Raw genomic sequence first — 144,179 nt, forward strand, 5'->3', positions numbered from 1 at the left:
CTCGGAAGAAACTTTATTGCTAAGTTTTGTAATAGTGCCACTCAGCCTAAGAAAAGCCAGGCAAGAAACGAGCTGCACGCGGGCAACTTAGCAGCTTCCCAACCCGTCTTGTATGCTAAGTTTACAAAATCCATTTCTTGATTTCCGTGCGCCAAGGCAATCGAATGAGGCGAGCACGTCCGATCTAAAATCCTCAATATTTTTCTTCAACACATCCAAAAACAAGCAACGCCAAACACCAATACTAATGCAAGCCGCGCACCCCTACATTTGCAACGGAATGGTTCAATTTGCTTTGGCGCGGCCATATTCCCGCCAGTACCAACCAGCATTAGTCTACTGAGAGCACTCGGCTGCCTTCCGCTTGAGCGCACAACTACCATTGCATTAGCAGTGAAATGTGCATTTGTGTTGGTGTGGCAATTGCTCGCGCACATACAAATTTTGGAGCAGCATGAAAATCTGTCGATTGCCGCGTGTTTAGTACCACTTCGAACGCTTGTCGGTCTCCATGTGGGGAGAGTGCTCGACGACCGATCATCGAGACAGATTTTCATTAGCTCGCAACGACTGAATGTAACGCCGCTCAACGGCAACAACGCCGTGCGCCTCCATTCATTCCGTTGTCGTAGTCATAGTCGTAGCCTGCGTGTTAGTTTCGAACAAAAGAAAGAAAGCAAAAAAACATAAGTTTTACGGTTTTAAATTCAATTAATTCAAAGAAGAATTACTCAAATTCAATTAAAATTCGATTAGATTGGAGTTGTGCAACCAGGTGCAATCTGAGAGAGTGAAATTTTTACAAAACATTTTATTTGATTAGTGCAACTGCAGACTGACAAAATACTCGCGGGCATTTGGATGCATCGCTTAGGCCGGAGGACATTAGAAATTAGCAATTATTTAATCGAACATTTTTAAATTGCTCTAAATTGTACACTAACTGTTCAACATAAGGAATAAATTGCAAGAAATATTGTTTGAAAATTGCAACGGTGTTGGCTGTATTGCCGCACGTCCAGTGTTGGAAGTGTGGAGTCGTGATTTGTTGACGCCTAATCAAAGCATTTGAACGATGAAGTTGCCCAGAGGCCGTCAAGGTCTCTTGGGTGGTGGCGCCCAAAGGCGAATAACGAACACTTATCTGTGGTCGCTGATATTCGCAATTTATCTGATTACCTTCGTGAGAAATGACTACAGCTTCGCCGATGCCAAGGTAAGTGAGCCAGCGATTAAGGTGAAAATAGCACTTTAAGAAATAGAAAGAAGTGAAATATGCGAGAAAATAAATGGTTTTCTATTATTTTCTGATAATTTCCATTTTAAATTTTAATAATAAATTTTGAATTTCTATATATTTTATTTATGTAATTAGTAAAAATTAAATTTTTTTGAATGTGTAAATTTTAAATTAATGTCGAAAAAACTAGTGCCTAATATTTTTTGGTCATTGACAAGCGGTGATCGGCAATGCACTTACAGAAAATAAGAAAGTGTTACCAGATACGAATTTCCACAATATTTATAAGTCACCTACAATAAGAGTATAACTGCATTTCGCTCGTTTTTTGAAAGAAAGTCACAACTTGAAAAATCGAAAAAATAAAAATTCAAGAAAAATACAGCTCAAAGCTTTTAAATTATTAACCCTCACTAAGTAAACGTAAAGACACGTTTTCCCATAGTGATTAATCGTTTCGCATGATTTTTTACACAAAAGAGCTGACACTCTTGTAGCAAGTGAGCGATATGTAAAACAGCTCGTTTGAATTTAATATTTTTATTTAACTTTTAGTAAGATGTATTTGTATTCTTATGCTCAGTCAATATAAAGGGTGGTTAAGTTTCAAGGGGCGGTGTTGATTTTGCATAAAATACAATTTTTTTAGGAAATTATTGTCATTTCTCTTTGTTATGATAATATTGGTATGGCTCAATTACGTATAGAACAAAAAATTGGCCAAATGACCGCTGCGGCCTTGGCGGCACACCTCCATCCGATGGTCCAAATTTTCGATGACGCTGAGGCATAATTGAGATTCTATGCCGTTAATGTGCCGAATTATCTCATCCTTTAGCTCTTGAATTGTTGCTGGCTTATTGACGTACACCTTTTCTTTCAAATAACCCCAAAGAAAGAAGTCCAACGGTGTCAAATCACATGATCTTGACGGCCAATTGACATCGCTGCGACGTGAGATTATTCGGCCATCAAATTTTTCGCGCAAAAGAGCCATTGTTTCATTAGCTGTGTGACGGGTCATAATAAGTTCGTTATCATCTCACGATAGCGAACACTATTCACAGTAACTGCCTGACCGTCCTCATTTTGGAAAAAATACGACCCAATGATGCCGCTGGCCCATAAACTGCACCAAACAGTTACTCTTTGTGGGTGCGTTGGTTTTTCGGCAATCACTCTTGGCTTATCATTCGCCCAAATGCGGCTATTCTACTTATTGACGAATCCACTGAGGTGAAAATGTGCCTCCTCACTGAAGATGATTTTCTTCGAAAATTGGTCATTCACTGTTGCCATTTCCTGCCACCATTCTGAGCATTGACGACGCTTGAAATGGTCAAGAGGCTTTAGTTCTTGAGTCAATTGCGCCTTGTAAGCGTGTAAATGCAAGTCTTTATGCATAATGTTCATCAACGAGGAGCGTGAGAGGTGCAATTGTTGTGCACCACGACGAGTAGAGGTGGACGGCTCTTCAACCACGCTATCGTGAACAGCAGCAATATTTTCTGCAGTACGAGCTAAACGAGCATGCACTGGTGTTTTCACATCTCCTATAAACCCGGTTTGCTCAAACTTTTGCACAATTTTTCCAATTGTACGCACATTTGGACCGAAAAAATCACGAAGTGCGCGATATGCATTTTGGTTTGAACGCCCGTTTTCATAATAAACCTGAATAACTTTAACGCGTTGCTCGATTGTGTATCTTTCCATGATTTAAATTGAATTAATCTGAAATTGAAAAATGTCAAATTAAATGCAAAAAAAAGCTTGAAGTTTAGGAGTGGTTTACATTCAATATCGGCCCTTAAAATTTAACCACCTTTTATAACCGATAGCAGCTCAAATATTGCTCAAGAACGCAAAGCCATTGGTACAAAATACTTAATCAACTTAAGTTGTTTTGTTCAAATTTCATCAATTTGGTGGAAACACAAAACGTACAAAAGAATTCTGAGCTGCGGACATACAATTATGGGAATGTGGAAAATGTGAGCCCCAACCTGATAGATCTATACAAAAAAAATATTTATATACGAATAAAATTAAAGTTTATACTCACGCATTTTTTATAATTACCTTTTTAGACTTACGTTTTTATAGTTACTCTTAATGGAAATACTCACCTTAGGTGCAACATTGTAAAATACTCCAAGCTGCCTGGTAGGCTTGCATGTCGTTGCTCGCTATCAACCTTTGCGCTCGAATGTGGAAAATTTTAAAGTAAACCTTCCCGATTTTTTTTTTTTAATTTTAATTTCATTGACCGTAGTGCAGCGAGCCGTGTCCAATATCAAAATGAAGTTTCGTGATCATACAAATCCAAATATGGCTTAGAATGCCCGCCGCGGCTACGAGTTATATGATCCATTTGAATAGTCCAATTTTTGACTAATTTTCCCAATAAATGTGGCCGTGTGGCGTCACTGATGGCTTGAATATTGCAATAAATCGATTGCTAACGCGTTATACGGCCGTCTTATTGGAACCATATCTCGTTTATGTTTAGCTGATTAAGTTTTGCAAAAAAATTTTGTCAGCATGACTCGACAGCGAAAGAAATAAGGCTGAAAATTTTCATGATTTAGATGCAATGTTCTGACGTTAAACGGTTCATGATGGTTTGCCAAACCTTATAGAGCAAAACCGTGAACACAGTTTGCCATCTGCAGCTGTCAAACCTTAGTTATCTATAGCGATAAGTAAACACCCGATATATGTAACAATTATTAGTTTGCTTCTGTCAACAATCAAACCTGACTCACCTCGAAAGGCTCCGCAATGTTTCACCCTAACAACTACTGTGACAGCAGCACCACAGTGAAGTAAATAGTTATAGTTCGTTCAATTTAACACTGGTTCAAAACTATACGTCGATGTTACAAGTAATTCTGAACTATTAAAAAGGGATACTGGCACTTCGCTATGTAAAATCCTCTAGAGAGCCTTCTCGTAAAACTGGTTCATGGTTCTAAATTTACTAGTACTACTACTGTGTATTTCTATATTCCAGAACCCTTTTGTGGCCAAATCCCACATAAAAAAATGATCAAAGAGTGGGAAGATAGAGAATTTACACAACACTGGAGGCCAAGTAGTTTATCGTTCCCTACAGAAGAACATCAAATAGGTTCCTAACCCAGATGAAGAGGGCTTACGAACTGCCACTGGATACTATGTGGGGCACTGTAGCCTTTGTTATCATTTCAGGAAGCTGAAAGTAGTGGGAAAAAGTATCTAACGTTTGTGCGGTTGTGCGAATATGCAGTTCTCACAAGGCAAAGAATCATATACCTCGGTGGTGCGACTTTAAATCCATTGGTGATATGTAACAAAAAGCCTGAGGAGACAAATTCATCATGAGCCTCCAGTTTTAGGCTTGCAATCAGGCACAATAGACCAAATCAGAGGTTGCGATACATTATGACCCAATAATAATAATAATAATGGATTTCTATGAAGGACTATTTCGGACACCATATATTTAGAAATTCGTTGATAAAACACCTTCACCAAGGGTAAAATTCTCGCCTCTACATTTGATGATGTAAATTTTGATATTTAATTTCAATCAATTTAATGATAGAAATGAAAGCTTGAAAGCATGCGCGAAAAAAACTGAAACTCATACTGATGTTAGTCATAGAAGCAATCCTTCGGAGCATCTCATATAAAAACAAGGATTGAGATCTGTTCATCTTCTATAACTTTGCGGAATATTAAGATATTTCTTATGTAATTGACTTATGAATAGAAAAGCAATGCCGGTCTTGCGAAGTTTGTATGCGTTATGGTACTATTTGAAAACTGGAACCATAACTGTCCAATGATTATTCAAGAGGGGATAGCTAGAAATTAGATCACTCTTCAATAATAGTACGATACGGCTGGCCTCACCGAGGCTGGTCAACACAGCTTTCACCGACAACCGCCTGGCATTATATGATAATACACGCCGCTCTTGGCAGTGATAACTTTGAAGTTGCAAAGGACTTTGTCTACCTATGTGGTATCACAACGCATCGGCAACGATCTAAGTGAGTTGGTTTAAAGGCCGAATGCCACTTTTACTTACGTAGCACCCACCTTGACTACCTAAGCACCAGCATAAATGTTTCCAACAAAGCCAGCATAAAGATATTTATGGTGAAGAAAAACTTTTGCTAATCGCAGCTATTTTGGGCTTGATTGGCGATGAAACAACAAAGCTTTTCTCGACTTGCAACAAGCTCTTCCTACCAACCCTGTCTGCCCTATTATAAGCGCAGAGGCGTGGAAATTGCCAAACAATGCTGAGAAGATGCTGCCAACATTTGAATTAGCTTTCTACACCAGATCAGCAGAACTGGGAGCAACTCGTAACGAAGAAGATGAATTGAAGAACTTTACGAGCTTTGTAATAGCTTTGTCACCTCATATTCGTTCTTAAGAATGATGGTGCGCCGGTGAAAGTATTCGCCGATTTGACACAATCAAAGTGAGGCTGTCCGCGAACTTAATGGAACAACTCAGTTTAGAAAGTCTTAGCTGGTATAGTTGGAGTGAACATCTCAGTGTTATAAAAATTGGAGGCAGTTTCAAACGATGTATGCACATTCCTCTTTTTACGCAGTAAGAGTAAGAGATATATGAGGATTCAGTCAACCTTTCTGATGTAGCTGCTCATTTTTGGTTATTCTAGAATGGCTTGGAATACTTGTCACTCTTTTTGTTTTTGTTTATTGCGGTTAACAAGTATTTTACTGCTTTCTTGCTTTTATAATCTGCCTCTTACAGGGTGTCTATCCGAGCCCATTTCTTTTGTCTAAGTGGTAAAAAGTGTTGCTTCGAAAATCTCAGTCATTTCTGCCGTGAATAGAGAACAAAAAAGTTATAGGTGACAAATGGATTGTGAAATATTTTTACTTCTTTATTTATTAAATTTTGCATAACCACATTTTGGTGCTTGGAATCAATGCAAATAAATGAATGCAAATGAACTACTTGGCTCTTTATCACTTCCACTTAACCAAATCTGTACGAAAGAACTAACTGGCAGAGAGTGGGATATACATGCACATACATACATACGTCCATATATACGTAAATATATGCCACATGTATACGTATACACCAAATACACAGTATGGAATTGTAATCTTATATGGATGTAGAATGAAGAATAGCGGAAAGGAGTTAAAATGGAAATGAACAAAAAATCTAGTAGTACTCAAGAGAGTAGATGAAGAAAGTCGTGAGGAGCTGCAGCAAAATTAGGTCACTTCATAGCAATATTGCACTACATTTTCTGTTATTTTTTTTCTTATTTCAAGACGATGGAGACTAAAAAAAAACTGCGTAATCACAATGCAGCAAAAGTAGAGTGACAAACTCACAACTCACTCCTCCTTAGTGTTTAAGTTTTTTCCTGTTATTCAGCACAAATGCAGGCGTGTTTGCAGACATAAGTACATATATACTTTTACATATATTATATTTCCGGAATACTTAAGCTGCATACAATTAATCATATAATATTTACCCTATACTCGTTTGTTCGGGTGTGTGTGTGTGTGTTTATGTGGTTAGTTGTGATTGAATTTAGTAGCAGACTGCAATTCTATCATTCTTGGCTTGGTGATATGAGCAAAGAGTGCTTGGTGCTTGGGTGGGAGGTGATGTAGGTTCAAAGTGACTGCGAATGCTTGCTGTTGTTTTTGTATTGATTATGTTGCTACTCGCACTGCTGCTGCGCTGCTTGCATTACACTCTTCCTTTCAGATAAAACCAAACAAAAGATTATGGAAGTGTAACATTTCATTGAAATAAATGTGTTTACTTGCTGCAACTGTTACTTTACACGTAGCTTAGTAAGTCAAAGTTTTTACAACTATTTAATGTATACTCTGGGCGAGCTTAACTGGTTGCAGGATGATTTTTTTTTAATGCTTGCAATGTTTTTCGAGCTAAAATTTGATTGCTATTTTTTAATGCTCTCAGCAAAATATATAAATATATAAATCAAACTATTGAACTTTATTCAAAATTTGAAACAATGCAACAAATTTTCAAATTTTAATCTGAATTTTTAGAAAATTTTTGAGTATGCGATAACATGACTCATACAATTTTATTCAATTTGAATACATTTTTTATTAAAGAAAAATTAATAAAAAAATTCATAAAATTAATTCATAAATTAAATTAATTCACTTAAATTTTAATTTAAAAAAAGTATTCGATAACATGACTCATACAATTCCATTAAAATTAAATACATTAAAAAAATCATTAAATTATTTTACTCAAATGTTGATCAAAAAAACTGATTAAATTAATTTATTTAAATTTGAATTAAAAAAAAATTATTTTAAGTACCTGAAAAAGCGCGTTGAGCTTTATTATTATTAATTTTTTTTTGTTGACGACTTTATGGGTTTTTTAATACAAGGTGGCGCAAAATTAATCATCCAAATATTTTTTAGAACAATTTTGTTAATATACTAAATAAAAAAACAATGTTTTTGAGTGATGGAAGTCTTTACTTTGATTTTTACGCGCTCCATTGTTTGTCTGTTTTGCTGTTTGTCATTGACGTACCGTGACGAAAATTATAAATCTGCCGATAGGTGATTAATTTTGTGCCACCTTGTAAAAATTATAAATCTGCCGACCATCATCATCGTTGTTAGCTGGACAACCCTGGTCGGGACTTCGCCTGCTGCAGCAAATGCCTCCAATTGTCTCGCTTTAGTGCCTCCATGCCCGAATTCCGAAAAAAACCTGCGTACTCATCTATACCGTCAATCCATCTGAGCGGCGGGCGACCCCTTCTTCTATGTCTGTAGCACTTTCCAAAGAGTATTTGTAGGGTAGGATAGTTGGTATTAGCACGTAACATGTGACATGCCCATTTCAGTCTGTTGATCATTACTATGGTTATTACAGACGGGTACACGTAAAGCTTTGCGAGTTCATGATTGTAGCGCTTTCGCCATTGGCCATTCACCCTTATCACATATCGCGCCAAGATTTTTGCAGAACTCTTCTTTCAAATATCAGCAGCTTCTGTTTATCCCCATCTCTGAGTGACCAGGTTTCACTAACGTCCACCAAGGTTGGAATAATAATTGAGCGGTACAGAGAAAACTTTGTTTTCCTCTCTAGAAGGCGGCTCGTTAGATGATTGCACAAAGAGAAATAGCAGCAGTTCGCCATAAGGATGCTCTAAGCAATCTCTGCAGAAATATTGTGGTCATGATCAATGGTAGGTACTCCTAGGTACTAAAATTCTGTGAATGCTCAGCAGGACATAGTACTCCAATATCACCTACGTGCCATCTCGACGGATTACTGGATAAAGCCTTCACCTACTTCCAGCTTAACCTGAGTTGAGCCGTCTCGCGATCCACAGTTCTTTTCCAGGCTTCCCTTGTCCTGCCAGACCGTCTTGCTCTCGCTGTGAGTTGGTTCCCTCCCATTGCCTTCTTCGCTATGCTACCGTTCTATAACAAGTGAGTTTATAATGGCTGCCGCTAATTTTTCTAACTTTTTTTTTGCAAACAGTCTTGCGCATTTTCCTCCGCAAGAAATAGATTTTTATATGGAAAGAAAAGTCAATACTCTTTTTCCATCAGATTTATAAAGTTTTTAAAAACTTCCGCCAAAATATTTCAAAAGAATTTGAGGACTTACGTGGGCTGTACCAATTTTAAAGAAGCTCCGAAAATCTCATTATTTTAATTGCGTTGATAAAATCTTTAAACATTTTTATGCAAACCTTTTAAGCTTAAACCCTTCTATCATCCGAGGTGATTTTTTAGTAAAAACTATTTTTAAAAACTAATTTTGTTTATAAAAAACTTGATATTTAATGTTTTTTTTTTCAAATCAGGAAATCTACAAATTTGTCCGAAATATTTTGGCGGTAGTTTTAAAATAAAATAAATTTTATAATTTGAGGCCGTATGTTTCTCCTAGGAACCACGGGAAAATATGTATGCATGGGTAGAAAAACCGCAACTTTTTTGGTTCTTATGGACCTACATTAAATTTACAGCAAACTAAATATTAAAAAATATTCCAATATACTTTTTGGCACTTGATTGGTGCCAATGAAATAAATCTCATATTTGGCTCGGCTTATCAAAATTCTCCGCCCGAATTTGGTTGACGATAACCTGCATGTCAATGTCGAATAATTAACACAAACAAGAAATATGTTAAAATTAAGCATTTTTTTTATGAATTTAGTGAAAAAAACATAAATATTTAATTTAGTGTGCTTCCGGTTGGTTTGTAGAGGATGACAATAGACAATATAGAAAAGTCTTTATCGGGATGCCTCACACTTTTTTGGTAGATTATTTGCTTAATATAATATTATATTTGAAAGCTCTTGATTTATTGACAATTTTTAAAAGGTCAACCGGATTGGGTTGACGAGTAGCGATAAGCTGTTTGGGCCGAAATGAAACCATTTGCAACTGTTGGCAAATGCGGTAGAAAGTTTATTTATTAAAAAAACAACAATTCGAGTATCGCCATTTTAAAATTTAGGCAAAAATGAATTTAAAAAGTTAAATTAAGATTACACCAGCTGGTGTTTCAAGCAAAACGTAGATATTTTTTTCATTTATTGGAAAAAATTAGGTCTAGATAAGGCGAATTAAACAGACTGGAATTGGATAAAGAAATACATATATATTCAAAACACCAGCTCTTTTTTGTGTGAAATTAGTTTTTATTGATTTAAAGAAAAATTGTTTCAAAAATAATTACAATTTTAACATATATTCACTTGAGCTCGATATGACCACCTTTTGCCTTGACTATAGCCTTCAAATGGTCAAAAAATGAGTTGCATGCTGCACGAATGCGTTCTTGAGGTATTTTGGCCCATTCTCGCTTTTTTCAGCGCATCCATACTGGCATATTTTTTAGTCCTCACCTTGCTCTCCAAAATGGACCAGATGGAATAGTCCATCGGATTCGCGTCTGGCGAATTCGAAAACCATTAAGTGGACGAAATGAAGTGTGGAACATGATTTTTTAACCATTCTTGGTTCACACGAGCTTTATGAGGCGGTGTCGAAGCCTGTTGGAACGTCCATGGTCTACGACCGAAATGTTTGTTTGTCCACAGCTCTAAAGCAGCTTCTAAAACATTTTCCCGATAATAAGTCGCATTCACTTTGACACCAGGCTCTATAAAAACGATTGGAGAGCGTCCATCAGCGGTCGATGCGGCCCAAACCATTACTTGCGATGGGAAATTGCTTCGAGGGGCCATACGTACGCGCAAATTCTCGTATGAGCGTTCGGTCAAGTAAACACGATTGTTTTGAGTGTTTATGAACTGCTCAATTGGAAAATTTGTTTCATCAGAAAACACAATGTTAGGAAATTCGCCACGTTCGTGCAAGCGCAACAACTCCTTTGCTCTTTCGCACCGAACTTTTTTTTGCTGGGGTGAAAGATCGTGTGCTTTTTGGAACTTGTAAGTCTTGACCTGTTTTGCGATATTTTCAATTCTTTGGCCATTTTTCTTCCACTTCGACGTGGATTTCGTGCAAGTCGAGCCTTCACTTTCCGAACCATTTCTGGCGTTGTTACGGTTTTTTTTGGTCCACCTCCATAGCGTTTTGCAATGCTAACAGTATCATTGTAACGTTTTATAGTGCGATACACAAACATTTTATTCACTCAGAGGTGACTGAGCTCACGAACAATGGCTGGTTGTGATTTTCCAACCAAATATAACACAATCACACTATTACGTTTGAATTCCATCATAGAAAAAAAAATTCAACAAAACTGAGATGCAAATGCTTTTGATGGCTTATAAACAATATATTGAACTGTCATTAGAACAATTTTGACGTTGATGTCATGAGCTGTTTTAAAGATACAAGCAGTGTGAAGTTGGTAACACTTCATATCGTTCACCCAGTAGTATCTAAGTGCGCGAGCTGTATTACTCGTAAATTTAGTCTAAAGTTTCCCTATAAAAGGGGTAAAAATTTTGAAGACTTATTTGTCGAACATTAAAGCTTATCCGCTCAAGTGATCTGGACAGGCGACGATGTCATTAACAATATTGAAAATAAACGAAAGTGAAAGGACTGTGCTTCCTTTTCTAGAGATTCTAGATAAATTAGCTTTATAGAATGGAGCAGGGCCCTCAAATCGTAGCGAACAGGCATTGTTTAAGAAATATATGCTCAATTCCATTTGTCCAAACTTGGTCTTAAGGTCTCCAAATGATAACAGCGTATTCTGAGTGAGAACGATCAAATAATGTAAACAGCAGTTTATAGGTTTAGGGGTCGGAAAATTCGGATATATTGCGACGAAGGAAGTCTAGAACGGAATGCGATTTTGAAAGAATAAAACTATTATGATCACTGAAAGAAAATGTCGTATCGAACAAAATTGGAAGATCTTTAAACTCTGTTACACTTTGTTATACATTATTAGAAATGATGTTAAAAACGTACTGACACCTCGAAAATGTTAAATGGAAACAAACAGCGTATTCTGAGTGAGAACGATCAAATAATGTAAACAGCAGTTTATAGGTTTAGGGGTCGGAAAATTCGGATATATTGCGACGAAGGAAGTCTAGAACGGAATGCGATTTTGAAAGAATAAAACTATTATGATCACTGAAAGAAAATGTCGTATCGAACAAAATTGGAAGATTTTTAAACTCTGTTACACTTTGTAATACATTATTAGAAATGATGTGTTAAAAACGTACTGACACCTCGAAAATGTTAAATGGAAACAAATTTTAATACTTAAAAACAGACACAACCGAAGAAGATTCGAAAAGGAAAAGCATTTGCTTACATCATTGATAAAAAGGACAAAACAAAAATGGCTCTAATATGCTCTTTTGGGGGCTCCTGAAATAGCAACAAAGTGGTTCAATAAAACTCTATCCATCTGACCGTCATTAAAGACATTGCAGAAAAGTGGAGTGAAAGCTCGAGTAAGTAAACTTGTTTACTAGAATCTTGTGCGACACTTTGTCAAATGCCTTAGAGAGCTCAGTGCAAATGCAATCAACTTGGAGTCCTTTGGAAAATGATGATATACCAAATTCTCTAAAAACAGCAAAATTAGAAGCTGTAGAGCGACTAGTAACTGGTCCATGGTAATATAAATGGTATCCATATTTGTTTGGGTTAATTAAAGATTTAACCGCCAAATAAATTTTGTCGTCTACAATCCATTAAAACACTTAAGAGATGTTTGATAGCTTGGAAATCGGCCTATAATTGCGAACATAATTTTTTCTTCCGCTTTTAAAAACAGGTAAATTTCCATTCATTTAAGAAAGTACCCATAGAATACAACAAAGAGATTTGCACGTCGATCTTAAGACCTTCCGAGCTCTATTCTCATCACAAGCCCAGTCACACAAGCTCATCAGAGTACTTCATTTAAGCCCAGTTCGCTCAATAAAACTCTGATGGAGCTGGGTTGAGAAATTTACCGTACAAGTGCTCCTTTAATAAATTGCGCGATTAGTGATTAATTGCGTATAAATTGAATCAGATTGCATATGCAACCCTGTGAAAAGAGAGAAAACAAAATTGCGTGAAAGGGATAAAAAAAACATAATAAGAAATAACAGGACACATGGTGTTTACAACTCCTATGTGGAGCATAGGGCGTCCGCCATCTTGGGACGCATCCAATGGGAGACAATCAACTCTGCACGGAAAATGGTATTTCTAAAGCCAGTTTATAACCAAAACTCAATTGTAATGATTGTAAGAACTCGATATTTCTGCTATAAATTAACGAAATTTCCTTTCCAATTCACAAAACCGAATTTTCTCAAATAAAAACAAAATATTTTCTAACAAATGCTAATTGAGTGAGCTAAATTGAGTGTGTGCGAACATCAAAGTCGAATTAATGCTCAATTATCTCGATTAACTTACCTGGCTAAACCTAAACTTGTGCGTACATAACTAACAATGCGTGAGCAGTCATATGGCGTCTAAGCATTTAGCGTTTCCTTAATCAATTCACAAAATTCCCTTAGTTAAAAAAATAAATCTTTAAATTGACGTACAATTTTGAGCATTTCAAATTAAAAAAAAATATAGAAACAATTAAAATTTAAAATTGCAATTTTACAGTCAATATACGAATATGCGCACAAATTGCAAGTGAAATAACGCAGCCAGGCGCCCCTAGCAGTATGCTACCATTTTTGTGTTTGTCTAATTCTACACGCGCCAATTTAAGCGCTGATGTAATGTAATACTTTATATTGCACAACTATAAATATTTCTATTAATTTGTGGGTATTAGTTTATACATTTCTATTCATAAATTTTTTCTATCAATGAATTTGCATATCTGGAAAAAATATTCTACATGTGTACTAAGCTTTAAAAATAAGCAAATTAATTGCATACTTATAAAAAAAAACTTTGACGACTTCCTTTCAAATGCTGATAATTTTTTATGCGCATTTGACTCCTTTAGTTTGCTCTGATTTTATTTTCCATCTGCGTTTTTTGTGTTGATTGTCGACAGTGTTTTTATTTTATTTATTTATTTTTATTTTTTTATTGTACTAAACTAGATAACATTGGCAGTAATGAACTCAGGAGGGCATAATAGGCTTTTGGTTAATTACAAACTGTTGCGAATAAATAATTGAATACTTTTTAATAAATCAACATTTATTTGGCTTTGAACAAAAACAGAACTTATCAACATTTTTTTTTTAATATTAAGTAGTTATTGTGTATGTTGTTGTTTTGTTTGTTTTAATATCAAGTAGCTATTATGCTAAATTTTTTAAAATCATCATATACCTAAAACCGTAAGGGTGGCCAAAAAAAATTTTGTTTTCTTTATGCTATCGACTAAATTTGTTTTATAAAAAAATGAATCACTTATATTTTTATGTTTTATTTAATATTTACCCGTGCTGCCAACAATTTGAAAATTATCATTGAACTCTGATGGGGGAAATGTACTTTTCTGCAAATTTGATAGCATCAAGAAAAAAATTTTGTTTGCCATCCTAATGTACCTATCTACTCGTATACTTTTATGTTACGTGCTTAGGTTTGGTTAGCAAGTGTTTAGTTGTTATAATTTTTAAATATAGCCGAATACCCACTATCATGTCTAAGAATAGGGAACATCAAATAACAGAAAAATAGCAATCGCCCCTCTCTAGAGCTCTCTAGTTTTATGCTGCCCATGAAAGGCAGCTGGTTCTTATGGAAAACTTTTTCATACCAGAAATGCTCTCAGAAGTTCAATACCAGCTATCTACTGGGGACCATTTAGAAAAGTAGACTGTTTCCTGGTTTGACAGGCCAGGCTGCTGCGGATTACGAAACAATAAATTGCGCCTACATCTGTTACGACATCTGGTCTTTAGTAGGTTGTTGTTGTTGTTGTTGTTGTAGTAGCATAAACACTCCCTCTACATATACGAGGAATGCTGCTGAAGTGACAGTCCTTGGCCAGATATAGTAGGTCATACATGTCGCTATGACAGAAAGATATGGAACATAATACTTATATACACTAGGTAGAAAAAGTCAGCGTGCAGTTTTTTCTCAACATTATTCACAATGTTTGTCCTGTTAAATCTTTTTCCCTAATTTTTTATCAAAATATAGTTATTGCTTAAAAAAAAATCATCTGAAAATTTTCAAACTTTTTTCATGATTCTCAAAAACTCAAAAAAAAAAATGCAAAAACTTTTATAAAGATTTCAAAATATGTTCTAAGAATTTTTGCAAACGTTTTTTAATTACAAGGTGGCTCAAAATATTCACCCTACCGGAAGATTTATAATTTTTACAACTGGTGTAGTCCATCAATCATATTTGACACTTGCGAACTAGACAGCTGCAGGATACAAACAGTAACAGTAAAGGTTTCCATCACTGAAAATAATTTTTTTATTTAGTAAACCCAAAATTTAGTAAAAACCCAATTGGATGATTAATTTTGCGCCACCCTGTATACATTTTTATAGGTCATGCAATTTCATTAAAATAAAGTGTACGTTTCAAGCCACGATGTTGACTATTTTCTTCCATACAAATGATTTCTGAACATACGCTTTATATGAAAGAAAGAAAAGGTTCTGACAACGGCTTAAGATAATGAGGACCCAGGAGTAATATCTGCAAAAAAACAAAAAAAAAATATATTGTTTAGTTTAATTAATTTACCTTTTTTGACGAATTCAAAAAAATGGCGACGAAATCACAATATCCTTAATCTGCGATCCATTTTTTGCTAACAAAATTTGGAATTATCTTTTGCTGACAAAATATGGACCGCAGACAACAAATATGGGTATTTGCTGCCTTGATACTAAGACATAATTATTTATTTAATAAAAAACTAAAATTGCGATTTCTCAAACTGCTCCGAAATATCAAAACAGTTAAAATAATTTCGAACGTGTTAGTGCAGACTAGCATTGAGTCCAGCATTTCTTGTTCTTCTCTTTAAAATTCTCATTATTTTTCATTTACGATAGATAATACCAGTTTTTTTCGGCAATGTTGCCATCGGAAATTTCTCTAATCCGCTTAAATTATGACAATTAAGTCTATTTTGCGGACCGCATTAGTTGCACTTAATTCCTGAGATAATTTCGTGTTAAACTACAAGAAAAAGAAGTGTCCTGGCACTTTGGCATCAGTTGTTGTAGCAGTGCGCTAGGCTCTGCTATTACGGTGTAGTCACCGTTCGTCATCGTCCAACTCATCTAATGGTAGGCCCAATAAACGTGCTGTTTCGGCAGTTAGGTTCAGGGGGTTAGGGGGGTGGGTTTGAAAGGGCACTACATAGCTATAGCGATATTACCTTGAGTGCATGCGCCTTGGCCTTTACTATTTCACGCATTTCCTGAGAATTTTCTGGAGAGCTCCGTACTAGTCTTAAAATATTAAACACAATTTTTGATATTTTTAACTAGTTATATTTCTCATTTATACTCTAACGCCACCCTTTAAACGATTGCCTTACCATAACATTCATATTTTCTTGCATGGCAATTATCAATCAAACCAAAAAGTTGCTTATTTCCTTTTTGACTTCACTGAACTTTGGCTGCACACGCAGCATTTTTCAATCAAATCAGCAAATATTTCTTTGATCTCAAGCGCCCAATAAAATATACACATAAGCACATATGCATAGGAATCTACTAGCATACATACATACATGCATGTATGCCTAGTCTACCCAATAAAACATAAAAAAAGAAATTATGAAACGCGCATCAATGCGACTTGTCGCCAACTTTCCGCCATTTGTCGCACCAATACCAAATCAGCATTGACATTTGCACTAGTGTTAGTTATTTCTGATAGTTCCATTTTTTAACCTCTCACATCACTGTGCTATTTTATTCAATGATTTATTTTAGTTGCCATGTTTTTTTGCCATTTTTTTCCATTTTAGTAAATTTTTTATTTTCATTTTTTTTTTTCATTCGTTTGCTTCCATTTTATGTCTGGCCGCTAGCTTTCCATTGGCTAGTTGGCGACATCGACATTATGCATAGCTCGTTGCCGTGGAACATATTCACTTCACTCATTTGATATGCGGGTATGTGGCACCGCTGTCTTTAGTACAGAACCGAGTCTACTAGTCAAATGTTTGCACTTACGAATATGTACTGTGATTAAAATCTATTCATAATATGCACATGTTTGTCTCTGAATATATATACGTATATACATACATACATATATATATTTATTCTGTTCTATTCTATCTGCCGTTTTTTATATGTAGCACATATATGTATGTATGTTTAGATTAAAAGACCGTCCGTTTGATATTTTTAGACATGATCACTATATTCTCCTTGAAGTATGTTTGTTAATCTCATGAAACTACGTGCACACATACACGTGCATAAGTACAAGATCAGAATCTGCTTTTTAGCTACAAAGTATTATATTAAATGGCATTTAAAATCTGGTATAATTTGCAGCATAACGCGCAATGTTTTGTGGAACTTTTTAAAAGGCATAAAATCGAGGCATAAATTCTTAGCATGAGAAAGGCGCATCAAAAAATTAAAGCGAACCCAAAGTAAAGTTTGTTTACAAAAATATGAAAAGTGAAAAAAAATGCATTTTAATATATATTTATTTATTTATTTAATCAGTCCACGAGCATTAGGGCGGGTCGATTTAAAAATCGCTCATTTCTCTGTGAAAATCATATTCTAGGGATAAGAAGTAGCGAATTTATATCTTTAGAATTCGTTTTAGAGGTGCTTCCTTCGGCAAAGTTTCTTATTTTGATTCCTAGAATATGATTTTCACAGAGCAATAGGCGATTTTTTTGCCTCCCCACAAAAGACACTAAAAGTTCGACCCAAATTGGGGGACATCAGAATTCGTTTTAGAGGTATGGTCCCTTCGGCAAAGTTTCTTATTTTGATCCCTAGAATATGATTTTCACAGAGCAATGGGCGATTTTTTTGCCTCCCCACAAATCGGCCCGGCCTAACGAGTATACACCATTAATATTATTATTCGTAGCTGTTGCGCCGGCTTTGCGCTCAGAATGCCAAACTGTGTTGACATTTGTGTTCAGTGAAGTTTGAAAATTTATCATGAACAGCTTAGCGTCAGCAAAACGCATCCAAATTTTGGAAATTTACTTTAAAAGAAATAAATAACTCTGTTCGCGAAGTTCATCCATTTTACGTGCGGCTTACACGCTGATCGCATCATCGGCGGTGATTGGCGAGCGCTTGTGAGCCATACTGACTAAATTTTCGTTTGGAAAAACTAATAAGCTAAACATCGACGACATTTAGTTCCAACAAGACGGCGCAACTTGCTTTACAGCGCGCTTAACGATCGTTTCATTGCAATATTCAAGCCACCATTGACGCCATACGGCCAGATTTATTGGAAAAAGTAGTCAAAAATTGGACTGATCGAATGGACCATGTAACTCGTAGCTACAGCGGATATATGCCGGATGTCATATTCAAAAAATAAATGCCATGAAGTTATCTAATAATAAAAATAATATATTATAAAAAAATATATATTAAAAAATATATACAAAAAATATATTAAACAAAAAATATATTAAACAAAAAATATTAAAAAAAAAAATTTTTAAAAATGTATTAGAAAAAATTATATTTTTGCAGTTTTCTAATAACAAAACTAATATAAGATAATATATATCAAAAATAATACTATTTACAAAAATATATTAAAAAAATGTATTAAAAAATAATATTTAAAAAACTATATTAAAAAATAATATTAAAAAAATATATTAAAAAATTATAATACAAAAATGCGTTCCCTTATTATTTCTGTTTTGTATTATCCTTTTAAGTTCTCAAGCAGTTAAAAGAATATCCGATGCAATGATAGATCTTCTTACTCAACTGCCTAAGCGCACCCCTTGGTGGCAAACATCGAACTAAACCTAGTGTTGTAAGGATGCTGGTCGGGCACAAAAGACATAAGGTCGACAACGTGCAAACCTCCAATAAATCTAAAGTTTGCTGGTCCACGTGTATGAAAAAAAATTGTTTAGTATAGCATCCAGATTTATTTTCCACTTCTACTTTTCGGTTTTGCAACTTTTACACGTAGCCTCCATTTTGCTTCCATTAAGAAACGACTACTACAAGTTCAGTATGGACTAGTCCTTTTGAGCTGGCTCTTCGCGAATTCCTAGTACAGTAATATTAATCATCTATGTATGTATGTGTGTATATGTATTTATGTGCACACATCCTCCTCCATCTAATAAACTTTCTGCAACGTTTGCTTCGCTTATTGTACATACATACATACATACAAACGTCACCTTACCGGTACAAATGCCGGTTAGTGTGTAATTCGATCGTGTGGCTTTTCGCACTCTCTGCTAACTTGGTCAATTACTTAGTCTTGCGCTTGGTACACACACACGTCTATAAATATGTACGCTAACATGTGCTCGGTTAAGAAATGTTTACGTTTTCATATACTCATACGCACTCTTTCATTTCTTCACAAATTTGTGGTCTGTAAGCGTTAAATAAATAAACTGTAGAAGAAAAAATTGAGTCAATATATACACACATACATACATATATGCATACATAGGTATGTATAAAGAAACCGCAAGCCTCTTCGTGGTTAAAGTCTTTCACTGTCAATGCGAACTCTCTCAGATGTCTGCGTAATTCAGGTTTTTGCAAAATACGCATTTTGGCATTGGAATATTTTGCTTACATTACTAAGATGTCTCGAACTCTCATTGCATCCTAAGACTGCTAGCAAAATACTTAGGAAAAAATTGTTAAGTCAGTTTATTAGCATTCAGCACTCATCGGTCCTTTCTCTTAAAAGTAACTCACGTGCTTAAGAGAGCATGCGGTGCATGCTCTTTTATCGCTCTCACAGCACACATGCACAAAAATCGCTTAGGTTCATCTCAGTCTCACCTCATACACTCAAGCAACAACAAGTTGCATGCTACTCCAAACAAAATGCAACCAGCTTCATGTTCATACTCCTCCCACAAGCCGGCTGCATGCAGCACCGTGCAACATCTGTTACTGACCCTGCTGATGCTGCTGTGGTGGCTCCTCTACCACTCCCCACCATACCATCTGTTTTTCTTGCATAGGCCATGCGAGCATTAAAAAGTGAATGAATTGAATTGTGGCTATGCCCTTTGCATATCGGAACTCGTTGTATATTTTTATCAGCAACGTTTGTTTTGTTGCACTTTGGCTGGCCATATGTACAAGTACAAGTAGCATGTGTGGCATACAAAGTGCAGTTGCAGAACTGATTTTGCTTCCCTTCCCCCAAACAAATATACACCAGCCATAAGAATTTTCTCTGTTTTTATAATCTCTTTTATTTTCCTCTTGGATCATCATCCTTGGATGATGGGCGACTGGGCGGCTGAGTGGCTGGGTCGTTTGGATGTGCAATGAACGCACTTTCAATAGACATTCGGAAATTTGTTGTTGATTCTCGCCGTAATACTGTTATTGTTTTAGTAGCCGCCACAGCGGTGGGCATTGTTTTGCGGGCAGTGTTGTTGTTGTTATCGCACATTTTGTGCTTATGTTGTTTTTGCTGTTGATTTTGATTGTAATATGCATGAGGGTATGTGTGTGTGTGTGTTATTGCTCTTGGCGGCACAATCACTTTGACGTTCTGCGTTATTTCACATGGGAAATGAATTCACATCTTAGTTCACTTCTGACAACAATTTGTGTTGTTGTTTTATTTTCTTTTTTCTCTTCTTTATTATTTTCCTCTTATTTGTTTTTATTTTTTTAGTTTCTTTTCTTGGACTTTTGCTTTTGCCGTTTATTTCGATACAATTCTGCTTCTCTCAGCTCTGGTCGTTTTTTGTTTATCTTACGGATCGGTTTGTAATTCCTTGGCATATTAATTTCTGTTTATCTTCACTTCTGCCTCTGCTGGTAGCTCTAATCACTTTTGCCGTTATGCAAACACGGAAATGAACTAAATTCGTAATAGCCAGACTAATTAAATGCTGTTGTATGAATATTTAATATAGTGCAGCCCCCCTTGGGCATACACTCGCCGTCAGGCAACTTTTGTTCGCCCATGAGAGGTGGCCGCTCAAGAGAGGGTAATTTGCTTCGATATCCAAGATTTGTTATAGGGAAAAATGTTCGTCTACATATTAGAGGCGTCCGTTTGGGATAAAATAAAAGTTGTCAATTCAAAAGCCGGCCGCCGTTGCCGAATGTTTTTTAGGTGATCACTTGATGCAGTTGCCTCGAGTAAGAAATCCATTCTGGGCATGAAACACCAAAGTACATAATTTTTTTTTGTTAATAGCGGTCGCACCTCGGTAGGCAATGGCAAGCCTCTGAGGGTATGTAAGCGCCAGTTATTCATGTTTTCATTATTTATTTATTCTTTTTTTAACCTTAATTATTCTTTTATAAAAGTAAAGCCCATTCTATAACAAATATTACATTAATCCAAGTTTCAAATTTGGTTACGCAGTTTTATAGCCCTTTAAATTCTAGTATAATAAAGAGTTCATACTTCTCGTTGATTTTTTATAATTTTTTCCCTTAACGGTGTTGCGCCATTTCTCCATATAACGAACGCGCGATTTTTTTTATACGAAGAAAACTCACAACAACGTAAAGGACAGAAATACTGCATACCCCCTTTTTTTAATACTGATTACAAAATTTGAAATTTTGATGAAAATCGGATGAATGTTTTTGGCATCAAATTTGAAACTTAAATTTACGAAGTGTTTGTTATAGAATGGGAATGGGAAATGGAATTTATGAAAAAAAATATATTTAAATATGGCGATTGTTTAAAAATTTTGCAATTTGGAACTTAGATGTATGAAGTTTTTGTTATAAAATTTTTTTCATAAAAAATTTTATTTTAATAAAAAAATGCTTTAATTAATTATTAAAAATTTTGCACCAAGTTTGAAACTTGGATTTATGTGGCTTTTATTATAGAACTTTCTATTTAAATTTTTTTTGTTTTTATAAAAAAACTTTTGTAAAAAAATATTTAAATTAAAAACTATTTTTAATTTTTTAAAAGTTTCAAATTTGGATTTATGTGGTTTTTGTTATAGAATGAGGTACATTTTTATAAAGACATATTGCCACCGACGAATCCTTAAACAATTTTGCTCAATGTTTGAAACCCGGATTTATGTGATTTCATGAAATGAAACATATTTTTATAAAGAAATGCATTTTTATATTTTTATAAAAAAAATTATAAAAAAATGTAAATAATTACATTTTTGAGTACAAAATATTTATTTATATTTTTATAAAAGAAAATTTTAATAATAAATATTTAGTATTCAAAAATATAATTATTTACATTTTTTTATAATTTTTTCTTTAATATAAATATATATATATTTTTATTATTATACACAGAATAAAATATATTTTTATAAAACAAAAACTAAATTTGTATAAAAATTATTTTAATTTGAAATATACAAAAAAATTTCGAAGAAGGTTTCAAACTTGGATTTATGTATGTGGTTTTTGGTATAGAATTGTTTTATAATTTTTTTTTTCTTGCACGAAACTTCAAAGTTGGATGTGCTTTCATTATGAAATTAAATATATTTACACAAAAAACCCAAGTGCTTGTATTTTATAAAAAAATATATTTTTATAGATAAATAGATAGAATAGATAAAATATTTATATTTCTAAATACTCAATATTTAATATTTATATTTCTATAAAAGGAAAATATATTTTTAAAAATCAGAAACTATTTTTTTTTTAATATTTAAATTTGACGTATATTTAAAAATTTCAAACAAAGTTTCACACTTGGTTTTATATGGCTTTAGTTATAGAATTAAATATTTTTATATACAACTTATTCAAATTTGACTATATGTATATAAAAATGTCTCATAACAAATTTAAAATGTGATTTTTGATATGGAATTTTTTAATTCTATTTTTTTTTCATTGTTTTTTTTCTCCTGCGCTAAGCTTCAAACTTGGATTTATGTATTTTTGTAATAAAATGTTTCATAATTTTTTATTTATTTTTATTTTCATTTTTTTTCTCTTGCGCAAAGCTTCCAACTTGGATTTTATATAGTTTTTTTTATAAAATTTTTCAAATTTTTTTTTAATTATTTTTATAAAAAATTTAAATTTACTTTAAAAAATATAATATATTTATAGTCATAATTTTTTTTATTTATCTTTATAAAAAAAATTTAAATTTGATTTAAAAAATATATTTATAGTCAAAACTTATCAACATTTGCTGATCTTATCATTATGTCACTCATTTTATATTCTGCTATTACGTCAACCTAAACTGAACTAATCATTGAACGAAATTAAATATTTGAAAAATCAGTCTTTCCGTTTCCTCATTTGCTGAATGGCTCATTTAAAAACCTAATATCAAATACCCGTGGATATCCTTTCAAATGCCTACATTTTCAATCCCACAAATGCGCAACTTGCCAAACCATTATCCACTCATTAATCGCAGCAGTAAAATATCTATTGCATTCAACAGCAGGGCCAGCTCATGCACCATTAATTAGTAATCAACAAATGAACGCATCGCATCACATCGAATTAACAAGTCATATAATACCGCACACGACTAAAATCAGCAAAGCCATGACGCGTTGCCAACTGGCGCTCTTAATTTACACGCACAAATTTTTTTGAGAGTATCAGCTTTTGCAATACAATCATATGTGTTTGTGTATGAGCATATGCATGTATGCATGTATGTGCATACTTAGCAACGAATTTGATCATTGTGTTTCGGCTTGCGACGATCCTCTGGAATGACATCATGCCATCGTGCCAAGTGCATTGTGGACCATTTCGGCTAATAACACATATATGTGTATGTATGTATACGCCGCCGCTGCCTCGAAATATAAACTAACTGATGATGATTGTTTGAAGGAAGACGAAAAGTGGCGGCGCAAAGAGAGATCAAATAGTTCAACGTTTCAGTTGCAGTGTTCGGGATGCAGAAATAACAATTTGACACTGATTTTGCGCGCCCACGCTGAAACCAAATACATACGCATATGTTCTTATACTCACACACATACATACATAAATACATGCACGACACACACGCCTATGCAGGTACAGACAAATGTACGAGTACGTACACTAACCAATAATTGCGCGAGCCTGCATGCATTCGCACAAGCAGATGAATATGGCTTTGCTTGCATGTATGGGTGTGCATAATTACAAATATGAGCACAGATATAATTTTACTGTACAAACAATCGTCTGGTGAAATGTGCCGCGTTTGCAATTTTTGCGTCTCTTAGTTGGACTTTTTGACTTCAAATAGTTTACTGCTGTGACCGGTTCCCGCTGGCCGCCTATCCGCCTTCGTCGTTTTTACTGCCGCTGCTCAATGCGTCAATGCACAACAGTATTGCATTTTTTACGGCCGAATCATAATTGTTTGGACATCTTTACGACAGATTGTTATTAATTGTCGGTGGCATAGTGTCAGGCCAGTGGCTGAATTACATATTGTAAGTGCAGCGCAACAACAATAGCAGCTGTGGAAATGCTTGTACAAAAGTACATAGTGCGAGTAGCCCGAAACGCCTCATAAGAAAACGTATCGCCTCAGCGCCTTTAAGTTTCTGATAAGCGCATCAGTTGTGAGGCATTTTATTGACTGTAATTTTTGTTTTCAATTTTTTTATTTTTTTATTTTAATTTTTTTTTTTTTTTATTTTTTGTTTTTAGTTCCTCGCACAAGTACATTGTTACCGCAGATAATGCGCACTGTGGCTCAAGATGCTCCATTTTTGTGTTTAATCAAAGGCACACACATTTTATTTATGAATGTTCAAATGCTTGTATGTATGCGTGAAAATGTTTCCCATGCATAAATTTCTATTCATTTATTTATGTTTTTTTTTCGTTCTGATTTTATTAACTTGTTTCATGCACAACATTTAATTTAACACAACGCTTTGCGTCAACATACACACTTACAAATTATACTGGCATACACACACACTCACACATTTCTACATACACAATTTGTTATATGCAATTACAAATGCATCTTATGTGATCATCAACACATTGCGCCAGAAATTTCATTGGCACGATTTATTCACTTGCATACTGCCGTATATGTGCATGTGTGTGTGGGTGCGATTGCCTGCGATGTTGAACTAGTTTTCTTATCGCTCATTCGAAATACGAAAGATGACAGCGTTCAGCAATTATGAATTCCTTATTCTTATGCAGTAACTGCATAGTAATAAAAATCGCATTCTAGCATAGAGCGGCCCTGACACAGGCGAGTATGAAGAAATGCATTAAATTATATTTGTTTACTATTTTCCTTCTGCCACACACTTTTTTATTTAATTGAAGTTCATCTGCTGTTTTGCTAATTGCGGAGGCATTTTTTGTTAAATGTATTTGGTACTAAATCATTTAGTGCAATTGAATATGTTGCGGGTTTATTTATAATTTTTGCATACTTGCCCACTTTTTTATGGTTATTGAAATAATAAACGTATGCACAGTAGTTGGAATTTATTTTCGCACTTTGTAGTGAGTGTAAAAATATTTATACATTTTTTTAAAGGAAAATAAGAAATTATGTCAATTAAAGCTGTACTGCAGATGAGCGCATGGATATTTTCCAAAAATAAAATGAAAGATGTGTCATCAACGGTTGATTCTTTCATTTCAATCTCATCTCAGTCTCATAACTCCGCAGAAATCAAGCCTGCGAAATACTGAAAACTAAGTAAATTCTAGAGGAGGCCGATAGCTCTGAGCATTTTCTTTGTGAGGGTCCTGCATTCACTGGAGCAAGGCTGTGAGTTTTGGGTTCCGATGAGAACGAGTAAAATTCGTTCCCTCAATCTGGAGGATATTTTTAGATTTACCAAAGAATCAGGAAGATTCTCACAGGTCTAGCACCCCTATGCCTATATTCTATCTTATCTTTTTCCTTTTTTCATTTCTCTCCTTTCCTCCTTGACGGTCTATCCTTCTACTTTCCAGAACTTTAAATAGCCTGAGTGTCTTAGGAGTTACCAAATCTCTACGACTTTTGAAATTTTCAAAAGTCGAGTAAATTCTAAGCTGTGTTGCCGAAATAGTGAGAAATTGGATCGAGATAATGCTGAAACCGTGAAATTTTATGCAGAGGGTAACTTTAATAGGCGTTGTTCCTAAGCAACGACAGGTGGGCATTCCCACTACTTAGGACTGGTAGCGGCAGGCTCACCACCTACCCTGTCAGAAATCAAAATAGATCAACGAAACCAACGCAAGACTGAGTCTTGGCGAGGTGCTATGCTCCCGAGAGGGCTGAACAAAAAAAAATGTAATATTCTTTTTTTTATTATTTGGTCTTAAATTTGAATTATTCTTAAATAAAATTTGAAAAATAAATCATTTTTTCATTAGATAGGCACTTAACATTTTTATTTAATTCAATATATTGACAATAGTTAAAAATATGTAATTTCCATAAACTAAATAGGACCAGAAAACATAATAATCAACAATTGATACCACACTAATATTCGGTTTTTCCATACGGTAACAAAATAATTATACAAAAAATTAAGATTAATTTTAATTTAAAAATTAAAAAATTAAAATTAAGAAAATTAATTTTTAGTACTAAATCCATTTTTTCTAATAACATGGGGTAAAAGTTTTGGCATGTTTTGGATTATTTTTTGCGTATAATTTTGCATGATTTTCGCCCATTCCGCCTATAACCTTTCTGTACCATATCGGCTTTATGCATAGACTCAATATCTTGGTACAGTTTAAAAGTAGGCGTAATGGCCATTTTTTCTGCTAACTGTTCCAAATTCTGCCTTAATATAATATATTCAATTATAATATACTATTTCCTTATTCATAATTGTTTCTATAAACCACTATACGTAAATCCGCATTTTTGTTAACTACATCCAATCCCTTCAAACGAGATTATTATAACATAAAACACCAATTGATAAAACACTTTTTTCTAAGGGTAGACAGTGGTAAAAAGCCGATTGTATTTGCGCCATGAAAAACTACCTCATAAAAAACCCATTTGCCGTTCGGAGGCTGCGTAAGACTTTAGGTCACTAAATTTGTGAAAAAACTTCAAGGCACACACCACAAAGAGGTGGTCAATTACCTTCTTTATTTACATTAACCTAACCTAACTTTTCATTAACTTCGTTTATAAAAACTGGTTATTTTAGCATTCTATTCTTAGTACTTTCACACGCCTCAACCGAATGTACGACACGACAAAGTAATCTATCACCTCAATCTATTTATTCTTGTATTCTATCATCCTTTTATTGCTGCTATTGATCGAACAAACTCATGCAGTTTTCAAGAACTCAACTTAGCCACAATAGCATGAAAATAGTTCTACATAAAGGTCTCGATGTATTCATTTGGGGCTTGGGTTTTAAAATAACTGGAGTAAGCAAAAAAAAACCTAACCTAACCTATGCAAAAAATAAGTAAAATACCGAATTTGAGACTCTAAAAACGCGCGCTTGGTCATAGAGAAATCTATACATCCTGAGTGATCACCGAAGAGCGCTTCAGAAGCTTACTAACCCATATTAGCACGTATCAGTTTGGATGTGAATGAGCGCTGATTTCAGCAAGACGCCGCTAAGTGCCACATGAGTCGTTCCGCAATCAATCATTTGCTCACTAAGTTCTATAGTATAAAAGCATAATCAGCCAGTTGGCTTTCACGGAGCTGGTGTTTGATACCGTTATGCCTTTTTTGAGGTACTGTCGAAGGCTGCTGAATTTTCTTCCTATGAAATAAAGTATACGCAATGGATACTACAAAAATCTATAATATTTGTCCTGGCGAAGAGTAGAACAAACTTTTTTTATAGCAGAATATATACTCTTTCATTTGATATATGTACATAGTAATTTCATATAGTGAGTATAAGTATTTTAAATAATTTTTTGAAAATTTTATTCTTTGAAACCCTAAAATCCTCTAAAACATCATTGGGAAGTATACCTATAGTCGATACAAAATATCCCATCTACCAACTCAGTCATTTATTCGCTAGCCGTGCAGCTGTGATTAAGGATTTCCTCTATGAGGACATTGTTGCTTCAAAAGAAACTGTTAATATTAATCCTTATTAGCATTGAATGCTCACGCCGTTTACGAGTTGAGGGTACTACAATTTTCAGGAAAATTTCTACGTCCTAATTCTTCTAAAGTGAAAATATTTTACCTAATCTGGTATTTAAATTCTGGCTATACGATTTCTTGCATGTAAAATAAGTGTCTATTATTTCTTATTCAAATTGTAGTCTATCGTTTTCGAGATCATCTAATTTGTTTTTACGCTATATATGCAATAAAAAATTTTTAATATCGACATCCATTAATAAATCAATATGATTGACAATTAATTAATTGAGACATTCGAAATTTATGTACTCATTTACTGATATTCTAAGCTGCTATAGAATCGACAACACTTACATTGTTTTGTAAAAAATGTTTGCTCTTATTTAACATTCAGATGCCTATAAAATAAATGAAAAATGTTTTTATGAATTAGCTGTCGTGTTGACTTTCATCCAGCAACATTCAGGCGCCGGCAGTGCACCAATTACCACAGATCGCTGATAACCCAAATTTGAGCTTGAGATTAGACTTAATTTCTAGAGAGGGCATAATGAGAGTTCACATAAGTGAATATATGTATATGTGAATATATTTATTTGTGCATGCATATTTACAGTATTGTGTATAACCTAAGCAACTTTTGACCTACAACTAAAAATTAGCTTCTATCCTGGTTTTTATCCAAAACTGCGCAATATTTGTCACAAGCTCGAAAAGAAAATTGTCGAACTTTCTTCAAAAACTTGGAAGAAAAGACGTTCGGTTGATGGTCAGTATTATTACAGGACACAACCCGTGGGGTCAGTATATGATCCCCATTGGAGTCATTGAGCACCTGATTCGCCTGTCTTAGAGGAAGCGGGCAGCAGTGAGCATTTTATCTGTGAATATCCTGCTTTTGCTAGAGAAAGGCTACGAGTTTTGGGTTCTGATGTTATGAGAATGAGTAAAATTCGTTCTCTCAAACTGGAGGACATTTTCGGATTGGCCAAGGATTCAGGAATACACTCACAGAACTAGATAGCACTGTCCTATATATTTTTTTTTTTTGTACCGATTTAATTGTAATATTCAATATCCGTTTCCCATTTAATAATCTAATATTCTTCTATTATACCCCAGGTATCATCTGGACGAAAGAAAGAAAACTCTTTATAATATCTTGTGCAAATTTCTGGGCCTAGTATTCGTATATCCCTATGTGATATGAAGAATAAAATACCTATTAGGATACACTATGACTGACTCGTGTAAATTTGTTAGAAAGTCAGAATACTTCATCTAATTAGGTTAGAGAGGAATAGGGCTTTCATTTATAAGAAGAGCAACAAAGACAGTAGTTACCTGGAATGCACTGAAACCAACTAGCCATTCTTCTATTATATTATTATACATATGTACGTCACTCGAAATTTTTATAAACGCAGCAATTTTGACTATTTACTTATTATTATTATATAAAAATATAATTAATTCTATAAAAAAGTTAAAATAATCAAACTTTCTAACTTTGCATAAGATTTTTAAAATTCAAAAAATTTTCATAAAATTTTTTTATTTCAATTATTTTGTTTTTTTGTAAAAATATAGTTCACTCTATAAACAAATTTAGAATAATCATTGCATAAGATTAAAAAAAATTTTTAATTTCAATTATTTTTTTTTTGTAAAAATAAAGTTCCTTCTATGAAAGTTTGAGTAATCAAAATTTTAGATTTCAAGTATTTTTTTTATAAAAATATAGTTCATTCTATAAAAAAGTTAAAATAATCAAAATTTCTAACTTAGCATAAAATTTTTAAAATTCGTAAAATTTTCATCAAAATTTTTTATTTTAATTATTTTCTTTTTATAAAAATATAGTTCATTCTATAAAAAATAGTTAAAATAATCAAAATTTCTAACTTTGCATAAGATTTATAAAAATTCGAAAAAATTTTAATTTCAACTGCTTCTTTATAAAAAATAGAGTTCATTCTATACGAAAAGTTAGAATAATCAAAATTTTAAAGTTTGCATAAGATTTATAAAATATTGAACAATTTTCATCAAAATTTTTAATTCCAATTATTTTTGTTTTATAAAAATATAGTTCATTCTATAAAAAAGTGAGAATAATCAAAATATCTAACTTTGCATAAGATTTATAATAATTCGAAAAATTGGCATTAAAATTTTTAGTTTCAATTATTTTTTTATTAAAAATTTAGTTCATTCTTTACAAAAGTTCGAATAATCAATTTTTTCATTTTTTTTATAAAAATATAGTTAATTCTATAAGAAAACTTTGAATAATCTAAATTTAAAAATTTGAATAAGATTTATAAAAATCCGACAAAATTTTATAAAAATGTTTAATTAGAATTTAAAAAAAGTAGGTATGCACTTTTATAGTGCACTAAATTTTAGTATAACCAAGTGCAATTTAGAAGTTGCTCAACATTTTTGTTAAATTTAGATCACCCTTTCCCTAACAATGTCTCGTAACCTTCAGGGAGACCTACAGTTTTATGTCTACTCTGAACAGCAGATGGTTTTTATGAAGTGCTTTTTCATGGCAGAAATACACTCGAAGGTTTGCCATTGTCTGCCGAGAAGCTCCCGCTATTAGAAAAAACTTTATCATTTGGTACTTATGCACGGGGATTCGTACGTGCGCACCTTTGAACCAACCCATTCATCTTACTTTGCTTTAGTATATTTTCATAGGGAAAAAATCAAATTGAATGTAAATAAATTTAATGTGGTATGCATTCATAGCCCACTTCAAGATATTATTGCTGCTATTTTTATTTAAATTGTTTTAAATTTTTTTTTACTAAGTTTGTTGTTATTATACTAAAATAAATACTCAGTAAATCTTTATAGTACTTTTGTTTATTCGAAAACATTCTTACTAAGCTTTTTTTACATAATTTCCTAAAAAGGGCCAGGAAAACAACATAACTGGGAAAAAATGTCACGACCGACATGTCCCGTGCGACAGTGATTAAAATTTACTTAAAGGCATATATGACTAATTTTTATTTTAATAGACCATTTTTAAAAGAAATCAATGCGCAACAAATTTTAACATTCGTCATTTTGAAATATTGCCTCATGTTCTCTGTTCTCTGAATTGTTGGCGACGAAAACCTCTTCTGTTTTTGTCTCGTGCGAATGCCTTGATTTTTTTGTTATTATCTTGAAAACAAAAAATTGCCACAAAATCCACTTTAGCACCAGTTTTAGGACTAATTAAGAGTTTCCAAAATAAAAAAAGGTTAAGAATTTGAATGTGTGATGGTTCCGAATGCCAATCACATTTGACTTCATGGAAATGCCACCTTCAGAAGAAAAAAAATATATCTAAAATCAAAGAAAAATATGAGCGGCTTAAAACTTTCACTTTATGGTACTAAAATTGTACAAAATCTCGTAAAAATTTACACATATGTTTCAGTAGTAAGTAGCAAGTAAAAAGTAAAAAATTTAATTATTTAAGCTTTGCACAACACTGTACATGCACGTACATCTCTCTATAAAAAGTATTAGAAACGGCGACTTGTTGATTTAAAAAACGTGCACACACACACACGAACTGTCTACAAGAAATCAATGAAGTGCGGTGACAGTGATTTATTAAAATATTCAATTTATGAAAATAAGTTAATGGAATATTTAGTGCTCACAAAGCTAACACACTTACACACACACTACGAGAGTAGGTTGGCTCAAAACATCGTGCAATGACTGAACTCGTGATCTCACATCCTTGTTCAAGCCGACCTGAAAGTCTGATGGCTTTAGAGTTACAGAAATTTCAATGCGATTGAGAGAGTTAGAAATTTATTTTTGTTTGTATTATTTTTATTTTATACTTACTCGACGCCTCCATTTATATTGCAGATTACGGCTACAGCGAGAGATTTACACACATGCAGCGTTCATGAAGGCATTTTGTGCATCTGAATATTCGCTTCGTTTATTTAATTGCATGAAATACTGCAGAAACACTACAATTTGACTTCCGCATTCAATGCGTTCATAAATTCCAAGCATGGAAAAATAAATAAGCGTACTTCTAGCACTCCGGTTTGTCCGTCAGATGTAAAGATGATTTTGGGAAATAAAGTTACTTTTAAGAATTTCTTTTTTGTTATTTTTTAGTACGCAAATATTTGCATCATAAACTGATCATTTGCAAAAATTGAAATGATTGAAGGCATTCTAGGGTATTGAAGGAGTGTTGGCGTTTAATTGTTTATGTAAAAATTATTTCATAGTTATCCTATCGAGCAAGAAAAATACAACCTACAATTATGGGCAAAGAAATTAGACACATTTCCTTGGTTGTTTTTTTTTTGCTTTTTGTTTATACAGTCTGTGCCAGAAAAAACAAACCGCAATTATTCAAGAAGTATAAAAGATATATATCTAAAATTTTTTTACATGAAAGTATGTACAAAACTACGAGTCTCAATCACTCAACAAACCGTGTTGTCTTCATCGTTGTTGAGTATAGCCTGGCATCTTCTTCATGCTTTGAACCAGCTTTTCTGCGTAGCTCGTCGACAAACAGGACCAGATTTTGCGAACTTGACGCACGAGTTGCTTTAAACCATGGACTGGCCTTCCGGCATGATGCGTTTTCATGGTTACCGACACATTTTCAATGGGGTTTGCGTCTGGGGACTGGGAAGGCCAGTCCAATACTGTGACGCTATTTTCTTGTTTTGTTTTTTCTCAATGTGTTTTTCTGAGAGCAGTGGTTTTCATGATGTAGGACGGTAGAATATGTTCGCCTCCTTCAGTCGACGTTCAATGGTGTTGATACTCCCATCTATTCTCTATTTAGCAAGAACTGATCGTGCTTGGAGTAGTCACAAAGAAGGGTCCCGTTTTAAGGGTCACTTTTTGTCGTCACTCGCTTCAAGCCGCGCTCGGAAAAGTCATCAACTTTTTGATTTTTTAATTACTTTTGCAGCAGCGGCGTAAAGTAATTTCGGCCTTTTCGAATGCGTGCATAAAAATACCGCCTCAAAACGCTTCGCGTACTTCTCACTCATTTTCGTTTGGCTGCGTTTACGGGAAAGTTTCGAACGACGCTAACCTGAATTAGCACTGCGTCGTAGCCCTTAAGTGGGACTATTACGCAGCAAAAAGCAGAACGAAATATATCTTGAAGTTACATGAAAAAAACTTGTTTTTTCTTCTAGCACAGACTGAATATTTACCCGTACCGTTAACGCTTTTGAATTCCCATACCAAAAAGGCAGTTTTACGTGAATTTATTATAAAATCTTTACAGATCGATATTATTTAATCGCGTCTCCCAATTGGCCTTTTCTTAGGCTCTTTTGAAAAAATATTTTTAAAAATTAATTTTATTAAAAAAAAACATTTTCATTTCTGCAAACATTTCCTTTATATGCAAGACAATTTCTCACCATCGGAGGCTGCACAGCCGAATGGGTTGGTGCGTGACTACCATTCCGAAGTGCGTAGGTTCGAATCTCTGTCCATGAAACACCAAAATTATAAATAAAAAATTTTTCTAATAGCAGTCGCTTCTAGGCAGATAATGGCCAACCTCTGAGTAAATCTGCCTTGAAAAAGCTTCTCATAAAATTCAGAGGCGGCATTAAGCTATAGTCACTTCAGTTTGTGAAAAAAAACATCAAGACAGAGGAGCTGATCGGCCAAGTAAAGAATGAAGCTGTGTAGATATATTCTCAACGTGGTATTAAAAAAAATTGTCAAACATTAAAATTGAATGGACTATAAAGTACATACTCAGAAATTTTCTAAATATTCCAATAAATAAGTTGGAAATTGTTAGAAATTTGTTAAATTTATGGGAATTTTGTATAAAATTTAGAACTTCGATTTATAAGGATTTTCTTATACAATGAACTCTATTTTTATAAAAAATCAACGAAATAAATGTAGCATGAAAAATTTAGGGAATATTGTTAAAAATAAAGTGACTTGATTATGTGAGCACAAGTGTATATGCATGTAGTTGTATACTCAAGCTAAAGTAGGTCAATGATTTCAATAATAAAATATGAACTGTGTTACACAAAAATGTCTGAAAAAATATGGTGATAACAAAATTCTGGGAACTCAATATGCGAACGTTTCTACTTGCAGAACAATGGCAATTACTAAGTTACTCATACGCACTGGCGCACGATATGTTATATAATGAAAATTGTATTATAAAAAGAACTCGTTTTTTAATTTTTAGGAAGTATTTATTTTACGTAAATTGTATGTTAAAAGAATTTTGATATCTGAGAGTAAAAATGTGAAATTGCGCATAAATATTCAAAATGCCACGGCGTTTGTCGTACCCAGAAACGCAGAACATTTGTTTATTTGGTTTTCGACCGTCAAATTGTAATTATTATTGTTATTGAGTTAAGCTCAATGCCAGAGTTCAAATAAAATACGTAATTTTATACTGCTTTGTTTATTTTGTCAGTCGATATTGTTGATAATACAAACGTAGCACCATAAGTAATAATTATAAATAAATCTATAAGTACACCGGCCTGCTCAGCACAGCCTCAACTTGTTTGTCTAACTAAATTATAAATAAAAATTCAATTAATTTTATCATCAATACAAAACTATTATTTATTCAGGTAAGCACTAAAACAAAGCTCTACGTAGAGTTAGTTAAAAAAACAAATAATTTTCATTAAGTTATCAAAAACTTATTTTTTTTTCGCCATCCCCCGGTACTTCAGGTACCGTTAGCATTTGCTAATATTCTTTGTGCTCCTTGAAATATTTGTACATAGGTTGCCAGCCAATATTCACTTCAATCAATTCTAAAGGTCTACCTCGGAAAAATAATACAATATAAGTTTTAGTTAAAGGAAAAAAGTTGCATGAGTCCAGATTTGGTGAAGAGTTACTGATCTGACTGACTGATCGCTGATACTCATGACGCCTTTTTTTACTTTTAATTGCAAATATAATTTTCTGAGTTTTTTTAATTTAAGTTTTAAATATGAAAAAAAAAATTATTTATATTTAAATACAATAACTTACATTTTTTTTATTAATTAAATATGATATATAAAACAAATTTATTTAAATTTAAATAATTTACATTTTTTTATTTTGTTTTAATTTTAAATTAAAATTTAGTATATTTTTTATTTCATAATTTCTCTTTTATTTAAATTGGAAATATAAAAAGAAATTTTTTTATTTAAATATATTATAAATATTTTGGATTTGTGTATTTTGTTTTAAAATTAAATTAAAATTTTGTTTATTTTAATTAATTTTCTTAAATTTAAATAAACTGTTGCTTTTTCTTTTTAAATAATTTACATTTTTTACTAAAATTTTGTTTATTTTAATAATTATTTTTTTATATAAATTTGAAATATAAAACAAATTTATTTAAATTTAAATAATTTAAATTTTTTTATTTTGTTTTAATTTTAAATAAAAAATCAGTTAATTTTTTTTCATTTAAAGTTAAATAAGGTATAGTTTTTTTTATTAAAATTTTGTTTATTTCTTAATTTCCTTTTTATTTAAATTGGAAATATAAAAAGGATTTTTTTATTTAAATATAAATAATTTAAATTTGTGTATTTTGTTTTAATTTTAAACTAAAATTATCTTTATTTCAATTAATTTTCTTAAATTTAAATTTAAACCAATTCATGGTTTTCTTTTTTAATTTTTAATTTTAAGTATGAATTTTTGTGTTTTATTAATTTAAATTTTAAATACAAAACATATTTTATTTGTTTTTAGTTTAAGTTTAAATATATATATATGTATATATATAATTGGCGCGTACACCCTTTTTGGGTGTTTGACCGAGCTCCTCCTCCTATTTGTGGTGTACGTCTTGTTGTTTATCCACAAATGGAGGGACCTACAGTTTCAAACCGACTCCGAACGGCAGATATTTTTATGAGGAGCTTTTTCATGGCAGAAATACACTCGGAGTTGTGCCATTGCCTGCCGAGGGGCGACCGCTATTAAAAAAAATTTTTTTTTGTTTTTTCTTAATTTTGGTGTTTCACCGAGATTCGAACCGACGTTCTCTCTGTGAATTGCGAATGGTAGTCACGCACCAACTCATTCGACTACGGCCGCCAGTTTAAATAAGCTTAACTTTTTATTTTATTTTATTTATGAACTAAAATTTTGTTTATTTTAATAAATTTTTTTTTTAATTTTTATTCAAATTTGTATTTGTATCTTTTTATTTAAATTTTAAATTAAATAAATAATCGCCGGATATGAATAAATTGTTTTCTGCGAGTGCTTTTAGTACAGACTAGTTTTTATGTCGTCGTACGTCAAATATGCACTCGTGAACTAGACAGCAGCAGTATGCAAACAAACAATCAATAGAGCGCGCAGAGGTCAAAATAAAGATTTCCATCACTGAAAATCATTTTTTTCTTTAGTTAAAAAATTATTCTTGACCAAATTGGATGATTAATTTTGCGCCATCTGTTGCAATAGTTAAAGGAAAGTTAATAATATGTAGAAATGTATATTTTTTGGGCAAAACACATAACATTAGCATCATAATAATTAATTAAAAATAATTAATTTTCGAATTTTCATTTTAAAATTATTTTAGATTTCCTATATTTTTCCCGCACATACAAGTTTATGTATATTAGCTTGATTTACTACCATTGATGAGCTCTGTGGCATTATGCTTTTTTACAAAGGGTTTATCTGTAGACAGGCTAAAGAAATGATGTCGCTGGTAGCAAAGCAGGAAATACTGCGTGCTGACATAGTACAACCAAACATAAGTATATATTATGTACATTCGTATAATTCACAAACACAAATGCTGCCTTTGTCAGTTGGTTAATGGTATAGAACGCCGCTCGATCAACGCCAAATGCACCAGCGACTGCGTGGTGGTAAACTAACTACTGGATTTTTCATGAAATATATATTAATATTTTTTATATATTTGTATGTGCAAGCCTCCACATGGCTTATAAGCAATTTGGCATACGTTTCACTACCATGTTAGTTTGTATATATGCATGCATATGTATGTCTGCGGCTTTGTGCAGCGCACCCCAAAGGATTAATGTAGTAGGTACATGCTCTTGTGTTGCTTGAGTGCTGCTAATGATAGCGAAGAGATGAAATAAAATAAAAACAAAACTCACCAAACCACACAACAGCTCAACTACAGCCCAATATGAAGATAAATTGGCTGCTGCTTTCTGCTGTAAGTCAAGCAAAACCTTTTGCAATAAATGATAAAAGTAAAGGCAGCGGCGGTCTGGCAAATGACCCATTTAAAAAAAATGTTCGCGGGAAAATTCGCGCTCATTTCTTTTTATTGCTGTTCTCGCTATGTGCATGTATTAACACTCATATTTCTTTTGCTTCTTTACACATTTTTTCATTTTAATATTACATTTGCTTTGTGTTCCTGATATATCGGAGCATTTTTGTTTTTTCGCTTTTTATTGGACTTCAGCACTTTTTGGCTTGGATTTTTTGCTATAAACTAGCCTATACAAGCGTTTGTAAGTACGAAAACAAAAAATATTACATACATATGCATTTAAGAATTTATTGTATAACCGTCAATACACCAAAATTTGTAATTTTTCGACTTCATCGCTGAGAATATTTCAGAAGTGCAGTGGCGTTATGCAAAACTTGCTTTTATTGCAAATATTTCATTTATTATTTTTGTTGTGAAAGCATTTTAATTGCATATAAATTTTATAATACGAAGAACAATAAACAATAAATGAAAATATATAATTCAAAAATTCAAACTAATTCGAATTTCACGTCTTGTATTTCGTTTATGTATGCTTTATAGGATGTGGGGCATTCCTCGTCAAAATAAACGAGACTCACATTTCCATTGAGGTTTAGGGGCTGGTGGGAGAGTAATTGTGGTTAATAATATGGCAGGTGTTGTTGGCTTGCGCTTTTCTTATCAATTATGTTTTTTTATTACAGTTGTTTTGTGGCGAATATTAGGCAGACTTGGTGTTTTATAAAACCTCGAAATGACAGCAGCCGAGACATAATATATATATATAGGTATATATATATAATTGGCGCGTACATCCTTTTTGGGTGTCTGGCCAAGCTTCTCCTCGCCTTGATGTTGTTCCCCAAATGGAGGGACCTACAGTTTCAAGCCGACTCCGAACGGCAGATATTTTTTATGAGGAGCTTTTTCATGGCAGAAATACACTCGGAGGTTTGCCATTGCCTGCCGAGGGGCGACCGCTATTAGAAAAATGTTTTTCTTAATTTTGGTGTTTTCATCGAGATTCGAACCGACATTCTCTCTGTGAATTCCGAATGGTAGTCGCGCACCAACCCATTCGGCTACCGGCAGCAGAGACATAATATCGCATAGAAATTATCGATAATATCGATAATATTTAACCCAAAAAAACTTTTTCTAGTATTACCGTCTCATTTGGACGCAGAGGCGTACGTGGAGGACGTAGCGACAAAACTGCTGTTACTGCTCTCGAAACTTTGTAAAAATTACAGTTGTAGTTATCTTACTTTTTTTGATGCGAATTCATTGATAATATAATTGATATCAGTTTTTTCAGTTTCATTCCTTTCTATACTTAATAACGCCAAATCGCACAACCTTTCTTCACCCTTTGTAGATCTTAAGTAAGGCAGTATAAGTTTTAACTTGCTGAAGGATCTCTCGCAGCTAACAATGGAAACTGCTAACGTCAGTAGAATTTCAGTTGCGATCCTAAGATTCGTGAACACGCTTTCATCTCCGAACTGCACAATGAATTCGAGGAGTGTTTTTTGGGCTTGAAATGGTGTTTTTTGGCTCGTGAGCAACATCCTGCAGTCAAGAATTTATTCGTAAAGTTCATTTCCATCAATATCACTCACGTAGAATTGACCTAACTCGATGAACTTTTTTTTGAGATCATATTCTTTTTCCTGATAAATAAAAAAAGAGGATGAAAAACATGGTTATAAAAATTATGTTTACACCAGAAATGCCGTGACGTAGCAAGTTAGTAGCATGCAAAGACGTAAAATGTCCACAAGGGGGGCGGTCCTTCGTTTACCCCCTCGGTGGTAAGCGCTCGCGCCCCTCCACGCTGTTCGAAGTTTTTCGACTTTAAACAGCATATAGGGGCGCGGAATACAATAAAACTAGTGCTGTCTCTGAGCGAGGTTGGGACTTTTAGCCCATACAGTAGCAAGAACTGTACAAAAAGGCGGGAGAAAAAACTTATACTGAGTAGCAGTCGAGATATTAGAGTTCATGATTTTGATTCTTTTGCAACTGTTTTTTCTTTGAATTTTAACTCAAATAATTACCCTTTTAAGAAAATAAAAACTAATGTTAGCTGTAGAATTTTTTGGTACTTTCCGCTACAACATTTTTTTTTATATTCGAAGAATTTAAAAAAATAAATAATGCTTATGACCTGATGTGCAGGCTATCCATACTAGCACTAGAATCTGTGATAATTTGTGATCAACCAAATCTAAGCTGGCCTAAGCTTTTTCGACACAGCAAGGCTTAGCGAGCTCTACGCCTTGCATACCAAATGGCAACAGCTAATAAATAAAGAAAAACGTCCCTATCGTCTTTCATTAGATCGAACCCACGATGCTCGTTGGTATAGCCAACGATTTGATTTATTAAAAAAAAATCTCTTTTTTGGGCACTATTCCGCCTTGGCTTAAATTCGTATTTTAATACGAAGCAGCAAAGCTGCAAACCTATGCATTTGAGCGAGGTAGAATTCCTTCCTTAAAGGCGTTAGACTACTTAAATTACAAACACCAAGGTTAATGGCCAGTCTTTGCACAAGGCTACATACATTTCCTAGGTAGCAGGTATAGCCGTCGTTCACGTGCATACGAGGGTCGTTTGAATGTCCGTGCAAAAACGAAGAGTACTTCATTTTTAGGTAAACCTTTTTTTATTTTTCGCTATGGTCGACTTTTAGGCTTATACACTTCGTCCAACGCTGTTCTAGTTTGTTGTTTCATTCCAAATAATAGGATTTATTCAATGCTGAAAGATAGCCATTCTTTTCTGCAAATAGCTCCACGTTTCAATAAAATCTTTTTCTCACCAGCCGTTACTTCAAATTGGGGAGCAAATAATAGTCCACGGGATCCGCGGCAGCCAAGTCTGGAAAATAGAAGGGATGTGATACGAGTGAAACCATATTTCCATTAACTTTGCGACCACAACAGCTGAGGCGTAAGCTGGTGTGATGTCGTGATGGAAAAGGAAAATCACTCGACTTCAATCGCGACTTCCTCCGATCTGGTTGAAACTTGGTGTATGTTTTTCCAAGAGATGCTACTAACTAAAAATAACCGAACTTTTCAAACGACCCTCGTATGAATGCTTAACAGGAGTGCAATTACATCAGCTGAAATTTGTTTCAAAAAAGGTAATGAAATGTTAGTAGTTGTTTGAGTAAAAGCTTAGGTGTTAAGCGAAAAGTGGAGTACTGGAGTCAAATTTGTTAAACGTGCAATAACTGCATAAGATCTGTATATGCTCGTAAGTATGTATGTACCTATATATAAATAATACGAGATTTGCCTTTTATATTTTGCGCCCAATAATGAAAGCACAATAAAATAATAACGAAAATGGCTTAATTTTTTTCAAAATATTCTCCTTGGAAGTCAATACATTTCTGCATTCGCTTGAGTAATTACAGAAGTGAGAAACCAATCCATTGCTTCCTTAACTGCGGCTATCTCCGCTGGGAAAGTACTACAGTAGTACAGAAGCCTAAATTTGAGCTTGATGCGAAGCTTCTCGCTGAATACTCCCCTACCAACGTTTCCCTCCAAATTCGAACACTCCGTAAACATGTTTGCCATAAAAGTTTTAGCAAACCTTTATGAATATAAAGAAGTGTAGAAACCTGGAGTGCCCTGGAGGAATGGACGTTCAAATACTCATAATTTCGGCTAGAAACTTTGATAAAATATTTATTTAAAAATAGAAGAAAATGCAAAACAAAAAAGTTGAATTACCTTACCCCGCCTTTCATTGCATTTTAAAGTACATATTCTCAATATCAAACAACATGATAACTGCATACTCATACATACACATAGTCACTCATAACAACTGTCGCAAATACCACTCTCCTCTCGCTCTACTCACTATGAGCTACTCATTTCCTTCTCCATTCATATTGTTATTTTTTTTTTTGTTATCTATTTCTCGCCTGGTATTAGCAGTGAGTGAGCTAATACGAGTTGTTGTCACACCGTGCCTACATACGTCGTGTGATCTCGTAAATATGGTGTGGGTGTGTATCGCCAATTGCAAGAGTAAAGTGTAAAACGCAAAATGCTCGTTCGTTAGCGATTTCGATCAAAAAGCAGCTGCTCGCAATCAGCCGCTGTGATGCATCAAAGTGATATGTTTTCCCGGCATTTCGCTATGTGCAAGTATGCATCAAGTGTGGTCGTGGATTTGAGTTTATGCATGCACTTACATATTTATGTATGAATGAGTGTGCCAGAGTATGCTTTGCTGCTTTTAGCACTTATCATCGTGATAAAAATTGCATTTAAGTAGACACAAACATTTTGACCTTAAACTACTGAAACAAATGACATCAAATGCTGAGAATGTATTTGCATTTATGCGCGAAAACTTGTATATGTGTGTACATATACATATAAACGGAGGCTCGTTGGCTGGTGCTATCCAGCCAGTGAATCCATGCAGCATCAATTACATATGTAATATATATACGTACAAAAAAGTTATTGTAGATATCGTTGCATATCTGAAATTGCTCTCAAATGTGCCACTGACACAGTTCGAGGTAATGGCGATCGCGTCGTGTCAAGCTGAAGCGTATTTGACTTTTTTATGAAAAACATTTTGCAGATTGTAATATGAATATGTTGCACAGTTGTCATATCATTTTTATTTTATTTTTCTGTAACTTTTTCCTGTCTGTCCAAATGAAAACGAATTGCATATGTCAAGTGCACTATAATCCCACAAATGAGAAATGCAAAATTTTTGCATACAAGTAGAAAATATGCAAAGTGCAATACGGATTACAGGCATACCCAGTGAAAAAAATGTGAGTATTTCAAAGGACTATTTATATAAAATGTTGCACACTTCCCATAGCACTCATAGCATTGCTACAGTTGCCCGCAGCGTTGAAGTTTCGTATGATACGAATTAATCGTAATGGTCTAGTTGCGACTAGTAGCAAATTGGTTACAAATTGTCTGCTTTAAACAGACTGTGAATATCATTTGTTAAGGCTTAATTATTTCCTTTTTTATTTTGAAATTGACGATGCAGTTGCAGGAACTAGTTGCAAAATGGTCACATAGCGTCGTGCTACAGTAAAAAGTTGAAATGCTTTGCTAGTGTACTTAGTTGCGTAATATAATTATTAATAAATACATAAAATTATTTATTTTTTAGTTTTTGTTTTTGGCATTAAAGTTCTATCTGGGACTACATAGTTACAACGAATTACGATGGACGTCGAATAAATTCATGCGTGTGCTTGCATAGGCGCGATTAATCAGGCTTCGAAGTTCGCTCTGAACACGAAACATCAGTTATACAAACGAAAAGTTTTTTTTGTGTAGTGTGCCAGCTCTCGGTACGCAAACCTCTACGAGTGCATTTTAGCCATGTTAAATCTTCTCATAAAACATCATCCGCTATTCGAAGATAACATAAAACTGGAAGACTCTCCATTTTCAGCACATAATCAAGTCGCTTAGCACAAATTAGAGTAGAAACTCGCGCAAACATCTAAATAAAAGGATTTACGTGCCAATTATATATGTATATACGCGTATGTATGTATTTTTATGTAAAATAACAAATCATTTCTTTTCAACGCTATCTCTTGTTAAAAATTGCAAGAGTAACATGCCTGAAACTATGTTAACAGAAATTGTACTTAAAATAAAATGAGCAGTGTTCATAATGTTAATAACGTTAATTACAAGAATGAAAGTAGTAGTAATGAGAGTGATGATGTGCTGTTATTGTATTGCAATAGAATAGTTCAATTTAGAGAAATTCATTAATAGAGTAATAAAATAGTAAAAGAGCAAAGCAGAAAATAAGGAGGTGAGATGTGAGATGTGAGAGTGTAAGTAGTAGAAGTAAACGGATATATGGGGGAAGCGTGGGTGTTGTTGGTAGTGGGAGTGGAGTATGTCACTACACATTTATATATATGTATGCACGACAGCGCTTACTCCTATATAGCGAAATTAATTTCTTTGAGTTTTTTCCTGTTCTGTTTGAGTTATTTTGTTTTTAATTGATGATATATCTCGAAATAGTTGCAACTGGTCACATATCGTCACGCTGAAGTAGATAATTAATGAATTATGAGGTCACTCTTGACTTAAGTCTATTTTCTCAAATAACTGCCTAGAATAGGGATTGTCAATTATGAAGTTAATACAATAAAAATTTTTACGCGCATTTTTTTCAACTGGGCAACTAAGCTGGCACAGTGGATGATCACCATATAATAAAATAAGTTCACTTTACTGTATGGTAAATGCACATAGTGCATCCATATATACATACATACTTACATATATTTATGATTGAGACAGCAAAATTCGTGCGACACACGCCGGCAGTGATTTATTTCTGTCCTCGATTTGTGTGTTACGATGCACACACATACATACCTGCGAGTATGTTTGTATACCTGAATGTACATATATGTGTTGAATGTTGCAGCACATGGGCCAGTTTGTTGGATTCTATTACGTCCATGACCATAAAATTTCCTCATACTTTTATTTAATTTTTTTTTGTCCATTTTGCGCGCAATTTAGGTGTCAAGTTCAATGGTATTGTAATGTCAGCAAAAAAGGTTGCTGCCAGACGGCTGGAGTGCGAAATAGCTATAGCTATGTTCACACCTGTCCATTGTACTAAAAGTGCATATGCAATATTTATATGTGCAATATGTACATACATGCATATTGCTGGAAATATTAATATGTAGTGATTGTTATGGGAGCGAATATCTGTATGCGCCCATATGTAAGTAGTAACATAAGAATGCATAAGAAACTCAAATCGCAAAGCAGTTGGTGTGAATATTTTTGGGGCAATAAATAGGCTCGGTTTATGAGCTGATGTTTTAATAGATTTATTATCATAATACATGCACATATAATAAATAATCTTACAAATTTGTTTGGAAAAATTTATCTTTTTTGCATTTAATGTAGAAATAAATAAAATGTAAACTAAATTTAAAAAATTGTAAGTAAAAAATAAGAAAATGGGAAGAAATTTTGAAAATTTGCAACGTTTAACATTATTTTTAATAAAGTTTTTAAATAACCTCGCAAATTGGGCTATTTTAAAATAAAGGATTGGCTAACCAATGACCATATATAAAAATTTTGGCATGCAATTCTTACTTAAATAAAATAAAAATACAAATCTGCACAGATTCAGTATTCTGCGTGAGATAAAATTCAGAAAATTGATTACACCGCGTAAGAAAAATAAATTTTTTTGTGAATGAGGAAAAATCTCATATACACGTGAGACTGTAGATTTTATATACCGCAAAATTAATCATCCTATCGGAAGATTTATAATTTCTGCAAATGGCGTCGTAGGTCAATCATATTTGTCACGTGCGACTAGACAGCTGGAGTGTGCAAATAGGCAAGCAATGGAGTGTGTAAAGGTCAATATAAATATTTGCATCACTCAAAAAAAAATTTTATTTAGCAGAAACGAAACTGGATGATTAATTTTGCGCCACTTTGTAGTAATACTGCATATTAGGTTTTTCATTTTCTCATCAATTTAATTTTTAAAGGACTTTAAATACTTATTCTCTTTATATGATGTTGCTATGGATATGAAGCGAAAAACGATATATGCAGCTATTAAATATATATTTTTTTTCAATTTCGCCAGTACTATTAGTACAGATTTTTATAGAATCCATTGGGTATATTTTATTACATAGAAATATATATATATATGCTCCTGTAACTCCTATTTGGAGCATAAGGCGTCAACCACTCCTCTTCGCCAACGGACACGGTTTTGTGCTAGGGATCTTAGTTCGTTCCACGCTCCTGTTGAGTGCGGTCAGCTGGCACATGGCCTGCCAATTTCTGTACCAGTTTGTTGAAATGGAGCACTTGTTTAGCGATATTGTCATCATTTTTTAGCTTATGGCCAATCCATTGCTATTTCCTTTTTTTTATTTTTGGTGCAACAACGACCGGTTATTGTCCGGGGCCAGAAAATTCGCAAAATCCGCGATTTATGAACTTTTGCAAACGCTTCGTGATGTTCGCAGTTAATTTCCAACATAATAATAGGACAGATTTGAAGTTCGAGTTGAAGATGCGCAGTTTGATGTGAAGGCTGATGCTGCTGGTTTAGCTTTGCTAATTCTATATTCGACATCCACCTCAGAACCTCCACCGGTGGTGATCACGCACCCAACGCAGAATTTTTCAGCGGTTTCGAACTGTTGCGCCCCCACTATCAGGGGCTCCGATATGGTGTCATTGAGATCCAGTGCATTCGTTTTTCCGACGTTGACTTTGAGGCCGGTTGCTTTTCAACTTCTCCTGCAAGGCTGTGTCAGCAATTTGACATGTATAGAAAGAAAGTTCAATTATTTTTTCTTAAGTTTTTAGAAGAAAAAGAAGAACGAAGTTAATGTCTACTATTGTATATATATATATATATTTGATACGTTTAAACTCAGTTATCTTAAAATGGGCTTAAGATCTTAAGAGTAGTCCAAAATAAAAAAAAAAATTAATTGCATAAACATACGGACGTTTAATCATATACATATTCATGTTGATATATATATATGAAAATAATCCAAGTAAAAGACTAAGCATTTAGCACACAGCACTCGCACCTATAATGACCAAGTGCTGCCACGTCGTATGAGTAACATTTCTGCTTACGCTTATGAGCCAATCAAACTGTAGTAAATTATCTAGTGAAAAAAAGAAAAAATATGTGAAATAGATGCTGCAAAGATTTTAAGCATGCAATTGTATTATTTTCATTGTAAACCAAAATTATAAATTTCAGAATGTAAAAAATTTAATTCCATGCACGCAACATCTACTTCACAGCAATGCATATTAATGATTCTCCGCTGATGATGCAAACCAGCTAAATATAGTCGTGGTAGGTGTAGCAATTGTTCGTACATCTACACTGGCCGCTAGTTAGTCGGCACATATGAATGTATTATGCATGTGCCTGGCTAAAGTGTAATAATTTTTTATTGAACAATCAACGCAATCGTAAGTGCACTGGGCAATGTAATGTGCGGCCAATGTACAAATCTAACGGCATATGTATGTATATATGTATGTAGGTGAAGAAATGCAGTTGAGCACATAAGCATATGCATGCATTCATACATAGGAACACGCTACATAAGTAAGTGAGGTGCAAGTGCATATAAAGGCATATGTGTTTATTCGTATTTGTATGTATGTATGTATGTGAGCATACACCAAGTGCTTATGCTTGTAATTCTATATGGGTGTGTGTGTGAGTGTGCTCACGCAATGATATATTTGCAATTTGTGCTAAAATAATCAAAGGAATGCATGCTCTTTCATTCTATGGCGTATGAAAACAATCAACTTAGCAGGCAGATCACCAATTTTTCGCAGTAATAGAGTGCGATCGTGCCACAAACTACAGGGTGGCTGATGAAAGCCGCTACCAAAAAAAAATTGAATAACTTTTTTTCTTTTTAAGTTATCTATTCCATTTTTGTTTTAATTTGCAGATTGATCTCTAAAATTTATTAAAATGGATAACTGGGACACGCAAACAAGAATTTGGATAGTCCGCCGCTATCACGCACTGGAGTCCGTAGTTTTGGTACAGAGAGAGTACAGGCGGATGTTTGGCGGCGATCCCCCGAGCAGATGGACCATAATGAGACTGGTGAATAATTTTGCTGAGCAAGGAACAGTCGCAAGAAGGCCTTATCATCGAAACCCACCAGTTCGGACGGAGGAAACGATCGCTGCTGTAGCTGCAGCTATACAAAGCAATCCAAGGGTTTCAACAAGAAGCTTATCTGCTCAACTTGGTGTCAGCCGACAGTCTTTGCAAACAATAATGCACAAAGATTTAGACTTATTTCCCTACAAAATTCAAATGGTTAACAAACTGAATGCAGCAGACTTGCCGATTCGCTTGGAATTTTGCCAGAAGATCCTGCAAATGGTGGAAAAAGACCAAAACATGTTAAACTGCCTTTTCATGTCTGATGAGGCCCATTTCGATTTAAACGGCAATGTGAACAAACAAAATTGTCGTCTACGCGACGGAATTGCATCCTCTTCGCGTGACAGAGTGGTGTGCGGTTTCTTCACGCTGTATTGTCAGGCCTTATTTTTTTGAAGAAAATGGTCACACCGTTACGGTTACTGGAGACCGTTATTTGAAAATGCTGAAAGAATTTTTCTATCCAGAACTACGCCGAAAGAGAATTCCTTTCAACTCTGTGTGGTTTCAACAAGATGGGGCAACGTCTCACATAGCCCAGACTGTTATGACAGAGTTGCGACGAAAATTTCCCAATAAACTGATTTCAAGAAACTCCGAATTTCGTTGGCCCCCCAGGTCGCCTGACCTTACTGCACCTGACTTTTTCTTGTAGGGTTTATGTAAACAAGAAGTTTATAAAACAAAGCCAACAAATTTGGATGAACTAAAACAATCCATTCGGGCAACAATTGCGGCTATTCCTGTCGCAACTCTCAAAGCAGCAATGAACAACTTTTTACTAAGATGCCGCACTTGTGTCAACGAGCATGGGGGGCATTTAAATTCAATTATTTTTAAAACTAGTTAAGCTACATTTAATAAAATTTAATGACCTTCAACTTGAAAAAAAAATAAATGAATTCCATACACTAAAAAAAAAGTTATTTGAGTTTCTTAATGTAGCAAAATTCATCAGCCACTCTGTATTTTTCTATGACTGTTATTATTAGTTTTGCTTTCATCATCTCGTGTCCTTATATACGAGTATAGAGCAAATAAAAAATATTAAGTGTGTATACATTTATACGTAGTAGAATAAGTGCACCACAACAGAATTGACTAAAAATTTCTCATATGCAACAGTCATTTTGGCGCACACACACAACTACACACAATCAGGTAATTCACACTAAATCTTATTTTTGTTTGTAAATTTCGCCTCAAAAGCTGTTATTTTGCTTTAGTTTATTTTCTGTGCATTTTTTGTGTAAAAAAAAATTGTAAAATAAAAATTCTCCTCAATGATGTTGCTTTTGATTTTTATTAATTTTTCACAACTACTTGGTATTAGATTTATATGTACTTACCCCCAGACACATGCAAATATTATTATTTCATAAATATATATGTACATATATACGTGTGTGAGTCTTATACTCGTGTAAGAAGCCACCCACCAGGTCGAGAGTCGAGTGTACGCAAAAAAAACTTTTGACTTACCTCAAAATTCTTTGTTCGTGGTTGCCAATATATGAGTAAATGTGTAGCGTGCGTATGTTTACAAATCCGAAAGTAGGTGTGTTTGTATAAATATGTTTTGTTTATGTTAACCTCCTTTTAACACCGAGTCTTATTCACTCGTTTCTTTCATTTTTTGCTCTCATTTGGAAGGCATTTTGCAGGTTTTTTTGTTGTGCTCATTTTTGTGTTTTTTTTTTTGTTTTTTGTTTTTGGAATACGCCATATGTGTTCTTTTAGGAGAAATAGTCTTTTCTGCATTATGCCTTCGAGCACATTTCAAAACTTATGACTACATACGAGTATATGATTTGGATCGCCCCATAGCAGAAGGTGTAAATTTAAAAAATAAACTTAGTTCATCAGCTAATAAATAATTGAATGAATCACTTGATGAACAATGATGAATTGTTTTGCGCTAAGCAAAAAATGCCTTTGAAATCTTTCAGTCAAAAGTAAAACTAAATAATGAGCGCATATATACAGAGCTGCTCACATTTCCAGCATTCGTTATATGGAAAAAATACCGGCATCATCAACTAAACAAAACCATCAAAAATTAATGCAATTTTTACCCATATTAAACTTGAAGAATATTATACGCAAATTGAATGGGCTGTAAAACTCTAACTTAAAAGTTTGAAATTTTGAAGAATTTTTGCAAGTCTTTTTTTAATTTTCTACAAAGTATGAAACTCTTAGTTACCTTCAAAGGTTTCTTAATCACACAGACTGGAAATAGTCGTGAAGGACTAACACGTATAACTTGTTGGTAGCGAGGATGTGGCAACGAAATGGTGCAGAAGCGCCAACTGGCTATTTGTAGAATCAGCACTTAAGCCCACCAACCAAGAACCGCTGAAAGACAGGCACTTTTAGGATTTTCGACGTTTGCACTCTCACACTCTTACATCCAATATTTGTTTTGAGTTTTTTTAATTAAATAAATAAGAATTCAAAAATATTTTTATAAAAATTCAATTCTTTCATGCCGTAAAAGTATGTAAAATTCAAATAAAAATATGGTAAAATTTAGTTTCATGTAAATAATGAAAAGTTGAGTACCGTCGAGTTCATTTACCAAATCTTTACTCATGAACAAATGAATGCTCCATTGTGCAGCCCTATCAGGAACCTAGAGCGAACGAATAAAGCCAGTGAATTTTTTGGTGGCGCAAAATTAATCATCCAATTTTGTTTTTGAATTTCATTTATATGGGCGCATTTATACAGGAGAGCGCAAAATTAAACATCCAACTTTGTTTTTGAAAAGCTTTTTTATTTATACACGGTGGCGCTAAATTAATCATCCAATTTAGTTTTGAATAACTTTTTTTATTTATGAAAGGTGGCACAAAATTAATGATACAATTTTGTTTTGAATGACTTTTTTATTTATTCATTCATTGGAGAGCTACTGTCGGCACAAACGTCAGTATAAGTTTTTTATTTGAAGCGTAAACAACAATATTTTTACCACACTTGAAAATGTCGAATTTCGTGCCAAATAATGTGTTTTTGCGGGGAATTCTTTAATATGAAGAAAAAAGCAGCCGAAAGTCATCGTATCTTGGTGGAAGTTTATGGTGAGCATGCTCTAGCTGAGCGAACGTGCCAGAAGTGGTTTGCACGCTTTAAAAGTGGTGATTTTGGCCGCGCCGCCAAAGTTCATGGATACCGAATTGGAGGAATTGCTCGATCAAGATCCGGCTCAAACGCAAGAAGAGGTTGCAAAAACTTTGGGAGTTGATCAATCAACCATTTCCAAACGTTTAAAACCCATGGGAATGATCCGAAATTCAAATTTCGAAAAAAAACCGCACGAACTTATTCATAGTCCATTATACAGGGTGGCGCAAATTTAATCATCCAATTTTGTTTTGAATAACTTTTTTTATTTATGGTATACGGGGGGGCGCAAAATCAATCATCCAATTCTGTTTTTGAATCTCTTTTTTTTATACAGGAGGGCGCAAAATTAAACATCCAACTTTATTTTTGAAAAACTTATCATCCAATTATGTTTTGAACAACTTTTTTTATTTATACACGTTGGCGCAAAATTAATCATCCAATTTTGTTTTCAATAACTTATTTATTTATGAAAGGTGGCACAAAATTAATCATCCAATTTTGTTTTGAAAAACTTTTTTATTTATGGTATACAGCGGGGCGCAAAATCAATCATCCAATTTTGTTTTGAACAACTTTTCTACTAAATAAAAAATAGAATTCGGGTAATGGAAATCTTTAAAAACCTTAATTTTTTTAATAACTTTGTTTAAAAAATTATTGTAAGTAATGGAAATCTTTATTTTTTCCTTTAGGCGCTTCATTGCTTATCTATAAATACATGTACTGCAGCTGTTTAATTCACAAGAGACAAATATAATTGCTGTATGACACCATTTGCAAAAATTGCAAATCTTGCGCCACCTTGTATAATTGATTATAATTGAAAAAAACAACGCTTAGTATTGCTTCACAGCCAAAGCAACTGAATTGATTGGTCGATTTCACACCGATTCTGCTGCTTCTTTAAAAATTAACCGCTAATTGAGAGAGAGCGCAAGTAAATGAGGTGCAGTTTTGTACTTACGGCTTTCACTTTCCCCTCTTTAAGCTGAATAAGATTTTTTATATACTATCACCATGACTTTTTTCCACCTACCTCCTTATAATTGAAACACTTCCCCATATATGCTGAATTGATTGACATTAGATATAAAATTTTTGAAATGTAAAATGGAAATGTAAAATAGAAATGTAGGATGGATAGCATATTAAAAACACATTTACATGCCCACACATACATATTTAAATACAAATTTATGTGTACATATTTCCGGTGTAAATTAAATTTTATTTCCCCCACATATTACCGAGACGACACATTTTTACTAGCATAAACCATACTCGCCTTAACATCTGGTTCGCAAAAAGTCCTTATTTAAGAAATTTGAGTTTATAAATGAAAACTGAAATGTTCATGTCACTTCGCGCACAGTAAAAACGACAAAAAAACAACGCCTCCAGCCAATTTCCAGCTAATAAAATCTGCATGACCATATAACTAAACAAAAATGTGTATGTACAAATGTGCATATGCACATATCCGCGGGCCTATATGTAGACACTTGTTTTCCGTTTAGTTTGTTTGGGTTGGCACATTTATGACATTATTTTTTTTTATTTTCTCTTTTCTGGTTTTGCATAAGTATAAATAAATAAAAACAAACCGGCAACATGCCCAGCACAGATGTGCCAATTGGTTTCATTTAAAGTTGGCATGCGTTGATTCCTCCACTATTTTCGTTTTGGTTTTTTTTTTTTTTGGTTTTTGTCAGAATCTTAATTTTTTCTGCCTTTTATTTATATAAATTTGTATTGTTTCATTTGATTTTTTTTTTTAATTTTATTTGCTGTTGGCTTTCAAGCGTTTGCTGCACGCTTCTTTGCTTCGCCACACTTCAATAAACTGTACGCGTAAGTAATAAAGCAAATTAATGTGTGCACTTTTTCTATTATTTCGCGCTCAGCAGTTTATTTGAATACTAATAAAAATTGCGTTATTTATTGAATTTATTGAGAAATCATAAATGAGTTTAAAAATTAATTTATTTCAATTAATAATTTTTTCAAATGTACTTGTGAACTTACATACCTACATACATACATACATATACAAGGTGGCACAAAATTAATCATCCAATTGTGTTTCTGAATAACTTTTTTACTAAAAAAGAAGAAGTATTAAAAGGCGCAATTTAAGACTAATCTTAACATTCTAAAATAAATTGCTTATTAGCTAAAACAAAGCTGAATTTTATGAACAGTTAAACAAAAAGCATTACGCCACCTAAAAGCTCAATTGCAATTGTATTTTTCCATCCACATTCCTTTTTACTATTTGTTTATTTGTTGTTACTAGAACTGTTTAATTTAGTTTCCCCAACATTGTTTTTCCATTAGCAGTTCTTAACATTTAACTTCTTAACATTTAACATAGTTTATATTGTTTAACATCTGTTTAAAATCACTATTGTGTTGTGGTCATGTTAATAACATTAGCTCTGTTATTAACAGAGACTTATACATAATTCGCGCTCCATTGCTTTGCTCCGTTTTAATACTGCAGCTGTTCAGTTTACAAGTGTCAAATATGATTGACGTACGACACCATTTGCAAAAATTATAATTTATTAATTTTGTGCCACCTTGTGCATACGTACGCGTATACAGGGTTTGAAGTTTAATTTTGCTATAAATAAAAGGCGCATGCATATTTCCCAATGAATTGCTTTGCGGGGAAAATGGGGATAAATTTTGCCAGTACACATGAAACACAATTCCATTAAAAAAAAATACTTTCACGGCTAACCCAATTTTTCAACACATTTTCACAAGCTTCGAAGCTTATTTCACCAGTGGCTATTTCGATTTCATATTTCAATGATTGGTTTAGTATTTATGTATCTTTCACGCCACTTTACAAACAAGATGTTAATACAGTCGAAACGCTGCTTTTAGGCGCAGCATCAATTTGGGCGCACCACCGTTCGACTGATTATTCGATTTTCAAAAACAGTGCACAAACGATCGAAAATATATGGCTAGTTAAAGGGGCATGTAGCGCAGTTATTGTCAAGTATGTACCATACTCTTTGTTTAGGAGGAGCAAAATATTGGTTATCATGGCGCAGTACTGTTGGCCTTTATTGTTTTTGGCTTTGAAACAGCTTTAAGGGCAATGCATACAAGGTATGTTAGAACAGCATATGAGTAAGACAGCTGTTTTATTTTTTCCTGCAACGTGGTGGGTAAATGTCAAAAAGATTGTTTTCTCCCTTTTTTTGCCTTTTTTTTTTTGTTTACATTCTAATAGGAATTTTGACATTCACGTCACCAAATTGTAAATTTTATTTTTGTACTACTTTAATCACCTCGCATGGACTCGCCTTCGACAGCTTCTTATCCATTTTCGAAAAAAAAAAACCAGTGCTCCTATACGACCGTTCGGCCAAAATTCACACCAAACAATCACTGGTTGTGGATGCATTGGCTTCTCAGTGACGCTGTGTGGATTTTTCGACCCCAAAATGCGACTAGCATTTCCTTCGTTTCGCTCTCCGATGATGATAATGATTTATTCTTTCTGGAACTGGTTAGAACGGTTTATGCCTGCTTATATGTATAATATACAAATACATACATATAAATGAATTGAATAAAATTTGAAATTTTGTGGCTTTTAATTTTTCATCTTCTAAACAAACTCTCAAATGAGTGAATTTTCACTGAGTGACTTATATGTGGTAAATAAGTCTGATTTATCTAAATTTGTTATAGTCTGTAAGAAATCATGTATTTCTAGATTTACTAATAATAAATAAATAAATAAATAAGTAAATAAATTTTATTTTATGGCATGAGACTCACTCACATGTCATACAAAACTAGCAGCGGCATATAAAACTTTGTCGGTGTATTTTGAAAAAACAAAAAAAAAGACAAAGTCACAAAAATACAAAACCGTTTTGTTCGGCATAAAATGTTAAACACAAAAAAAAAATACAATTTTTGGACGCACCCGATGATTTCATATGGCATAAATTCCAAAACAAAGTTGTTTAATTACTTTTAATCCTTTTTGGTTTTTGTTTTTTGGCCACTCATAGCCTGTTGCATGATGCGATCACATCATTCTATGGAAATTTACGAGTTATATTTCACATTCGACAGACATTGTACAGATGTGTGGACACAATGCGGCTGGCTGTTGCAACCTCATTTGTTGCATGTATGTATGTATGTACATACATACGTACGTGAAGTTGGTATTTTTTGGGCTGCTTCTATGCTTGTCTGGTTGAGATTTCGTTTAAGTGTCGAGATTTTGCATTGAGTGCGGCGAATAAAAGTAGTTGTTATTTCTGCAAACATGCCGTTACATCAAATTTAGTTTTGGCAATTGTTTACGTTTACTTTTAATGATTTGCACATATGCAGGGGCGTGTGAAACAAAGTAGCCTTAGCTGTGTTTACTAAAAACCACTCCAAACATAAATTGCTACGGGAACGTGATTTTTTGACATGAATCAAAAATCAATATTTCAAACACACATTAAAGATGTAGTTTACTGAATTGTTTTATAATATTTCAAAATCGCTTTTTATGTTGAAATAAAAAAAATGTATTTAAAAAAAATTTTGCTCTTTATTGTCTAATATGCATCTTAATGAGTTGGAACTCATAGAAGCTGCAAGCGAAAATAAATGCAGTAATTTTAGGATTTCTTATAATCTTTGTGCACATATACATACATACGTACCGTGTACTCTCTCCTAACGGACACCTCCCATAACCGGACACTTTTTAGTACCGCAAAAATCCTTGGGGACTTTTTAAAGTTTTCTCTTTTGAGCGAACAGCCCTCCCCTAACAAGACGCGGACACGTTTTCCCCTCACCAAAGATATGCTAGTTCTCTCATAAACGGACAATTCAAAAACTCTGTCTTGGAGTTATCAAAATCAATAAATTTGTTATATGCTGTTTATTTCATTCGAAAAGCGTGGGAGCAAGTGAGTCCATAGAGAGTGAAAAATTGTTTAGGAGTAGCTGACTTTGAGAAAACAAACTTCCCTAATGGCGGATAGGACGGTTATACCGCAGAGGATGAACTTCCACTATCGGTAGTTGCTTAGTTCACCAACGTAATTAATATAAATAGCTCAGAAACAAATTCAAGTTTATGTTGAAACTATATTAATTTAGGTAATCAAGTACTCACAAGTGATGAAAAAACAAAAAATATCAATGCTGAAGTAGTAGCTCTCGCTGGAGATGAACTAGAAAATGAGATTGATGTCTAATTCACTGCTTATAAAAATATTTATTTAGCAACGAGAAAACTAAACGCTCTTTCTTTATATCACAGCGACCTCAAAGGCGTTAAATTGCTTACTGATCTTTATAAATACCAACAAAGTATTGAAATTAAAGGAAAAACTCGCAAAACTAAAATTTCTGACTTTTTAAATGAATTTGAATACCTGGCAGAACAAAAATTTTTTTTACATTTGTCGTTTGTTTACAAATTCTGCTTATTCTGTCAAATATTTGTGTGTATATCTATCCAGGTTTTGGAAATAAGCCTGATTAAATATTAAAGACCAGTCACAAATTATTTTAACTTTTTTTATACTTTTCTCATAAGCGAACGCCTCCCATAATAGGTAGGACACATTTTTTAGTCCCTTAGGTGTCCGCTGAAGAGAGAGTCCACTCTATATAGTTTTTGTTAGATATTCAACAAAAAAAAAACAATAAAATTAATAATCAAAACTGGTTAAAATGTTAATGTGATATCGCTTATCGCAGGCTATATGCGACAAGTGGCACAAAATTAATCACCCTTCTACAATGGTCATTCTGCGAAATCTGCGCCAATTTGCCCGATTTCCTTGACTGCAATTTAGCTAGATCTGTTTCCCTACCTTCTAGCAGAAGCAAGCCTCCGTGTGTAATTTTCAGTTATAAATGAATCTACATACATGCAAATCAATATTTAGGCAATAAGAATAAAATTCGGTCGTAAAAAATAACCATTTAATGAAAAGCAATCCTCAAAGGTGCATGCACGCATGAACAACCGTAGGTATTTGCATTTATACTTATGTATGTATGAATGCACATGTCTACATAAATTTCCACATTTGTTCATTTTCCAGTCTGTCAGAATGCTATAAATGTTGCATTCGTCATATTTGTTTCTTCATATTGGCAAATATGCAAAACTATACAAAATACACACTTATGCATTATGTATGTATATACACGTGTGTGCATGCTCCTCATATGTACTTCCCTTGCTCGTGCAAAAATCAGTCAATGAAAATGATGCCTGTCACATTTTGTGTCGAACAGCAGCGACATTATCGAATGTTTACGAGTACACACAAACAAAGCACAGGAATGCTTTAAACTAGATATATGTATATGTAGGTGCAAAACATGCTTGTGTGCGTGTACTTGTACCCCCTTAGTGAAAAGTAGTTTATTTACTCATGCCTTTTGGATTCAAAATTCAGCCAACCAGACTCCAGCAACACCTAGAAGGAGGGCTCTCTCCGAATATGGAGTGAAAAGGGAGACCGCATTGGAGCGCTTAGCGATCACTTTGTGTCTCTCTGTTATCTTGTTGGTGTTTATTATTTTTTGAGTGCGCTTATTAATTATAATATTCAAATATAATAGCCCAAAAATACTCCAACTTTATTATCTTCGGATAATTTAAGGATTAATTTAAAAAAAAATCGCAAGTGAATAGAAAAGTTTGCTCGCAGTCTTTTGCGGGTTATCTGAAAGACTTTTCTGGGAAGCCGAAATCACTCATTTCAGGCACACAGGCGCACTTTTCTCATATGCATACTCACAAGAATGTTAAGAAAACTCTCTTCTCCCAGAGATACGCTCCTTTGGTACCCTTTTCAAAGCCTTTCTACGAGCGCTAATTATGCACCTTGCAGACTCCGCTTATTGACTGTGTACTGAATTTTAGACGGCAACACCCTGAGATGGGCCATTGATTGGCTTTTGTGACAGCTTCATCCTAATTTAGCACTAGTTGTGAACTAGAAATTTGTCTCACTACTTCAGGTGTTTCCTGCAGGGTACGCTACAAACAATCTTGCATAAGTATGTGCCTTTAAACGAAGCAACCGATCGCCACAACAATTGCTGAAGGCAGTACTCCACCGAAAAGGCATTCATGCAAGCATAGGAACAAGATATCATACATACACATGTACGTATTTACGATTGCATGCGCTTTCACATAGCAAAGCTCTCACTAGCCGTAGCGGCGAAATTATCTCATTGGAACGGAAATTGTGCAATTAAAACGCGACTTTTAAATGCCTTCATTTTAACGCGCCTTTGGCAAAACTTCGATAGATGCATGTAATGCAACTACAATAAAATTTGGATGCTGCATAGTTATTAAAAATGATGCATTTTACAATAAAAATAAAAAAATTTCAATACACCAAACCTTATACAAAAATTGGCCAAACTATTATATAATAAAATCAATTTTAAAAAAATTTAGTAATATATTATATAACAAAGTCAAGTTTGAAGTCGCTCAAAAATTTCATTGATTTTTTATCATTGTTTTCCCTGAAGGTGTTACGCATTTTCTGCATATGCGTCATTCACAATCATCACACATTTAAACTGGAAAAAATCCTCATCTAAAAATCTTCTTTCTTCGATTTGACAAAGGGCTTAACTTATAGCTCTTAATTAGTCTTATAATTTGAGCGAAAGTATATTTCAGGGTAATTTTTCGTTTTCAAGATAATTATTATACAAAAATCCAAGGCATTCGCAAGGGTAAAAAACAGAAGTGATTTTCGCAGCCAGCAATTGAAATGCCAATATCAGCGAACTTGAAGCACTATTTCAATATGACTAATTTTACTAGAATTTGTGGTGCTTTGATGGCTCTTAAAATGGTTTTGATTTTACCCAACAATTTTCAAATTATTTTCAAATTTAAATTGGATTTTAATTACTGTCGCACGGGACATGCCACTCGTGACATGTCAATTTAAATTACTAATTAATTAATTAAGGTAAATCTTATATTAAATTTCATTTTTTCCCTTGAAAACATACTAAAACAATGTAATTATTAATTTTGAGTATAACAAATCCACGAAATTTTATTTTTAAATGGAGAAAATAGGCAACACTGTCAGAAAAAAAAAATATCACAAATCAATTGTAAGCCACTTGAAACTTGTATTTTATTGTACTAAAATTGCACTTTATCATATTAAATGATGATGATATTAAATAAAAACATAGAAATGTTCATTCTCAGTTCTGACTAGAAATTTTTAAATTGTGATAAAAATTTTTCGAATTTTTACAAATCTTGCCCAAAATTTAAAAGTTGGACTAAAATGGCCTTCAATATGGAATTAACTACATTTTTATAAACAAAATTTGTAAAATTAAAAAATATATAAATAAATAGTCAACAATTTTCAACAAAACAATGAAATAAATGTTCTTCTAATAGCCTTCACCCCTGCATGGACAGAAGCAAACTTCCGTGTGTATTTTTGCTATGAAATGTCTTCTTAAAAATGTATTTTAATATACGCCACCTATATTTTACCCCATATCTTCCCAACACTTTCAATTTTAATAGCTTCGAAATCAGTTTACGTTGTGAATTTGCCTCTTTCCTCCATTTTTTTCAGTCCGAACTGCCGGCAATTGCAGAGGCTATAAATTCTTGCACCACGACACCGTCTCATACAAATTATTCTGGACCATCAAGTTGCCATTATTAACACTACTTATAAAAATATCTCCTCGAAGAAAAATAACTTTAATTCACGGATTTTAGCCATTGTCAAAATGCTCTTGTGACACGATGCATTGTCCTGACGAAAAATAGTTTTTTCTCTTTTGAACTAATTGAACAACTTAGTACTTTATGAAGAACGGCTCTAAACGAGCTTTGCGCGAAATACCTCTTGAATGTACTATTTGTTTCTTGTCATCGAGATATTGCAGGAAATGGTGCCGCATATGAGCGGAGTGAGTCCTGCTTAAAATGGGAGCACCTCAATGCCATCTTGCAAGTATTGACATTGGCCAAAGGTCGTGAAAAATCTATCTTAATCCGCACTGCATAGCTTCAGTGATCGCATAGCATAACTTTTACAGGCAGCTCAATCTAATCTAGCCTACAATTATAATATTATGTTTGTATACGTATACATAATAATAGGTGGCGCAAAATTAATCACCCATCGGACGATTTATAATTCATGCAAATGGTGTCGTACGTCAATCGTATTTGACACTTATGAACTAGACAGCTGCAGTATGCAAACAAGGGGTCAAACGCGTAGGAGTGAAAAATATTCATCATTCAAAATGAGTTTTTCTTTTTACTAAAAAAGTTATTTAAAATCGAAATTGGATGATTAATTTTGTGCCACCTTGTACACACATATGTTACTTCTCAAAGTCTGTCAAGCGATCGATACATACATACATGCAAATTAATTATGGTAACAAAGCATTGAAGAAGCAGATGTCGAGTGCAACATAAATTTGCTATTAGAGTGTCCCGAATTCAATCGATTTCAATTGGCACTCGTTAAAATTACTCAATTGCAAAACAAAATATAAAAAAGCATACTGCACACATGCTTTCATTCATACATATGTGTGTACATATATTTTTAGTAAGAAAAATGTTTCCAATTGAATTTTTAAATTGCAAAAAATTAATAATTTAATTTTTTTTTCTTAATGGAAATTCAATATTGTTATTGATTTCTTTCATTGAGGATATGAAGAATAATTATGAAGGTTTTCTGTAGAGTTTTGCAAAAATCTATATGTGTACATGTGCACATATATAAGCCTGGTAAAAGAAGGTGTCACTTAGGTGATCGTAAGCAATAGTAAAATTTTATTTCATTTCCAACTTACTGAAATCAGTTTCAGTCTACGGTTTCTTATGGATTCAGCAATGGATTCTGAATTGTATAATTTTTTCATATAACATTATTTTTTTCATCATAAATCAATACTATGGAGCAAAACACGTCAAGTGTACCCGCCTAAAAAGATTATCGCTTCGATTTGAATGGAATTTGGTGAAAATGCCCTGCTATGTTTTTTTTGCACTTCCCGATGAAAAATGGGGGAAAAATTTTAGTACTAAAAACAAACAAAGATTTTTGAAAGTCAAATAATTGTCGGCCTAAGAGAAAATAAGGTAATTATTTTTTATAGGATTTTCTTTGTAGTTCCCGAAAAAAATTTTAATTTTGTAAGTCAAATATTTATCGGCCTAAAAGAAAACAAGGTAACAGTTTTTTTCGCTTAGTTAAAGTTTGTTTTTGTACTTCTAGATGAAAAATGAGGGAAAAATTAAGTAAGAAAAAGCAAATAATTTTGAAAGTCAAATAATTGCTAGCCTAAGAGAAATCAATGTAATTATTTCTCATAAGATTTTCTTTGTACTTCCCAATAAAAAATGTGGGAGCAAACTTTTTATTGGAAAATTTGAATTTTTAGTAAATTTTTGTAAAATTAAAAGAAAATGTTTAATTTTTTTAGTAAAAATAATTGGCGGTCTAAGAACAAAAAAATTAACTATTTTAATAGGTTTTTCTTTGTAGTGCCCGACGAAAACTATAAAAACTTTTTTTGTAGATTTAAAAAAAAATCTAGTATTTTTTATAGGATTTTCTTTGTAGTTACCGATGAAAAATAGAACAAATGTTTAACAAATTAAAAATTTTTTTTTTTTTGAATTTTGTGAGTCAAATAATTGTCGGTCTAAGAGAAAACAAGGCAACTGTTTTTTACAGGTTTTTTCCTTTGTACTTCGCGATGAAAAATTAATAAAAGAATGTAGTAATTTTTTATTTTTGTTTAAATAAAATTTGTTTAATTATTGAATAAATGGAAAAAAAATTCTTTCAAATATCGACATTTTTGATTTTTTTTTTAATTATAGTGCATTAGTTTTAATTTTGTAAGGGAAATAATTGTCGCGTTTTTATAGGATTTTCTCGGTACTTCACTATGAAAAATGACAAAACAAAAATTTTAGCATTTTTTAATTTTTGGAAAAATGGGAAATTTTTTAAATAAATAGTAATTTTTTTGATATATGTATAATTTTTTTTTTAAATATTTCAATTTTTCTTTTAATATTTCAATTATTTTAAAATTTTAATTTTTTTCTTTCAAATTTCGACATTTTTGAATTGTTAATTAAAATGATAGCTTTGAAATTTTCCTTTCATATGATACCTAACTTTGGCTTAACGTTGACCTGTTGACCTTGAACGCACTACACCGCCATGGCATAAAGAAAAACCAAATTGTGTGTTGTAGGTAGAATTACATTGATCGGTACGTTGATTTCTTTATGGAGATGTGTACCGAAATGTTATGCCAAATAATTGGTACTCCACTTTAAGCGGTTATAGGCGCGTTTCATGTGCCATTTTCTATTTTTCATTCTTTCTAAAAACGTTCAGCAAATTTCTTACTCGAAAATCAGTTGTACGGATCTTTTGAATTCGTGGTCCGCTTCGTCCTAAAATCATTAACCTTCTAAGAAAATCCAAACCTAAACTTTAAAATATTAAAGTATTAAAGCAGCCGTCTGTGCACATTGATTGCAGTGTCAGTGTATGTTCACATGCACGAGTGCATGCGTGGTTATGTGTGAGAAAATCTCTTGTCAATTGGCTTATTCCGTTTGACTTACTCAGAGCTTAATTATTTTAATGGAAATGCGTGGCGAGCGCGCGCCACAAACGCACACCAATTTATGTTTTTGTATTTTACTTGCTAAGTATGCATACGAGTGTATATATTTAGAGTTTATGGTATTTATTTCGACTCAGAACGAAGATTTGTCTCAACTATTATCCAAATGAATTTATTTAATTAATTCCTTCCTCTTTCACAGGAATCGAACAAAAATTGCAACAACACAGTTTGTGATTGCAAAGGACTGAAGGGGCGCCCTGGTGCTATTGGTCCAAAAGGTTATCCGGGCATTGAGGGTCCACCCGGTGATGTGGGTCCGTTGGGGCCATTTGGTCGTCGTGGTGAATTCGGCGATCCTGGAGAGTATGGTGAACAAGGCGAAAAAGGACATCGAGTGAGTAGAACTTAAATAAAAAAATATAATTTCTGATTAATTAATGTGCGCACAATTACGTTTTAGGGTGACATAGGAGAGCTGGGGCTATCTGGTCGGCCTGGTCTAACGGTGAGTACCTGTGCACATATATATAATTAGTTTGCATACATACATACATACATACATACATACATACGCATATAAATTTGTTCTTAGAAAAAAGTTGCTAAGCAAGAAAATTTAGATAATTATAAAATCGAAATTTAACGTAGAAATGTCATAAGATTAAAACCAACCCTTTCGTATATAGGGATTCCCTGGTGAGGATGGACCCAAGGGCATTAGTGGCATTGATGGTTGCGATGGCAAACCCGGTCTGCAGGGTTCACCTGGTTTTCCTGGTGAAAACGGTCGCCGTGGGCCAATGGGCAAGCCTGGCCCAGCAGGTCCCACCGGTGATGCCGGCGAAGGAGGTATCAATTCCAAGGGTACCAAAGGTAATCGTGGTGAACGCGGCCCTGATGGTGTAGACGGCCAACCTGGCTATATTGGCATGAAGGGCTACAAAGGTGATATCGGTTATCCTGGTATTGAAGGCTCAAAAGGTGAAATAGGTATAAAGGGTTATAAGGGAGATATGGCGGAACCGGCGAATCTCCAGCTTTTTGCACAAGGTGAACAGGGCGAGAAGGGTGAACCTGGCGATGGCGAGGAGAGTGAATGGAATTTTGGCAAAGTCATAAAAGGTTATAAGGGTGACAGTGGTCCAAATGGCTGGCCAGGTACTGTTGGTGCTCCTGGTGAACCTGGCGATGTGGGTCCAACAGGAATGCCTGGTGTTCGTGGTGACGGTGGAGAACCGGGTGAGCGCGGAAAGCCTGGCAAACCTGGTGAGCCTGGTTTCCCTGGTGAAAAAGGTTTTAAAGGTGCACCGGGTTATAATGGTCTCGATGGCCAAGACGGTTTCAAAGGTGAACATGGTGATGATGGATTCGATGGGATTCCAGGTGTTCAAGGTCCAGCAGGCCCGCCTGGTATTTACGATCCTAATTTGGATAAATCTTTCCCCGGTCCTCAAGGTCCACAAGGTGACATTGGTCCACCGGGTAATCCGGGTTTATCTGGCATACCTGGCGGGCCAGGCCGCCGTGGGCCAATGGGTCCTCCCGGCCCCCCCGGTGACATAGGCTTGGATGGTGCAGCCGGTCGGCGTGGAGATACTATTAAAGGTGATGACGGTGATTATGGCTATTTAGGACCGCCTGGCCCTATGGGTGCTCCAGGCAATCCTGGCCTTGTGGGACGCCCTGGTCAAAGAGGACAACCTGGCTTAAATTTGAGAGGACCTAAAGGATTCGCTGGGCAGGTGGGTCTAGCTGCAAGTGATGGTTATCGCGGAGATCGTGGTGAAGTTGGACTAACTGGAGACAAAGGTGAACCTGGTGATGGTTTAAATATCATTGGGCCACCTGGATCTGACGGCCCACCAGGCATAAGAGGCCAACCTGGTCTGAATGGTACCCCCGGCTGGCCAGGCTTGGTTGGTGACAAGGGTGTGCGTGGTGATGATTGTGGAATATGCCCAGCTGGCCCACGTGGTATGAAAGGCCTTCAGGGTGATGCCGGATATGCTGGCCTTCACGGCTCGCGTGGCTACATCGGCTTGACAGGTGAACGTGGTCCCAAAGGTTGGCCTGGTAATCCCGGCCCGAGGGGCCGAAAAGGAATTCCAGGTCCTCCTGGCGCCAATGGTGATATAGGACCCCCTGGTCCTCCTGGCCGTCCAGGTTACTCTTATAAAATCGGCAACATCCAAAAACCTGAGAGAGGTGACCAAGGCGATGCTGGCGAACGGGGCGAACAAGGCGCTACTGGTGAGCGCGGAGTCAATGGTATACCCGGCCTGAACGGTGCAAAGGGTGAAACTGGCCTGAGAGGAGATTTTGGAGATATTGGTCGTCCAGGTAGAGATGGTTCACCAGGTAGGCCTGGTTACGAAGGAAAACCTGGCGCAGATGCTTCAACGCCCAAGCTTTATTTAGTTGGTAATTCTGGAAGAGATGGTCGCATGTAAGTTGTGTCAGAATGAATACTTGGAAAATCGAGAATGATTAATTTTTTTTTTATTTCAGTGGTGAACGCGGTGAGGCAGGCAGTGAAGGGCTAAAAGGTGACAAAGGTGAACCGAATCCTGGCCAAATTTATGATAACAAAGGCGAAGTTGGTGATAAAGGATATATTGGCCCCGCTGGGGAAAAAGGTTTTAAGGGCGAAGTTGGCGAAGAAGGCATAATAGGATTACCAGGTGATATTGGCTTACCTGGTCCAACGATTGAAGGTCCTGTAGGTGCTAAAGGATGGCCTGGCTTGACCGGTGATTATGGGCAACACGGTGCTCCTGGAAATGTCGGTCTTGATGGATTACCTGGTCTCGATGGTTTACCTGGTCTAAAAGGACTGCGCGGTGAACCTGGGCGATATGTTTTGCCAGGTGAAATGGGTCCAGGCGGAAATCCAGGCGTTAGGGGTGAAGAAGGTGATATTGGATTCCCTGGTTCCCCTGGACCAGCTGGAAGACCTGGTGTCAAAGGCATTAAAGGTTCGAAAGGTGATGATGGAGCATTTGGGTTGCAAGGTTTGCCTGGTAATAAGGGACAACGTGGTGATTATGTGGTCGGATATCCTGGCCTTGAGGGAGCTCCTGGCAGAGATGGCAGAACCGCACCGCATGGACGCAAGGGTCAAAAAGGTGAGATTGGCATGCCAGGACCGGTAGGAGTGCAGGGTGCCAAGGGTAGCATTGGATTCCCAGGACGACGTGGTCGTATTGGTGACCAAGGTAGGTCTGGTGAACCTGGTCAAACCGGAAGCCCTGGCTGGGTTGGAATTCCTGGCGAACAAGGTGACCGCGGTGATATCGGTTTTGACGGAAGAATTGGAGACATGGGGCCACGTGGCTCTTTTGGAAACATGGGACCAAAAGGTGAAGTTAATTAATACAACAAATGGGATAACATTTAAGATAACAATCTTTATTTTTTAGGCCAGTCTGGCGATTTTGGACCGATTGGTCGTGCTGGAGTATCCGGTATTCCCGGACGTAAAGGTTCGTTGGGTGATCGAGGTTTTCCCGGGCGTCCTGGTGCTAAAGGCAATGCAGCATATAGTGGCATTAAAGGTGAAGGCGGTGAACCAGGTCTGATGGGACCACGAGGCTATGATGGATTACCCGGAATGAAGGGTGAACGGGGTCCTGAGGGCGATACACCAGTAGCTTTAGATGGAGTACCTGGCATAAAAGGAGAAACGGGTATTCCTGGACGTTTTGGCTTGGAAGGCTTAGCAGGTCTCAAAGGCGAACAAGGTGAATACGGTTTAATCGGGCTTGTTGGGGATAAAGGCGAAAGAGGAGACGAAGGATTGGTTGGTTACCGTGGACGTAATGGCTTACCTGGCAGGAAAGGTGCTATTGGACTTATAGGATTAACTGGTGCTGTTGGGGCTAAGGGAGATATTGGTGAAACCGGCTATCCCGGTATTCCCGGTATGATAGGTGATCAAGGTGATGTTGGTCTGGTCGGAGATGCAGGTGCTCAAGGCGAACAGGGTGATATAGGTTATCCAGGTCGACCCGGTATATTGCTACGAGGTTTCGCTCAGAGAGGTGATAAAGGCGAACAAGGTTTCCAAGGCGAACAAGGTCCGATTGGTGAGCAAGGCCCTGATGGGGCACCCGGTTATGTAGGTCTTAAAGGTGAACGCGGCGATATTGGATTCGCTGGTGCACCAGGTACAGATGGATATGCTGGTCTCAAAGGACAAACAGGAGATAAAGGTTATAAGGGTGCCACTGGACCTATTGCTTCATTTATTGAGAATGGTGACGAAGGTGAGCCGGGATATGATGGCTTCCCTGGACGCCCTGGACGTTTGGGTCCTAAGGGAGCCCCTGGTGAGCAAGGCGAATATGGAGAAAATGGCTTAATCGGATTGCCAGGTATTTCTATTGGTGGGCCAAAAGGACAGAGTGGTGATGCAGGCTATCCTGGACCCCCAGGACGCAACGGTTTGTACGGCACAACTGGCCTTAAAGGTGAACGAGGCAATTACGGTTTCCAAGGCGAACGCGGTGAACCTGGTTTCGCTATTCGCGGCAGAATTGGTGACGTTGGTGATATCGGTCTGATGGGAGAGGCAGGTTTTGATGGACTAAAGGGTGAACAAGGTATACAAGGATTTGAAGGACGTCCCGGTCCAGCTGGCTTCCGCGGTCTACGTGGACCACAGGGTGATGCCGGTTGGAGTGGCATTGATGGTCTAGAAGGTCTTGAGGGCGCCAAGGGTGAACGCGGTTTTACCTACGATTTTAGTATGGCCCCACCTGGTGATCGTGGTGAGCCAGGCCTTGATGGCTTTAAAGGTGAAATAGGCGACATCGGTGAGATTGGCGAAATTGGAAGTACAGGTTGGCGTGGTCTTAAAGGTTACCAGGGCGAAGAGGGATTCATGGGTGCTGTAGGAGCTGATGGTCCTCAAGGTGAACGAGGTATGCCTGGTCTAGAAGGACTACCTGGTTTGCAAGGAGTACCAGGACCACAGGGTCCAGCTGGTCCACCTGCACCACCACCACCACTGCCAAAGAGTCGCGGATTTGTATTTGTGCGTCATTCACAATCGGTACGCATACCCGAGTGTCCGGCGAATACGAACAAGCTGTGGGAAGGCTTCTCGCTTGCAGGCAACATTGGTAGCAGCATGGCAGTTGGACAAGACCTAGGACAATCCGGTTCCTGCATGATGCGTTTCACGACAATGCCATACATGTTCTGCGACGTGAACAATGTGTGCAATTACGCGCAAAATAATGACGACAGCTTGTGGCTCTCCACGGCTGAACCTATGCCGATGAACATGGCGCCCATACAGTCTTTCGATCTGATGAAGTTCATTTCACGGTAGGTGCAATGAAATAATAGATACCATTTTGTATTACTTCTGGATATCTAATAAACTTTTTTGTTGTTTTTTTGTTTTGTAGTTGTGTAGTCTGCGAAACGACCACGCGTATCATTGCGCTACACAGCCAAAGCATGAGTATACCGGACTGTCCGAATGGTTGGGAAGAAATGTGGACCGGTTACAGTTATTTGATGGTAGGCAAATGCAAAACATCTGAATCTGTTAATGGGCTTCTCAAAACTTCTGTGTTTTATTCTCCTATGTAGACTACAACTGATAACACAGGTGGTATTGGTCAGAATTTAGTTTCGCCCGGTTCTTGCTTGGAAGACTTCCGCACCAATCCGGTCATTGAGTGTCATGGTCATGGTCGCTGCAATTATTATGATCCACTCGCCTCCTTCTGGTTGGCTGTGATTGAAGAATACGAACAATGGGTGCAGCCGAAACAGCAAACACTAAAGGCCGACCAAACCAGCAAAGTCAGCCGGTGAGTATAGCTGAACTGAATTGATTTGTAATAGCCCGTGAAACAATGTGTGATTATTTGTTTGTTTCATTTAAAGCTGCACCGTTTGCCGGCGCAAGAACGATTCATATATCCGACGCCTCTCGTCGGTGCAAGTGCAGGCTACTGAGTTCCGTCGCGGTCCTGAGCGTGTTGTGCCCGAACCACGAGTCGTGCCATCGCCAATACGGCGACCCCAACAAACGCCAGCGAGGAACACCTACTATCGCCCGAACTACCGACGTCCCGACCCGCACGGTCGCCCCTACAACTATGCCGGGCAGCAGTATGGCGGCAGTCGCATACGGCGTCCACGTGAAGACACATACGCGCCATAAATTTTGATTCAGCTCCATTTCTGATTCCAAACTCACAAAACAAAATAGGTAGAAGCTTAATATTTTCCTTAAAATAAACAATTAAATTCCTTAAAATAAATTAATTAAAAAACAAAAACAAAAACAAAAACAATCAAATCACTGAGTATATATGTATGTAAATGATAAAATATGTATGTAACACTTACGAATAAATTTTAGGTTATGTGAAAAAATGCCATTTTTGTGCCATTACAAAAATCGAGAAACTTTGTTAATGCCAAGTAAATGTTTTTCTCAATATTTTTTGTTAAACCCCTTTTTTATATCTTAAAATGATGTGACCATGTTGAGAACAAATTTCTACTGCGCCTACACATTTGTATGCAGATGTAGGATCAAAATAAAGCGGCTTACTGTAGCCAGATATAATATTTGTTAAAAGAAGTATGAGAAAAATAAGAATATAAAATTTGTAAAAAATACGAAAAATATAATTTTCAATTTTATACACCAGATACTGCCCAGCACGCATTAATTGCAAAGTTAATGTAAATGTACTAAAAATACGAGTTTTTTCTAATCTTAGTTGAATTGCGAATAAAACCAAATGCAAACCAATCTAATGTAACTTAACTACTTTATTACAGATATACGTTAATGTAAATAATAGTAATGATGAAATAATCTAAAGAATAAAACAAAATATTTTGTGAATCGACGAGTTTTCATAATTCTATTGTTACTGTGAATTAAAGCCCTCGTACATATGTCTGTATGTATGCATTTCAGATACCGCAAATTTCGTCAATCGAGAATAAACTGAAGCCTAAAGCAGCCTCTAATTATATTTTTTTTTTTGTAAAGGGTCTTTCAAAAGTAACAATTGTTACAAATTACCGAGTGTTGGTGTTCATGTATCCAAAAAACTTGCAAAGTAGGGGGAAGAGAGAGAGCAAAGTGACATTTCATTTTGAGGGGAAGTTGCAAGTTTTTACAGGATAAATTTTTACTTGTAAGAATTTGTGAGCTGACGCCAACAATTTCATCAGCTGTTCGTAAAACTTACAAATTGTTACCGTTGTTGTTTTGTATTCATGTCCTTTTTTGATATTTTTCTCTTTGAAATCAAGCTGAATACTTGCATGATTGCAGAAATTTCATGAATTGGTTGTTTGAATATAATGCTGGCCTTTCACCTAAAACCATCTTTAGTGATGAAACTCATTTCACACTGAATGGATTTGCCAACAAACAAAATTGCCGCATCTGAGGAAAAGGGCATCCTCGATTAATTTCAGAAAAAAATTGTATGTATGTGTATATAATTGGCGCTTTCAACCTTTGTTGGGTGTTCGGCCGATATTCCTCCCCCTTTTGTGTCGTGCGTTTTGATGTTTACCCCCAAATGGAAGGGCCTACAGATGGTTTTTTATGAGGAGTTTTTCATGGCAGAAATACACTCGAAGGTTTTGCATTGCCTGCCGGAGGCAACCGCTATTAGAACAAACTTTTTCTGTCAGGTGATGTTGGATACTCGAAGTTTCGAACCTATGCACTACCGAGTAGTCACGCATCAACCTTTTGGCAACGGCGGGTACCGAACATTATCTACTAAAATGTACTGTTGGTGTGGTTTTTGGGCTGGTGAAATAATTGGCTCGTATATCTTAGAAGACGAAAATGAGAGAGTTTTAACTGTCGATGGACTTCGCCATAGACAACTGATTGAAGATTTTTAATGGCCTGAGCTTGAAGACAGAAACGATCATTATTTTAAACAGGAAGGAGCCACGAGGCACTCAGCCCGGGACGCGATCTAAGTTTATATACATATATATATTTGGCGCGTACACCCTTTTTGGGTGTTTGGCCGAGCTCCTCCTCCTATTTGTGGTGTGCGTGTTGGTGTTGTTCCACAAATGGAGGAACCTACAGTTTCAAGCCGACTCTGAACGGCAGATATTTTTATGAGGAGCTTTTTCATGGCAGAAATACACTCGGAGGTTTGCCATTGCCTGCCGAGGGGCGACCGCTATTAGAAAAATGTTTTTCTTAATTTTTTTGATCTTTCACCGAGATTCGAACCGACGTTCTCTCTCTGAATTCCGAATGGTAATCACGCACCAACCCATTCGGCTACGGCGGCCGCGATCTAAGTTTACCACCGGTCGATTAATTTCACGTAATGGCGACATAAACTGGCCACCACGCGATCTAAGTTTCCCAGTCGATTAATTTCACGTAATGGCGACATAAACTGACCATTTAAAGGGTGTTTTTTTAGAGGTTAGGTTTTCAAGTTGGCACTACTTTTTTCGTAGATGGTCTTTTTGACAGCTGTCACTTGATTTATGCTCAGTTTGGTTTGCCATTTCATAATGAATAGACGTACACCTGAACAACGTTTGCAAATCGTGCAAATTTATTACGAAAATAATGGTTCGGTTCGCGCGACGCATCGAAGAAAATTTTGTTCAGCGATGAAGCTCACTTTTGGTTGAATGGGTATGTCAATAAGCAAAATTGTCGCATTTGGAGTGAACATAATCCACAAGCCATTGCTGAGACGCCGTTACATCCTCAAAAAGTCACTGTTTAGTGTGCTCTATGGGCAGAGGGAATCATTGGTCCATATTTCTTTAAAAATGAAGCCGGCCATAATGTTACAGTCAATGGAGAGCGCTATAGAGCCATGATTAATGACTTTTTCGTGCCTGAATTGGACGATGTTGATGTGGACGACCTTTGGTTCCAACAAGACGGATTGAAGGAAACTTTTGGTGAGCGCATTATCTCGCGCCGTGGACCTGTGGCGTGGCCTCCAAGATCGTGCGATATAACACCGCTGGACTATTTCTTGTGGGGCTATGTGAAGTCGCTTGTCTACGCAGATAAGCCCGAGACGATTGACGTCTTGGAAGAGAATATTCGGCGCGTTATTGCTGACATACGGCCCCAATTGCTGCAAAAAGTGGTCGAAAATTGGGCCTCTCGGCTGGAATTTATTCGAGCCAGTCGCGGCGGCCACTTGCTCGAAATCATTTTTAAAACATAATGGCAAACCCTTATCTTTATAATAAAACTAAATTCTTGGCCATAACATTAAATTATATACGTTTTATTTCATCTTGAAAACCTAACCTCTAAAAAAACACCCTTTAGATCATGCGATCTAACTCTAAGTAAAGTCCAAGTGAATAAGCTAACAACGATTACAGAGCAAAAAACACCACATTCGGATCGAGATTGCTGGAGTAACATTCCTTGGCCGGACATAAATCAGGGTCGTTCTGGTAACGTAGAACCGACTATCGTGGGAACGATGGTGGAGGTCGGCTTAAGGCGCTAGCAGATATTGAACTCAACAACAGGAGCCAAAACATTCCTTTGTCCAATCTCAGGTGGTGCGCATGGCACCAGCCGAGGCGAGTATTAGATTTGACAAATGTGAGATTTCGAGAATTTTATGGTCTGTCACAGGTAGTCGACTGTCGTTATTTCGCGTATACGTTCTCTGCGTATACCAAACTTGGCGTCTGAAGCGCTATAAAAATGCGCCATTATAAAATTGGCAAAGGCCGCCACCCTAACTCAATGTGTTTGTACGTGTCTACTACGCAGTAGTTCCCGGGCTCGAAGCTCAGTAAGAGCATGAAACACCAAATGAAAAAAAAAGTTGTTTCTAGTAGCGGTCGCACCTCAGCAGGCAATGGCAAACCTCAGAGTACATTTCTGCCAAGAAAAAGCTCCTAATAAAAAACCATCTGTCGTTCGAAGACGGCATAAAACAGGAGATTCCTCCATTTGTAGCACAATATCAAGATGAATATTATAAAAAGATAAATTCACTTAATTATGTGAGCGCAAGTGTACAAGATTATCACCATTTTGCAGCTTATCTTTATAAACTGCTTTTTAATAAATAGATTAGTCATGCGATATTGGTTCTTCGGAAATTTTGGATTATAAAATTCCAAGATGCCACTCTGTCTTAAGGGGTAACACCACTGTAGAAATTTCAAAAAATTGATTTTTTTTTATAAGCTTAAAAAATTCTTTGAACCTTTTAAAATACAGAACAAAAAGTTTTATACGTTACCGAAGTCTATTTCATAAATATTTTAAGCTTTTAACCAAGCGTTAGTGACTGCTACCTAACGACTTCTCCAAATTTACAAACTTTAAACGCGTTTTTCTCAAAACACGTAAGGGATAAACGCTAAAAAAAACACTTTTTTCATGAATTTATTGTAGCGAAACGGTTCAAGTCAGTTTATTAAAAGTTGTTGCATATTATAAAGTAACATTTCAAGAATATTTGATAAAATTTTCATGTAAAAATATTGCAAAATGAGCGAATGAGAGCACATTTACGTAGACGTCTTTTCAAAAATACATTTTGCAGTAGTCAGCATATCTCAGCGTAGAATCATCTGAAATCAAAAAAATCGAATAATTTAGTTAAAGTATGAGTAAAACTTCCCCCCAACGTTTATTTTGACGATTTATTTTCATTTTCAGCCATTTGGTAGTCGTTTGAAGTAAAAAGTGATTTTTGACGAAAAAATGCCGCCATTTTGTAGGTGTAAAACCACCTTAATATAAAAAAAAATGGCGAAAAAAAACGTTGGGGGGAGGTTTTTTATATGTAAAATATGTGTGCAAAAGGATCGATTGAGTAGTTTTCAAATGCCAATGACTACGCACTTTAAAAAAAAAGGTTCGAGAAAACCGCGTTTAAAGTTTGTAACAGACTACGCGCGCAACTGCTGCGGCTCGGCAGATGTTTGAGGCGGCTCGGCTTTATGCTCTATAACTTAAAAAGTTTTGCTCAGATTGACTTAAAATTTTAACACGGTATTTTTGAAATGTTTTACTACAATAACATGAAAAAAATCGATTTTTATTTTTTTTTAAATACAAAAATATATGCATATCACAAGTTAACAAAATTTTAAAATACAAAAATATATGCATATCACAAAGTTGACACTTTGATTGAAGCGTTTCGGTAGTCTTACCAAGTGTAAACAAAAGATGATTTCATAAACGCAGTAATGCAGCGATGCATCAGTCTCTTTTATTTCTAAACCTGAACAGATAAAAATTTACAATTCGAGCAAGTTAATTAGGAATTAGCATTTTGCGTTTATGAAGTCAAAATAGACTAATTCTAAGCGGACGGAAATAACACAATTTATTCTTTACAACAAAAACGACACCTATAACCCATCTCATCTCATATTACACTGTGCACACACGTTTAAGGCAATTCAAATGTGGTAATGCAGACGACATTGAAGGTGTATGAATTTAAGTTTTAATTACTTATGCATGTTTACAAAACGAATGTCCTAAATATACATCACTACCAAACATAATAGACTACTAACCTCAGTTCTTTTTTATACCAAGTACGTATGAACTCATTATTTTATTATATTTTATTTAAGTTTATAAATTTTGGTGACACTTCAGTTTTTTTCTTTAACACAAATAAATCAAAGAAAGACAAGTAGTTGAACTTAAAAACAAATAACCATGAAAACAAAAGAACTTAAATTTAAGCGCAGTGTTCTGCATGTGACTTCAAACATTTGCTTATGGTACTTATATATCCCCCCCCAATAAAATATGCTACCCCAACAGCAGCGCAAGTCTGTATTGGTTATTACACATACACACAAGACTATTAAAAAAATACACGAAATAATCTTTCTTGGACTATGTAGCAATTCCCATAGTTGAGCTAAATCTGTATGTAATAAACGGATGCTTGGCTTAATTATTATTTAACAAAGTCTGGATTCTCCCGAATGGGTTCTGTGAACTGAAGTTGATTGTCGATGATCTGAAAGAGTTCTTGAGGTGCAGGTATGCGCCCAGTTTGTAATTTCGACCACACGGGAACATCATTCAGTGTTATTTCAAAAGCTCCGGAGGCAACAAGCTGTAAAAAAATTTTTTTGTTTTTTTAATATTATTATTAATTATATAAAATGTCATTATTCGAGATGAAACGATTATTCGAGTTCAAACAATCTGTTTTCATTTACCACTTGCTATTTTAATTTCTTTCACACGCTCTTACCTGGCCCTCGAGCATGTTTCCCACGAAAAATACCATCATACAGGCGTACAATTTATTGTCCAACAAATGCCGCCACCAAGCAGGCGTTTGTTGACCAATGGTGCCGAATATATCAAACGAAGAGACAATTACTACGATGAACAGAATTTTTGCTGCGAAAACAATACGTGAAATGTACATGTTGAAACCGGGCGGATCATAGTTGGCACCGTGCACTGTCATTTGTGGATACCTCTCCGTAAGTATGTTCACGTAATCCTCAAACGCCTTGCGATAACCACAAGAGTAGCTATGGAAAAAATACATATTTTCATAAGACATAAAAACTTGAAAAAATTAAAGGTTTCGTGGGGTAAAGCAATTAGCTTTCATTACCAATATAAAAATGTCATTGTAGGTCCACCAACATTTTGGCCGAACTTTGTTGCGGGTATCTCTTTTTCAGCTGCGTCCACACCAAAATTAATATTCCCCACCAATATGAAACCGATGAACAAGCAAAATGCAAACGTTAAATTTCTACCCCCAGGTATAGCCATTATATTACGAAATTTGTATTTTCTCCTTAAATTAATCTTACACTTTCGTCACTTTAGATTTCAATGAAATTGCAAATAGCAGTGGATTTATTCAGGGTTGCATGCGTTGCAATTTAAGCTTGCCGGGGACGCAGAGACGTATTTAATATTTCGCAATGATATGAAATATTAACAATAATGTTTAATGTTATGTAATAATTTGCATAACATTTTTACCGCTTTTTTTAATAATCTATCTGTATAAAAGAAAGTCATGTTAGTTACACTATTTATAACGCGAGAACAGCTGAACCGATGTGGCTGAAAACTGGTGGAGAGGTAACTTAGAACCAGGAGACGGACATAGGATACTTTTTATCCCATTCGAGAGCGTTTCCGTGAAGACACTATAAAATGTGGTATAAAAAAAACGCATCTGATATGGAATAACAAAACGCAAATCACAGCTAAACGTAATTTTGTCTATGGGTAAGTAGAAAATTTGATAATAATAATAATAATTTGATGATAACAAAAACACTGTCAGTAATTCCAGGATCAACGCCTGCTGACGAAATAAACGCTTGCTTCAAATCATCGAATATATTGCGCTATGTGAAGAAACTTCAGCTGACAACAAACATGAGAGTTGCATTACTTAATGATACATCTACTGAAGATTTCTCTGAGCAATTACTGACGAGTACCTGTCGACGAATCGAGCGGATTGATTTCATTTCCACAGAATTTCTGTAACTTTGTCTCATCGAAAGACAAACTTATCAATAAATTATTCCCAAACATCATTAATAACTACAAACATAATGAATGGTTGAGTGAGCGAGCAATTTTAGCGGCTAAGAATAAAGATGTAGATGACCTAAGCTACATAATTCAAAATGATATCATTGGAACAATGCATTCATTCAAATCCATTGACTGTGTAACAAATGAAGACGCAGCCTCCAACTATCCAATTGAATTTTTAAACTCCTTGTATGTGCCTGGCTTACCACCGCACAATTTACGCCTAACAGTTGGCTCCGTAGTAATCATGCTTCGAAACATAAGTCCACCAAAACTTTGCAACGGTACGCGTTTGGCGGCAAATAAATTGATGAACAATGTGATTTACGCGACGATACTCAAAGGAGAATTCGAAGGTGAAGAAGTTCTCTTTCCGAGGATCCCGATGATTCCAACCGATCTTCCGTTTGAGTTTCAAAGACTTAAATTTCCGATCCGTCTTGCATTCGCCATGACCATTAACAAATCACAAGGCCAATCCTTGAGAGTTTGTGATCTGAATCTAGAAAATCAATGTTTCTCACATGGTCAATTATATGTGGCATGTTCACGAGTCGGAAAACCATCTGCGTTGTTTGTTCTTGCACCTGATAATAAAACAAAAAATGTCGTGTATCGCAAGGTGCTTAACTGAAGAGTACAATCTATTAAAGCTTCATTGAAATACTTGATTAATAAAAAAAAAACTTAATAAAATTAAAAATCTGCTTTTTTATTGCCTCTAGGGCGGAACAAAGTTCGCCGGGTCAGCTATTATAATAAAAATAATTTATGCGTATATGTAGAAACTAATTATATTTTTGGCAAAAGTGGCTTCTCACACAGAAAACAAGGAATAGGGGGCGTTATTCGCTTTTTGAAACTGATTTGAAAAGTATATAACAAACACTTCATGAGCAAATAAATAATATGGGTGATACATGAGAAAAAGTGGATATTTCTAAATCTTATCATATCTTATCTACATTTCCAACGATTTTAACAAAAGTGCATGTAATTAAAATGCCTTTAGTTTGTTGTGCAATTGTATATATGTATTGAAAATGGATAATTAAAAACTATATACAAAAAAACAAAAAAAAAAGAGGATGTCTGTAAAGTCGGTTTACTGACGATAGTTTAACGTGATAACGTCATAAGAAAATACTGATTGAATGGTTGCATTTTTCAAAAGAAAATTTTAATTTTATTTGTTTGATAGATATTTTGTATGGATATAGAGAATGAGTTAACATTAACATAACAAAATATACTTTAACATAACATAACATAACATAACATAACATAACATAACATAACATAACAAACATAACATAACATAACATAACATAACATAACATAACATAACATAACATAACATAACATGCTGTTCAAGCAAGGTAACGACGCATGAGCAAGATAACGACGCATTTTTTGGTGCGTGCAGCCGGCTACATATAATTATAAGACATTATCACGTCAAAAATAATAACATTAAAACAACAGGTATTATTAACAAACTTGGTTTTATTTTAAATTCTTCAAGTAAATCAAATTAATAATAATCAATAAGAAGGCATATGCAAATACAAATACGTGAATTTATATATGTACATATGCGCATATACATACACATATACGCTCACTTAAGTAGGAGAGAGCAAGATGTCGAACGTTGCCGTTCGTTTGCTTTGTTTGCTTTGTCGTTCGTTCCGTTCATTCAAGGTAACGGCAATGAGCAAGGTAACACTAATGAGCAAGGTAACGACACATTTTTTCGTGCGTGCAGCCTGTTAAATCGAATTATAAGACGTTATCATGTCAAAAATATATAAATATATATAGATTATGTATATTTTTTAATTAATTAACACTTGAACGCATTTTAGAGTACATCTTAGAGAAAGGATGCGAATGGATATCAAAATCAAAATACTTCTATCTAAACGGCAGATCTACAGAAACGGCCGGCACTGCAAGAGCCAGAGAGTATCTACTATTGACAAATCAATTGAACACAAGCAGTACACTGTGGCTGCCTTAACCAAGTTAGGCTCAGAAGTTGTTCTGAATAAATGGATTATTAAATATAATTTGCGAAATTATGGATGAAATATTAATTCACTTAATAATTAGACTACAAACTGTGGTCTGAGTGTAAGTCCCAGCAAAATTTAATTCTTCGCTACTAAAGCCAAGGTATCAAGCTTCGAATTCATCAAACTGAATCGTACAGACTGACATATCAGCACAAGCTAAATATCTTAGAGTAATTGTTGACACCAAACTTAGTTGGATATCCGATAATAGTAACAGATCTACACATCTGCAACTTGCGCGGTTAGCCTCAAACAAATAGAGAGCTAGAACCTATAATCTTAGCATGATCCTGCTGCAAGGACACTCATTTGGTAACATCACCACCGACCATCGACGATTACCGAGCTTTCACTTCACAAAAGATTTGTCTGTGGTGTTCCCATCTAGAGTAGATTGGAGAAGCAGGCGAATAATCAACGTTTCAATGCAGAATCTACAACAAAGGGTCCAAGATGAACTGCAGAGAAGGAAGATTATACTCTGAATCCTTGTCCAAGTCAATACGCTTTCCAAAAAAAAAAAGCCTGTAATGCTATCTCCGACATCATGCAAGCAGGGCTCAAGAGACATATCTTACTCATCTAACACCCCTCTCCCTCTGGACCTAACCTGTCGGAGCAGCGTGTTTCCTGGGCTTACCTTTATATGAGCTAGACGAAGACGATCGCTGATATACCCTACACTGACGGACTTGTATTACTGCTGCAACAACAACAACAGGCATATCTTCACGAATAGTTAGGCTAATATAACAACGATGTGTAGTGGAAATTAGCTCGCTTATTCAATGAATCGATATCACTCTAGTGTGAGTTCCAGGCCATAGGAACAGGAATTTATATAAAATTCATAATATAGTAATGTTGAACCTACATCTCCCCTTTGCTTTCTAAATTGAGTGGAGTCTTGGCTAACCAGAATCGCGCAAGGATGATACGTTACTATTTTTGGCCAATCTGATATGGACTAAACAAAAATTGTGCGAGCAAGTTCGGCTAGCACCTCTCCGGGTACTCGGATGCAGAATTCTGCCCGCTCATTTCACACGTACTCCCACACTCGACAAATCAGTCGTAGGTCAGACGGAAACGAAGCAATGTCTGTGTTGATTTTTTTCGTGCATCATCAACACAATCTCAGATCTTTCATAAATCAAAATCGTTGTCTTGACCCCTATAACATCAGCCAATCAGCTGTTTCTTTCAAATTCGCTGAGAGTCAGTTAACAGTCTGATTAAGAGCAGACCGTTATTCGGCTCTGAGCGAACTTGATAGATATGCCGACGTCATTAGTTTTGTATTTCACTAAGCTAAAACTAAATTTTGTGAAATATAAAACGAATGACGTAGAATCCAAAGTTCCTCTCAAAATTTATTTTTTCACCATACCTAATGAGCAAACCTGGTATTTATCATCCTTGTTGGGCACATCTTCTGAATTTTTTCACCATGGAAACACGTGTTGTTGGTGTGGTACGTTGTCCCATGGTAAAAAGATGTGGCCAAGGCGAGTAGAATATAGAAGATGGCGCCTTTCTAAATGCGTTACTTTATTTTTCGCGATTTTGACCACCGTCGAGGTCATGCCATCTAATAATATAAAACAAAACAAACAAAAAATAGAGAAATGACCTGAAGTCCGACTTGTCGAAATAGCGAAAAATTAAGTAACTCGAAGTATTCAATTCACCTTGGCACAATAAGACTTCTGGCTAATCCGTTAGTTCAGGGAACACCGATTCGATACGAAAGAGATTAAAATCGAATAGCTGCGCGCTTTGAATGTCAATTCGGAAATTGACTTCAAGAATTGTCTCCGAGGACTGAAAAAATCGTTAACATAAATTTTTTGTAACTGGGGAAAGTATTTTGAATGTAATGAAACAGATTTAGAAAAATAAAAATTTTAAAAGTTACGTCAATTTGATCAAGATTACTATTAGGCAAGATATTCCAGAGCTTAAAAGCGAAAATTATGCAACACTTAGTGAAGCATCGTTCTACGCAATGTTCTTTTAAAACGACTGTCACAATAGCCCAAAATAATGCATACTTAAATTGAAATCAACGACGTAGGTTTGTGAAGATAATATTATTCCCATATATATCGTACCACATTGAAACAGTTAAGGAAAACCAAAATTAAAGTTATTGAAAATATCGTTAATTCACAGATTTCTTTATTTTTAGTTTCAAATGTTTGCCCCCATAAAAGCGCAAATTGTTTTGTTTTTATTTGAATTAGAGAAATTCAATTTTTTCTCTCAAGTACTTAATGTAAACTAGACATCTATTTCGTAAAGTAGGAAAACTCATGGCAAGCCATACACGCCATGTAAAAAGTAAATCTACGACTTTTGAATTATGTAAAAGAATTTGTAAATGAAAGCATAAGCGATCCAGCCAATTGCTGCTTCTATTTTTATATAATTATGTATACAATATGCCTTTTATATTTTAGTGTGAGGAGGACGTGGAAATGCGTAGTTTCTTAATTGGTGCAATATTTTGAACGCTTGGAATTCAACACTCGTTAACTTCTGGCTTTTTAATTTTTGTTTTTTATTTTATTTTATATTTGTATACGTGAAGCGGTTGTTCAGTGAATTTGAACGATACCCGCCTCGATAAGCTTCATTATTTTATCAGCTATAGCTGGGTTTTGCAGATGCCTGGAAAATAAATTAAATTTTATAAGTAAAAAAAAGAGATTCAAAAAATAAGCGAACTTACTCTTTAGCTGCTTTAGGATCCGTCTGCATTTGATCCAGTATGACACGCATAGCTGGATCCTTAAGAATCTGTTGCACTTCTGGATCACCCAATGCATTCTTCATCACGTCTTCTGGACTGCGCTGATAAGATATCGAGCATTGACGGTATCCTTCAATCGCTTCGGCATTTTGCGGATCGATTTCCAACGCTTTAAGGTATGCAGCCGAAGCTTTTGACGATTTTTGCATACCCTACATACACCCATACAAAATATAAACGATTAGCTTGTTACAAAAAAGTTCATTTAAATTATTATTGATTGAACAAACCTGCAAAATTTTTCCCTTTCGAATATAACCCTTAATGAACTTATCATCCAACTTAATGCAAGTTTCACAATCTTTCAGGCCCAGATCGAAAGCGGCCAACTTGGTGTAACATGCGGCACGATTGCTGTACAACTTGGGATCGTCAGGATTGCGTTTGATTGCCTCAGAGTAATGTTTTACGGCACCACTATAATCTCCCTTCTTGAAGAGTTCATTGCCTTTTTCCTTTTCATCCTCGGCCAATTCGGGATTTATATAAGCGCGTCTTTCTTCTTCTTTTATCTTAGCTTCAACCTCGCTGAGGGAAGTTTTAATCTCAGGCGTACGGTGTTCAGACATTGCTTTCTCAAAGTACACTTTCGCCTGCTTATAGTTTTCCAGTTTACGATACGAATTACCTATACGGGCAAATGCTTTTGCAATTAATTTGAAATCCGCACGATTTGCCCGACCGACTTCAATGCCCTTCTCACATTCTTTTATACATTCGTCGTATTGCTTACGCTCGAAATAAACGGCAGCGATATTGTTGTGAAACGTTATATCAGTTGGATCCTCTTCCAATGCCGCATGATAATGCTTTAGTGCCGTATCGAAATCTTTCTTCTTGTAGGCGGCGTTGCCGGCCTCCTTCTCCTTCTTAGCCAAGTACTTTTTACGTTCTTCCTCGTTCATCTCATCTACATTGGGCTCCGCTGGCTTCGGGGGTTCAGACTTTTTGGGTTCTGCTGTATGGGGTTGAGGATCCACGTCCATTGGTGTGTTAAAATTTGATGTTACATTTTGTATCAATAAGCTGGTAATTTCTTCAGCTCCTTGAATCAATGCAGCATTTGACGGGTCGTATTTTAAGCCTAATAGTTAATATAAAATTATAATCAATTATTTTAAAAGGAATATTCCATAATAAGCAGCAAGTAAAGACGTTGGATAGATTTTTTTATGCTGATTTCAACGGTACTAAAATCACGGAAAATAAATATGGGAAATCGCGGAAACTAATGAAGGGTAAGGAGATAATGAAGGATAAAGCATTTTAATAACCATAACATCTGAGAAACTACTTGACGTTTCCACGACAGTCGGTTCTACTACCGAAAGGACCCGGATTTATATCCGGCCAAGGACTGTCACTTCAGCAGCATTCCCCGTATGTAAGTATGGGGAATGTTTATGCTGCTACAACAACAACAACAACAAGAAACTACTTGACCGTTTGCGAAACTAATTACATAATTAAAAAGGCGGTTAAAATAAGCTTATTTTTGTAAACAACTTCTATTTGTGCGAGTTTTTGACAAAAAATACAATGCTACTCCAGCAACTTTTGCCTGATACTTAGGGGGAATGTTTATGCGTTTACAACAACTCCAAAAGCAACAACTCTATTTACTATATAACTGCCTTCGGACACACCTAAAAAATATAAACCTTATTAGTCCCACTCCGATTACGTTATTATTGCTCATAATGAAATATATACAGTCGTTATCGAGTATTGTTCGAAAAATAAGCAACAGCCACACTGTCTAAACCCTGTATACTCATTAAAAACAAAATTTTACCGAAAAGAATTTTTTCCGGTTTTGTTTGGTTATGTGCCGAATATCTTACACTAACAACAAAAACAAAATTCTAATTCAGGGTAAGACTCCGTCAGAAAATATGAGATTTGCAAGTGGTCTTTCGATTTCTTTGAAACTTTGGGAAATATTATATTAGTTCTAGGTAAGATACATTCGAGCCTAAAAGGATTTTGAAAAATTTTCAAAATTGAGTCATCTACGCCATGTTGAAAATCGGGACCGTGTTTTTTTCAAAAATCAATATTTCTTGAACCGTTGGATGGATTTCAATGCAATTTACAGACAATATAGAAACAAATAAGTAGTTTAAATTAGTATTATGTTAAAAAAAAATTTCGAAATTTTGACCAAAAAAAAGTCAAAAAAATTTTTTGAATCAATTTTTCGTTGATTTGGCCAGTTTTTTAGATTTTCTGTTATACACGTAACGATTCCTTATGATTTTATTTTGAAAAAAAAAATCTATGGTGTCTTTAATAGTTCTCGAGATATTGCGATTTTAGTGGAAGCGCGCACGCACGGTTAGCGTACGCACGCACGGTTAGCGTACGCACGCACGGTTCGCGCTGCGTTATGTGTTCCTGTATGAAGTGACTGGAGCAGACTGCTGCAGGTCTGTGCGCATTTTTCTACTCCCGCGCTGCGTAACCGCGAACTTCACGATGCGCGCTTCCACTAAAATCGCAATATCTCGAGAACTATTATAGACACCATAAAATTTTTTTTTTCAAAATAAAGGTAAAATCATAAGGAATCGTTACGTGTATAACAGAAAATCTAAAAAAGTGGCCAAATCAACAAAAAATTGATTCAAAAAATTTTTTTGACTTTTTTTTGGTCAAAATTTCGAAATTTTTTTTTTTAACATAATACTAATTTAAACTACTTATTTGTTTCTATATTGTCTGTAAATTGCATTGAAATCCATCCAACGGTTCAAGAAATATTGATTTTTGAAAAAAACACGGTCCCGATTTTCAACATGGCGTAGATGACTCAATTTTGAAAATTTTTCAAAATCCTTTTAGGCTCGAATGTATCTTACCTAGAACTAATATTTCCCAAAGTTTCAAAGAAATCGAAAGACCACTTGCAAATCTCATATTTTCTGACGGAGTCTTACCCTTCATTAAAAGTAATATTACGAGAATCATAATCCACTTCACCTTAAATTGTTCGAAGCATAAGCAACTATTCTATTACTACATTTTTACAGTACTCAAACAAACAACAAATATTTAGGAATCGGTTAATTCAATCATTTCATTTTATTCGTTTTAGGATATTTACTGTTATTAATCCATACACAATACGGACCAGCTTTCAAACTAAACATAAACAAAAAATTAATTTCCTTAGCCACAATATAACACGATTTTGTTGTTGTTGTAGCGACACACGTAGTAGCTGGAGTTTGTTCAATGAAAGCTTTTTTTAAGCACAGTCGAAAGCAAAGTGAACACCAAGGCTTGTGTTATTTTAAATGAAAGGTTATTGAATACACTTCATAACGAAATTATACTTAAATTATGTATAATATAATATGTTGATTCGACAAATTCTCGAGAAAATTATTTTATGCAGCATTTTCGTTTTTTAATTTGAGCATTTTGTCGCTTATTTCGTCGGAACGGGTGGGATGAAATCAAGGATTTTTACATACAGGCACTGCTAAAAGATCACACTTTTGTTTAAAAGTACTCTTATATTAAATATTAACTGATTCTTTCAAAAAAGTTATTTTTAAATACCAAAATTGCGAATATGAATCTGATTTGTTTAGCTGAAAAAAGGCTGAAAGCAGTATAATCACTCATAATCCCCATTACATCACTATTTTGATTCTCCTATTAACATTTTTTAATAAATTATTCTATACTACTGTCTTATCTGCTATTGATTTACACGTTTTACTACATTTCCATGGCTATTCCCTTGCAATAACGACCAACTATTGCAATCATTGAACTGTCAAACGTGATTGCGGGGAGAATCGTAGAAGTATAAGTAAAATACACAACAAACCAAACAGATAATATTTTTCTATGAAACGCCGGAATTGACTAATGGGGGGATATATTTTTGAAGTGAAAAAAAGTTCTACAAAAAAATACTGGCGACAGTAGAGCCGGAGTGAGATTGATGATTATTTTGAAACGCGGAAAGGAATGCGGCGCAAAAATAATGTCGCCTACACCGAGGAGATTTCTGCGCGAAAGTACCGAAGATGACAAATCTGGAATAAATTGTATGAATTTGAAATATTGTTAAATTAAATTAAATTATACCTTCTACATAAATTTCATGTATGTATATATATATACAGGGTTTGATTGAAAAGTAAAGAGCCTTCCCGCGCGGAGCGTCTGCTAAGCGATCAACCGAATCTTCTGGTGTGGGAAAATGATCGTTGGACCTTCCCCTTCCACTAGAAACCGGTCCCAGTTCGCTGGCAACAGCGGTGCAATCAACATCGCTCCGCGCGTGAAAGCTGTTTTAAAAGTGTGTTCGGATTTTTCAGTGGCTAAAATGCAGCGATCGTTGGAGCAACGTGCTGATCATTTTTTTTCGACTCTCGAGGCATCGTCCACAAGGAGTTTGTACCTCCAGGAAGCACTGTAAACGCGTCATTTTACGAAGAAGTGCTCCTTCGGCTGAAAAACCGCGTCGCCCGGGTTCGGCCCGACCTCGTCAACAATTGGACCCTTCATCACGACAATGCGCCGTCGCACACCGCCTTCCTCTGCACCTCTGCAGTGGCCAAGATGGGGGTTCCGGTGCTTCCCCACCCTCCCTACAGCCCAGACCTGTCTCCTCCGGACTTCTTCATGTCCCCGCGCCTGAAAAGAAAGCTGAAGGGGAGGCCTTTCGACTCCATCGAGGCGATCCAAAAAACTGTGACAGCCGAATTGAACGCGATTCCGGCGGATGAGTTTAAAAAAACAAGTCCTGCAGTGGAAGGACCGCTACCAGCGGTGTATTGACGCTCAAGTGTCCTATTTTAAAGAATATTAGTTGTATAAGCCAAGAGGTTTAATAAAACTGCTTAAAAAAATAAAGCTCATTACTTTTCAATCAAACCCTGTATGTCTTCATTAAATTCAGTGGCTTTATTTACTTAAAACACGCAAAACTTAGTAAAAATGAGCAAATTTTGCCCTTTTTTCCCGAGAGACCTAATGTGCCTAGGTGGTTGAGGGTTGCATTTTTAGAAATTGCAGTCCACACCCTATATAAAAATCGTGGTCGAACGCACCACGCCTCTTTCCATCTGCCCCATTAACTACCAGTCATACAAGAAATATTTTCCGCGATCATTCCTATAAATGTTTGTGGAATGCTGCTGGAGTGACAGTCCTTGGCCGGGTATAAGTTCAGATAGTACTGGTAACAAGAAACGATATCGTGAGAACGAATACCATTGTAATCCGCATAAATAGTTTTATGGAATTTTTTTTTTCTATCGGAACGGTACGTATTCTTTACCTATACCGTCTTTGTTTCTGCGACCTTATACCCCGATTGTCAGTTGATTTTTTCGACAATGAATCACCCTCACACACACTTACCATCTTGGTATGATTGCATAGCGGCACGGAATCTTAGCAAACCCGCTTCCGCAGCTCCTTTACGCGAATAACCTTTCCACCATGTTGGGTTCAAGGCTATTGTTTGTTCCGCATCCTCTAGAGCTTTTTCAAATTGATTAGCCTTCGCGTATGCGGCTGATCTATTGCTGTATAACACATGATTCTTATTATCTAAAGATATAGCTTCAGTGTAAGCTGCGATAGCTTCATCAAAGTTATTAGCGTTAAGTGCTCGATTTCCTTTTTCCTTGAGTTCATTCACCTGTAATAAAGTACCATATCACAGTCAGCACATTCCTTACTCGCAATCTGCGAAAACTTTAAATTTTTACAACCTGCAAGTCAAGTAATATTTTCGCCTTATCCATCACTAATCTTACTAAGTTTTTGAAAGCTTTTTATATTCTGTAATTACACTAATGTGTTATTGAAACACTTTCTTTTTATGCAATGCGTATTCCAAAATGTACTTCAAAAACGTGCTACTTTCAATTCCAAAGTTTTTTGTGTTCTGTGAGTATAAACTTGGGAGCCTTCTAGAAACTGAAAGAAACACACAGAAATCTCAAATGACAGCTCGAAAATTTGCGACAGAGTTGCATCTTTACTGAACAACGTCAAATTGGTGGTGACCAAGGCGAATTCATACAAGGTGATATTGATTTTAAAAACACGACAATATCGTGGTCTATTGTCAAGTTTTACCTATTCTTTCCTGAAGGAATAAAACCGAAAGCAGTTTTTTCTTTTTGACAATAAGTAACCAAACAAATAACGTCACCTTTAAATAATTCGCCTTGTTAACTTGTAAAATTCTATAAATTATTCGTGATGGTAATAGGTAATTCCAAGGCGCAAATGAAAGCCAAAAATAATAGAGTAAATCGCGAAGAGAATGCAATATAAGATTCCGCATTTCGAATTCGAGACAAAGAAAACGAAGATAAACAAAAAAAAAAAAAAAATCACTACGTTATCAAGCCATTCAAGTAATTTCTATTCCTTATGCTTTTTTATTCGCTGCAAAATAAGGCAGCGGTATGAAGGTAACGATACTGAAGTAATCTTCTTACAAAATAGTTACTTTATTTTTCGCGACAAGTCAGACGTTAGGCGCCTTTTCAATACAAAAAAAACGAGCAAAACAAACAAATGGAAAATAACTAGTATATTTGTGAAAATTCAGTGAATAGCTTGATAATATTGTAATATTTACCATAATCAAGTAGAAGTATCATGAAGTACATAAGGCCTCCAAATACAGTTTTTGTCTTTTTATGCGGATAACGCCGAGACAAAAAAGTGTGTGTGCGTGTGCAAGAGTTTTTGTGTTTGATAATTTTTATTATTTTCGTCTACTCTTCCTCTTCACAAACAAGTAATTCCCCTTCCCTTTGTTTGTTTATTCATAGAGCATGACGACACAGCGAAATCTGAAGGCGCAGCATTGTATCTATCATCCTTACCCTGCATTCATCGGATATATCATACACGCAACCCTGTTTGCAATCATTACTGCCAACATTTGCGATAAAACGAGACTGCCACCAGTAATATTGACAGTTGTCAAAAGCCAAAAAGCGGCATTAGAAAAATTGTATTTTTATCATAATTTCAAGTTGGTTTTTTTATTACATTTCCTCCGGAAATTTTTAAAGTTTCTGCTAAGCTGTTGGCAAATTTGAATATACGATAAGTTATTGCCGAAAATTGTGGGAATTTGACAAGTGTAACTGATTTAAAGCCGTTTTTGCGTAGGGCGACAAAAGCATGGCTGAGTATTTGGCGTCCATTTTCGGCACCGAGAAAGATAAGTAAGTGTGATTGTACAAATGCTTTGCTAAGGGCATTTTTAATTTATTAATTACTATATTCTGGTTCTACATTATATTACAGAGTAAACTGTTCGTTTTACTTTAAAATTGGAGCATGCCGTCATGGGGACCGCTGCTCCCGTATTCACAATAAACCAACATTTTCTCAGACAGTGCTGCTACAGAATTTATATGTGAATCCGCAAAATTCAGCCAAATCAGCAGATGGCTCCCACTTGGTTGCTAATGTATCGGATGAAGAAATGCAAGAGCACTACGATAACTTTTTTGAAGATGTCTTTGTTGAATGTGAGGATAAGTATGGGGAGATTGAAGAGATGAACGTGTGCGATAATTTGGGTGACCACCTAGTTGGAAATGTGTACATCAAATTTCGTCACGAACAAGATGCAGAAAAGGCGGCGAATGATTTGAATAATCGCTGGTTTGGTGGTCGTCCGGTATACTCGGAATTGTCGCCGGTTACTGACTTTCGTGAAGCCTGCTGCCGTCAATACGAAATGGGTGAATGCACCAGGTCTGGATTTTGCAATTTCATGCACTTGAAACCAATTTCCAGAGAGTTACGGAGGTGCGCAAATTAAATTTTAGTATTTATCATAGTTTAAATATATATATATTTATAATTAATTATTACAGATACTTGTACTCCAGACGTCGACGATCACGTTCTCGTTCCCGCTCACCACGTCGTCGCCGCTCTCGATCCCGTGAACGTCGCCGTTCCCGTAGTCGTGAGGGTCGCGGCGCTGGTGATGGCCGTAAAGGACGCTACTGATTTGATAATATTAATACTTATTTGATATATATTGATGTTCCAACAATTTTAAAGGCAATTGAAATAAGAATTTTTCAATTTATTTCCAATTCGTAAAAAAGAATTCTCTTGACAATATATATAATTTGCTGGTTATAGATCGTGATTCAATTATAGAATTGAATTATGGTTATACATAAACAACCCCAACTGGCAACTTAGAACTCTTGTAAGAAATTTAAACCCTTCTAATAAAAAAATAATTAACTAGAACTAGATTTGAGTTTTATTATTACTGTTTTTAATAATATAATTTTAGAATAAAAAAAGTAGAATTAGTTATTGAACGTTGGAATTCTGATTTAATTCGGAATTTTTATCTGACGCTTCCATGTCCTTAAGCTGTTTAGTGAGGTCGATTTGTTTTTGGAGTAAGTATGTATTTTCAGTTTTGCGACGCTGCTGGCGTTCAATATCGCGTACCACACCCTCGTGCAGGCGCGCGCTGTAATAACAAAATGTGTTGAAATATATAAATTAAATGCCCGGGCGCAATTATACTGTATGAAATTACCGGTCAGTGCTTTGTTTGTAATGTACATAACCAATTACGCTCACTGAAAACCCAACGGACAGGGCCAAAGCAATTTTAGCACCAGCAGACATTTCTTTATGTTAAAGTTATTAATATTAATATTTTTTATTCTTTAACAACGGATAATTTTGAGGATGAAAAAATATAATTGTACAAAATTGTTTGACGGAAAAAATCGAATGAAAACTTCAAAACAAAAGTCAGCTGTTAGTGTTGCTCGTTTAGCTGTCAAGAAATCTGAAAGGGTAGAAAAAGTGATATTATGGCGAATGGGGAGAAAGCTTTAACAACTTTAATCGTTCTGTACTCAACCTCTCTACACTCAATTATTCATTTTATAATAACAGACAAATTTGATTGCATGCGATGGCAATATTTTCAGTGTGGGCACATTGTCGTCATTTTGAAAATATCGTAAAGTAAGCTGGTACATTGTGATCGCGCTCTTGGTTGTTTTAAAGCATTGATTGATTTATATGATAAAGAGGAAAGTAGGGCGCCGTGTTCTGCACGAATTCGGCAAACTTATTTACTATTATTTATTTATTATTTTTTTAAGTTTAGGCCAAGGCAAATTGCGTCATCATTGATACCGACGCGAACTCCCACCACATATGTTGGGGAAGTAAGGAAAGTGTTGAGTCACTGTTTTGAGTTTGTTCTAAGTGAAGCTTTGGTTATTTTATTACTGCGGTTTGTGATGCGTTGCTTGACCTAACTCTTGCCTCTTCTTCATTGATGTTCCGAGTCTCTGATTGCAGGGTGCTTAGCGTTCATAACTTTTCTAATCAGAGGGACATGCAATTTTCTCTATATGAAATCAAACCGAATATATCCTTCTGCAGGAACTTCAAAAGTAAAGATTCTTCGATCTTTTGGGGGAATCGATAGACGAATTGGTGGAGACATTCACCTCTGCGTATGAAAGGGCCCTCGAGAAGCACCCCATCAAGCTCAAATGGCTACCGGACCACTGTAATGTTTTTCAAGTTAACGTAGCCGCAATCAAATAATCAATAACTACTGTAAATGAAGGGGTTAGGTGGGTTACAGAGGTTCAAAAAAAGGGTATTTTTACTACTTTTTTTTTAAAATATACAATCATATATTTTATTTAAACAATTCAGCATATCAAAGATACATATTTAAACAGTATTTTGTGAAATTTTTATTTAAAAATTCCGAAAACTCAGCCGTTGGTACCTCATCTCCCTTAACGTCTCACAAAAAAATGATCTTGCCGTGGACAGCATAACTCATTATTGGTTCATCTAAAATCAAAAAACCAAAAATATTTCGTTAGTACATGGATAAATCTCGTTAGTGGACGAAGGTAAAAAAAAATTTAATTTGAATTTTTGACAGATTTTGAACAAAAAAACACATTTTTTGGTCAAATTTTCGTCATGTGTTGGCTCGAAAAAATTAGTTGTAATAAAAAAAAAAAAAAAATCCTTCGTTCAATAACTTGATAATGTTATTCCAAAGATGTGTGCAAAATTTGAACAAAATCGCTTCATAACTTTTCGAGAAATCGTGTCCACCGACTTAAAAAATCGAGTTTTGAGATAAACGCGTATACCTGCGAAACGCTGCACTGACATGGGCTGATGGGCGGAACTTCTGAAGGGTCTATCTCGTAGAATTTTACTCGGATCAATTTGAAATTTTAAGAGAATATTTTAAACATATTATACTATTTAATAAGACGAAAAAAAATCGATTTTTTGAAATTTTCAAACCCACCTAACCCCTGAAGTAAACGTTTACTGCGACAACCAACCGGCAATTAGGGAGCTGCTTTTGGTTCCTTTGAAATTAATTGGACAATCGAATAGTTCGATATAAGGCTCATTTGGGTTCCCGGTCACAGTGACATAGTGGGAAATTGCTCGACTAATGAGCTAATTAGACAATGGACACTCGAAACGGTTTCACCGCGAAATGAGAGGATTGGGGTTCCTTTGAGAACCTGCTCTGCTCATGGAAAGATGGGCGTCACGTAAATTCAGCGAGCGCAAACGCGAAGGTCGCGAGATTCTTCTGGTCACTGGTAGATCGGTGGTGCTTGAGAGATCTTCTAAAGCTAACAAAGTTATTATTTTCCTCAGTGATTGTACAAATTATCAAGTTACCTTCGCTAAATCTTTGAGAGATCACAGCACGGCCAAACCGATCTTTCATCCTTATTACTTTTTAACTGGGTATGTTGCCTCAGATGATGCAAAATCACCCGGAATCTTTAAATGGATTTTAAATATTTTCTTTGCCGGCGATTGGCCGATAGTTTCATGCACAGCTGAGCGATAAGCTAATAGGAACATTTGTATGTGTTTGTGCCAATTTTGTAGGTACTTTCCAACTAACTTCCGCAAGTGCTCCTCAAGAATGCGGCATAATCTTTCGACCATTCCATACGAATGCGAGTGCAAGGGTGTTGCTCGTGTTTGCTTAATTCCCATCAAGCAACACATCTCGTTAAGTACTGCGGACTAGAAGTTTCTTCCTTGGTCTAAATGTAACTCGAAAGGAACTCCAAATCGAGTCACCCATTTCTGCACAAAAATCTAAGCAATGGTTTTGGCCTCTTGGTTTGGTGAGCGCACACTTTTAATTTTGAGTCCATTTGACAATAGATTCTTTGCAATTTACCCAGTAAAACCGCTGCTTCATCTTCTACCGAGGCTACCTCAGAGTGGCCCATTCTGAAATACATCTAAAACAGATGAAATTCTGCATCAGATTACGGGAATGGTTTGCCCGTTCGCTTTCCCATACACGATGCAGAGCTCTATCAATAATTTTCAGATTAATCCATTGCACCAAAAATGTCTTAGCAGTACGACTTTCTATCGCAATTTCAGTTTTAGATGATTTCTTTATAACGCCTTTCCCTTCAGTGATCTTTTTAGGTGAGCATCATTCAATTGAAATACCTCAGTAATTTCATGTTGCTCTGCTTTATAATGCTCAAACTCTAATTCGTAATTTTGACGCCTTTCGATACTCTGTGCAATTTGTCTTTCCGGAAGCTTCAACTGGAGTAACCATCTCAATGCTGTGTGGTCTGCTCTCAACTAGGATCGTTGTACATACAGGTATTTGTGGAAATATTTTACGCACTCAACCACAGCAAACAGCTTCCGTTTGGACATAGAGTAAGTAATTAATTTCCGGCTTTCCGAGGACTCTGCTATATTAGTATGCGTTCATTATTTTTTGTCCATTGATGATCTGTGACAGTACTCCTTCTATTCCGTATGCATTAGTGGCTGTACCCATAAAAAACTTTTCTCTCGCGCAGTACAAAGAAGCTCTTTCTGAAGAAAAGGTCTTATCTGCTGGAACAGTTTCTCTTGTTTTTTGTACCACACAAAATTGTTGTTGTCAATTTTTGAATGGCTTTTTTTCTCGTTGTTGTTGTTGTTGTTGTTGTAGCAACATAAACATTTTCCATACATATACCGTGAATGCTGCTGAAGTGACAGTTCTTAGCCGGATATATATAAATAAATCCAGGCCGTTCCGTTTACGTATAACTGACTGTCGTGGAATCAATGTTTTTTTCCTCGTCTGTCTTGACGCCTTCGGTTGCCATCTAGTGTCCATGGTACATGACTTAAGGGGTTACATACATACGTCCAGAATTTAGAGAAAATTGACTTTTTTTAATATTTCACTTTTTACAGCTCCATCAACATTTCAAGCAGAAATGATGCAAACCGTGGAGCAACTTTTTTGACGTGATAACGTCTTATAATTCGATTTAACAGGCTGCACACACGAAAAAATGTGTCGTTACCTTGCTCATTAGTGTTACCTTGCTCATTGCCGTTACCTTGCTCATTTGCCGTTACCTTGCTCATTGCCGTTACCTTGAATGAACTGCAAGCGAAAGCGCGGAGCGAACGACAAAGCAAACAAAGCAAACGAACGGCAACGTTCGACATCTTGTTCTCTCCTACTTAAGTGAGCGTATATGTGTATGTATATGCGCATATGTACATATATAAATTCACGTATTTGTATTTGCATATGCCTTCTTATTGATTATTATTAATTTGATTTACTTGAAGAATTTAAAATAAAACCAAGTTTGTTAATAATACCTGTTGTTTTAATGTTATTATTATTTTTTGACGTGATAACGTCTTATAATTCTATGTAGCCGGCTGCACGCACCAAAAAATGCGTCGTTATCTTGCTTGAACAGCATGTTATGTTATGTTATGTTATGTTATGTTATGTTATGTTATGTTATGTTATGTTATGTTATGTTATGTTATGTTATGTTATGTTATGTTATGTTATGTTATGTTATGTTATGTTATGTTATGTTATGTTATGTTATGTTATGTTATGTTATGTTATGTTATGTTATGTTATGTTATGTTATGTTATGTTATGTTATGTTATGTTATGTTATGTTATGTTATGTTATGTTATGTTATGTTATGTTATGTTATGTTATATTATGTTATGTTATGTTATGTTATGTTATGTTATGTTATGTTATGTTATGTTATGTTATGTTATGTTATGTTATGTTATGTTATGTTGTGTTATGTTATGTTAAAGTATATTATGTTATGTTAATGTTAACTCATTCTCTATATCCATACAAAATATCTATCAAACAAATAAAATTAAAATTTTCTTTTGAAAAATGCAACCATTCAATCAGTATTTTCTTATGACGTTATCACGTTAAACTATCGTCAGTAAACCGACTTTACAGACTACCTCTTTTTTATTGTACTTTGGGCCATGTGATTTTTTATATACTAATTTTTGTAAAAAAAATATGTAAATACATTTTTTTGTAAAGTTTAAGTACTAATAAACAATCTATGACATTTTTTTATGTTTATTTTTATTGTTATTTCTTCTAAAAACAGTTCTTCTTTTAGCGCATTTTTGGCGCTGCTGGACGTATGTAACCCCTTAAACAATGAACACTTCTTCGGATTCAGTCGTAATCTCGCGGAGACAAAGGCTGATTTTTCATATGGTCGCTAAAACTTTTACCCATAATGATGATACCTTCCAAATAGACAAAACAAGTTTTCGAGTAGAGTCTCCTCAGCACATGCTCCTTCAGGTACTCAAGTCTTGCTGGAGCGTCTGTCTTCTCACGATCGCGAGCGATAGATGAAACCTTATACTTAGTGACAGATCATTGGAACGAATTCCACTTGTTTGTTGTTGAAACATAGTGGAGGAATAGCGTAGCCTTACAGTCAAAAGTTTCTCACTTTGGCATGCAAAGTTTCGAGTCGAAGCATTTTTTCTACACCACCCTGTATTACTTTACGTATATGTATGTATATACAAACATAAAAGAGCGAGGAAAAAAAAAAACAGAATGCAACAATTGTCTTACTGAAAAATATAAATAACACTTATCAACTCTCAAATAGTAACGTCAGAGGTTGATAAGCGAGGCTGATGATGGTGAAGAGTGCAGAAATAAGAGCATTTCAAAATAAAACTAAAAACTTGAGTAACAAAACAAATATGACGGCAATACTGTATACTTTATTAATCTGATTAACAGTTTTTGGTTAATTTTAAAATAATATACATACATATACTCATACATATGTACATCTGCACATATTTAAGTATGAACGAGTGTGTTTTTAGGTTGTGCACTCGCAAACGCATACGCAAGCCAATTATAATAAGTTATGTGGTGGTATTATTAAAATGATTATTAAAATTTTGTATTTTTACTTACGATATTGAAAATTAATGCAAATTTCATGTCCACGAAAAATCGACAAACGACTTATTAGGTATTTTTAACTTAAAAATGTGTATTTTCAGAGTTTGAGAATTGAAAATATGAAAAATGAAATAATAAAAAAAAAAAATATTGTTTGAATGATTTTTTTTCTAGTAGATTTGGTAGACAATTCCATGGCATTTATTTTTTAAAAGTAATATGTCCGCCGCGGCTATGAGTTATATGGTCCATTCGATCGGTCAAATTTTTCACTACTTTTTTCAATAAATCAGGCTATATAGCGTCGATGTGGCTTGAATGTTTGTCAGGCGCGCTGTATGGCAAGTTGCGCCGTCTTGTTGGAACCAAATGTCGTCGATGCTTAGCTGATTCGTTTTTGGAAACAATTATTCAATCAGCATGGCTCACCAGCGCTCGCCATTCGCCGTAACAGCAGCTCCTTCCACATTTCGAAAGAAATAAAACCTATGATGCGGCTAGTGCTCATTGAAATTGATTTATTTTGCGATCTTTAAGACCAACATATTGCAAAATTCGTGTCTTTTTGGTGGAAATAATCGTCCGAATGTGTCGTCAATTAATAGGTTGGTCAAAAAATTTCAAAAAACTGGTTCTGTTGAGGATAGAAAAAGGACTAGCAGACCAGACTAGGGTTTTTCGAAAACTAAAGTCTATGTGAATATGCCAACAGCGATTTCAGAGTTGAAACACAACATTTGGATCGAGATTGAATTGAACTGCCTGGCGTGGAACCAATCCTGCGTTTCATAAGAGCCACAAAATGGTTCCACAAAGACAAATAAATCAGATTCTCGTGTCGCACAGAGGTATCTCAATGGACCTGTGAGGTCGAAGTGAGTTGGTCGTACAGACCGACTACCACCATAACCTAACCTTGCTGAACTCAAAGCGATAATTTGTGAGGGAGCCCTTGACATTTTTAATTCTCTTATGACAGCCTGTGGACTTGTTCATGGTAGACATTTAAATGATGTAATTTTTCAATTATAATTGTTAAGAGCCGTATTGTGAATGAAAATAGTGAAACCTGAAAGAATGTAAATTTTTACATGTTTTGTTGTAAAACAACATCTACGTGCGTCTTTTGAAATACCCTTTATAAAGGCTCACAATCAGATTAATGACGATCTTCGCGTTTGATGGGGTCTAATGGGTACTGAGTTTGGATAAGTGCTATTAAGGTTGTGGAAAGAAGCAAAAAATTCATTTAATCTTAAAAAGTGGAATTGCAATTTCGTCCCTTTCTCTTCTTTCATGTCAAATACAGTCAAAGAATTCACGATGTGGTCGTTTTCATTGAAAAAAAATAAGTTTTATTAAAAATATCTTTACTAACTTGTTTTTTTCTTGCCGGTGTGCATTTTGGTGTCCCTTTTCCTTTAGGCTTTTGCCTCTACTTCAAACTAAAACAATCGAGAAATAAAGAAAAATAATCGAAATTGAAAATAATCTCGGCGAGAAAATTATAAAAGTCGCAGTTAATATGCTAATATGCAATATGTTATCGAAGATGTTGCACACAAATTGAAAAAAGAAAAGAAAAAAACGAATAATTAGCATATCTCACCCTCAAATTTTATTTTTATATTAAGATTTCCCGGTTTCGCAAAACGAGACTTAGTCGATGGAAACATTCCAACAACTTGCTCAGCCTCTTTTCAGCCTCTTCACTTTTTGCCTCTTTACTTATATTGTTTGCATTCCTTTGTTTTTCTGATTTTCTTGTTGTTTAATTTAACAAACGAATTTAAATAATTCATGGCGAGTAAATATACAAAGTCGGCATTTTCATGATTATTATTTCTTTTTATTCTATTCGTATTAACACACAAAGTGTTTGTATGTATAAAAAAGAGCAGCAGTCTGTGCTCATAAGAAAGGAAGTCAAAGTAGAGCAAATCATGATGAAAACATCAAATACAGTGTTATAAAAAATCAAGCTGTTGTGGCTATTATGCGATATGTTTATATTACATGTATAGCATATCCACTTGTCCAAACTATATTCGCATTCGCATCAAGAATATGGCCCTATTTTCGATAGCATTGAGGTAGCAGCAGCAACGGGCATGCGCACTTCACCCATTACGCACTACTACGAGTATTGCCGACTGCCGTGCAAGCGTATGGGACCCCTACTCTGGCCTTGCACCTACTTACTACCCGAATAGGTGAGTAGCAGATGACCAGATAGATGAGTAGTAGCAAACTAACCACCCACCCGAATTGCCTACATTTCCCTACTACAATGAGACTCCGTTACAGTTACAAAACTCGTCTGCATGCAAGTGTGAGTCCCTCTCTTGAAGCCGCTTCTACTATCAGGTAGTGAGAAATTCCGCCAAAGTGCAGAGATACTTTGGGGAGCGCCTTGAATGATGAGACACTACAGTGTGTTAAGTAAGATAGAATTAACAAATCGTGTTTAATTAAGAACAGATGACTTATAAATTTAATGATTACTTATTAACTCATCTTACGCATAATTAATAATGCCAACATAATTAATAACGCCCAAAAAAGTTTAAATATGGATAAACCTGTTGAATTCAGCATTGATTTTCGACGAATATTTATAATCGAAATAAAAAATAGTTTAAAAAAACTAAAAAACACGCTTTTATTGCTAATCGAACTAAAAAGTAAAACATAAATTTTAATGACAAAAAAACCTATAATGAAGTAATAGCAAATCGAACGATCAGTCATAGTCAACTACCTCAGAGCAGAATTATAACAAAAATTAAGATACAAATAGAATAATTCAAATTAGAGTTAAAAGCGTGCGATGCTTGATATATTCTATTGGCAACTACCTATGTACAGAAGGTTATGAAAGTGAAGCAAAATGCATCCCACGCTTTTAATTCTAATTTGAATTATTCTATTTGTATCTTAATTTTTGTTATAATTCTGTTCTGAGGTAGTTGACTATGATTGATCCTTCGATTTGCTATTACTTCCCTATAGGTCTCTTTGTCATTAAAATTTATTTTCTACTTTTTAGTTCGATTAGCAGTAAAAGCGTGTTTTTTAGTTTTTTTAAACTATTTTTTATTTTCTACTTTTTAGTTCGATTAGCAAAAAAGCGCGTTTTTAACTTTTTTTTTTAAACTATTTTTTATTATGAATGAAAATTATTGTTATCATTGCAGTCAGTGAATTAATGATTCGATATATTCGTGTTATATTTAATTCCTTTCTTATCGACTGTGAGTCTAAAGCTATGCAGTGATAAAGAAGTAATCGGGATGAAGAACTTATTTCGTGGAGGGAGCCTAAGAAACGGCTACCCCACTCCTGAAACGTAGAGGTAACAACAAAATATACTGACATAATCAATACAACAAGGCTCGACCTTCAATCAATGATCTATATTGGAAAAAGTATGTTCCCATATAGATCATTGATTGAAGGTCGAGCCTTGTTTTTCTGAATGAAAATTATTGTTTTCATTTAGTCAGTGATTTATAGTCCGATTTAATTGTGTTATATTTAATTCCTTCTTTACCGACTACATGTCCAAAGAAAGGCCAGCATTGGCCTTGACACAGAATAGATACTCTCAGCACAGAAAAAGGAGACCATGGATTATATTGACACAATCAAAACGAGATGTAAAGTTCCAGTTTGGTGTTTTTAGTTAATTTTTGTTGTGAATTGTACTTTAATCGATAAAATTTTATAAATGAAATTATGGTAATGATAAATTCCTTCTTTACTTGCCAAAATTTTGTTCAGTAAAATAATTTCAAAATTTATGTTTTGATTATTTTATTGTAATTAACAAAATTACATCTTATATGAAAATTATTTCATCTTATATGAACATTGAATAGAGTAAATTTGCGTGTATGAGACTTGTAGTATCTACGCATGTGTAAAGACTATACAAAGTGAGAATGCAACTTCCCTGAAAACGCTTTAGCCTTCTATTCGTATTGCAGTGCCGCGTGCCCGAGCAAGTTCGAATTCGAAAGAGTAAGTCGTAGACTCCCGAAATCAGTAAGAGTAACTCGGAGAGTGCAGGCATGCGCAGACCGCGCGTAAGCTCTGTCTTTCTTACTCTTTACAGAAGATCTAAAATAAAAGTGGTGTTAAAAAGAAAATATTATTCCGGCAATCTTAATAAGGATAATGGAAAACTTTTATCAAATTATTGCATTGTCATCGGTCCTTGATAGGTGTGCAAAATTCCAAGTCGACCAGATTTTTAGAAGCCAGTGAAAATTAAGCTCAAAGATTCCGTTACATATAATAAATACATACATACATACAACCCGAGCTAATATATTAAAAGTGTGTTAAAAACAAGCAACGATCTATGTAGTATTTATCAAGTTTGTCGATTACTTTGGACATGCGAAATTTTTAATTTTCACTTACAACTTTCGAGCAATCCGCCATACAGGTCTGTTCTGAGCTCCGATTCGTCCTCAAAAGTGAAGCGATACAGTATAAGAATAAGATCAAGTTGAGCCTTTTTATAGCGATGACTCAGACTCAACACTTTTGAAATCAATGAATTTCATCGATAGTGAAATAATGAGCATTTTTCATTTCGATTGCGTGCCATTTATTTTTATCTATTTTAGAAATAATTATCTCTTATTGTTTTGCTAGAAAAAAAAAAAATTAAGTAAATATATGACATTTGCGCACGTCAAACACATGTCCAGCAGTTGTTTTGAATAACATTATCATTCCCTAAGATAACTATGTTGTGTACTTTGGTATACATTTGGGATACGCCTTACCTGGAAAAAGCTATATTCGTATAAAAATTCGATTGCTTTTTACCCACTGTGCCTCAATTCAGTCAACAAAAATTCCCTCGCTGCCAATGCCGATGAAGGCTTTGACTTCGGCTGGTCTTGGTTAGTACTGGCTCTGGCAATCCGGCGTGTGCCTATACAAAGCCATATCCGTGCGTCTGCACGTACCCAGAATAATTTGAGCTTCGGTATGCGCCATCGCTTTAGTTGCCAGTTGATTGTCAGTAGCAGAGCCGTATAGATGTGCCATTTGAGTGCGCTCCAACCGAACATATAGAGCGGCATTAAAAAAGTAAAATTATTGCCAAAACAAGGAACGGTGAGCGAGCGGTTAATACTCAAATATTGTTGCGTGTCATAGAGCAAAAATATCTAACGAGTGAAGCGTTACAAGTTAGAGCTGAGACTTTTGTTTGGGTTCCTATGCTTACATACTTACACACACACATACATACATCTGTATGTAGGAAATACGCTATTAGTAACGCGTTAAAAGTGAGCCGAATCGGTTGATGCACAGTTAGTGTCACCCTTACACGAGTGAGAGTGCAGTGCGGTGTGGAGTGGATTAGCGTGACTCTTGACGCAGTATCACCGGCGAAGGTGTGTTGTGTCGCGTAGTGTCGCATTCGTTTCATGGGTGTGTGTGTTTATAAGTTTTGTACGTGGATCTGTATGTGTTTATTTTTGTTTGTTTAATCTCCTGCAACCGTGCTACTTAATGTAGTTACTTGTACACACATACAAATGTATGTATGTAGTTGTTTGTTTTTTCGGACTTCGCCTGTGGCACATATAAGTTACGATGGATAATACATTTTAGAGGGAAAGGGCTATGAAAGACATTTTGTTTTTTTGTTGTGCTTTCCATTTTTTGGTCTAGTTTAATTTTCTTCGAGGACAAATATTGATTTTGTATGACACGGGACTATAATAAAGTTGACTCTTTTGTGTGACAGAGATTTAATTGTTTGTTTTTATTATTTTGTGTGTAGAAGTAGTGAAAACTTTGTTGCTAAAGTTTCGGTTGTGTGTATTTAATGAAATTGCACATATGCACATACATACATACATATGTGTGTATATATGTATGTTCGTAAAATTTTATTACTAACCCAATTTTCTTGCACATGTTTAGTAGTTAAAAAAAAATATTAAAAAAAAATAATAATAAAAAAATAACAATAAAAAAAAATAATAGTTTACTTACCTTTGAATAGCTTAGATCATAATAAACATCTGTAAGCGGTCCAGCATATCGATCGCACACTGCGATTTGAATCTACTAATAAATACTCTGCCTTAATAGCCGTCTGAGTGAGCCATTGGAACAGCTGATTACATGACACTTGAACTCTACTGAATTCTTAAATAATGGAGTTAGCGACTGCTATTGCCATGAAGATGAAATCAAAACTTACTCAATTAATGATATTCCGTTTTATAAATAAATAAATACTTAAACATACATATGTAGATATGTATTTATGCATGCTCAAATGAATGTGCATACCCTGCGGGAAAAACCACCGCTTGCAAGGTGTTGCATATATCGGAATACATATATGAATTTCACTTCAACTTTGTTCGATAGTTCGGAAAGTAGTATGGCAAATAGATTCAGCATTCATACAGGCTGGCCCATACAGTGGTTTCTTTTGAAAAAAATCAAAAAGAAAATAAACAAAAGTAAATTTGTTTCGGTATACTTGTATGTATTATTTATTTATTCGAAAGAGCAAACATTGCCATTATTTATGGAATATGACTTCATTCATATGGCTGCCTCGATTGGCTTCGCACTAGCACATCCTGTTAACTCTGTTTTCCCAGCCTTTGGCGACCTGTTCTCGCTCTATCTCACGAATGGTTTGCTCGATATTCGCCTTAAGGGCCTGGGTCCGGTCTTTCGCGGCACTCCACAAAAAAATATAACGCGTCAAATCGCAGATCCGAGGTGGTCAATTAGCATTGCCGTGACGGCTGATAACACTTTTACCGAGCTTGGCGCAAAAAAGATCGATTGTGGCATGCGCTGTGTGATCATTTAATTATATATGTATCTAAAATTTTAGGCCATAAAGGATTGTTTCTCATGCCTCTATAGCGGTCGCCCCTGACCGAAATGGCGTTTCCAGCAGCATTTTCAAAGAAAAATTCGTCAATGATACTCAAGAATCCACACCACTGCCATTTCCCGCCGTCAAGATGAAAATGCGCTACACAGGATTGATTTTGGAAATAAGTTGGCAATATTTCTCAAAGTTTTTCAAGCGTAAGGCAATCATTTCGTTCCGCGGAGATGTGGTACTGACATTTCGTTTAGATTTCTAGAGCTGCCACTGTTAAAATATCATGATAAAAAACAAATCACAAAAAATACAAAAATCACAACAAAAAACAAAAAAAAAAAAAATCACAAAAAAAAGCCCTAACGAATCCGTCCAATTGGCCTGTCAAAATACAAACACAATTCATTTCAGCACCACCTCCCTATTTTTTGCCGTTCTATTATCAGTTTTTTAATTTTTCTGAGACAACAACTAACATAAAATATATATGTATAAAGTACATATAATATTTTAGAAGATTTCGGCAATATAAATTGCTCTTAAAAAAAATATGAAAATAAAGAAATTCGATGGTTCAACATTTCAGCGGTTTAAAACTAATGCGCTAGGTTCGGAATTTGTTTCTTTCGCTAAGAGTTTGACTACAGGCTACTATAAAAAAATTAATAAACGAATTGTATGGCGCATAAACAAGTTTGTGGCCTAGGCCGAAACCCTTTATTTTCTAAACTCACTTCTGGTACAACAATAAAACGATGTTTTTTTCTTCGGCAGACACTGGCAAACCTCCGAGTATTTTCTGCCATGAAAAAGCTGCTCATAAAAAACTATCTGCCATTCAGAGGCGGCGTAAAAGTGTAGATTCCTCCATTTGTGGAAATCATCACGACGCACATCACAAATAGGATGAAGACCTCGGCCAAACACCCATAAAGGGTGTAAGAAATCCTTTATTTTTGCTTCAATTTTTTTCCCAAATCTCTTTAACATCAAAAATGACTGAACGGAATCGACGAAACCTAAATTGCACGTAATTTGCCGTTACAGTAGCAGCACCATAAACACCATCAATTTCAGTGGTCTGGCTTACATTTTCACCTTTTCGCCATTATCAAAAAAAAACTGCAAAATGTATCGAATTTTCTCTTTGTGGACTGCCATTGTTAACTCCCTGTAACTCACAACTAAATTAAACAAACAAAAAACAGCAGGCGATTTTTTTTTGGTGTCAAATGTCACTTTCACAACGAGCATAAACTTTAAATTCTTTGATCGATACTTTACGAGTTAGCGATCTCTACAGCCATCTCTCTTAATTTCTGCTTGATGGGACATGGGACCCCTAGAAAACGCTTCCAACGGTTACGATCCTTCCCGATGACTTTGACTTCTTTTCTTTGATTTCACTGCTGTCTAAAGTTTTCTTCGGTACGTCTCTTCCAAGTGTACCTAGGGCGTCCTTTTTTCTCCTGCCTTGCGTATTCCAATCGAGTGTTTACCTTCATATTTCTGTGGGATCTACTTCGTCTCAGACATCTAACGAGAAAATAATGGATTTCTTTTATCCCAAAATATACGGATAAAGTGAGAAAAAAATATTTGTTTAAGTACATATATATTTCTAACACCTCTGCCTACAAGAGTATCTATGTATCAGGCCGGTAATATCAAATTCATTCTAATAAAAAATTTCCTTCAATCGCCTCATTTAAAATAGATCAAAATTTCTAAGTAACCTAAAATCGCATCAGCATCAAAGTACGAATAATTCCGCATTTTCCCCATTTTGTTTTTATTTATTAACAAATAATTCAATATCACTTATTAATCTCTCTTTCTAAAATTTCTCAACTCGCACATTGTGAAATTGTGCCATCCAAGAGCTACGCTTCAATGATTTACTTGTCTATATACAGTCTCATCTCAACGCCGACCGCCGCTTTGTTCCGCTCAACTGATCCCGGTCGTATTGCAAGTTTCCAATAAGCCAACTGCATTTAATATTCACATCGATGCCCGCACCCTTACCGCGTTGCTTGTAGTGATACAATAATTCAGCGCTCTTTCGGTCACACCCATTACTTGTTGTTTAACTGCTCACTCGATATCGACAGCCACTTCCTACACCCCCGCAACCCCACTATTTTTTTTCCAATTTATTCGTCATGAGCTTTGCTTGCCCCCACTGCTATGGCAGCAACGCACTTGAGTAATTTTGTTTTCAACCAAATGCAGTGACTGTGTGGCAGCGGTGGTGTTTGTTTGTTGTGCGCCACATCTATTTATTGGAATTTCTGCTTTAATGGTGCAACAATAACAATGGTGACAAAATTGACGGTTGCAAACCGCATTGGACCCGGCTTTTATTATGTATTGCATGTGACTATGTGCTTGTGTTAGGGACGTTCTTAATATAGGCGTGTGAATTTTAAATTACTTATTGGTATCTGTTTGGTCACAATTAAAATTAAATATTTAACAGAAGATGGCATGCGATACGAAATAAATTGGTTCACACTTGAGCAATGTTTAAATATTTAAAACTTACTTTCAAAGTGCAAGCAGAGTTGCGGCAACTGGTGCTCGGAAAATCCACGCTTGGTCCTAGAGAAGACACTGCATGTTGAGTGACTTTTTTGTCTTTTGTTGCGATGGCATTATTGACCTATTTTTCTTAGAAAACGGTCTTCGACAGCAGCAAAATTATGGTTAAACGATTGCCCTAAATAGTTTTGCTACCTAAATTTTTGGCACCTGATTGAATGATTTGATGGTTTCAGTTCTGGTTTCAGCACTACAGTTCTGGTTTTCCGATAGCCAAGTCTCTGACGTCGACATGGTGCATTTCCAAAACGCTTTGGCCCCAGTACAATATACGGAGGACTCAGAAAGTCCTGGGGACTCCAAGCGTTTCAATATCTAAACTCGTAGCTGTGTTTATCGGCCATTGGACGATCAGCACCCATGCGGAAAAGCTACGTTTACTATTTAACTTAGAACTGCAGAAGCTGTGAGGACCTTTCAGAGAAGGATTCAATTGAGCAGTTGCTCTGTAAATGTCCGGGTTTGGCATTTAGATGGTTATAGTCACTGGGTGCTCCTTTCTTCGACAGCCTGGTGCAGTGCGCCAACCTCAATTCCATCATTCTTCTTCATTACATCAACAGCTCTGCTGGCTGTAGATATCCGCCTGTTGGCAGATTGGCAAATTGGTATCAAAACGACATTTTATACTTCTATGAGAGTGCCAGTCTTGTACTTCAACCATTGAGTTATTGAGTTTTATTTCCTCCTCTGTTAAAATATGCATATTTACCCAGGTGTTTGTACCGCTTAAGCATCAGTGCTGGGCACAATGCCAGCGCATGTTTGGCGGTTTCATATTCCTGCCTACAGCACCTGCAAGTTCCATTGAAATATATTTCCAAATTAGTAAAATGATAATTCAATCTAGAATTGTGATGAATTATTATGAAGTTTTAGAAAATATAGAGGACTTAATTATTGATATAAATTTTATTGAAATACTTAAATTTTCGATAATCGATCTCTCACGTCATTCATCGATTTGCGAGTCATGCATACTGCTATAAATAACCGTTATATGTGTTATAAATACCTGTTATAAATTTCAATTCGAATTTTGTTATCCGATTGACTCCAAAATGTGTCTAATTCCACTGACGTACGTATGCTAATTTTTTGTTTTATTTTTTAATTCCATTCAAGTAAGTAGCCATAAAAGATAGTAGGTGATGTCAATGTGTGGGTAATGTGACACCCCGAAAGACGGTTTGTAGGATCTGATCTCATAATATTTAATATTAAAATTTCTGTGCTCGTAATTGGCCTTTTTTGTGAGGAAAAAACATTTTCAAGATAAGATAAAATTTTGTGTGCGCGTTTTAGTGATTGTTTGTAAACGTCACTAGTTCCGAATACTCCGAATGCAATGGTATTAAAGTTAAAAATGGTGACAGCTGAAGAGTCGATTAGGCTTTCTTTTAAATACTTGAAGCTACATTGACGTTGTCTTCTTGGTACAGTCGCGATTCTAAATCCAGGGATAGAGAGAGAGAGAAAGAGAGAGATAGGATTTTCAACAGTACACGAAATTGGAGTCATCAATCGCCTTAAAGCTCTCAACATTAAGCTTAGATAATTATTTTACTGAGTCACCCTAATTTATTTACATAAACGCAAATACATACACACATACATAGATAATATGAAACAAATACGTATATGCATACTCGCATACGCATGCCCGCTCAAAAAAAAAAAGTATTAAGCTCACGAGATTAAATATTGATTTTACAGGGCCTTAGTTCATTGATTTGCGGATAAAAGCAACTGGCGTGTAGCAACTAAAAAATGGTAATGAAAGAAAGGCCGCTAATGCCATTGAAGAAAGTACTAAGCGTAAGAAGCTAGAAGACTTATGGGTAGTCAGAGGCCCTAAAAAATTATGATTTTCAATAATTTTTTTTGCTAGTCAATCGCTTTATTTTACAAAAATAAAAACATGGCACTAATAGATCATGTTTCGACTTGACTTTAGCAAAATTAAAAAAAAAAAATAACAATAATAATTGTAAAAGTTATTGCTGTTTGTGTGGAGCCCGTTTCTCCAGAAATCCCTTGCGGCGATCATCACAAGTCCTTGGAGATTCATCTAAAATCAATCGGACAAGAGAAACTAGTTTTATTAATAGGTAATCTTGTGCCTGATCGAAGCTTTTTTCAAAATTAACAATATGGCGGCCTCAGGAACGCATTTAAAGTTTAGCTATCGATTTATGTCGAGTTATACGAATTATTTAATTATTTACACTGTGTCAACTATTCTTGGGCCCTATAATAATTTTTCAGCCGTCAAAGCAGCTTCCAAAATATCGATTTGCCGTTGCCTACGTAGCATTCTACCTTCTTGAGTGTTATCGTTAGCGCGTTTATCTGCCACTTTCATACGTGCTCCGGGGCGCCCTAGCGCCCTTTGTTAATTGTTGAATAACTCGAAAAGTATTTGTCGGATTCACTTCAAATTTTCACACAATATTTTTAAGATATTATAGTTTAAGAAAACGTAAAAAAAATCAAATGTTTTGAAAATTCTGACTACCCCTAACCCCCCCTTATGAGCAAGCACGTAAGGTAATCTTATGTATGCGATTATATTTTTCGTAGCAAATAACGACAAGTTCTCACGAAAAAAAAAAAAATTCTGAGTATTTTCCGCCCAACAAATTTCAATATCCACTATTTGTTTATCACAAAACATTCGTAATTAATGTTTATTTATTTTTTTTAACGCAGACAATCTGCCACCATATGGATCTTTTTCCGCGTCAAATAGTGACTAAAAGCGAATGAGACTTAATCAATATTTACAAGAAACTTATGAAGATTTATTAGATTTTAAAAGTTTAAAAAACAATTCTCCGTACGCACCTACTCATCTAAACGTGTGCATACCTACTTATATATTCATGTGCATATGTATGTATGTATATGTACATATTTCTGTTTAGAGAAAAAGCAGCAGAGACAGCATTCCAACGCACTGCTGGCTTGTCATATTCTATTCATAAACACAAATACCGCCTTAGGCCGCTTATTTTGAAACTTAAAAAATGGGTACATGGCGGAAGAGGAGAGAGTTAACCACAATAACGTAAGACAGATATTGGTAGGCGGATGCCTGGTGGAATTCGTCGAAAGCTTCTGCTACCTCGGCTGCATCATCACGGCAGATGGTGGAGCAGAGGAAGATGTCAACTGCAGGCTAAAGAATGCATTCGGGCCAATGCATACAGTAGGGGGGAGTTCACAAATCTCCAGCCTCACTAAACTATGAATATTCGGCTCATGCGTGAAGTCCGTTTTGTTGTACGGAAGCGAAACATGGCTGGTCTCTAACACCATCCCACAGAGGCTACAATTCTTCATCAACAAATGCCTTCGCATTATCTGTAAAATATTCTGTCCAAACACCATCAGTAACGACGCACTGTGGATATCAACGAACAAGGAATCCATCCTTAGGCAAATCAAATGCAGAAAGTGGTGATGGATAGGTCACACATTGAGAAAACCACCAGATAGCATCACGAGAATGGCACTGGACTGGAACGTGAAAGGGAGCAGAGGTCGCGGTCGACCAAAAAACACTTGGAGAAGGTCGATGCTGCGTAAACTAGCAGATGCCGACATCTCATGGGGCGGTGTAAAAACAACAGCATAGAACCGTGTACGATGGAAGAGTCTTGTCGAGGCCCTTTGCTCCCGAGTGGACTGAACAAGGGGGGAAAAACATGTATATATATATCGCCTTGTTATTCTTGCCGAAGTTTTCGATGATAGTTTCTTCAGCTCAGTAATGACTTTTTGACACCATCTTGATCAAAAATTTCCCGGAACAACCGCCAGGTGACGATGAGTTTCGTCTTTTTTGTTAGGTTGCCACATGTATGATTAACATTCCTTTGGAAATTTTATCGCCATCACTTGACATTTGCAAAAGTTACGCCGCCTTGAGTAAATCTACCTCTGCATGTGTTTCCGATTTTTTATAGCTTTAATAATGGATTTGAATTTTCAACAACGAGTTTGTATTAAATTATTCAATTTTTGTGTTAAAAATGGATTTAATGGTGCGAAAACATTAGAAATGTTGGGATGCTACAAAAGGAAAATAATACTAAAGAAACTGCCGTTGCCGAGAACGCTTCAGAAGAGATCGTGAATCCATTGAGGATGACGAGCGTAGTGACAGGTTTGCGGCATCGAAAATTACTGAAAACATCAATGAAGGGAAAGAAAAGTTGACCAATAACCGCAAATTAACTATCAGAGAGCTGAGATCTGGCAGAGAACTTGAACATTGCTTATGGATCCGTTCAAGGAATTCTAGTTAATGATTTGGTTTGGCTACAAAGTTGGTTTCAAAGAACCTGAATTTCCTGTAAAAAAGGAACCGCATTGATATCGCAGAAAACATGATTTCCAAGGCTGAAATTAACCCAACATTCATCAAACGCCATTACTGGAGACGAAACGTGACCTTATGAGTACGACACGCAATCCAGACATCAAATGAGTGAGTAGGGATCACCTAATGAACCAATACCGAAAAAAGCATGCTGTTGTTGTTGTTGTTGTAGCGAAATCATTCCCCACACATGTGTACAGGGAGTGCTGCTGGGGTGACAGTCCTTGGCCGAACATATAGTAAAACCGGGTCGTTCCGGTAATGCAACATAGAATCGACTGTCGGGGGAAAGGAAAAAGCATGTCGTTTATTCTGAGAAGTTTACGTGAAGCAATTCGCCAAAAAAGAAATGATTTGTTGTAAAACAACTCGTAAATTTTGCACAAGGACACGCACCATCGCCATCATTATCCCGAATTTTTGACCAAAAAGAAAACGAATATCTTCCAACACTCATCGAATTCACCTTTTGTCTGTTTGATCGAGGCAAAAATCCACTACTAGGAACGCATTTTATTAGCCGAACGAAAGTAATGGAAAAATCGAAGACGGCTCTGATGGCTATAACGAAAATAGAGTTTCAGAAATGTTTAGAGAGCTGGATCAAACGCTAGCATAAGTGCGATGCAGTTGATGGGGAGTACTTTGAAGGCGAAAATAACACTTTTGAGAAATAAACTTGTATTTTAGATTTTTTGAATATATTCCGGGAACTTTTTGATCAAGGTGGTATTCTGGGACCGTCGCGAAAGCTGGCTTTAAATTAAAAATACAAGGTGAAATATAATAAATAATAAACAAAACTGACGTCATAAAAATGTTTTTGATGGCGACATCTTTTTAATGAGTTAGTGCGTTGGAAGTTTTATCCCTAGCTGACTTCCAGTAAAAGCTTGGTGACATTCGGTTCAGTGGAAGCGAAGTTATCGCGTCGAAACCGTCAGTATGTTTGAGTTCTCAGTACAAAAATGAGCTTCGAACAAAGATCTAATATCAAATTTTGTTTTAAAATCGGTTAAACGTTTACCGAAATATTTGAATTGATGAATGTCTATCTCGTGTCACAATTCAAGAGTGGTTTACACGTTTCAGAGGTGGTTGTGAGGACATAAATGACAATGATGAATCGGAGTTGAATATTTCTTAAACATCGATTTATTACATTTTAACTGATCATTTGGGCTTATGATAGGTCTGTGCACGTTTCATTCCGCACAAGTTAGCGGAGGACCAATTTTTATCTTGGCGTTTTGAAGCGTTTGTTGCATCGTATTCGTCGGATTCACCCTGAATCGAGGCCAAACGGGACTATTTTGAATAAATAAACTCGAAGTTATTCAGTATTTTTTATTTTGAACTTCACTTTGTACAATATACTAGCAATATGGTACTGATTACGCGGAGCAAAGTGAACAAAAAAAAAAAACACTGTTTTAGTTGTAGTTCCTGTAAGCCACTCATCTTTTCAATGATTTTGCCTCATTCTAATTCCCATCTTCTTGATTGACGCAGTAACCACCTACATACGTAAGTGATTTGGTGCGACAGCTGTTTCTTTCAAGTGACACTAAAACCTTCTCCACTTCGTCTCTCCAACACTGCTGAGTGGGTCTTCCTCTCCTCTTCCCATCTCTGCTACCACCACCAGCAGATACTTCAAGTCAATACCCTCACGGCTTGAGCATTTGTATGTCAATCTAATCACACTACTGAAATCTCACTGACAAGAGAGTATGCGTTGATGGAGTTTTCGCGAACGATTTCTAGCCAATAAAAATAATAAGGCGGTAATGTGACAAATTTCGGCCATATGCTTAAACCAACAAATAAGGTTAAGGTTATCAGTCGTGCATATTGGGTGCCATCTAGCATTCAGAAAAATATATGTATTTGTATGTACTCATGTTTTTATATATCCACATGCATGCATATGTTTGTACATATGTACATATGTGCATAAGTGTCTTTGCATGAGTTTCTGTGTCAGCGCGTGCACAGCCTTGCATGAGGAAGTAAATTTCAAGCGGACATTTATCGCGTCAATAACCTATTTTTGTGAGCGATGAGCGATTTTTCTTCGCATTTTCAATTCGGTATGGCTGGCAGTCGTGATTGTCCACATCCCTATAATTTTTAATTTTTTTTTTTTTTTTGATAAATTCATGGAGTAAGAATATACCTACATACATACATATGTACATGTATGCAAAAATTAAAAAATTACAGTGACCAGCGAAATTGTGCAGGAATCAAATTTTTGTATTATTTCTGGTTTGCTTTTGTTATTTTTACTTTAAAATTAATGCTATTTTGTAAAGAGACATCATTTAAATGTCCACCATGAGCACGTCTACAGGCAAAATTTTGTTGTTGTAATTTGTTGAGAACGTCGAGATATCGATGATCAAGGACTGTTCAGCAACACTCTGCGCTACAGCAGCAATATTCTCAACAGAACTTTTTTATTTTTTATTTTTATTACTTTTTCTATCGACGGAACCAGTTTCTTGAAATTTTTTCACCAGCCTTTGAATTCTTGTTTCATTCGTACGATTATTTCCACCAGTACTAACTGAAAAGAGGTGAATGCAACAAAACTAGTGCCATCTATGTGTTAGGCCTGGGACTTTTCAGCCCATGTGTTATAACAAATACCATTAATAGTCGCCCTCAATCATTTGTGTTCTTTTTTGTAACCTTTCAGTCAATTTGATAGCTAAAGAAAAAATATAAAAAACATAGTGCCAAAATTATGACATCACGGCCAGAAATTTATATTTCTTCCTTCTATGTGATTTTATATTTCTTTCTCCTGTGATCTTGTTTAGTTGGTTCATAATATACCGGCTTCATGTCCTGAATGCCAAAATTACTGCTGACATAAAAATAAAGTTTGTCCAAAAATAAAGTTTTCGCCATTTGTATCAAACGAAAAGAGTACAGGAGGAATAATATTTCTTTTAGAATTACTTACAAAACGGCGCTTGAGTGCTACTTGAGGAGTGTCAGACTGGCACTTCAACCTTTCACCTACCTAACTAGTATTAAACTAGTTAGAAAACTTTTTAAATTAAATACAAATTTTAGTTTAGGGTATTTTTGAGACAAAAAATTGTTTTTTTTTTGGCCTCCTCACAAAAAACCATTTGCCGTTCGGAGTGGCCTTTTTTTGTTTTTGGTGGGTAAGGTAGGGTTCAAAATGTCTTTGCACTTACAGAGATCGTCGTCTACTGCGTCGAGTCGTGTGCCCACTAAAACAATCCTTCCTCTTCTTCTGGGGAGACTCCCTTCTCGAGACTACTTGCATTACTTCGGGTGGGTCCTCAACAATGTCCATGCAATGGACCGATTCTATTCGCCCACGTCTGGGTATCATGTCAGTATATGCACTTAGTGTCATTTACCTTACCCATGCGTTATAGGTATTTCCGGAAATATCCGTGCCCCGAGAGGGACTGAGTCATGAAATAGCCCCATTTGCCTGTTGTAGAAATCAGCTTCGCCGTTTATCTGCCACTCGATTCAGTGTCCCTTCGGCTTTGCCACCGCTGCAAGGTTTGACATCTCCGTTCCGTGGCGTGACTTGCTGTTCAGGATGCCTGGGAAGCTGCCTTAATCAAGTTGATTAAAGTAGTGTTGCTATGCTAATTACTGATTTTATTACTGTCTGAAGAGAATCGTTTATGCCCCTTTGATGTATATCCGTCACGCAGTAAAGAAGGTGCTCTGAAGAAGATACCCAATGGTTGTACGGAGTGCATCGCTTTGGCAAGTCTAGAGATATTTGAATGTTCTCATCGATTTAGATAGATCGTTTAAACTTAAATAGATATTTTGATAATTTTTTTACAATGTAATTTGAGAAAAATATAAAAATGGAGAGTTTTTGATGGATTTTCTGCTAATTAAAGTTTGTCATATCGAAAGAATTGATATTAAATATAAAAGCGCTTTTGAGGTAAAGTTTTCGAGTGGCGCAAATTAAACTTTTCTGTAAAATAAAGCCTCGGTGAAAAGATATTTAATGGTGTGGCCAATATCAGATCGATTGCAGGGGAATTTGACGAAATCAGCTGATGGGCTGACGTAGCAGGGGTAATGAAACGGTTTGTTCACGAAGAAGCTAAGAATATTTAGTGATATACGAAAAAAAATAACGTTTTGTCAATTCGTTGCCGTCTGAACAATGACTGATTGGGCGAGATGTGAATATGTGTGAACTGATCACGCAGATTTCGGCTGGCGATAAGATTGTGTTAGTGATATACGAAAAAAATCATCCATATTACTTCATTACTATCTGAACAACGACTGATTGGACAAGTGTGTAAATACATGTGAAATGATCGTGCGAAATTCTGCTGGCGAATCACTCCCGTGACGTGGCAGCCGAATTTCCCCTCACATTTTTTTTCACCATAGTTATTGGCCAAACCTGGTAAATTTAACATCCTTGATGTAAAGCGAATGAGAAAAGTTCTTATTGACTTGGAAATTTTTCGTTGGCCACTGTGTAATACATATTTATGGTTACATACATACTTACATCCATTGGTTATGTGAATAAAACTTAATTGTTGTTGTGTTAATGAATTTTATAGGGTGAATATGCACAGTAATGGTTTTGATGTGATTTAATGCAATTTTTGAATCTTAAAATTTTCACTCTCCCATTGTCATATCAAATAGTACCTACATATGTATGTATGTGCGAGTGTAATACAATTCCATACCGATTTCTATAAAAAGCGAATGAAACTCTTTTGCAGATTTTAAAGAATCACCAAGCGTGCGCGCATAAACAGGCGGTGGACTAACAACGAATTAATAACAAAAACAAGAAAAAAAAAAATAAAAATATAAAAACAAAAAACGAAAAATACCTGCTTAAACATATGTTATGTTTTATAACTGTTTCACCTTAGTCAAAGGGACCGCAAAAAACTCAAGTGTCTGTGAAAAGTAAAGTTTTTTTTTTTTCAATTATAAAAATAACATAAATTATAAAATAGTTAAATAAAATTCTAATAAAATGACGAAAGTTGAACTCTATAAATCGCGTGTATTCGTCACCATAATACACCTGTGCGCTTTGGGTCAATTTGCTTATGGCGTATACTACAATAAATTTGAGATACAGCGCAGCTACAAATTGGAAACGTCATTGAATCGGAGATTAGTGCCAGATGGTCTTGTGCAGAAGGCGAAGCTTTTATCATATTGGAGTTTGGTAAGTGTAAAAAAGTTTGAAAATAATAATATTTTCTACTATAAGTACGGAGAATGTGCGTGCGTGCGTATGTGTAATGAAAATGTATAAGTAGCAGCGGTGAAAAATGAAAGTAGTTTGGAAAAATATGCTCGTCGATACAAAATACTTTTACCCTCACGTTTTGCGTTTAATTTGGCGAATTCGTCCTTTACAGAACCTTCAAGCATGCGTATGCGCAAAGAGAACAAAGGCAATTGGCTGCAGAGAAGGCCGAAACTTACATTGCGTGTACATACATACATACATACATATATGCTTTATGTGGTAATTTGTATACCTAGAATTTTCGTAAACAGAAAAGAAATGCGCAACAGTTACATATTTTTGTATGGACGCAGTTGTAAGGCCCTTTTCCATGACCTTTATTAAGTGACACATATAGTACACACAAACATACAAACATATGACATGACTATATAAATTACGTATTCGCACTCCGTACTCAAATATGTGTACGCATAAGGAGAAATGTCAAGGGATTAATGCAAAAAGTATTCTCATATTTTATTAGAGTGTTCCATTTTGTGAAGAAATGTTCTTTGACTTTGTTCTTAGTGCACAAGTATATTTGATTAAGCCTACAATAAGTGAAATTTAAAATAAAGTCTTTTATTTAAATTTTATTTATTTCAAATAATATACACATAACTTCGTCACACGTCTACTGAGCATATGTATGTATGTAAGTATTCCGAGCGTCTATGCCAAAGTGAAAATTTGCTATGTACTTGCAAATCCATTCAAATTTTTTCAGTATGACCATTTCAAAATTTCATCAACATATTGCTCATTTCGTCCCCTTAGTATTAAAATATCCTATAAATTTTTTGATGTTTTCAGAAAATGAATTTCAAACTTTTTGTCGAAAGTAGCTCTCACTCAAATCTCGTTATGTCTGTAAATATTTATTATTTTTTAACTGACGTTTTGACCCACTTTGTGGAACTAGAATTTGACAAAATTTTGACCACATATAAAATCGACGATGGAGAATCCAAAAATTCAATAAAAAAATAATAGCCTATGAGCACATAGGCTATTGTTATACTAAGGGGACGATTTGCTGTCTTTATTAAAAAAAAAATTCAGCTCACAGCAGAAATTACCACCAGCTTTTCTTTAATACTGTGAAAAAAAGCGTGGCCATATCTATGATAAAATTAGTCACCCTATCGGAAGATTTACTATGTACTAGATATAATTTTTGCAAATGGCTTCGTCGTGCGTCAGTCATATTTGACACTTGCAAGCTCGACTGCTTCAGTGTGCAAACAGACAAGCAGTGGAGTGCGTAAAGGCGCTGGCCCAATGGAGGCTGGTTTTGCTCGCTTGGCCTCGATAACTGCCAAATATGTATGCAATGAGACCAAATGGCAGCTTTGTTTGAAGCGCTTGAAGTACAGCGAAGTTTCAAATAGCTCAATGTTCTATTTGCTGTGCTTTTGACATTATGAATTGAATACCCCTGTCGTTCATTTTGATTCGGTTTAGCTTCTTTTGTGAATTTGAGTCGACATGAAAGTTGTGAACTTTTGTAGTGAGTGCCATTGGGGTCTTATCTTGTACATTTTTACTATTGAAAGAAAAATTCGCAATATATTTTCACAGCGTCTAGTTAACATCACGATTTAAAAATGTATTACGTATTTTGAATATGGCTAACATCTCTGTTTCCTTTTTCCTTCTAAGAATCATCTGATTGTTATGACGGCGTTCAACGTGCCCATTTGGCCATAGAAGTTTTCAAAGCCAAGCAGAACAGCAAGCAAAGCTAGTCTGTATTGGGCTAACACCAAGTTAAAATAAAGATTTTCTTCACTCAAAATCGTTTTTATTTTATTTAGTGAACAATTTTTCAAAAGAAAATTGTAAGATTAATCTTGAATTTGTATTAACAGAATTTCATTAGATGGAAATGTATGCTTATTTTACTAAAATTTTGAAGCTGCTTTTCTTGAAACTTGTTTTTGGATTATGACGCTATTGCAGCAAATGCGCGTTTTCTTTATTCAAATCTTCAATGCAATATTAACAAACAGGTATAGGGTGAGATATATTCCATTTTCTTTATTTCCAAATTATTATTGGTTCTACACATAAAAAACCACAGTTTCGCAATAGACGGTGCCAGTTTCATACATATAAATTCTTTTCGAAAATGTCAAACGTGTCTGTTAGCCTATTACACTTACTTAATTTGACATAGGAAATTGGCAATGTTTAATCAATGCGTCAACTTATTTATTGGCATTTTATTGATGCCACTCTTTGAACTTCTTTGCTACTTCTTTGTTGACATAGTGGCGCTACGATTGTGACAGCAAAAAAGTAGTAAAAGGGAGCGAAAATATAATAAGAATAATAACAATAACAATAACAGTAATAATAATAATAAGAGTAATAATACATACAAAGTCAAGTCCAAAATTAACAAGACTCATCTAAAATAGAAACGACAAAAGCTTTGTTCTGATAACTCCGAGTTTATTTATTCAGAATCGTCCCCTCTGACCTCGATACACTGTTTTGCGCGATCTAAAAGCTTTTCGAAAAAGTGTTTCAGGTCATTGACTGGAATGTCCTTCAGGATGTCGGTGCACAGCCTCTACGGACGCAAAACGTTTTCCTTTCATGGCCAAATGAAATTTTCTGAATAGGCAGAAGTCACAGGGAGCCATATCAGGCGAATACGGTGAATGATTCATGGTTAAAATGCGATTTCTAGTCAAAAAATCAGTCACAAGAGTGGATCAATGAGATGGTGCATTATGGCGCAATAAGGGCTAGCTTCCTCCTTCGCGGTATTTAGGACGAATTCGACGAATGCGATGCAACAAACACTTCAAAACGCCAAGATAGAAAATTGCATTGACGGTTTGGCCCGTTGGCACGAACTCCTTGTGGGCAATTCCCTCGAAATCGTAAAAACAAATGAGCATCGACTTAATTTTTGACTTCTCCAAACGCGATTTTTTGGGTGGTGGCTTGTCTGGGGCCTTCCAATCGGCACTATGACGCTTAGTTTCAGGTTCATGTTGGAAATACCACAATTCATCACCAGTTACAATGTTGTAAAGGAAGTTCTCGCCTCTCCAATGAGGTCTTTCGAATGTTGAATTCTGAGCAATTTTTGAACCTCAGTTAACTTGTGCGGCATGAAACGTGCGCAGACCTTTCGTAAGCCCAAAAAATCAGTTAAAATGCAATAAATTGATGTTTTGGAGATATTCAACTCCGATTCCATAATTTTCAACAATGATTTCGGTTTATTTTTGATACATTTTCGAACAATTTCTATGGAGTTTTCGGTGATTCCTGATTTTGGGCGGCCCGTATGTTCATTGTCATTTATGTCCTCACAATCACCTCTGAAACGTGTAAACCACTCTTGAATTCTGGCACGAGATAGACACTCATCGCCATAAACTTTTTTCATCAATTCAAATATTTCGGTAAACGTTTAGCCGATTTTAAAACAAAATTTGATATTAGCACTTTGTTCGAAGCTCATTTTTGTTCTGAGAACACAAGCATACTGACACTTTAGACGCCATAACTTCGCTTCCACTGAACCGAATGTCACCAAGCCTTCACTGGAAGTCAGCTAGGGATGTAACTTCCAACGTTAGTTAGTTAAAGCAAATTTGTTAAAGGCTTGTTTACATTACTTTAACCCATAAATGATTATTGCCACAATGAGGATCTATAAAGATCTACAAAAGCTTTTAAGTCATCATTTTATTTATTTTTTATTAGGTTTAATATCTATACATTTTTCCTAATAAATATTATTAATAATAATACTTTTTTTTTACTTAGCATAGTTTGTTATACGTCTCTCCTGGTAATTAAGAAAATAAATGCAAAAGCGCTTTTTTCTTTCGTTTTATCCATTAAATGTAACTATTAAAACATGAACATTTTACAGTCGCAAAGTAATGATTTGGTCTGCATTGTCAAGCAGTGGAATAATTTGACCATATTTTTTTGAAAATCGTCGGGGGCAAGCTATTTCTGTGAACGATGTCTCTTAACGACGCATGCCGAACGATTATTTACTGCCAATAATGAAAGAACATACTTCCTTCTTGAAACAAATACTTTCTTCACAAACAGGGTCTCAGCAAAATGGCGCCACGCTGAACACGACCAAAGAGAAAATTCCGATACTGCCTGATTTCTTCCCTAACAAACTGAGCCCACCCTAAGCCCACTTCTTGCTTTGAAAATCGCCACTGGGAACTGCATAAGTCCTGATTTTGTTATTCAAAGTTGTTCGGCACTCGATTCGCCTGGCGTTTTTGTTTTACTTTTGCGTTTCCAAAAAAAAAAAAAAATTATAATAATAATAATTCAAATATATTCAAGCCCTTTTATGCACAGTCGAATTAAATTTAATTCCAAATCCTACTTACATGGGTCATCCTGTATATGAAATATACGTTTATAAATTAGAAAAACTATTTGAATTTTATTGTCCATCCGTTGGCTACATACATAAGTAAATACCATAAGACATTGTTTGTGTACTTTAAGTGAACTTGCTAGTCGAAAATTCTATAAAATTAATGTTGTTGTTTCCTTTGAGTATTTATATACATACATATGTTTGAAGTGAAAACTTCTCAACGAAACCAAAACAAAAACATACAACAACTTTTTTCACTCATATTCGCTAATGACCAGATCAAAAGTAACAAGTCGAGACGTGTTTACCGAATGTGCAGAGCTGCAATTTGTTGCTTTCCGCTCTAAACTATTTTACATCTGTAGATGTTAGACACCTTGGACGGTGCAGAAAGGTGAAACGACTACTTATGTGTGTGTTAAAATCATATTTCATGAACACAAACGTGAAACAAAGAAATTTTTAAGAAGGCCAAAGAATTTTTGATCAAAGGAAATTGCACACATCTATTGTTGATAAATAAATACATATGTACATACATAAAAGAAATTGATTAATTAATACATCAAATGTAACTTAAGGCTTTGAAATAACATCCGACTGTAACCATTAAGAGTTTTGGGAAAATGAGAGCACATGGAATGAAAAAAAAAAAATACTAAACATAAATCAAGTACTTAAGTTTTACTAATGTGCACATAAATAAATAGATGAAATTAGTCATAATTCTTGCTTTTAACTACTAGATTTATGGTGCACATTTTTTAAGTATTATATAATTCACAGTCGCTTGAATTGTGAGATACCTCCTTATTTCCGTTAGAATAAAATTTGTAGAAAAAATAAGTACATTTAAAAAGGATTTGAATTACATGCATAAGTGAGCTAATAATATTTCTGTTCTAACACTAAACATCAACGGTAGAAATCCGGAGGAGGGCCAGCGCAAAGGTGACCTCTATGACCTTTGATTTTGAGCGAACGCCTGGCTTATCTTTGATACAAGAATTACCTTTGCGAAATTTGCTGAACCTAAGGCATACTGGGGTGGTAGTAGCAGTAGAGTAAAAACAACAAATAAATACAATGTATTTTGTGCAACAAATACATTGTATTTGCTTTTGATTCCGAGAATGCCAAAATCTGTAAGCAAAAATTGCCAGTTGGGAGTAATTAAAAAAATTTTACAATTTAGAGACGAAATAGAAAATAATTAACCTGTTCACTGTGCTTTGGTTTCGAGAAAAATTTTTTGTTTTGAATTACTCATTTTCTTTAAAATATTAGCCTCTTTATCGGCGCCCATTTATGACAACTTTTCCCATTTGACGTTTTTCTGCACTTAAATAATAATCCTAAATTATTTATTAATCGATATCGAGTATACCGAGGATAAAATTTTGTATTGCTAAACTGCTTTTTTAAATAACCTCGCATACCATATATGAAAATATTACAAGAAATGGGTGCAGGTTCATTAAATTCGTTTACAATTCTTATATTTTTAAGTTATTCCACACAAGTAAATTTGTACTACTGCTTTTATTTAATCGTGATTCGTGTACATACGCATATATGTACATAACTTCAAACCGATGAATGCTTACGAAATTTCTTTTCGCCACAAAATATTCGTATACACAAAGAACTCATTAATAAAGAAAACTTGCCCTTAAGCAGCATTTTACATTTTTACGAATGTTAAAAATAGTAATAAAACAGGATTTTGCGCTGAGTGACCAAAACCTCTCGCTGTTAATTTTACATAAAAGCCATTTGCGTCAAATTTGCATAACATTGGCTTATTTTAGATGAGAAAATAAATTTATTATAGTCTGAATCCGAAGAATTTTTTAGTAATAAGAGCAAAACTGAGAGTGAATATAATATCAATAAATGAATTTGCCGAAAATCAGTACACTTCAATTTTCGGCATCAAAAACCAGCAATGTAAATCCAACAATCAATTTGGGTGTGTAGCTTCAATAAGCTTAAAACGAGTACTTCCAAGCGGTAATTTAAGTTTTTGGAAAAGTAAAACGTCACATAGTTATGCCTAATGACAATGTTCATGTAATCATAAAGCTCGTATTCCAAGTTCTTTGATACTCGCCGCCAACCTCAAAGGGCTATGGATTTTCTCTCACCCATGATCATATGATACCTATACCTGTACAAATGTACATATGTACATATGCACAATATAAAAGGCCGTACATGATGATTGAGAGCTTTGTGGGTGGTCGGTTTGTTATCTAAGTACATATGAATATGAGCTTTTGGAATTAGAGCTATCAGGAATCAGAGAACACGATTAAAGTGCTAAAATGAGCGTAACTTTATCTTGATGAAAATTTAGATGAGTTATGTGAGAGAACTAAGAATAGTGTCAACATGGCGAATATTCGAAAGCAAAATTGAAAAAATTAGTTTACGCTAATGATGATGTGATGATGATGCTAATGAAGAAAATACAATAGTATAAAAAATAAGTTAATATAAAAAAGAATAGAGAGAAAGAAGTTGTTTGTATATAAAAGAATTTGTAAAAGTCTATAATTATGTGGGCACAACAGCAGCTGTTAAATTTACTGAGAGTCAGTAGGCGCACTCTTTTGCCGCAACTCTCGACCGTTAACTGTGATTGGGTACATTTGTATACAAGTTAACCCAAGAAGGCGATCAATCGAATATTTATTGTTCATAAGCGACCACCATGAATTGCTGAGCCAACATATCCATTATTATATGAAATTCTATGCTGAAAGTAAACATTAATCTGACTAATTGCAGTACAGAATTTGCGCGAAAATAACAAATATGTTCACTATGCCTAGGCAACAAGAATAACAACGATAGCAGCCCTATAGCAGTAGGATTTTAGAGGACAGAATAATTCTCACTCTTGAACAAAGTAGTTCAGTTAGCGGCATAAATACAACAAGTTTGTGCTAGTAAAGCAAAGTGTCTCTTATTAATCCGATAATAAAAAAGGGATTCAGGAAATACAACAAATAATAGTTTACACAGTATATTGGGATGGCTAAACACAAACAAATGCTTAATGCTTGCCACCCCCTAAATTTGTTCTATGCCCCAGAAATGAGTCACCTTACCTTTTTTTTATTTTTCAATATTTACAAGCGCCGCCAAGCCTTTGAAAATTACCAATTCCTTTGAGAAAAATGTACTCTTCCGCAAATTTGTATGAAATGCTTAGAGATCAATATTATTTAAAGTATTTTTTTTTTATTTTTTGTTTTTTAAAGAAATGATATCCTAAGTTTTATTTAAAAAATAATGATCTAACTATTTTTTATAGAGCCACCCTGAATACCTCCCAAAATTTATATAAATGTTAAGAATTAAAAAAAATATGAATCTCATTGTTTTTTTTTGTATAATTTTTTGGATAAGTCTGAAGCGAAAAAGGAAATTAAAGATTATCGATCTGGATACGTTTTATATCAAATTTAGGGGGGGAAAAATGAATTCAATAGTAAGCGTTGGCGGCACGTGTAAATAAAGGATTTTCCAATAACAGGTGTTAACGGTGAATGGATTGCACTATCGAGAGATGATTAACAAGTTTTTATGGCTATATTTAACAAAAAATAAAAAAAAATATAGGTATGTAATTTTTTTGGCCAAATATTAAATTTAGAAGGAGCATCAGAAAAAGAATTTGGTGTTTTTTTTGGGTCATCCTAATGCATACTTATATTTCCAGCCACCGAGAGCAGATATTAATCTTTATTGATTCTAATTAAAATGCACTCATATTATTGTGTCGTACAACACTTCTGGTTATTTCTTTAAAAAACTACTATTATAAATTGATTTCAAAAACGCTTGCACATATATATAGTTTAACAAGTATACTCGCATATGTATGTACATACCTACATACATATGTATGTATATATAATATAAACAGGTATGTACATATGTATGCATAGTCAAGAATTCAATCATTTTATAAGCATCCACGTCTTTTTGCAGATATACTAATAAATATACAAAAGATTCAATGAATCGAAAGTGAATCTCAATAATTAGCAGTGCATTGCACTGCATTCCATGGAATCGCAATCACGCAAGGTGCAAGCAATTTAGACAGTACTTTTTTAGCAAAAGCCAACAATCAAAGTATGCGAGAAGCGTTAAGAAAATATTTTCTTTCTGGTTTTTGTGCTGTTTGTTGTTTTTTGCCATCAAATTTAAACTGGATACAGCTGAAGCGTTCCAACTTCTGCCACCACTCGTTTCCTTACATGACCTCACAGTTTGTGCCTTCATAGCCAAGCCAGATACAGCCATTCATACATACTATACATATGTATGCACTTGCGTAGGTGCAAGCTCTTATATATACACACACTTATACATACATGCATACAAATATATGCAGAATGGCAGATGTAAACACGTTTTTCACGCAAGGCGAAAGACCAGGCGCAATACCGGGCCAAATGAGGTGACCAACAAGAAAGTTGGCTAGCAGTGTGGCTGTTCAATGTCTTTTCACAATCCAGTGTAATCGGCAGAAATCTCAATTGCATTTGCTATACTTTCACGCGCACTCAAAGAGGATGGATTTTTACTTTTTGTAATGGGTTGCTGTAAATATAGGCAGTTGAGTGGGTGCAGGCTTTGGACTGGCGAATATTTATTGATGTATGTACATTACGAATGTCAGTTTATGAAATATTGCAATTGGTAAATTTCCTTATGTTTTAACAAATATTGAAAAATGGGTAGATAAAGAAAACAAAGATTAAGTTAATAAACACGATGCGCGAAATTATTTATTAGCATTTATTGTAGACTTGAGTACAGTGGAGTATTTTTTAAGTTCAAGCGCATATTTTTTTTTCTAATCCAGCAGTTACACTGTTGTCTTGGTATTTTTCAATATTTGCATTCTGCCTACTATAACTATTAGGTGCGCAACTAAGTTCTCGCTGTTTTTTTTGACGAAAATACAACTTTATTCTGAAAAAATGGTTACAAGTGAATCATTGAAAGTATTGCCCATCGCTGGCTAAAACCTGCGGTAAAACTGTTCATCTTTTGAGGCTATCCACGGATCAAGCAATTTTTTGATGTCTTCATATGAATGGAACTGCTGGTCAGCTAGACCATATGCCATCGAACGGAACAGGTGATAATCGGACGGCTCAATATCTGGAGAATATGGCGGGTGGGGTAGGATTTCCCATTTCAGTGTTTTCAGGTAGGCAACGTGAGGCCCAGCGTGGTCATGCTGTAGAGTCACTTGTTCATGCCTCTCCGCGTATTGCGGCCGCATCAATTGAAGTCGATACCGATCCCCAGTGATGGTTTCGCTTGGTTTTAACAGTTCATAATAAATAACACCAACTTGGTCCCACCAAATACATAGCCGAGGCGACGACGTAGAAGCATGACCGGGCAGTCCGAGCAATGCCTCCAATTCAGCGTCTTCGAAGGTTTTTGGCCTTCCTTCACGTGGACGGTCATCAACATTAAAATCACCGTCTTTGAAGCGACGGAACCAATCTCGACACGTTGTTTCACTTAAAGCAGCGGAAAATCAACACAGCACAACCGCAAATGACGATTATTCGGCACAAAATCAGACATTTTCATAAAACCAAAAGTATATGATACCACAACAAAATCACTAAGTGTCGAATCAGTTTGTTTCTGCTCTGCTATTCTGCATATGCAGCCTTTAGCTACAGCTGTTGTCAGCTAATTAGAAACGCTCTCTTTTGATAAACGCTTGATGAGCATAATATTAAACTGTTTAAATTTACCGTTATTTTTTCGCTTAAAATCATTTGCATTGCTTTTGTTACTCTATTTACTACCCAATGCGCCTAGTTTTGTAGTTGTGTAATTGAAGTACCGTTAATATTATCCAACGCAGTGCATGGGTTACTTAGTTCAAGGTAAATAAACTGAGACGAGTAATTAGAAACAGTTGTTCAATGGAAGCATATTCGGCAAGTTGTGCTATTTTAATAGTAATATAATCGACTTTTTGGTGTGTATATATTTTAAATTGGTTGTCTAAAAGCAACTAAAATATTCGTCTTCCAGATGTGTAATGGGAAAAAGCAGCAGTGGTACACCTGCCCTGCGCAGCTCCATTTTTGACCTTCGTAAGGCTGGAAAGTCGTACAGGGAAATTTCTAAGCAAGTCAAATGCTAAAAAAATGGTTTTTCACGCCTTAAAGCATATCCAACTTTTTAAGACTGTTGACAATGTTCCACGTAAGAAAAGGCCCCGGAAAACTTCAGCAGAAATTGACCGCAAGATAGCAATCATCTCCAAAAGAGACCCAAAAACGACTTCCACTGATATCCAAAGGGAAATTCAGGATCAATATAATTTCGAAATATCCAAGAGGACAATTGCTCGGCATCTGGTCGAATCTGGACTGCATGGCAGAGCAGCACGCAAGAAGCCCCTTCTAACCAAGATACAAAGGAGACGGCGAGTAGTCTTTGCGAGATCCCATTGGTCATGGACTCCAAATCAATGGAAATATATCGTTTGGAGCGATGAAACCAAGATAAATCGCATAGGCCTAGATGGTAGAAGGTATGTTCGACGGCCAATCAACCAAGAATTCAATCCTCGCAACGTTTCACGAGTAGTGGAGCATTGTGGAGGATCAATCATGGTGTGGGGATGTTTCTGGTGGAGTGGTGTTGGCCCAATTCATACAATTGATGGAATTTTAAATAAGGAGAAATACGTTGATTTACTAAAAAATGTAATTTTGCCGTGGGCTGAGGAAAATTTGCCTGTTATATGGAAGTTTCAATAGGATAATGATCCAAAGCACACGGCAAAGTTGACGAAACAGTTTTTCGACGAAAATTCCATCAATGTTTTGGAATGGCCATCATCCAGTCCGGACTTAAACCCAATAGAGCATCTCTGGGGTGACGTTAAAAAAGTCGTGAGTGCCAAAAATATCCCAAATATGGATATCCTTTTTGGGGAGGTAAAAACGGCATGGCAAGCAATACCTGTGGCGCGCTGTCAGAATCTCATTACATCAATGCGCAATCGATGTGAGGCAGTGTTGAAGCAAAAGGGTTATAGAACCAAATACTAACATAATCTTTATGTTGATCGGATAATACATTACTGTTTCTAATTAGTTGCCCTATCCAAATCGTGCATTTCACATGCTTTAAAAAATATATATATATTTAATAAAGAATTACGATTAAATTGTTTTCCACTAGTTTTTAAGTTTATCATATGTTTAAATAAAACTGGCAAAACGTTATGAAAATACGTGTTTAAAAGGAAAATGGAAAATTTATTTTGAAACAAGTGTCGTTTCTAATTAGCTGTCAACAGCTGTATATGTAAATCCACAGAAATTAATTAAGCTGCAAACTTGACAATCAGCTCTCAAGACTGTTTTTTGCAAGGTTTTTCTTCGTGGGAATTGGTTTCGTGGCTTATTTTAGTGTTTTTGGTTTGTTTAATTATTATTAGTGACATGAAGAAAAGGCAAGCAGAAGCAATAGTTAACTTAATTGCGAAATTTGTTGCTAGAAATAGACAGTTGGAAGACGTCTACTGAGGTTGCAAAAAATTATGGCCAATACGCATGCGAAATTCGATATTACATTTTATAATAAGGCCAAAGCGATTATGGGCACACACTTTTTCTGTACTATGAATGCATAATTAATGATATTTAACAAAAATTGTTTTAGAATTATGTCTACCAAAAGAAGACCTCTAAGAAGAAAACGAAAAAGAAGTCTAAGAAAAGAGGGTTTCTTTGCCGGCGCCCGTTTTATTTAGTTTTTACTTTGAAGTTTCTTCTTACATTCGTAATAATAATTATCAATAACACAGAAAACACAGGGTTATACGGAAACAATTATTTTTATAATCTTAGACTATTTTTAGATTATTAAGTAATTTTTATGGATAATTGCTATTTAATTACGGATTGGGAGTTAAGCTCAAAAAAGTAGGTAGTCTAGTTATGTGTGAACCTATTATTATGCTATTAGCACAAAATCACATATGAGCCACTCGCCGTTCATGGCAAACGAAAGCGAGCATGTTCGTCGTCTGTATCCTATTTTAAGACTTTGATTTATTTCATCAATTTGACAGCACTTTTTCGGTGTGCTCGTGGAATCGACAATCGATCAGTCTCAAAAATCGATGCTCGCTCGTTATTTAAATAATTCGTATAACTCTACATAAATCGATAGCAAAACTTTAAATACGTTTTTCTCAAAATTATTTTTCGTGAACTGGTGATTATTGTAACTTAAAAACCGCTTGATAGATTTCAATAAAATTTATACTACTTTTGAAAACCATAAAAAGCTCGTGCCTGATCGAAAGATTTTTTTTTTTCAAAAATTTCAATTTTTTTAAACAATTAATTGAAGATTTTTTTCTCGAAAATCTGAAAAATATACCCTGAGGCCGCCATATTGATAATTTTGAAAAAAACTCCGATCAGGCACAAGATTATCTATTAATAAAACTAATTTCTCTTCTCCGATGATTGAATCTCCAAGGACTTGTGATGATCACCGCAAGGGACTTCTGGAGAAACGGGCTCCACATGAACAGCGATAATTTTTACAATTATTAATTTTTTTTTTTGTTGAAATTTTGCTAAGGTCAAGTGGAAATATGATGTAGTAATGCTATTTTTTATTTTTTTTTAAATAAAGCAATTGACTAGCAAAAAAAAAAGTTATTAAAAATCACCATTTTTTCGGGGCTCTGATTACCCCTAGCCCGTAAATCTTATCACCTGATTAGAGCCCAAATTTAACTGATGCAAATAAAATACCCACACAAATCGCAAAGAAATTAATACCAAAAGTCTAATTTGGAAGCGTTTAGTGTATTCGAAATCTAGTTTCCAATTTGCGAGAAGTTCCAATTTTTGGAGATACCTCCAAATAACGGTTATATATAAAGGAAATTAAATTGTCTATCTTATAAATAAAATCAAGCGTTACGAAGTTAAAAAAAAATATTTTTTTTGCAAAAATATTTTAAGACGACCGCCGTAGCCGAATGGCTTGGTTAGAAAAATGTTAAGATATAAATGAAGAAAATCCTCAAATATAGGTTAGGCTAGGTTGACCTGGCTGGCTGAAGCCATCACATATCTATTGGTTCTTAGTGGTACCAGATGGAGCTTGACCCTTATGTTTCCTTGTAGCAGGCTTCTTGTAATAAGCCTGCGTCTTTTGCGAATCCAAGTAAACTTTGAAGCTCTAACCCCGAGAGACATTCTAACTTCTCATATTGTAGAGTTCTTAAACATTTCATTCGGTTTCTAGTTAAGGCAGGGCAAGAACGTAGAAGGTGTTCTAGCGTTTCCCTCTCTTCCAGTTCATTGCAAAATCTGCAGCTATTATTGTTAGCAATTCCCATCTTGTATGCGTGTGCCGCTAACAAATTGTGGCCTGTCAGTATACCTATGATAGCTCTGCTTTCCTTTCTAGACAAGGCTAGTACGAATATGGCGTCTTTGTCTGCATTCTGTATACACATGATTTTCGCGGTTTTACAAGTGGCTACATTATTCCACCTCCTGTCTATCAGTGTTTTCATGTCCGCAGCGATGTTGTTGTATACCGTATTTAAAGGTTTCAGTATGTCGTTTATTTGTTCGAATTGTATGTAAACAGCGCTTTTGGTAATCTCATCTACAATTTCGTTTCCTGCAATGCCCTTATGTCCGGGTATCCAATGTCTGCGGCTAGGCTCTCCATGGCTTCCCTGGTCCTAAGAACGTTTAGATGAGTTTATTGCCGCTTGACTGTCAACGTATATATTTATGTTGGAGTTGCTCGATTTCCTTGCTAGTGCTATTTCTGCAGCCTTTCCTACCGCAAAGACTTCTGCTTGAAAAATACTGCAATGGTCAGGGAGCTTAATTGGTCACCTGATGTCCAGCTCTGCGCAATAAATCCCTGCACCTACTCCGTGCATCATTTTCGAGCCGTCAGTAAATATAAAAGTTTATCGCATAAGAAAAAAATTACAAAAAAAAAATATATATTTTTTTAGTATTTTTTAAGCAGAAGTCTTTCTTTTTTTAAAAATATTTTTTTTTTTGCATATCCCAGATGTTATTATCTACTTTTTTTCTTAAATTCAAAATTATTATTTGGCGATATCTCGAAAAGTACATGACAGGAAAAAATATTATGCGGATTTTCGGACTCAGCGTCCGAGAGAGAGAAATAGAGAAAAGCTGGCTTGGTTTTTGCATAAAAAATCATTAATTATTTTTAAACCTGTATCATTTGTGAATGTCTGTTATTAAGCAGAACATAAATTCTATCTTACTTTAATCTCAATCTTCCTTAATAGAACACTGAAAGTTGTTAAGTATTCTACAGAACCCTTCTCGCCATACATTCACCTTATTGAGCACGCACCTGAATGTATGCTTTTAATTATTAGTATATTTTTAGTTTGTATAAACAGTCGAGCTCCTTCGTCCGTGCGGATGAGCAAACGTGTCTCATCGAAAAGGACACTACGCTGACCTTGAGTGATGTGTGTAGGGTACAGCACAAACAAGGGGTAAATTATTAAAATAGATTTCCTTTCTCACTTTAATCAACAACATTATAAATATAACTGCGATTGCATGTTTGTGTATGTGTACTTATCTGTCAATATAATAGAATGAAGTGAGTGCTTGCTAGAGTAGAAGCCATTTAAATGTGAACAAAAAACTACAACAAAAAAAGATAAAAATAGTACAGCGCTTAAAGGTTCAAAGGGAAAAAGTAGGGAAATAAAAATAAAAGGTGGTGCGGTGCGTTAATGCTGATTATCAGCGTGAGTTGAGTGCAATCCACTTTGTGTTAGGTTGTTATTTTGTTGATGCAATGTGATCGTGACCGTTGAGCAGTGAGCAGTGAAAGTGTGTAGATTAAATGCTTTCAACAGGCCTTGGAAAACAATACAAACATATTTGTGTCATAAACTGATAGCTACCAACATTTGAGAGAAAATAATATGAATCGAAATTTTGATTTTGAGTATTCCTTCAATAGGGTAATAAGTATAATTGTATGAGCCTTTTTATTTAGTAAAATTTATTATGATATATCGCAAAATCTAAAGCAGTCAGACGTTGAAGAGTTCATAAATTATGGACATTTTTCAATTTTCTTTGATGAACCTCACTAAAAACAAAGATAAACGACCGTTTCTGTTCGCAAAAATGCGTGAATATAATTTGGAAGATTTTTTCATTTTATTATTTGAAATCAGTTGTCCATTTTAATAAATCCACATCTGATGGCGTCGCGTAAATCATTAACACTAAGCATACTAAAGGGTGATCTGATTGAAGGTACTTTTTCCAATAGATCTTTTTATGACAGATCACATTTGAAATCCATAACTTTTTTCAGTATTCATTGACATTTCATCATGTAACGACTTACGCCTCAACAACGTTTAAAAAACGTACAACTGTATCACGAAAATCGACGCCCTGCGAAAAGTGTTTATCGTGCGCTCGGGCCAACTTATGGTGTTCACCGATGAGGTCCATTTTCGGCTTAATGGCTACGTCAATAAACAAAATTGTCAAATCTGAGCTTAACCCGAAGCCCAAAGCCATTCAAGAATAGTTATTACATCCATTAAAAATAACGTTTGATGCAGCTTTTGGGCTGGAGGAATCACCGGCCCATATTTCTTTAAAGACAAGGTTAGCGCCAATGTAACAGTGCATGGCGAACGCTATCGCGCCGTGATAAACCACTTTTTGATGCCGGAAATTGAAGCCCGCGATCTCCACAACATTTGGTTCCAACAAGACGGCACGACTTGCCATACAGCCCGTGAAACACCTGTCGAAGTTTCGGTGAGCAATTTATCTCTCGTCTACCAAGATCGTGTCAAATCACACCTTTGGACTTTTATTTGTGGGGTATGTAAAGTCGAAATGCTTTGTGGATAAATCAGCTTCGATTGCGGAAGCCAACCTTACTAAAGTCATTCACGAGATACCAACCGAAGTCCTCCAGCGAGTCATTCAAAATTGGTGTTTACGGATGCTTGAATTACGGCGCAATTGCGGCCAACATTTAAAGGGGATTATCTTTAAAAAATAGATCTCATGAATGGTTCTACGCAAAAATAATAAAGATTGCCCAATTAATTTGAGTTTCCGTTGCTTTATTTTAATTCAAAATCCGTTACCTCCAAATTCATCATCCTTTATTAGTGACACTCTGTCCCAAATGCTAGAAAAAGTAGTCGAGAATTGGCGCTGAAGTATGACATACCTCAGGAGCCCCTGTTGTTGTTTTGGAAAAACATAAAATGCACCCAAAAAGTTTTTAAGCCAGCTGCAGAAGTGATGGTACTACATTCAGATACGTTTGGACGGTTCCGCGGTAGCGCAGACTTGACACTCGTGGTAAAATCTCGATTTTCTTCATTTTGTGATAAAAGTTAATTTTTGAGCTTTTCTCCTGAAAATTACGCTTTCCTAACTTATAAGCCCGCTGCCGAGATTTGGCTCTAAATTAGTTACAATATATAGTATCCCCACTACTTCAAACTCAGTCTCAGTCTATTAAAAGTCAACTCAAATTCTTTGCATTACTATTAAAATATTATTACATATTTCAGACATTTTTAATGTTATATTTTAATAGGCATAATTTCCATACACTTGTTATGCATACACATATATGTATGTATGTATATACATATGTACGTATAACTACTATATTTCCATATATAATACATTAAATGATAGCGCTGAAAAATGTAAGCAGCTTACATTGCAATGTAAGCTCCCTGCTAATGATGTTCAACCAACACCGCAGCACTGCCCACAAATGCATGTATTTACATACTCGTAGACATGTATATGTGTATGTATGCATCTTCATTCATTTCGGCTCTGCCTACTCGCTGGCCTCATTTATGACATGCATACATATAAATATATTTTAAAATGTTCGTTTCGCTACTCCTTTGTTTCCTCCTCCTCGTCACTATCGCCGCCCGATGAGTCCTCAAGTGTAATCTCCGCCAATTCTTGTTCCTCCTCGACGTCACTACCTTCCATGGCATCGACCAGTGTTACACTTTCTAATTTATTACCACTTGACTTCATTGCCACCTTTTGTTCTTTAGCTTTTGGCAAGCCAACAGAAATGACAGCCGTTGTTGAAGTGGTCCCAGGTGATACGCCAGAAGAGGTTGAGGATTTCGCTTCACCAGTATTTGTAAGTTTCTCGCCAAACATCGGATTGTCGAAGGCGCGCTCTCTCACCTGCCCGCTTTCGGCATCGTAACCCATAACGATGCCATCTGTCACGTCTGCCTCTACACCACCAGATGTAACATTATCAAAGCGCGCAAACATTACGGTGGACCGTAGCAGGAATGCACGCCATCGACGGGGATCATAAACCCACTGTGGCACGTAGCGCAGATAACGATGATCGGGCGCATAGTGTGCGAAAATCACCAGCGCAACCACCGAGACAAACATCAGACATAGAATGATGAGCAGCATGGAGCCAATTGTTATGTTCGGATTGTACGGGCGACCAGATATTATAATTTCTAATTGGTGTGGCTCTTCGAAAAGTTTTTTCCATTCGTTGCTTGCATTTAATTGCGTTACAAACTTCACGCTTTTTTCGCTGTACCCATTGCGATCGACGATAATCGCCTCCAAAAAATGTCCATATGGTTCCGCGTTTACGTAGTTAATGTGATAATCCAAATCGGCCGTGAGTTCCTGCTCCTTAATAGCACCTGCAATCACTTTGCGCAACTTATTTAAATTCATCTCGCTGCAGTACTCCATTTTGAAGGACAATACAGAACCACAAATCGGACAGCAGCTGGCAAGGGGCGTTACCGGCACTAGACAATGCGGTCGCTCGCACGTTTCAAGCACATTCTTACAAATGGGCTCAGAGAACATTAACGAATCCATGTGACAACCGCAGGTATCTTGGTGATAGTACTGAGCCGTTGTATCCAGACTGTTTTTGAACAGCAGCTGCCCAATATCAGTATGTAATAAATAATTCAAGTAGTTACTCGATATCAGTGAACCTGCCAAATTCAGATGACCCATCCTTAAATAAGCGAAATTCTCTAAATCAACGGAAATCGGTCCAGTACGCGGCATTACAACGGTCTCATTGTCGCACGGCACACGTTCGAAGTGAGGTGTGGCGGTATTTTGGACGTCCTGCGAAGGACTTACCCAGCTGCTTGGATCATACCACTTCCTTGTTATGGGAGTTTTCAAATACGCACGGCGACTGCGTCCATTTTCACATTCTCGCTGCTGCAATTCTCCGCCAAACGTGATAGTTGACTCATCGTTGAGTAGAATGGCACCGTCGCGTGGCAATACAAATCCACTTATGTCTACTTTGGCTGGAAGTGGCAGCACAGCTGGATAGGTTTCTGGGAAAATGATTTCTTCAAGAGCGCAAGGCAGATACCCAGATTCCCAGGCGTCAGCGCTATCGAAGCCAGGATTTCCAAGAAGTCTCTTGTTGCTGGCGCTCTCCGAGGCGGCTATCAATAGCATAAATAGTTTTAGAATAATTATTTTCATTTTTGATGAAAACACTTTGAGGCGAAATCACAAACTGAATTGAAGAAATTGAATGAAGTAAATTGTGGCCGTTTTGTTGCATAAAGGGGGCGTACAAAAAACGAGTGATAGAAGAGCCAGCCACGGCATTTAATGGAGACAAAGAGGAAGCGCATTCGCTCTGCTATTATCAATATTTTTAGTAAATAAAATACTTTAGCAACTTGGTAATCGCAATTAAAAGAGATCGACTTATTAGAAGTGGTTGCAGAGGGCAAAAGTAACAAAGAAAACCATAAATAAAACTAATTTTTTAAATTTTAATTCAGTTATTTATTTCGGTTTATGGCATTAGCAATCTTACAGTTTAAATACTAAACAGTAAGTTAAGGGGTTATACGCAGTTATGAAGCAAATAAAAGACGGGTTGTCAAGGATTTATCCTGAAGAAACTTCAGAATATTTTAATTTGAAAATTTTTGGCGGTTATAAAAGCATCCTTCAAGAACGTAACAAAATTTTTTATTTATGAAAATGTTGATTATAGAGCGCGCTGCAGGCGATTTCTGGAACCTCCTTTAAAAAAAGACGATTTACGGTGTACATCGTAACTCAGGATTGGATTATCTGAAATCAAAAAACCAAACAAATTTTGTTAATATATTAGATTATCTAGTAATTAATCGTTCGGCTAATCAAAATAGTGAATTTTCACAAAATGGCAGCTTTTAAAAGAAATGATTTCGATTTTTACGTTAAAATTTGGCCGTAAATTGATTATAAAATGGAAAATAAGTATCAGATTTACAAAAGGAACGATTAATTACTAGAAAATGTATCTTTAAAGATTGGGTTAAAACGGTTGACCGATCAAACAAGCCGTTTTCGAGATATCGTGTACACCGACTTGAAAAATGCCGTTTTGAAAAAAACACGTTTAAAGTTTCAATACCTACCTTAAAACGTGCCGAGGCATCTCTACATATTTAGGTATAACTCCGAAAGTATTGCTTAGATCTACTTCAAATTTCGTGCGTATACTTTTGAATATATGTACATTACAAAAATGCAATAAAAAAATCGATTTTTTTGAAAGTCATAACTGCGTATAACCCCTTAAATGAAACTAACAGAACTTCAATTAAAATTTATTCAGTCCATGAAACACATCTCGCAGACTAGACCCACGGATTACCATATACTTAGTCAAGTTAATCATGTAAATATTATATTAATATAAAAAACAAAAAATCATATTTTCATTCGAAATGGCCACCATTTGCTTTTACTCAAGCCTTCATACGATTAGGCCATTCAGCTATTGCAGCACGCCCGGCTTCCATAGATATTGACGTCGCTGCTCGAACTAAAGATTGTTGGAGACTCTTCAAATTTCTGTGAGGTCTTCGACAGGCCATGTTCTCCAATTCTGACTATAAACTGTAGTTCAATGGACTCAGATTTGGACTTCCAGACGGCCAATTTTATGCGGCTATGAACCCAGAAATATTGTTTTTAAGCCACCACTGGGTGGTTTTTATCTTATGCGCTCTCCACTGAAGAGAGTGATGCTCAACTGCTTCACTACGCCTTCTAAGACATCCTCCTCGTACACTTTTGTCCCGGTCTTAACCCCTTAATCGCAGAAATTAAGAGATGTAACGCCTTTAAAAGACTCTCCCCACCCATCCAAAACGAAGGCTGGATGGTGGCCACGTTAAGTTCTTGGAACAACATTTTTTGCGTCTTTAGAAGTTATAGCATATATTTTGGCAGATTTTTGCAAATTCTTTCTTGTACAGCTTCTATGGCTGCACTGGTTCGAACCACGCGAGGACGACCACTTTCCGTCTGTCGCTTCATGCGTTAGGGAAAAACGGTTAATCGTGCGGTAAACAAATATTCTCGAAATATTAAGCTTTTTCAGTAATTCGTAAATCCCACTTGCACTTTTACCACACTTTTGTAATGCAATCACTGCTATGCAATTTACCTTAGCTCTCCACTCCTTTGCTAACAAGCGAAATTTGACACGAAACTGAGTATAGTTTATGAGTAGACAATGCATACGAATACGAAAAAATAACGGAACTTTTTCTGCGCGTTTGTGATACTAAATATAATTAAAATGAAATTCATTTATTGCTCAAACTAATAACAAAAATAATCGGGAGCGGATGTAAATATAAATCTTGAGGAGAAAACATTTATATCAAATATCTTTGAAACGTGATTAAATTCACTAAGATATCTTAAATAAAACGGAGAGTGGAAACGTAAAGTTGTGTAAGGAACATATAAAACCTCAAGACGACCAGAGCAATCAAGGCCAACAGAGATTAGATCAAAGACAAACATTAAAGACTGGACAGTTCTTCTATTTTCCAGCGATGTCAAACTAATAAGCCTACAGCGTGTATTATAAGATGGAAGATGAGTTCTGAAAAATAAAGAAGTTAAAGATTACGATTGAATATTCTTCTGTGTAATCCTTTGATTACACGAGCATGACAGCTATAAATTGGGTTCCAAACAAACGAAGTATATTCTAACTGACGCCGGGCCACCGTAGCCAAATGGGGTGCGTGACTATCACCACGTTGGTGCATAGGTTCGAATCTCCGATTTCTAATAGCGGTTGCCCCTCGACAGGCAAAAATGGTAAACCTCCGATTCTATTTCTGCCATGAAAAAGCTATTCATAAAAAAGCCATTTGCCGTTCGGAGTCGGCTTAACGATTCAATTAGTGGTGCCATACCTTAGTTATAACCATAAGCATAGCAATCAGCTGTTCTGATCAAACATATGGGTATCGCTGTAAACGATTATAGGTGCCGCACCATAACACGATACAAATTTGAATATTAGAAATGAACGCCACAACGTTTCCAAATTATGGAAATTTACTTTGAAAAAAAAAATAAAATAAGTTCACAGAGTTCGTGAAGTTCATAGAGCGAAGTGTTGGAGAAGATGCCAGAATACCGATTCGTCGTCGTTTTCAACTTGGTGGCCTTTGTTCTACGACTGGACGTGGAAAATTTAACGTAAGCGATCTTGGCTTGCGTGAAAAAAAAAGAATTGAAACCATATGGCCTTCGTTTGCGTTGCATTTCTGTTGATTGGGTTCATTTAGATTTATTATTCAGATTTAGTGGCGAATCAAAGAGAAAAATCAACACCTCCCGCAAATGACGATTATTCGCCACAAAATCAGACATTTTCACAAAACCGAAAGTATATGATACCAAAACAAAATCACTAATGTGTCGAAGGTTTATGACGTTTAGGTTATGTTAAGGGGGTAGTATGGTTAATTCGGTGTAAAACAAGCATATTTTTCGAAATTTTTTTTGTCGACACAGTTGATTTATTCAAAATTTTAAAATTACTTCATTATAAAGTCATATTTAAAGAATATTGTGTGAAATTTTCATTGATTTTTATGAAGAAATGAGTTGGTGGCAGCGAATCTTCGCGGACGTCTCATAAAAAAGTTTTATTGCGGTGTCCCTCAGAACTCATTACTGGATCAACTAAAATCAAAAAACCAAATTGATTTCATCAGCTAATAAAGTTTCGCAGGTAACAACGTCGAATTTTTTTTTTTTTTTTTTTTTAATTTTTTAAAGCGCTTTGAAGTCAAAACACCGATTTTTCATAAAAAAAACTTGAAAACTTTGTTGTTTTAAAATATGACAAAATTAAAAAAAAAAACTCGACGTCATTACCTCGTGAATAAAGTAAAGAAACAAAAAAACCAAATTTGAAAAGAATCGGTGCAGTAGATATGAATCTACAGTGGACACCGACCGTAAAAAAGGCAAGTTTGAGAAAAACGCGTTTAAAGATTTTCGGCAGCGTGAAATCCGGTTGGAGAGCTAGATACTTAATCCTTTGTGTCTTCGTCAATTTTACTCTAATGCACTTCAAACTTTCACACAATAATCTTAAGATGTTATAGAATAATTTAAAAAAAAAAAAAAATGAAAAAAAAAAAATACCATACTACCCCCTTAAAATCGACTAGCACACACTGCTGGCGGCATCTATTGACAAACAGCAGGGCACTTAGTTGCGCACCTAATAATTAAAAAATAAATGTCATGAAATTATCTACCAGAGCCATTAGAAAAAAATTGATTTCAACAATATTTCTGCTTTGTATTACTATTTTAAGTTCTCAAGCTCGTAAAATAATACCCGATACAAACTGTACCCAACTAATTGTAATTTTTCTTTACATCAAATTAGGTTGTATGCGTACAATGTTTCCTAAATTCAAAATTAAATTAAATCTAATTCTAATGAAATTGTATGTTATGCACCGCGAATGTGTACTATGTTTTTAATTAAATTTTTGTATGCCCATTTTTAATTTGTCTGCAAATTTATTTCTTAGATAAATGTCTATTTCGTCTATCGTTTGCATACGTATACATTTATTTTTCCCTTTGTTAATTCTATTGTTACCCTTATCAGTATTTTTTTCACTGGTTTACCAGTTTGAAAGCCATCAGATATAATATGGTATTTCCAACAGTTTTAACGCCACTGTTTTATTGTATATACAACTGTCAGACGTCTTCAATCACTTTGCTTTGGTTCACATATTTGCCTCCCATATTATACATTTCATTGATTATTTTCGTGTGCTTAGAGTTGGTGGCATCGGTGTAATGAACGCGGCTTCTACGCTTATTGTTTATAATCAACACGATTAATTTCATGAGTGCAGTGCAAGTGACGAAGTTGCGTATTATTAGATGTTGGAATTTATATATACATAAATAATTTCGTTCGTGTCTAGATAAATATTAATAAAGAGTTTTGCATGTACAAAAATGGTTAAAAATAAATCAAACAACGTTAACGCTGCTGATGCCTTGTATCAAGGAGTTTATAAAGCTTTGCGTATATTAGTTCACTTAACGGCGGCTGTGCAATTCTCCTATGGCATCTACTATGATTATAATTATGTAAAGTTTCCCGAAACGACGAATATGAATGCTAACTTTGGAGGAAAATTCAGATTCCTAACATTTCTGGACGCGGTAATTTACTTATTATATTCAATTAAAAACATTAAACTTCTACCGCTTGTGCAGGATATGTAATAATATTTTGCCAATAGCACGGTGAAAGCTTAAAAAACAAAAAGTCATAGGCTATCTTATCAAATCTACATCTATAGTAAATTTTATGAAAATATGTGTAATTTATTAGCTTTGATGGTAGTTATGTATATACTTTGTAAGGCGCATGTGAAAAAAATTCGGGGAGTACCAATGGATACCCATTGACCCCAGTATTGATAATCTATATAAGCAAAATGATTTTTTTTCACCGTTCAAAAGTTATTCACAAAACACTTTCATACTGTTGCTCATTTCTATAGCTAAATACACGAAAGTAAATATGGTTTGGGGTTAAACTTCACCTTTTCTTTACACACGTAATATATTTACCCATAATTTATTAATATATTGTTAATGCGAGGCTTGAGTGCCGAACAAAAAACTATCCAAATGATAAACGGTATTGCCACTCTATTGTCATCTATATTAATGACATGTTTAGACAACTGATAATTTTTATTGGGATCATTAAATTTTTTAAATCTAAACGCTCTGTTCCTCGAAGTCGTTCATGGCTCAAACCTATGACGCTTTTTTGTAGAAGACAATATTTTAAATATTATATATTTCAAAATTTTCTCGTTTTTTCTATAGTGCCTATATTTTGATATGTCTGTATATCTGATCTGTGAAAATTTGGATGAAAAATCGCTGCGCAATCTATAGGGACTTGTGAAAATACCAATGAGCATTCTCAATTTGTCCTTAGGGAAGTTTATGAGATGCTTAAATATCGTTTGATAACCATGCGGTAGTGTCCGGGTTCGAAAGCCCGTCTATGAAACATTAAACGTTGGAACAAGTTTTTCTGTTGTTGTTGTAGCAGCATAAACATTCCCCATACTTACATACGGTGAATGCTGCTGGAGTGACAGTCCTTGGCCGGATATAAATCCGGGTCGTTTCGGTAACGTAGAACCGACTGTCGTGGAAACGAGAGAGTTTTTCTAACAGCGGTCGCCTCTCAGCAGGAGATGGCAAACTTCTGAGCGCATTTCTTCCATGAAAAAGCTCCTCATGAGCAACCATTTGTCGTTCGGAGTCGGCATAAAACTGTAGGCCCCTCTATTTGTGAAAAAAAAAAAAATCGAGGCGCATACCACAAATTGGAGGAGGTACGTCAATGGATTTCTGCCACGGAAAATTTTATTGCGAAACTATTTACCGTTTAAAAATGGCATAAATACAGGCAACTGTAGGCAAATCTATTATTGCTTCCAATTGAAATAGTTGAAGCTTGAAAACAATGTATTTTTCCACTTCACTTCTTTTCAATTAAGTGTCTCAAGTCTCAAGTCTGTGATATTACGATCTTACATACTACAGTCCAAAATTTTGTATGTTTAATGGATAATAGAATACAAGAAACTATTGGAGATAACATTCAAAAAACAATATGAAAGTTTTTCTGTGCAGAGAAAATAAATATAGGGTTTTCCAATAACATGAGTTACAGGTGAATGAATTACGCTATCGAGAGATCATTAACGATTGTTTATTGCCGGAATTAGATGGTATTGATCTAGGCAACGTTTATTTTCAACAAGACGCGCTACGTGCCACAAGCAACGAAACCATTGAAGTTTTATGGGAAAAGTTTCCGGAGCGTGTTATCTCTCGAAGAGGTGATCACAATTGGCCACCGAGGTCTTGTGATTTAACACCTTGTGACTTTTTTCTTTGGGGCCACGTGAAAGAGAAGGTCTACTCCCACAGCCCATGGTCGATTCAAGACCTCAACGATGGAATTCGTGAGGCTATCGAGGACATAGGGCAGCCACTTTGCAATTCGGTTATGGAAAATTTCATGAAAAGGATATTGTCCTGTAAGCGTGGTCGTGGTGGTCATTTGCCTGATGTTATTTTCCACTATTAACGGGATACCTTCCTTTTTATAATGAAATAAGATGAAAAATAAACATAAGCAAATGAACTGATCTTCCATTTTCAAGAAATTTAAAGTTTTTAAGTTTACAACGAGAATAGGAGGAATGCAACGGATCAGAAAAATTGAGAGGTTTGACGGCGAAAAGTAGAAATTTCTTTTTTACTCATTCAGTGCTAACAGCATGAGTATCATTATGACGAAAGAATTTTTCAAGGCGTTATGAGTGTAGCGGTTATAAGACAGTACAAAGGCTGTTTTGAGACTTGGTGAATGTCATATGAGCGCGCATTTTTAATGTTTAACGATAACCTATTACTAGCACGCCAACTAACGAGATTATTTAAAAAGGTGCTGACAATAAAGGACATCAAAAGCAGAGTTTATTCTTCGAAAGAGTTTAAGATCAGCGAATAATAGACTTCTTCTTCTTCTTAATTGGCGCGATAACCGCTTACGCGATTTTCGCCGAGTTTAACAAAGCGCGCCAGTCGTTTCTTTTTCGTGCTAACCGGCGCCAATTGGACAAACCAAGTGAAGCCAAGTCCTTCTCCACCTAATCTTTCCAACGCAGAGGAGACCTTCCTCTTCCTCTGCTACCACCAGCTGGTACCGCATCGAATACTTTCAAAGCCGGAGCATTTGTATCCATTAGGACGACATGACCCAGCCAACGTAGCCGCTGGATCTTTATACGCTGCGCTAGGTCTATGTCGTCGTAAAGCTCATACAGCTCATCGTTCCATCATCTTCGATATTGGACCGTTGCGAACGTGCAAAGGTCCAAAAGTCTTACGCAGAATCTTTCTCTAGAACACTCCAAGCGTCGCTTCATCGGATGTTGTCATCGTCCAAGCTTCTGCGCAATACGTTAGGACGGGCATGATGAGAGTCTTGTAGAGTGTTAGTTTTGTTCGTCGAGAGAGGACTTTACTGCTCAGTTGCCTACTTACTCCAAAGTAGCACTTGTTGGCAAGAGAGATTCTACGTTGGATTTCAAGGTTGACATTGCTATCGGTGTTAATGCTGGTTCCTAAATAAACGAAGTCTTTTACAACCTCGAAATTATAACTGTCTACAGTGACGTGGGTGCCGATACGCGAGTGCGCCGACTGTTTGGTTGAAGACAGGAGGTACTTCGTTTTGTCCTCGTTCACCACCAAATCCATTCGCTTTGCCTCTTTATCCAGTTTGGAGAAGGCAGAACTAACAGCGCGGTCATCGGCATACGCCAACAATTGTACGCTCTTATAAAATATTGTGCATGAGCGATTAAGTTCTGCGGCTTGCACGATTCTCCAACATCAGGTTAAAGAAGTCACACGACAGTGCGTTACCCTGTCTGAAACCTCGTTTGGTATAAAACGGCTCGGAGAGGTCCTTCCCTATTCTGACGGCGCTGCTGGTGTTGAGCAACGTCATCTTGCAAAGCCGTAATAGTTTTGTGGGGATACCAAATTCAGACATCGCGGCATACAGGTAACTCCTTTCCGTACTGTCGAATGCAGCTTTGAAATCGACGAAAAGATGGTGTGTGTCGATTCTCCTTTCGTGGGTCTTTTCCAAGATTTAGCGTATTGTAAATATTTGGTCGATGGTAGACTTTCCAGGTCTAAAGCCACACTGATAAGGTCCAATCAGTTGGTTGATGGTGGGCTTCAGCCCTTCACACAATACGCTCGCTAGAACTTTGTAGGCGATATTTAGAAGACTAATTCCGCGGTAATTGGCACAGTTTGTAGGATCACCGCGAAATAATAGGCTAAAATTCTTAAAACAAGCACCAATATGACATATAAACAAGACATACAGTAAAGGACCCCTGGATGGCATCTGATGATACAACAAAATAATTAGGCTTACAATTTTCGATTTCAACAAACAAAAATCAAGATAGATAGATAGGCAGATTCCCTACTCATCAGAGTACCTCATCGAGACTTAGTTGCCTTATTTAACTCAAGATAGAGCTCGGTTTGATTGAACGTATGTGCCTTTCTTCTGGCTGCAGTTGGCCAAGATTTCTCAGGTGTCGCAGAAACGACAGCAGTCCGTAGACCAAAGCCCGATCCTGTGCAGATGATTACGCAGTCTGCTGTGGTCTGTGAGAATGCTTCGGACTTTGAGTACTTGAGAGGTTTGTAGCTTCTGCTCGCTGAAGATGGCTGCCGATCTCGCTGCTAGCCCGTTACAGCCCGACAGGTATCCGGCCTTATGCTAGGCAGCAATGGGGACGATGTTCGTTGGCGAGAACCGCTAGTAGCAGTTGTTTCTCTTCGAGGATCTCTTCGCTTTACTACTGTCTTTGATGCTGAGTCTGTGGTGACTGACCCACTCGTTCTCTCAGCATCTAGGGCTAGTTCGTGGTGTACCCCACGGCTGGTAGATGGGGTGTCATACTCATGGGCGTGTTCCTCAAAAAGCGACCCTTCCGCCTTTGTACGTATGCCCGTATTTTTACTGCTGCCCTTTTTGTTGTTGTTGTTTTGTTTGTGTGTTCATCTTGTTCTTACGACTGCCTGTCTTCAGTTTATTTTGGGGATCTGAATGAGTCCGCCGTGCCAGCACCTCTTGTCGCGGTAAGGTCACAGTTACTCCTCAATATGATCCGGTGTTGAGGAGTCGAATTTACCTCCCGGCTGCAAATCATTCAATAAGCACGGTGATAATACCCTGGATTAGGAGATGGCAGTTCTTGGTCATCGTTCTCAGGCGGTATCAGACATAAGGGTGACTTATCGTCTGAACGACAATTCCTCCCGGTACCTGGTTCCGTATTGAGATTCGTAGCAGGAATATGAAAACCGGTGCACTCTAGTTTTTGTAGCAATGTTGAATGTGAAATGTTGAGAAATCATTATATATAACTAGCTTTAACCCGCGGCCCCGCTCGCGTTGGAGTAGTTTTGAGGGATTTAGGATATGTACATATATAAAAGAATTACAAACAATAATTTCATAGAAAATAATTTTTTATTAATAACCATAATATTACAATACCCGGCGTCCGTTGCCATGCCTCTATGAATAAAATCAAAACAACCAATCAGAAAAATATCAAGCAAAATTATTTTTATTAATATTCTATCTCAAACCGTTTTTGAACTTTGCATTTGGGTCATAGATAAACAGCTTATGCAGATTATGAAGTCTAGAGATTGCTATAAATACTGAGAAATAGGAAAAACTAAGATTTCTTAGATTAAATTTTAGCAAATATTCGATTATTAGTGACGAATGAGAGTGGTGGCGCGGCCTGGGGGCTGTGGGAAGGGAGTTGCAAAACATGCCTATAACCTTCATTGGGTGAAAATATGATACAAATTTTTACGTCATTTGGTGTTGTCGTTTTGTAGTGATGCGCGGACAACGTACAGACATTCACCTTTATAGTATAGAAGATAGAGACCTGCAAACCACCGTAAAAAAAATGATATACAGATTAATCGGAAAAAGATGCTAAATTAGTAGAACGACCAGCAACACATCAATGTTTGCCGTTAACTGCGAAGTCTGGAGAAGTCAGTCGCTTTAAAAATAGGCCTGCAATATGAGACTTCTTTATTTTATTATTTAAAAAGTAGAGAGATAGAGTCATACCGAAACACCCTGTTATTATCGAATGAACCACTTCCGTTAATTAATATGCACTTTTTTAAGATGGTTAAAGGAATTTAGTAATGTATGCATGCAAATTAGAACTCAAATCAAAGTTCAATTAAGGGGATAAAAACCAATATTTTTATGCTTAAATTTTTTTATATAAAGACATCATCAAAAAACACTTTACTTATGCACGCATGTATTATATCATTGAGCAAAGAAACAAAAAAAAAAAAACCAAAGCAAACTCAGATATTTTAATGTTTTGTTTTCCTTTCCAGATTATCCAATCGATTTACTACATAATTTCGTTAATAAATGACTTTGTGGGCACAAATGAAGTTGCGCCGAAACACACACCCACTATACGCAAAGTCAAGGATTATCTAATGTCGACATTGGCCTTCCCAGTGGCCTTGAATGTGGGCATAACCTTCTGGTCATTGTATGCCATAGACCGCGAATTGGTATTCCCACGCGTGTTGGATGCAGTGTTTCCAAGGTGAGTGTGATGCTGCAGGCATTGAAACTTTCTACAAGTTACGACGAGCCATTTAAACAACTTGCACTTGAACTAAAAAATGTTAAAGAGGCAAACATTTTGGGTCTGTTTCTTTTCACTTCAGGGTTTATATACAGTTAGAAGGCCGAAAAAAAGTGAATTTTACAGAATTTCTTCTGAGAAAACTTTTAAATATATTCATCTAGAAATTTGTTATCTTTATCGGCCGGAATGAAGAAATAACGTATGTAGGTTCGAATCTCAGTGAAACACCA

The 144,179-nt window shown here is 35.5% G+C and overlaps 7 protein-coding genes across 12 annotated transcripts in view; 3 read left to right on the forward strand and 4 right to left on the reverse strand.

The window, feature by feature from the left end:
- Window positions 1-476: 476 nt before the first annotated feature.
- LOC129249203 (collagen alpha-5(IV) chain) lies at window positions 477-68,690 on the forward strand. Of its 2 annotated transcripts, XM_054888885.1 has the most exons (10): window positions 477-651; window positions 824-1,216; window positions 62,013-62,207; window positions 62,274-62,318; window positions 62,500-64,259; window positions 64,322-65,172; window positions 65,233-67,144; window positions 67,228-67,342; window positions 67,415-67,638; window positions 67,715-68,690. In XM_054888885.1, exons 2-10 carry the CDS (start codon window positions 1,076-1,078, stop codon window positions 67,992-67,994), a joined length of 5,523 nt encoding a protein of 1,840 aa, XP_054744860.1. In that variant the 5' UTR covers window positions 477-651; window positions 824-1,075; the 3' UTR covers window positions 67,995-68,690. The 2 variants fall into 2 exon arrangements, with proteins under 2 accessions (XP_054744860.1, XP_054744859.1); XM_054888884.1 differs by having other exon boundaries at window positions 477-1,216.
- A 4,712-nt stretch (window positions 68,691-73,402) lies between these two features.
- LOC129247342 (thioredoxin reductase-like selenoprotein T homolog CG3887) lies at window positions 73,403-74,690 on the reverse strand. Its single transcript, XM_054886449.1, has 3 exons — window positions 74,443-74,690; window positions 74,068-74,356; window positions 73,403-73,926 (listed from the first exon to the last, which is right to left on the reverse strand). Exons 1-3 carry the CDS (start codon window positions 74,604-74,606, stop codon window positions 73,765-73,767), a joined length of 615 nt encoding a protein of 204 aa, XP_054742424.1. The 5' UTR covers window positions 74,607-74,690; the 3' UTR covers window positions 73,403-73,764.
- Window positions 74,691-79,613: 4,923 nt separating this feature from the next.
- LOC129247341 (stress-induced-phosphoprotein 1) lies at window positions 79,614-86,248 on the reverse strand. Its single transcript, XM_054886448.1, has 5 exons — window positions 86,027-86,248; window positions 85,671-85,953; window positions 80,516-81,369; window positions 80,205-80,437; window positions 79,614-80,143 (listed from the first exon to the last, which is right to left on the reverse strand). The coding sequence occupies exons 1-5, from the start codon at window positions 86,057-86,059 to the stop codon at window positions 80,071-80,073; spliced, it is 1,476 nt and encodes a 491-aa protein (XP_054742423.1). The 5' UTR covers window positions 86,060-86,248; the 3' UTR covers window positions 79,614-80,070.
- Window positions 86,249-87,227: 979 nt separating this feature from the next.
- LOC129248539 (splicing factor U2af 38 kDa subunit) lies at window positions 87,228-88,559 on the forward strand. The gene is made up of 3 exons (XM_054888127.1): window positions 87,228-87,505; window positions 87,588-88,097; window positions 88,166-88,559. Exons 1-3 carry the CDS (start codon window positions 87,462-87,464, stop codon window positions 88,302-88,304), a joined length of 693 nt encoding a protein of 230 aa, XP_054744102.1. The 5' UTR covers window positions 87,228-87,461; the 3' UTR covers window positions 88,305-88,559.
- On the reverse strand, window positions 88,547-89,061 carry LOC129248541 (protein PET117 homolog, mitochondrial). Its single transcript, XM_054888128.1, has 2 exons — window positions 88,858-89,061; window positions 88,547-88,788 (listed from the first exon to the last, which is right to left on the reverse strand). The coding sequence occupies exons 1-2, from the start codon at window positions 88,947-88,949 to the stop codon at window positions 88,623-88,625; spliced, it is 258 nt and encodes an 85-aa protein (XP_054744103.1). The 5' UTR covers window positions 88,950-89,061; the 3' UTR covers window positions 88,547-88,622.
- Window positions 89,062-99,588: 10,527 nt separating this feature from the next.
- The window catches only part of LOC129247907 (androgen-induced gene 1 protein), a 47,399-nt gene continuing 2,808 nt past the window's right edge, over window positions 99,589-144,179 (forward strand). The window contains exons 1-3 of one of the 5 annotated variants that reach the window (XM_054887270.1): window positions 99,589-99,816; window positions 113,256-113,716; window positions 143,684-143,904. In XM_054887270.1, coding sequence (XP_054743245.1) covers window positions 113,519-113,716; window positions 143,684-143,904 — 419 coding nt within the window. In that variant the 5' untranslated portion in view covers window positions 99,589-99,816; window positions 113,256-113,518. Of the gene's footprint in view, window positions 99,817-99,937; window positions 100,064-113,255; window positions 113,717-137,407; window positions 137,831-143,683; window positions 143,905-144,179 lie in introns of those variants that run through there. The other 4 variants (XM_054887269.1, XM_054887271.1, XM_054887272.1 and 1 more) reach the window with 4 other exon arrangements.
- Window positions 131,120-132,796, reverse strand: LOC129247906 (protein amnionless). The gene has a single exon (XM_054887267.1). The coding sequence runs from the start codon at window positions 132,794-132,796 to the stop codon at window positions 131,177-131,179; it is 1,620 nt and encodes a 539-aa protein (XP_054743242.1). The 3' UTR covers window positions 131,120-131,176.

This window comes from Anastrepha obliqua, chromosome 5 (genome assembly GCF_027943255.1).
Source record: "Anastrepha obliqua isolate idAnaObli1 chromosome 5, idAnaObli1_1.0, whole genome shotgun sequence".
Classification (NCBI taxonomy): domain Eukaryota; kingdom Metazoa; phylum Arthropoda; class Insecta; order Diptera; family Tephritidae; genus Anastrepha; species Anastrepha obliqua.

Bases quoted from the DNA above. Each gene is read 5' to 3' on its own strand.
- LOC129249203 (XM_054888884.1), top strand. From the start codon at position 1,076: ATGAAGTTGCCCAGAGGCCGTCAAGGTCTCTTGGGTGGTGGCGCCCAA. The intron at 65,173-65,232 runs GTGAAGTTAATT...TTTATTTTTTAG, and splicing joins TGGAAACATGGGACCAAAAG to GCCAGTCTGGCGATTTTGGA. The intron at 67,343-67,414 runs GTAGGCAAATGC...TCTCCTATGTAG, and splicing joins CCGGTTACAGTTATTTGATG to ACTACAACTGATAACACAGG.
- LOC129247906 (XM_054887267.1), bottom strand. From the start codon at position 132,796: ATGAAAATAATTATTCTAAAACTATTTATGCTATTGATAGCCGCCTCG.
- LOC129247341 (XM_054886448.1), bottom strand. From the start codon at position 86,059: ATGGATAAGGCGAAAATATTACTTGACTTGCAG. The intron at 85,954-86,026 runs GTTGTAAAAATT...ACTTTATTACAG, and splicing joins AAATATTACTTGACTTGCAG to GTGAATGAACTCAAGGAAAA. The intron at 80,144-80,204 runs GTAAGTTCGCTT...TTTATTTTCCAG, and splicing joins GATCCTAAAGCAGCTAAAGA to GCATCTGCAAAACCCAGCTA.
- LOC129248541 (XM_054888128.1), bottom strand. From the start codon at position 88,949: ATGTCTGCTGGTGCTAAAATTGCTTTGGCCCTGTCCGTTGGGTTTTCA. The intron at 88,789-88,857 runs GTAATTTCATAC...TTGTTATTACAG, and splicing joins TACAAACAAAGCACTGACCG to CGCGCGCCTGCACGAGGGTG.
- LOC129247342 (XM_054886449.1), bottom strand. From the start codon at position 74,606: ATGGCTATACCTGGGGGTAGAAATTTAACGTTTGCATTTTGCTTGTTC. The intron at 74,357-74,442 runs GTAATGAAAGCT...TTTTTTCCATAG, and splicing joins ACAATGACATTTTTATATTG to CTACTCTTGTGGTTATCGCA. The intron at 73,927-74,067 runs GTAAGAGCGTGT...ATTTTTTTACAG, and splicing joins GAAACATGCTCGAGGGCCAG to CTTGTTGCCTCCGGAGCTTT.
- LOC129248539 (XM_054888127.1), top strand. From the start codon at position 87,462: ATGGCTGAGTATTTGGCGTCCATTTTCGGCACCGAGAAAGATAA. The intron at 87,506-87,587 runs GTAAGTGTGATT...ATTATATTACAG, and splicing joins TTCGGCACCGAGAAAGATAA to AGTAAACTGTTCGTTTTACT. The intron at 88,098-88,165 runs GTGCGCAAATTA...TAATTATTACAG, and splicing joins ATTTCCAGAGAGTTACGGAG to ATACTTGTACTCCAGACGTC.